At 37.7% G+C, this 144179-nt stretch overlaps 1 long non-coding RNA gene across 3 annotated transcripts; it reads right to left on the minus strand.

The window, feature by feature from the left end:
• On the minus strand, positions 8629-116527 carry LOC102162881. Of its 3 annotated transcripts, none has more exons than XR_002337938.1 (5): positions 116298-116527; positions 74084-74276; positions 73015-73096; positions 35781-35846; positions 8629-12143 (listed from the first exon to the last, which is right to left on the minus strand). It is a non-coding gene; the product is annotated as an uncharacterized LOC102162881 (long non-coding RNA). The 3 variants fall into 3 exon arrangements; XR_002337939.1 differs by lacking the exon at positions 116298-116527 and adding an exon at positions 108583-110010; XR_002337940.1 differs by lacking the exon at positions 116298-116527 and adding an exon at positions 75104-75228.

Raw genomic sequence — 144179 nt, forward strand, 5'->3', positions numbered from 1 at the left:
ACATAGCAGGGAAAGACTATTTCCCCCTTTGCTACAGCGTGCCCCAGCCCACGGCAGGGACTTCTCAAGGATTCCTGGATACATTAGTTCTGAGAGGACCCAGTGTGCCCTTTAATAGTTAAGTAATCTGTGAGCACGTGACAAAATCTCTGCTCGCAAAACATATTCAGAGTGTGTTACAAGGAATTGAGGTTCTGTGAGAACAAAGGTGCCAGGGCCTGTGTAATTGCTTTTATTCTGTTATAATGAGATAGTATCATATCCTTGTTAATCATGTGGGCTCAGGCACCAATGGCCTGGATTCAAACTCAGGTTCCACCTTAACTGGCTGTGACCTCTGCAAACAATCACTAATATCTCTGGGTCTCAATTGTCACATTTATCAAGTAGGGATGATAGCAGGACCTAATTCATAGAATTATTGTGAGGATTATGTAAGTAAGGAGCTTGGAAGAGTTTCCTGGCACATAAAAATGGTCTAACAAATGTTAAGTTTGTTTCTTGCTTTTTGACTAATATATGTACTCACTAGCTTGTGATAGCTAAGGAAATATGTGAAAGAAATATTTCTTCACCAAAACCAGAAAAGATTTCTATCACTCACATCAAATCTATCACTCACATCAAATCTATCACTCACACCAAATCAGAAGCTCGAGCAAGCTTCTGAGATCTCTACTAGGGTTCACTGATGCCTGGACAGGTACTTCCTGCTCCAAAAGTCATTTAAAGGAGCTTACGGTGGATATATGATCTCTAAATAGGTTTAAATAAGTATAGGAACATAAAATGGAATCACGATAGAGCTAAAAAACATACACTTTTGCTAGCTCAGCTATATAACAGAGAGTTCAAGAGTTCTCCAATTAAGATAGAAGTCTGTTTTTATGTGACCTAATCTGGCAGGGATAATGGGACAGGGAAAATTGATGTTAATGTTGCCCTTTTTATATCTCAAGTGCACAATTGTGATGGAGCTAAGCATATAGTGCTATCCCACTACAGAGCTATATCAAAAAATGAGAAGGAAGAAGTAAAGAAATTAACTCCAATTCTGTTTCCCTGTCTCAGCATCACTCAATGAAACCAACTCCTTGGATCAAATTAAATATGGAATCGATGGAAACCAAGGAAGTAAAAGGCAAGCTTAAAAAAGCAATGAGTATGAGTGCTTATCAAACATCTTCATGTATGCTAACTACTCTGTATTATCTAGGAATGGTTCATCACTTGTTAATAGAAATAATTCTGCAAAGTGGGTATACTAAAGAATTGTCATATGTGTATAGGTTGCAATGCAAGAAATTTGTCCATTGCTGGTAAAGCATCTGGAAATTGTTGGATTGTTAAAGGTGAATAGTAATTTGGCAAACATAAAAAGATGTCCTCTGAAACCTGAAATAGGCAATAATATTTTACAATTTTAAAGAAAACTGTATTTTAAACATGAAGTTTAATTTGCCTGGAGTCTGTGATCATTCAGGCAGTACAGAAAGAGATAATGGAAAATACAAATTTTCATTGCATTTTTTGTTTAATTTTAATGGCTGCCCCCGTGCTATATGGAAGTTCCCAGTCCAGGGATTGAATCTAAGCTGCAGCTTCAACCTGAGCCACAGCTGCAACAACAAGCAACAATGGATCTTTTAACCCTTTGCACCTGGCCAGGGATTGAGCCCTCACCTCCTCAGAAATCCAGACCACTGCATTGGGGTTTTTAACCCACTGTACCACAGCAGGAACTCCCAACTGCATTTTAATGTAGAATGAGTTTTATGCACATTTCCCAATGATCTGAATTCAAAATTCAAATCAGACTTTATTACAAAGTGGGAAGAAATTTGCAACTAAGCACTTTAATAACCATACCAGACCCTTGGTCAGTCTGTCTATGTGGCCAGACTTTCATCCTCCGCCTCCTCCACAAAGTATGTGTGACAACACAGACAGAGCACATCATTCCTCCTTTGACCCCCAAACAGATTCTACTCTGATTTTCTTTATCCCACTGGTAGCTCCATTCTCTCAGACTCAGAGTCCTAATGTCTGAGTCAACTCTGACTCCTCCTTCTGCTTTCCCTTCTCCCTCTCCTTCTTCTTGTATAGCCTATCAGTAGCCACACCCTGTGCCTTCTATCCCAGCTAAGTTTCTTGCATGAATATTCTACTTGCTCTCATAACCTTTCTCCTGACTTCCTATGAGATCCACCTGAAAGTCCCTGGCTTCTGCTTCACCCTCCATGTAACTCATATTATGCACTGTGATCACAGGGATATTGAACCCTAGATTTTTTAAAAGGCAGGTAAGTTTAGGTTCCATCTTTCTTAGAGAAGAAAGTAGAGCAATTGTGCACTGATTTACAAGTTTAAAAACCTTGACTTGCTTGATGCGAAAATAAAAATAAGAAATATTGAAAGAAATACAAGGATGCCCTACTCTTGATCTGCCACAGCTTGGTGATTTTCATGTCCCTGCGTCTCCTTGGAAAACTTAATGGAAACCCTAACAAGGAGCCAACACAAGATGAGTAATGGTTACTGACTCAGACAAGAACAAGATGTCTCCAAATGAGGGAAAACACTGCTCCAACCACAGGAAATCAGAAGCAGGAATCATCATAAGAGCCAAAAGACAGCCTTGAAGCAACACATCTGCCAACCACCAAAAATCTCCTTAGGTTACAACTGAATTAAACTAGTGGCTGTCCTCTGAGTAAAGACTTCAGTGCTAAAGTATACTATCCTCTCCAATCCCTTAAATAAGTCTTCCTTTTGATGTATTGTTTAATTCCTTTGTGGCAGGAATTTCCTAAGCTTCTCTTTGCTATGCGAGAGGACTATCTACCCATTGAGGGAGGATCTGTGTATTAATGATATTTTTTGCAGCTCTTGGGATGTAGCTGTGCTACATAATGCTGGCTTTCAACCCAATAAATCTTTTTCTCTTCTTGCTCATTAACACAATCCAAATGTTGGAGTCCTCACTAATGTTCCCAGATAAAACTTATACAGGGATCCCCCACTTTTCAAGTTTGGTTTATCCCACTTTTACAAAAGACCTACATTAATACACATTAATGTGTATTTTCACTAATCAAAAGAAATTCCAAGAGGATTTTGCTTTTATGAAAAAAGGTGAAAAAAAAATGTTTAGCATTTTTTCTTTTTTTCTTTTTTTTTTTTTTTTTTTTTTGTCTTTTTAGGCTGCACCCACAGGATATGGAGGTTCCCTGGCTAGGGGTCCATTCGGAGCTGTTGCTGCCAGCTTACGCCAGAGCCACAGCAACGCCAGTTCTGAGCCGCATCTGTGACCTACACCACAGCTCATGGCAATGCCTGATCCTTAACCCACTGAGCAAGGCCAGGGATCAAACCAGCAACCTCATGGTTCCTAGTCAGATTTGTTTCAGCTGCACCACAACAGGAACTCTGTGTTCAGCATTTATATAGTAGCTGTTACAGAGGCAGAGAGTGGCTGTTACAGAGGACCGCCAAGCTCCTTCCCCGGGGAACTGCAGTCAGCATCTCAGCATCAGGCCACCATAGCTTTGAACTTTGTGAGCAGCTATGCTTTATCTCCATTTATTGTGCATCCATTAGCAAGACGTGTCCTAAGGTAATTGTTACTTTGCCTTATACCATTACAGCTTATGAAAGGTTTCATAGGAACACACTACTTTCAGAGAACAGGGGAAACATGCATTTCCCAGCTTGTCTTGCAGATAAGGACAGCCATATGACATAGTTCTGGTCAATAAAATGTAAGCTGAAGTAATTGGTTGGAGCTCCAAAAAAAATCTCTAAAAGACTCAGTGGGCATACACCTTCTTGCTCTTTCCCATTTTTTCCTTTCTCCTGCCTGGAACGTGGGCACAAGGGCTAGAAAGGCAACTACAGCCACCATCTTGCAACCATGAAAGAAAGGCAAGAGAATCGTAAAGACTTCAGCCCCCAACAGCCTCAAGCTGTTGAACCAATACCAGCAACCATCTATATCTGGTTTTCTCATTACATGAGGAAATAAATCACTATTTAGTTAATTACTAACATTCATGTTTACTATTAAGTGCACTTGATCAAAAAAACTGATATAGTAGTTTAAATGGGGAATAACAGAAATAATTACTATTCTGGCCATGATCTGTGATGTATCTATCTTTTTGTGAACATGGCATCTGTCTGTGTGTCTGTGTTTGTGTGATGGGTTGTACTCTCACATCTACAGTATGCTATGCTAACTCTCAGATGATGTTATGTGCTGAATATTTGTGTTCCCTCAAAATTCAGAGTTGAAGCCCTACCTCCCAACGTGTTGGCAATCAGAGACTGGGTGGGCCTTTGGGAGGTAACTAGGGTTAGAAGGACATAGAATTGGATGTGAATCCAGGACATCCAACTACAAGTCATGAGTTCTTTCCATTTTCTTGGGCAAATTTACTTAACTCTGAATCTTGGCTTTCCCTGCTATAAAATGGGAGTATTTGGTACTACCTATTAAACGCAGTGTTTATAAATCACTTAGAGTAGGGCTGGGCAAAGGGTAAATGTTCAATAAAAGCTGCTGCTATTATTAATCATGATGATGAAAATGCCCTGAATTAGATAACTGCTCCTAAACTCACTATATCTAACAATAGAAATGACATACTAAAATTTAAGAAGATAAATTATCCAAATTGAGAAATGTATTAAATTCAAAACCATTTAGATGTATAAAAAAGACAGCTTCTAGAGATAAGATCTCAACCACACTTTCCATGTTGCCTTTGTGATGAAAACAAGTGACCCATGTCTTCAGCTTATTGGCATAAAGGTGCTCTTCTGGATCTCCAAATATATTTATTTGAGGAGTTTTCAAAAGTAATATCACACCTGAGCTAGAAGAGCTGATTAAAAAATTGAACTGTAGCCCTATGTTTAAGGGTGCTAAGATTTCTAATTTCATAGAACAACAAAAAAAAACCTGCAGAATAAATTAATGTATCATAAATTATGGCCTTCCTGCCACTTATAAAAGCACAGTTGTTGTCTACAGATGTGATAAATTCATTTGAGTAATAATAAAATAAAAAAATAATAAAAATTTAAAAAAGCACAGTTGTTGTTACCAAAACACAGAGGCCCTGGTTGGTAGAAACAAAAATTGCTTTGCATGTAACTCTTCCCTTTCCTATGGCTCCAAGAGAGATGAGGATTGTCTTTATTAAACCAGTTCTCATATTTCCAATTATGACAGTAAATTGGTTGAATAACAGTATCCCTAACGTTGAAGTCAACCTTTGTCTTTGCTTCTAAAGGGTGTGTTTGTTTTTTCATCCTAACCCAGAACAACACATGCTTGTCTTGAGTTTTACCCTCTGCAGATCACTCACTTTCTTTTTAAATGTGTAGATTAAAGAAAGGAGAAGAACTTACTATTGAGAATATCTTTGGGTTAAACTTTGAGTTTCCTAATTTGGAAATTTATTTTAGTGTTGGATTATTTTGTAATCACTTATCAAATGATGGCTAAAACTGTAGGCTCAAAGAGGAATATCTGAATCTTCCAGGGTTTTTGAAACAGGAGGAAAGAGGGAAGGGCACAACCCTTAAAAATGACATAGACATTGAGAATACAACAAAAACTGATTAGAATGAATTAGGTCCAAAATGGCAGAAGATTTTACTTGCAATAGATCTTGAGTCTCATTATACACTCACTATAATACATTAGTAGCTAAATGACACACAGGTGACATGACAGTTATGAGGCCAACCATAACAGGCAAATATTTGCGTGATGGCCCAGTTCTTAGAAATCCCTGCCCCTTCCCACTGAAATAGTTGGAATAATCCTCCCACTCATTAGCCTATGAAAATATGTAGTCTATAAAAACTAGCCACCACATATTTCAAGGCACTCTCAAGCCTTTTAAGATTGACTGCATTCTATCTATGGAATGTGTATCTTTCAGGCTGCTCTACCTACTGAGATAGCCTACATTCTGTCTATCTCTCTCAATAAATCTACTTCTTACCTATAATGTTTCCTCTCACTGAATTCCTTCTGTACTGAGACATAAAGAGCCTGAAATTCAGTTAAGTCCTGCGACCAGGTGTGTGATTTTAATTAAAAGACAGTTTTACCATATGATATCACTTATAACTGGAATCTAATATCCAGCACAAATGAACATCTCCTCAGAAAAGAAAATCATGGACTTGGAGAAGAGACTTGTGGTTGCCTGATGGGAGGGGGAGGGAGTGGGTGGGATCGGGAGCTTGGGCTTATCAGACACAACCTAGAATAGATTTACAAGGAGATCCTGCTGAATAGCATTGAGAACTATGTCTAGATACTCATGTCGCAACAGAAGAAAGGGTGGGGGAAAAAACTGTAACTGCAATGTATACATGTAAGGATAACCTGACCCCCTTGCTGTACAGTGGGAAAATAAAAAAAAAATAAAAAAATAAAAGAAAGGGAGAGCCTACAACAGGCACATGAAAAGATGCGCAACACCATTAAAAATTAGAGAAATCAAAAAAAAAAAAAAAAAAAAAAAAAAAGACAGTAGGTTCAAGTCCCAATCTGAGTTTTGTGATTTCATTTTTGGAGGACTTCTTTGCAAATAAATTGAGTCAAAATTTTATTTATTTTTTTTTAGACAAAGTATGTGGCTTTATGCCAATTTATTTTATTTTTTGTTTGTTTTATTATTTTAATTTTTTTCCACTGTACAGCATGGGGACCAAGTTACTCTTACATGTATACTTTTTTTTTCCCCACCCTTTGTTCCATTGCAATATAAGTATCTAGACATAGTTCTTGATGCTACTCAGTAGGATCTCCTTGTAAATCCATTCCAAGTTGTATCCAATAACCCCAAGCTTCCAATCCCTCCCACTCCCTCCCTCTCCCCCCGGGCAGCCACAAGTCTATTCTCCAAGCCCATGATTTTCTTTTCTGTGGAAAGGTTCATTTGTGCTGGATATTAGATTCCAGTTATGATATCATATGGTATTTGTCTTTGTCTTTCTGACTAATTTCACTCAGTATGAGAGTCTCTAGTTCCATCCATGTTGCTGCAAATGTCATTATGTCGTTCTTTTTATGGCTGAGTACTATTCCATTAAATAAATGTGTAGGAATGAGACCTAGCATATCTATGTGGAAAGAAATGATCATGCTTGGTATAACTTTGAAATGGCTCTTAATTGTGTTCTCTGTATTGACTCGTGGGAACACAGGGAATGTTTTTCACTCTTCCTTTTGCTCTTCATGGCTATATCTGGTCTGCTTTTTCTAGTAAGCTATGAAATATTAAATAGCATCCTTTTCTGTCTAAACCAACAAAATAGTTGTCACTTTCAATTGAAAATTTATCAACAGAAGTGTCAATTACCTTAATAGAAGGAAGGATATTCACAGGTGTTTCATTAATAATAGTAATCCACTGGATTCTTCTCTACAAACCAACTCAATTCACCAGGCAATCTCATCTCAGGTTGTAACAGGACCACTACATAATTTGTGGGGCTCAGTCAGAATGTAAATGATGGACAAGCCCCTTTGTTCAAAAATTATTAAGAATATCATGATGGTGATAGAGGAGCATTAAACTAGCATGAGGAAATTTCTTAGCTCAGGGCCCTAAGCATCTTCACAATTCACACACCCATGAAGCCAACACTGGATTGCATATATCCTGTCAAAATTATTTGCATTATGCTATTACATAGACAATGTGAATGTGTACTTACTATACAAGGAAGCTAAGGTGCTGTCCTTTGACTTTGACAGCTTTTTGCCAGAGGACATGGATATTAAATTATGTCCAATACCAAATTACCCAGAAAATTTAAAGCATAAACCCAAATGCAGAGGTCAGATACCACTAAGCCTCACAATCTCTCTCTGCATGCATTGGTATTTACTAAGAACTCTCAAATATCAATCCTCTTTGCCACGTCCCTCTACATCCCCATCCATGAATTTGCATCCAGATGCAAATAAGCCTTTATGTAGTATCCATGTGCAAATAGTCTTAATCAGGCCAAAGCTATAGGAAAATTCCACATATAGATGATACTTGTTATTCTCTCTTCAGTGAAAGAATATACAGTCTTCTTGGATTTGAACACAAGGGGGGAAAGGTCTTGGTTTTTTTAATTTGTTTTGTTTATTCTCTGCTTTTTGTTTTTTATAACTAAAGACCATACAGAATTGTGCAGCAATGAGGCAATCCAGGTGAAGGTCTGAACAAGTGATTGGGCTACAAGAGTGAGTCTAGAAAGTAATTCCATATGAAGCTAAAGGAATGTATAATGTCGAATTTTAAAAAGAAGAAAAGACTGGAGTTCCCATCGTGGCTCAGCTGTTAATGAACCCAACTAGCATCCATGAGGATGCAGGTTCAATCCTTGACCTTGCTCAGTGGGTTAAGGATCTGGCATTGCTGTGAGCTATGGTGCAGTTCACAGATGCGGCTTGGATCCTGCATTGCTACGGCAGTGGCATAGGCTGAGGGCCATAGCTCGAATTCGACCCCTAGCCTGGGAACTTCATATGCCATGGTGCGCCCCCCCCCCAAAAAAAAAGACAAAAAAATTTAAAAAGTTAAAAAATAAAAGATGATTAACCTGAATTATAAAAATAAAAATGCAAATTAAAATTTCATTAAGGTACCATGTCTAACCTACTAGACTGGCATAATCCAAGAGTTTGAGAGCAGATTCTGATGGTGAGATTGTGGGGAAACCAGTACTTTCATGCATTTGTAGTGGAAGAGTCATGTAGTACAACACCTATGGAGGGCTATTTGAGTGTAGCTATCAAAGTTACAAATTTACAAAAGGTATACACTCTTTCAACTAGTAAACCCACTTCTACGACTTTCTTCTCAGACATTTACGTACATTAGAAATGACATGTGCACAAGGATATTTATTACAACATAGTTGTAATAGCAAAAGATAATAAACCCATACAGCTATCATTAGGAAACTAGTTAAATGAGTTAAACTACACTAATGAAATGGGATGTCCACCAGCTGAATAGAAGAATAAAGGTGCATTCATTCTATCAATAGAAAAGACAGGTTTCTAGGTACTGAGAGTGTATACAATGTGCTCCTCAATTGTACTAATAAGGGGGAGGGAGACAAGATATTTGTATTTGACTATGTCTGCAGGGAAATTTTATGGAAGAACATCTAGAAAAGCTAATAAAAAGTAATAAAAATAATTACCTATGGATAAAGGGAAGGGTGGGAATTGGGCAAATGGAAAATAGGAATGAGCGTGAGAAGCTTTACTGCAGGTACGTTTGTAGCATTTGGATTTTAAGGCATTTGAATATATGCCTATTTTAAAAATTAGAATTTTAAATAAATGAATGCATGACCAAAAAAAGAAACAGATTAACATGTAGTAAGTTAATAAGATTTGATATGTTCTTTGTACACAGAAGAAACTGAAGGCAAGGGAAGTGAGACAAAGGGATAAATTCGGAGTTAGGATTAAACTATACATACTACTATACATGAAATGGATAACCAACAAGGACCTACTGTACACCACAGGGAACTATATTCAATATATTGTAATAACCCGCATGGGAAAATAATCTAAAAAATAATATTATATATATAATAGTTCGCTGTATACCTGAAACTAACTCAAAACTGTATATCATCTATATGCCAATAAAAATTAAAAAAAAAAAAAAAGACAAACCCAAATCCAAAGACAGTGGCAGAGCCTGCACTGGAACCCCAGAGAATCAGAGGACTCTGCTGCAATGAGACATAGTAACACTTTTGTATCTGAGTCATCAGAGGTAGCAAGGTGGCCAGGGCCACAAATCTACTAATTTGATATTTCTTAGCAATGAATATTTCTCATCTCTGAAGCTCTTAACATTGGAGTGAATTTTATGTTTTTATAAACAATGTTTGACTTCTAATTGAAACTGCCAAGCCATGTGTCATCCACATTTTTAATAAGACATAAAATTGCTAAAGACATGGAATATGTCACAAAAAGTCTCAGGGAAAAATTAGAAAACAAAGCAAGAAACTGAGTACTGGGGAGCTGGGGTATCAAAGTCAATTTAGAAGCAATAAAAGTGCTTGTGTCAAGACTTGGAGAAGGTTCTGCTTCATTAACTATACTGCCTGGCGGGGAGTAAAAAAGGCCCCAAATAGCAGGACTTTTGTACTTGGTCGTGATCCTCACAGACATGCCACACTTGGCACACTCCTCTCATCCCTCCTTCTACCACCTTAATTCATTTCTGATATTATTCATGAAAGCATCTCTTTCTTCTGCTAAATAAGGAGGTCAGAGGTGATGTCTCCTTCATTTTCATGTACCCCATGCCCAGCACAGTACCTTGAGCATACTAAGCTCCTAGATTTTTAGAACACTGGAAACAGAAAGGGCTTTCAAAAATATCTACTCCAACTTTTTGGCACTTGTTTAAAAGCAACAAACCCATATTCAGATGAACAGCTATATAAAATACTCAATATATAAAACAGATTTTTTTAATAAGAGAAAGAGAGATGCTTTAGCTGAAGAGGAAGCCAAGGAGGAGAGAGCAGACAAAGGTCAACTCATAGAAGTCTCTTTCCCATTCCTCTTGCACCTCAGGGATCACAGTTCAGAAACTACTGATGCAGTGCAATCCTTTCATTTTCTAAATAGAGACATTCCTTTAAAGTTTTGTACAATGAACAGACGTAGCCAAGGTGGGGCTGGTGTGTGGCCTATGGGAATATGGGTTCTATCTAGCTGAATTGGGTGGGGACCTGGAGAGAGCAGAATCTATGCAGGCTCTGGAAACACACAGCCTCTTCTTTCCTAGGGTCCATGTTTGGAGGAGATGCTCTTTAGGGACAGAAAACAACATCTGTTCTACCAGGTTCTGCTCAGTCTTTCTGAAACAAATTAAGAGCTTCCCCCTGCCAGGAGAAATGGGTTGGGGTAGGGAGAGCATTGAGGTAGTGGGCATCTAGCCTAGTTCATCAAGGGCCATTCATGCCAGATCAGTTGGCAGGTAGCCTAAGGGATGAAAGACCTGTTTAAGGTTGTTTGAGTTTGATGGGATCCATGGACCATGTGGAAGGTTAATCCTTCAGTGTATTGTGTATAACTAACACACCTAGCAACATTTGGAAGTGGGTGAGAGATTAACAACAAATAAATGAGATCATTGCAAAGAGGGACAGGTGCTCTGAAGAAAACAGAAGAATGGTGTTTTAGACAGAATGAGGACAGTTTTGTTGCAATAACAAACAACTCCCGAAATCTCAGTGTCACAAAGCAACAAAGTTAGTTTTTTCTTCATACCCTACACCAGGGGACTCTGATTCTTGTGGTGCTAACACCTGGTTCACACCAAGGCAGATGAGACTCCACCATCACATCGTTTTTACATATGTCCTATCGCCCAGAGCTTGTTCCAGAGGCCTGCTTGACTTCAAGAACATCAGGAAAATATCATCTTTCTGTGTGTCTCAAAGGAGAGGAGAAACTTGGAAGGGTCCACAGATGGCAGGCAAGAGGGAACCGCAGGCTGATTAGGGTGATCCAGCAAAGGCTTTGTAAGGAGACATTTGAACTGGGATCTAAATGAGGAGCATAAGCCCACCAAGTGAAAGCAATATGAAAGGCATTTCAGGCAGAGGGAAAGGCAAATATAAAAGGTCTTAAGGTCACAGCAAGTGTACAAGGAAATAAATGAAAGCCAGTGTGACCAGATCACCTTGAGTGAGGAGAGCATGACAGGTGATGTGGTCAGTGAAGCATTAAGGATCATGACAAAGGATTTAGGTTTTACCCAAAGTGTGCCCCAAATTCCAATTAACTAATGGTTCTTCTTTTCAACAAAAGCAAAAAGTCATTTATATTACCCTAAAAACAAAAATTCATATTTTGCTTTAGTTTTCTGTTTCTCAGATTAAACTAAGCCTTTACCTTTTTCATATTCACCTCAGGTTCACCTTTTTCTAAGCATATGAAATACCACAAAACATCGTGACAGGACTCACAGTGTTTCCTGGAACTTTTTACCTCAGTTCTGCATTTTCTCAGCCTCGCTTCAGTCTTGATCAGTAACCAGATCTGTGCTCTTAGCTGCTGACAGAACACACATTCTCTGAAAAGGCAAAAAGCAAGGAAGTTAGCATTCTGAGAAAAAAAAAAAAAAAGAATGAACTTTATTTTCTTAGCAGAGAAATATCTCTTCTCTATTAGAACCTAGTATTTTTAGAACTGCACAAAATATAGAAAACATTTTACTCCCCACGGAAATTATCTACAGGATTAATGTTCTGGAGTTTATTGAGTTTCCAGAGTCACATTCCAAAGAAAGAGATCTTGAGACCTTTATCTTTTACGCCACTTATTTTTAAAGACAACCTCTTCAAGTCCAAAAGATGTTTTCTGCTCGCCAACAAGGATAAACATTTAATAAAACCAGGCAAATCTCTGGACTCAGGTTTCATATCTACAAAGCAGGCATAATCAGTAATAAGACAAATCCAAACATTAAGATGACAGAGCTGTGCTACGAAGCCAACCCTCCTTCCCATGTTGGCTGCCCCATGAAGGCACCAGGTATTTTCTCAGGGGTCCAGCAGAGAAGTGAATTCGGCCCTATGGCCATATAACAGGAGGTTTTCTAGGTTGTTTTGTGAAGGCCACTAAGGAGAATAACCAGGGATATTGTGCAAAATTTATCTGAGCAAGTCACTGATTGGAAGACCCTGCTAAATAGAAAGGTTTTTGTTCAGGCAACTCTGTACGGTGTCCCTAACATTTGCCCTGGAGTAGAATGTAATCATTCAACACGCAAACTTCAGAGTCAGGTAATCTGCTATCCAATCACATCTCAGACACCTACCAGCTGTTATTCAACCTCCCTAAATTTCATTTTCTCTTGTTTGAAAATGAGATAATAGGGTTTGTTTCATCAGATTATTGTAATGATTATGACATTTCATGTTCATCTGCCACATAATACATGATCCATGTTAAGTTTCAGTAAGCATTAACCTTCTCCATCATCATCAGCCTTGAGCAGTAAAGAGTCACTATGTTAAAATGTCTCACATGCTTTGGTGATGTCCATTATTCAATCTCTAGCTAGCAGGCTCGAACATTTACAAATCATCCCAAAGAGCAGATTCAATCTTAGGGAAGAAAGGCTGAAACTTCCTACAAATTCTCAGTCTTCACTACGAGGAATTTCTTCCTCTGATATGCTTTTCAGAATTTGCCCCTCTCCGTTTTTTTATCCGCCTTTTGCATTTTCCTTTCCTAAGATGAAGAATTTCTTTCATGCCACCACCCTTTAAATCTGATATTTGCTTTTGGACAACTCTCAGCCCTCTTTTCTACTAATTCTATCATTATATAGTGCATGGGAACTGAAGGCAGGTTTTAAGATCAAGATAATTCTATCTCACAGTGTTACGAAAATTAAATAATGTATTATGAAAGTATGTGTAAAGAGTAAGGTTCTATTCAAATGTTAGTCATTATTATATTTACTATTTCCTTATATTCCTCCAATATTATAAAACCTTGTTACCCAAAATGTAAAAAATAACTGGCTCAACCAGTTTGACTAGTTTTAAGTGAGGTCATTTGTGGGTTGTACTCCTTTCTCCTGTTTCCAGCACCACGAGAACTGTCTTTGGAACAGGTTGCAGGAACCAGAAGATGAGCAACCAGCTATAAATGACAGCTAAAGAGGAGAAGTTCATAATTTACTTCCAGTAATCTCTTCCCAATCACACTAAGTCCATAAAAATGCATACAATAGACAGATACCAATATGGGTCCTCTGGTTCAGTAGAGAATACCTTCATGATTAGGAGCTTGCTCAGCTAAAATCATTCTAAAGGCAATTTGGTCCCCCAAAATATCTGACTTTGCCTGGATTGCTCATATAACTATTTTTTTATCAGAAAATATTTTTCTTTGTAAAACCCACAATAACTAGGAATTCATCAACACTCTCTACCCGATATAATGTTAGACACCCAATGTATGGCATAAAGAGAAAAGGATTGGTGTACAAGTTATCTGAGCTTGTCTTACTGTTTCCTCGTTTTCCTTCTACTATTGAAAACACGCTGTTTTAGGCTCTTATTGTATTAAGGTGGGTTAATGTAAAAGCCTCCTAACCAAATCCCATGGCTATTTGTAAAATGCTGTGCACACAGCACACAGTCTCTACATGTTAATTCCTTCCCTCACACAACTCCATCCAACTCCCACATCCATTCACTAAAACACTACATTACTATATCAGTTCATTCTTCTTGCTTCCAAAAAAGCCAAAATACCAAAAGTAGACCAGAAGTTATCAAATTTGGATTAAATTTAAACATCAAAATTGTAAAAAGTAGAAAAGCATGTCAGCTCTTTGGAAGAAATAATGTTTGATGTTTTGATTAATTTGAAAAAGCTATACAGGGAAAAAACAGTAATATAAGAACTTCCTATTTATAATTTAAAAAAAAACTTAAATATAAAATAGACACCAATATTATCAACACATATTATTTGCAGAGGGTTCCTAGATGCAGTATATAAAAAGTTCATTCAAAATAGTGAGAAAATCCATCAACCTTCAAATAGATGAGTTGCCAAAGATAAGTCACATAATTCAAACAAGAATAAACAGAATATGCAAATAAATAAATGGAGAAAATGCTTGCTATAGCTATTAATAAAAATAAAGACAAATTAAACAATGAAGCTGATAGAAAATTGATGGAGAGCAGAGTTTGCAGTCAGATTCCACCTCAGGTCCTAGCTTGACCACCAGCTGTAAGACCCTTGGAAAGTATTTATACCTTTCATCCTATGATCATAATCATTTCACATGTTTGTAGGACTAAATAAAATAATCTTGACAAAGCAGCTAGTAAAATACCTAACACAAAGTAAGTGCTTCATAAATGGTTGTCAATATGATGATCATTGCTATGATAGTTATTACCATGTAACAGCTTAGAAGTTAATGCTTAATAAAAATGTTCTCATTCAGTATTGCCAAGGTGGTGGTCAAACTAGTGTACCCATTCACTAATAGCCTTTTTGTTTTTTGTTTTTTGTTTTTTTGGCCATGCCCATGGCATGTGGGTCAGGGATCAAACCTGTACCACAGCATCGTCCCAAGACACAGCAATGACAATGCGGGATCTTTAGCCACTAGGTCACCAGGGAATTCTAATAATATCTTTTTAAATTGGTCAATTTTTGCAAAATTCATGTATTAAAATACTCGTAGACATTTTAAGAATATACCTAAGGTAATACAATAAAGCAAAGGTCTTGAGTTAGATTTCAGAGCACTTTTCATAAAGTTAAAGCAATAGCATAAATATTTGGCAATTCAAAAATGTGTGTTAGAGTTCACATCATGGCTCAGCAGAAGAATCTGACTGGCATCCAAAAGGATGCAGGCTCAGTGGGGATCTGAGCATTGCCATGAGCTGTGGTGTAGGTCACAGATGCAGCTCGGATCTCACGTTGCTATGGCTGTGGCATAGGCCAGTGGTTACAGCTCTTATTCAACCCCTAGCCTGGGAACAACCATGTGCCATGGGTGCAGCCCTTACAAAAAAGACAAAAAAAAAAAATATTTATTCAACTCAGACACCAGTGAAAGATTATGCAGCCATTAATGACATGGTTGAAAAAATACAGAATGGGATAAAAGTAGATGATTGCGTGGGTGTGGTATGAGTTCAACTATGTAAAGATGTCTTTAGATAGTAAAAGAATGGGAAAGAGCATAAAAACCTGAACCCACTTGCTAGCAGGATTTCTTAGGTCAGGTTCCCCTAAAGCAGATCCTGAAACAAGGATTTGTTTGCAAATCATTTATTGAAGTGTTTCAAGAAGACATTGGGAGAGGATCTGTGGAAGCAGCTAAGGGTAGGGCAAAAACCAAGCATGATGGGACTTTCAGGTAAAGTCTCTCGTGGAGTGATTTCAGCCTGATCCTGCAGGGGACTTCTGAAGTGCAAACTGCACTTCACAGTTTTTCCTACTCAGAGCAAGTTTGCTTAGCTTTCATATTGTGGTAATAGTCAGCAATTAGCTAGCTAACAGCTACCTAGTGAGGTGAAAGGCTGAAGGAGAACTCCCAAGCATTCCATTCCAGGCTCTCTGTGCCTGTGGCAGAGTGGCTCCCACAGCCCCAAAGCAGTCCTCTGAAGAGAGTGGTAGGTGATATTTAACACACACACACACACACACACACACACAACTATGTGGAGGTGATGGATATGTTAGTTTGATTGTGGTGATATTTTTACAATGTATACATATACGACAAAACATTAAGTTGTATACCTTAAATTTTATATGTCAAAACTATTAAAGGAAAAAGAAGAGAAAGTTCACAAAAGCTAGGGAAGGGTGCTCACCAGTATTGAAAGATTCCAAAGGGGATCTGAGTGGGCAGAACATTAATCCACATGGTAAATTTTTCCCTTTTCAACTGCATTTCAATCATATATCTAAATTGTACCTAAATACAAAAAGAAAATACTTTAGCTGCACCCCATTGCTACAGGCCAAAATCCAAATGTGTATGGAATAATCGAGTTTCAATATATTACCTTAATTTTCTGGGTATGCAGTTTCCAACATGAGTGGCCCCTTATTAGACTCTACCACTCTACCCATCTGCCCCTAGAGATCCCTACACACACAATTCCTTGCTAGCCCCTCCTCAAAATCTGCCATTGGACCAGTACTGCCCAGCCTTGAGGGGGTCTACCCAGCAACCATATCCTCTCTCCTTTTCTTCCCTTGGAGCTCAGAGGAAGTAAAGATTTATAGATGTTTAAAGTCTCAAAGGATATGGAATGTGAGGACCCTGGACTTGACCTGGATTCTGCAATCATGTTCAAATTTCAATATTTGAATGTCTTAGACTAATTTAGCATTCAGGGTTATAAGTGATATCCCAACCATTCCTACAGATAAAATAAAATTCAGAAAGCAGCCTGGGAACCCAAAATGTAGTTTAGAATGTCACTTCTATGAGAAATTGTTAAATTTAAAGCAATTCATTTAAGAAATGCCATAGTCATGCATGCATGTATAGAAAGATATATATATAGGTGACTTTGTAAAGTTATTTTATCTCCTATTTAAACACCCTCAAAAATATATGAATATTATTTGACGCTATATAATTCAAAACACAAAAAAGAACTTAGTATAAAATGATATTCTTTATAAGAAACGAAGGAAAGAGGAAGGAACAAGGAAGGAAGGGAGAAAAGAGGGAGGGAGAGAAAAAAAAATTTGGAAAAATCCTGAAAGAATTAGTATAAAATATGTTTATTCATTCAATTAAATACTATATAGTCATTAATGTTGCTTAGAGAACTTTAATAGTATTGGGAAATGCTTATACAATAATATATGGAAAGCAGTTCCCATTGTGGCTCAGTGGGTTATGAATCTGACTAGTATCCATGAGGATGCAGATTTGATCCCTGGCCTTACTCATTGGGTTAAGGATCCAGTACTGCCACAATTTGTGTCATAAGGAGTAGACAAGACTCAGATCTAGCTTTCCTGTGGCTATGGTATAGGCCAGCAGCTGCATCTCTGATTCAACCCCTTGCCTAGGAATGTCCATATGCCACAGGTGCAGCCATGAAAAAAAAGCCCAAAAATAATAACAATAATAATAACAATAATGTATAGAAAAATATATAAAATCTAATGGAATACATTATCACTACATTTAATTAAAATAATAAATATAAATTGAAACCCACCTATACTTTCTGAAACACTTCTCTGAATCTATCTGTGGTGTTTGAACACACCCTGTCTTTCCATTTCAACCACTTGATCATCAATCCTACTTCTTAGAACATATCTCAGTGCCATATCCATTCATTCAAAATCCAAATACATATGTATAATAAACAGTTGGTTGTTACATACCAAGCATGGTCCTGGGAGCTGGGGACACAATAATGAGTAAGATTTGGTGCCTAACCATCATGGAATTCACATCAGGCAGAGGGATGGACACAGCAACAGAGCAACACGGTAAATACAGTGGGACAATGTATGATGGAGGGTTGGCTCTGAAACACATTTGGTTACTCTCCACGGTGCCTTGCTTAAGTAGCTATCCTGAAAATAGTTATTGACCACTTAATTGATTTAAATTTAAATATACTAAATAAACATAGCCATTTAACTGAATAAATGATCTAGTTAGAATCTTCAGAATATCTGGTCATGTCAATCAACTTAATGGATAGCAAGCGATTTCACTTCTAGTAACAAAACATGGGAAAACAGCTGGCAAGGAAAACATCAGTGTCTTAGACAGGAGGGAAAGGGGCAGGACACAAGCACAAGATAATGAAGGGTGCTCAGCTACGGGAATACAATAAGGAATGCCTGGAACCAGCTGAAATTATGGTGGCTCAGAATGATCATTACCATAAAGTCAGAACCTTTAGCTCATTATACCTTCACTGTAATATTAAAAAATCACTCCCTCTCATGCAATGACAGTTCTGAGGCTTTGGCATAAAAGGCCAAAAAGTAGGCAGTGACCCAATTCCTAGAAAATCCTTACCCTTCCTCGAAATAGCAAGAATTTTCCCCAACTTGTTAGCCTATGAAATTACTTAACCCATGGAGTTCCCATTGTGGTTCAGTGGGTTAAGAACCCAACCAGTTTCCAAAAGGATGCGGGTTTAATCCCCAGCCTTGCTCAGTGGGTTAAGGATCCAGTGTTGACAAAAGCTACAGTGTAGATTGCAGATGTGGCTTGGTTCCCACATTGCTATGGCTGTCACTGCTGCTGTGGCTGCAGCTCTGGTTCATCCCCCAGCCTAGGAACTTCTTTATGCTGCAGTTATGGTAGAAAGAAAGAAAGAAAGAAAGAAAGAAAGAAAGAAAGAAAGAAAGAAAGAAAGAGAGAAGAGAGAGAGAGAGAGAGAGAGAGGGAGAGGGAGGGAGGGAGGAAGGGAGGAAGGAAGGGAAAGAAAGAAGGGAGGGAGGGAGGGAGGGAAGAAAGAAAGAGAAAGAAGGAAGGGAAGAAAAGAAAAGAGAAAAGAAAAAGAAAAAAGAAATGAAAAAGAAATGACTTAACCCATAAAAATGTAAAACTCCATGCCCTGGGGCCACTCTCACTTTTTAAGACAGTCAACTTCCTGCCCATGGAGTGTGTATGTGTCTATCTAAATAAACTCACCTTCGCCTTTCTTTGACTCACTCTTAAATTCTTTCCTGTATGAAGCCAATAACCCTCAACGGACAGTTCACCCTTAGGACTCCTAAAGGTCCCAGAACATGACATTTCCCTCTTCCGCAACATGTTGAGGGACAGGAATATTATTTTCAATTTATACTTTTCTCTATGTTCAAAGAAAAGTTTCCCGAAAGGTCATGTGTATAAAACTCAACTGAATTTATTGGAAATGGAAATCCATTGGCTGTTAACAGTCCACCAAAAAAAATGCAGATCCAGTAGGTCTAGGGTGAGCACTAGAAATAAGCACCTGAAGCTATTCAGATGCAGTAAAACAAAGATTATACCTTATATGATTTTAAATAATGTAATAAACATATTTTGTGCAAATAATATTCTACCACAGTGACACCTTTAAATAATAATAGCACCCTAATTAAGGAAAACACTTTTACAAAAATACTCAAAGCAGAAAAAAATTAAATATATTTTCTGTTTAAGAAATATCATTGCTGATGGTTCAAGTAGTTCTCTTTAAGCTTCATCTCCGAAGGAGAGAGTACTCTTTTGAATTTAACCTCATTATATGGGTCAAAAAAATTAAGATGTCAAGCTTAATATATCAGCTGATGTGGATCCATTAATCATGCATTTCTTTAACCCCTGTTTGAAGCTAGTTATTATATCAACCTCTAGCTACTCCTGGAAATAAAAATTTTTATCATTCAAAAAAAATGTCATTGTGGTATATATAGGCTCCAATAGTAATTAAAGAAAATTATATATAACACTTCCATTTGTCAACTTTACAAATTCTTTTTACTCTGTCACTGTTTACACTGTTACAATGTTACTCTCTCACTGAAGTGAAAGTCAATATTGTGAAATTGGATTTTTATCATCTGAGGTATAACTCTAGGCTAACCTGAACTTTATCTTTGGAAGTAGCACTAATCAAATTTCCTTTCAGACTTTCACGTTGGTGACAGGCACACCTACTCTTTTACTGACTAAGGAGCCAGAATTCTGAAAGAAAAAGTTATGGGAAAATGAAGTTTGTGATTAACTTTTGGCAACATGCTATCTTCCTTCTAATTGCCTCTAATCCACAAATTAAGATTTGCTTTTAAAAGTTGCAGCACTTTTTTTTTTTAGCAACATGGATGGACCTAGAAACTATCATGCTAAGTGAAGTCAGCCATACAATGAGACACCAACATCAAATGCTTTCACTGACATGTGGAATCTGAAAAAAGGACAGACTGAACTTCTTTGTAGAACAGATGCCGACTCACAGACATTGTGAAACTTATGGTCTCCAGAGGAGACAGTTTGGGGGGTGGGGGAATGTGCTTGGGCTGTGGGGTGGGAATCCTGTGAAATCAGATTGTTATGATCATTACACAACTACAGAAGTGATAAATTCATTTGAATAATAAAAAAAGATAAAAAATTTTTAAAAAATTTTAATTAAAAAAAAAAGTTGCAGCACTTTTGAAAATCTGCCTCTATAAAGAGAAGGAAAAATACTTAAGTTAAAAGAAAATTTTCAGGAGTTCCAGTAGTGGTGCATTGGAAACTAATCCAACTAGGAACCATGAGGTTGCAGATTCAATCCCTGGCCTCTCTCAGTGGGTAAAGGATCTGATGTTGCTGTGAACTGTGGTGTAGGTCGCAGATGCGGCTCAGATACTGCATTGCTGTGGCTGTGGTGTAGGCCAGCAGCTGTAGCTCCAATTAGATTCCTAGCCTGTGAACCTCCATGTGCTGCGGGTGCAGCCCTAAGAAAGAAAAAGGGAAGAAAAAAAAGAAAGAAATTTTTCAGGTGGAATATTGGTTCCAGTATGCAAAAGTGCTGGATGTGAATTTTCCATAAAATCTCAGTTTGTTACACAGAATTTATAAATTCATGTGCTTATTTCAGTAAGTAAAACATAGAGTAAATATAATGTACTGGAGGAAAAACAGGATGAGTTCTAGTCCCAGATCCACCATCAATAAGCTCTATAACTTATCTAAATTATATAACCTCTTGAACTACAGTCCCTACATTTGCAAAATCCTGAGTGTGAAGACTAGATGGTCTCTAGTGTCCTTTCCAGCTCTATCATTCTAAAATTCAGGGAATATAATAACAGTAAAATTAATTTCATTTTCACGGAAAACTGTGTTGACACTGAAAGATGCACATGATGTATTGGGAATACTCTATTGCCATTGCCTAGCACAGTCTTTGACTCAAAGTCAGTACTCAATATTTGGTATATAAACAAATGAATGAACTTGTGAAATAGCACAAAATAAAAAATATGGCTCAGTAGTTTATTTATGCCTCTATAAAATTTAGGATGTCAAATCTTGGTCAGCCAATTAATAAACACACACTGACCTCTTGTGAAGTGAAGCTATAACAATTACAAAGTTCTAGTGAAGGAGATGGATGGCCACATGTGAATGATATGAAGTAGGTACTATATCTATATATAGGTAACCTGATTATCAACCTTAGTAAAAATGAAAGCAGAAATCAAGATTTGGGTAAAGGCTTCCTGAGGAAGGAAGTGGGTTGATATCTTGGACCAGGTAAGGTTGATGGGTTGGCAGATGAGGGGTTTGTGAAGAAAAGTTAAAAACAGAAAAGAGAAAGTCATTTCGGTGATAGAGAAAGCAGATTCACCTTAGGAACAAGGTCTGAAAACAAATGAGGCTAATTGAGGGTGGAGATGGTTGATTGGGGAATTGTAATGCATGACAGTTTATCACCATTTTCTCATCAGGAACAGGAAGAACATAAGATCTTAGATCCGCGCTGTCCAAAATGGAAGTGACTAAAATAGTGAGCACCTCAAACGTGTCTGGTCCAAACTGAGATGTGCTGTTAGTGTAAAAGACATGCCAGATTTCAAAGGCTTGGTGTAATAAAAAGAGGAATATAAAATACCCCATTATACATCTTTTACTGATTACATGTTGAAATAATATTATTTGTGGTGGGTCAATTAAACAAAATGTGTTGTGTAAATACATTCCTTTACACTTTTAAGGTGGCTACTAAAAATGTTTAATTACATATGTGACTCACATCACATTTCTACTGCACGGTGCTCTCTAGATAGATTTTTCCAGCAGCAGTCACAAGAGAAGAGAATCCAGGGGATGGGCTAAAAGGTGAAATTGTGGGTAGATATGAATCAATAAAACACAGAAGAAAAAGAATTAACAGATGAAAGAAATATGTAATTACTATATATTCACAGATAATGTATTAGAAGTTTCCAATTTGGAATGTCATTGTGATTATAAAACATAAATTAAATGAAACTTAAATTTATATTCACAGATAAATTAACATTAGAAGATATGGAATATAACCAGGATTATAAAATACATAAATTAAATGAAATTTAAAACTCTGAACCTTCTGCCTGATATAGAAGTTGTACTCGATAACGTATTTCTTTTCAGTTTTTACAACTCCTTCTGAACATGAGTGCACTCAGTAACACCGCATGCCTGCTGATCCCAAGCCTAGCGATCATTTGACAGCTTCATAAAGGATTTCATACCAGGTCATTTTAGCAGCCTCAAAATGTAGCACAATCAGTCCATGGTACATACTAAGTGCTCAGTAAATATTTGTTGAATGGGTGGAGAATATCACACCCAAAATCATGACTACACACAGCAGGCTAGACATTGGGCTTTCTGTAATATTTGCCACTCCAGAAAGTGATAAGTATCAATAAAATCCTTAATGTCCAAAAGAGTCCCCCAGATATTAGTAAGTTCTAAAAAACTATTATTTCAATTAGCAATAATCATGCCTGGGATAAACCTCATCGGCTATGATACTGCCACTGTTCAAAATATAAAACTGGTATTTCAGTATACACATATTTTTAAAAGAGTTTAATATTAACTGGAGCTGGTTATACTCTCTGAAAACAAACACTGTATTTCTAGCATATTCCTTTGCTTTTTTGTTAAAAAAAGAAAATGAGAGACAAATTCTACAAAGAAAGATTTTTACTATTTTGGTAAATACCATCAAGCAGTTTACCTTCTCCTACCTCAACATCTTACATATTTTGTTTACTCCATCCTATTTTAATTAATATAGCCTGGTATTGGAATGGAAATTCTGGGGAAATTCCAAAGTAGCACTGGGAAATGGTGTGATTCAGTTACTTTTTTTCCTGTTTCTGTTTTGAGCTAATACAGCATCAGGGTGAGGTGAATCTCTTGGCTAAGTGGTTTTTCAGCTGACCTCACTCTCATAGGTCCTGGAGATCCCATGATGTTGCCAATTCTGAGAGCTGCTTATTTCAACCCCTTGCCACAGATATCCTTCCTCTTCCTGGTTGGGATAATGAGAATAATACCACCAGGCATCACAAGCCAAGTATAAAAATGCTTGTTGTCTCTCTGCCCCAACTGCCCTGACTGGTCCACCCAACAGGAATTCCCACCGATGCTCTGCTTGCCATATGTCTAGCTCCTCTCCTATTTCACGATGGATGTTATGTTTCCTACCAACTGCATCTAGAAATCCACTGATCTTTCTTTCATTTTCCTTTTTCTAATCCTCTCCTTCACTACCATATGTGGACAATAAAACACTCTTGTATATTTAGCAATTCCTTCTGGCCTTTACAAAAATAATGTCCAGGGAAAATGCATCACTCCAGCTCAGTTTTCCAAGACTACAGCCTAACAATAAATATTAATAGCTTGACTTGATGCAATGTGATGGCAAAAGACTATTTTTGTTCTTGGATCATAAGACTCCCTTGGCTGGCATCTGCATGAAAGTTTTCTCAAAAGTCTTACTGCAGCCCAGATATCAACCACAGAGCCACAATCTCACAGCACCTAAATTCTCTTTCATCACTAAGATCCTGATAATCTTTTTTTTTTTTTTTTTTTTTTTTTGCCTTTTTGCCTTTTTGCTATTTCTTGGGCTGCTCCAGCGGCATATGGAGGTTCCCAGGCTAGGGGTCGAATCGGAGCTTAGCCACCGGCCTACTCCAGAGCCACAGCAACGCGGGATCCGAGCCGCGTCTGCAACCTACACCACAGCTCACGGCAACACCTGATCATTAACCCACTGAGCAAGGGCAGGGACCGAACCCGCAACCTCATGGTTCCTAGTAGGATTCGTGAACCACTACGCCACCACGGGAACTCCTGATAATCTTTCTTTTTAATGAAGTTCCATTTTTTCTCAAAGCACAATTTCTTCTAATGTTGACTCAATTATGAATTACCTGTCAATCTGAGTAATTCACGGGGAAACTGAAAACTCCTGACATAATGATGGCCCTACATTCTGAGCTTGAAAACAAGCTTGGAAATAAAGACTTTCTTATTAATATCTTCTCCTTCTAGTTAAAAAAAATTAAGTAATGGGATGGAAAGGGTTTAAAAATCTTAACAAAAATAAAGTTTTTCCCTTCTTTTTTTTTTAAAAAAAGGTGCTTTTCACCAAAAAGTGGAATTTTTTCTTTTTTTTTTCTTTTTGTTTCATTGAAGTATATTGGGTTTACAATGTTGTGATAATTTCTGCCTTAAAAAAAAGTGATTCAGTCATGCATATACACACATCCATTCTTTTTCAAATTCTTTTCTCATATAGGTGATCACAGAATATTGGGTAGAGTTCCCTGTACTATATGACAGGTCCCCCATGGCCAGTCATTCCATATACCTCACTGTGTATATGCCAATCCCAAACCCCCAATCCATCCCTCCCCTAGTGGAAGTAATCTTAAAGGGTATTAGAAAATTTTCTTTCTCCTTTCTCCAATGTAAGTATCTCCAAGATAAAGTTTTAAGTAGAAGGCAAGAGCAGATTAGGGAGAGGCTAATTTAAAAAGAAATAAAAAAGAACATCTCTGCAAAATATCATGAACCCTGGAATATTCAGATTTTCGATGAGTAAAAATTTAAGAGTGTTCTATTGAATACAAACTCCTGCCTGCCTCGATCTTTTTTGCAGAAGTCACTGACACCATCTACTTTTGGGTTCAGTACCACCCAATGCCTGAGACAAGCCTAACAAGAACAGGTCATGTGGCAGCCCAACAGAGAAGACCTAGAGCTAGTCTTACTGCCTCAAACCTACAGACTGGATATTTGGCTCCCCTCAAAATTCATATGTTGAAGCCCTAACTCTAATTGTGAGGTATTAGTAGGTGGGGTCTTTGGGAGATAACTAGGTTTTTATGAGGTCATGAGGGTACGGTTCACAATGTGATCAAAACACTTATAAGAAAAGGAAGAGACACCAGAGCAATCTCATTCTGCCATGTGAGGATACAGAGAAAAGGCAGTCCTCTATAAGCCAGGGGGAAAATGCCCTCACAAGAACTTGACCATGTCAGTTCCCTAGCTGACTATTTGCAGTAGCCCCCAAGCACCAGCCTAGCTACTGATCCTGCACCACTTCCCGCAGAACTGGCCAATTCTACCTGATTAGATTTCTACACCTGCTTTCCTGAATTCCAATTCACTTATCTGCTAATAGGACAAGAGTTTTGCCTTATCTGATGGCCAAGACCTGATACTTTGTCCAGCTCTTGCAGATTCCTTCACTCTCCGCTGCTGGTGAATGGCCATATTTTCTGGAACCTCAGGGTAATGCTCAGTTGACTTGGATATTCAAGTGCCACCTGCTTCTCTGCTAATGTCTCTGCCTGCTGGATTGGACCTACTTACTTTTCAGTACCCATGGGACCAGACTGGGGTCCTGTACTTTCCTTTGCTTTATATCCACCTCTCTATAATTTAATCTTTTCTTAATCTGACTTCCTTTCTTTTTTATCTCTTCCAGCCTATATTGTTCATCACTCGATATGCCTGGTTTTGAATGCTCAGTCAACAGCTCAGGCAAATAAACTAAAACACAGAAGACACTCTTTTCAGCCCTAGCATGATCATATTACTGGCCTTATCAAAAATGAGTTTTTCAACACAGAAAAATGTATTGAGAATTTTCCATAGGTGTAATATAATAATGATGATGACAAATAGCTATAAACAGATGATCATATATGGATACTTATTAATGTCTGGCACTATACTGTTTTATATACATTAACTACTTAACACAGTAGTAGGTTTTATTACTCCAACTTATTATAGAGGAAACTGAGCCTTGGAGAAGGCTCACCTAATACCTGATGGAGCTGAGCTTCCCATCTAGATCTGGCTCAAGGATTTCAGTTCTGTACACCTGGCCATATGGCCTCTATTGCACCTCTGAAAAGCTTGATGCTGAAATTGTGACACACTCTTGCTTTGTTGTAATTGTTCAATGGTAGAAAAAGCTTAACAGAATATTGTCTAATGTACCTTTTAACCCCAAGAGTTTAAATTCCTAATATTCATTCTGAGAATATGAAACAGCAGTACCTAGCCTGTTGGCATCCTTAAGAAATAAAATGGGAGTTCCCATTATGGTCCAGCAGCTTAAGAACTCGACGTAGTGTCTATGAGGATGCGGGTTCAATCCCTGGAGTGTCTATGAGATGTGGGTTCAATCCCCAGCCTGGCTCAGTGGGTTAAGATCCGGTGTTGCCACAGGCTGTGGTGAAGTTCACAGATACGGCTCAAATCCAGCATTTCTGTCGCTGTGGCATAGGCTGGCAGTTGCAGCTCTGATTCAACCCCTAGTTCGGGAACCTTCATATGCCACAGGTGCAGCTGTAAAAAAGGGAGGGGAAAAGGTACAATATTTGACATGCAATTCATTTTTATAAAATTAAAAGTATATCATAATGTATCAGTTTCTCAATTTGTGAAGTTCCTTGTAATGAAAGTTTTCCAAAATGTATGCCATACTTCGATTGCTTCTATGTAACAAAGTAAGGTAATTTTTAACCTTTTTTAATGATTCAGAATCCCCATTGTGAACATCACCTATTGTGATACAGTGATTTCTTTGTGACTATTAATGAATTAGAACTATATCCCCACCCTAAATATCCCCATTCTGTTATTTTTTAGGTTATTTCATTTACTTTCATCAATTTATCTTCTCCATGGCCTATGATCATTTTCACTTTCTGTTTTTAGAATGCTTTCCTCTGGCAATACCCTTCCAATTTACCACTTTTAATTTACTCAGATTATAAAAGCAGTGATACTCATTTATTTGATCTGTAAGTAAAATAAGAGTCAATGGGGCTCAGAAAGTACCCAGGAACTCCATTTATAAATAATAAAGGACATGTAGAAGATGAATTGAATGCAAATGCATGGATTTATTTCTGGCTCCCTATTCTGTTCCATCGGTTTATATGTCTGTTTTTATGCCAGTACCATACTGCTTGTATTATATTTTGAAATCTGGAAAGTTAATATTTCCAGTCTTGTTCTTCCTTCTCAATATTACTGTGGCTACATGCTGTCTTTTATGGTTCGACATGAACTCAGGATTTTTTTTCTATTTCTGTGAGAAATGCCATTAAAATTTTGATAGGGATTGCATTGACTCTATAGATCACTTTGGGCAGTGTAGACATTTTAACAATACTTATTCTTTTGATCCATGAACACAGAATATCCTTCCAATTATTCATGTCTTCTTCAATATCTTTCATCAATGTCTCATAGTTTTCAATGCAAAGATTTTTCACCTCTTTGGCTAAATTTATTTCTAAGTATTTTGTTTTTGATAATACTTAAATGGAACTATTCTCTTAATTTATTTTTCAGAAGTTTATAGTAATGGATAGAAGTGCAGCTGATTTTCATTTATTGATTTTGTATCCTTCAACTTTATTGAATTTGTTGATTAGTTCTAACAGTTTTTTGGCAGAATCATTAGAGTTTTCTATATATATAGGATCATGTCATATGCAAACAAAGACAATTTTACTTCTTCATTTCCAATTTGGGTCTTTTTTCTTGCTTATTTGCTCTGGCTAGGACTTCTAGTCCTTATTGAGTAGAAGTTGTGATAGTGAGAAACACTAATTTCTGATTTTAGACAAAACTTTTATGCTTTTCACCATTGAATATGATGTAATCTGTGAGCTTTTCATATATGGCCTTTATTATATTAAGGTACATTCCTTCTACACCTAATTTGTTGAGAACTATTATCCTGAAAAGATACTGATTTGCTCTGATGCATCTACTGAGATCATCATATGACTTTTATTCTGTTAATGTGGTGTATCATAGCTATTGATTTGTAGGTTGAACTATCCTTGCATCCCAGGGATAAATCTCACTTCATCATGGTGTATTTTTTTTTCTATGTGGCTGCTGAATTCAGTTTTCTGGTATTTGTTTGAAGATTTTTGCCTTTACATTATTTAGAAATATTGATGTGTAACTTTCTTTTCTTTTTAGTGTCCTTTAATAATGGTGTCAATAACACACAATAGGGAATGGATAGTCTCTTCAATAAATGGTGTTAGGGAAATTAAATATCCACATGCAGAAGAATGATATTGAAATTTTACCACACAGCATATGTAAACACCAAGTTAAAATAGATTAAACACTTAAACATAAGACCTGACATTCTAAAACTGCTAGAAGAAAACACAGGGGAAAATATTCTTGACAGTGGTCTGAGAAATGATGTTTTAGATATGACCCCAAAATTACAGGCAACAAAACCTAAACTAGACAAGTGGGATTGTATCAAACTAAAAAGCTTCTTCACAGCAAAGGGAACGATCAACTGAATGGAAGAAAATCTTTTTTAAACCATACAACTAAGAAAGAGTTAATATCTAAAATACATAAAGAGGAGTTCCTGTGGTGGCGCAGTGGTTAACGAATCCGACTAGGAACCATGAGGTTGCGGGTTCGGTCCCTGCCCTTGCTCAGTGGGTTAACGATCCGGCGTTGCCCTGAGCTGTGGTGTAGGTTGCAGACGCGGCTCTGATCCCGCGTTGCTGTGGCTCTGGCGTAGGCCGGTGGCTACAGCTCCGATTCGACTCGACCCCTAGCCAGGGAACCTCCATATGCCGCTGGAGCGGCCCAAGAAATAGCAAAAAGACAAAAAAAAAAAAAAAATTAATTAATTAAATAAAATAAAATATATAAAAAACCCTTAGAACTCAATAACAAATAAAAAATAGATAATCCAATTAAAAATGAGGAAATAGGGGAAAGAGGGAGAGGTTTCTCAATGGGTAAAAAGTTTCAGTTATGCAAGATGAATAAGTTCTGGAGACCTAATGAATGGCATGGTGGCTACAGTTAATAATAGTGTAAATTTTACTTGAAATTTGCTAAGACCATAGCTCTTAAATGTTGTCATCACAAAAAAAAAAAAAAAGGTGACTATGGGAGGTGATAAATATATTGATTAGCTTGATTGTGGTACTCACTTAACAATATACATATTTTGCAATACATATCATTTCACAATATATGTATAAGTATATCAAAACATCATGCTGTACACCTTAAATAAATACAATTTTTATTTATCAAGTAACCTAGAGGGGAAAAAGAACACAGGATCTAATGCAAAGACTCTGCACCATCTATTTGGGTTATTCAGAACTATGTTCCTTCCTTTCTGATTCTCATTTATTTTTCCTGACAGTTATTAGTATTGACTGAATAAAAAAGAAAAGAGGGGGATTGGTCGACTTGGTAGGGGAGGAACTGCTAATTTACAGGCAAACTCTGTTTCCCTCTCAGTATTTACTGTGTTGAAAAGCCAAGGGTAAGGCAATAAGAGTTTACCTAGCACAGAGATGGCACTCAAGGTCACTGGAGCCTGAACCACAGCGGATGCCAGTGTATTCTTTTCTGATAATGAAAGCTTGAGATCCACTCCATTCTTCAGCCAAAAGGCTTAAAATCACCAGAATGTCATTTGGGTGATGTGGAAATGAAACAAAGTTTTTAACACTCTAATGCCTAAATCAGGAAAAGACCATTTCTTTAGATCAAATATTTGTGTGGCACTTCCTATATGCCAGGCCCTCTTCTAAGAACTTTATACACATTAACTCAAATAATGTAAAGTAACAAAATTAGGAATGAAATACAAAATCTTGGATACACACCCAAACATGTATGACATCATAGAACTACAGAGCCTAAACTAGAATAAAACTCAGAGATCATGTTTAGTCCCCTCCCAGAGAAAGCACTTATACATAGGGTCATTAGTGCCAAAAGGAATATATAACTTCTCCAGCCCTCTGAAACGAAGTAGGAACCAGAACTCTGGGCTTTGGCCTCTTAGTAATCCCTCTACATACAAGCATTCCTTATGGATTCATAGTTTTTCAGACTTGACAGAAACATGTAAGATCACCTATACAGTGGCTCTCTGGGTACATATCCAATTTATATAAATGGCATGCTCCCAATAACAGATGCTCACTGATACATTACTCCGTTTCTCTTCCCTTCTATCTAGGAACTCACCTGGAGGTTGTGATGCAGCAGCTGAAAACTGCTCAGCTGGACCACACTCTAACCCCCTCTACATTCCACATCCTCTAAGGAGGAAGAATCAAGGCCCTCCCTTTCCCAGTCTGCATTAAGATCAGTATGGCCCTCAGTTTTGTCTGCAGTAACAAAAGCTATCTAACTTGAGCCATAAGCCAAGGCCGAAAAGCTGAGCTAGACAACTCCCTGGAGATTACTCTCCTGAAATCCTCAGTAGAGGCTGAGGCTATAAGTGGGAGAAACTTCTCTAAACCAAGGTCCCCTTGAAAAAAGCCCCCATGCTACCCCCGACAAAGCTCCAGGATTTCCTCACATCGCCAACACTACAGTCTCTACCCTGAAGCCATAAGCTGTGAATAGGATGTCAAGTTCAGAAGGACAATGATTACTAATTACTGTTGGTCCCAATTATGTTTGATTTTCCTATTTATTGTTAACAATAACTACACAGTTGAAAAGGAACTGCACAGAGGCTATAACAAAATAAACACCATTTCTTGGTTATTAAATTTATATTTCACAGCATTTGTATTTACAGCTTAATCAGATCTTTAAAATACTAACAGGTACAAGTTGCATAATAAATTCAAATAGATATTTTACTAATCTTGTGTCATGTTGATTAAAAACTGTGGGTCCTGAATAGACTTTAAAAACACAGAATGGGAGTTTCCTTCATGGCTCAGCAGTTAACGAACCCAACTAGCATCCATGAGGATGCACGTTCAATCCATGGCCTCAGTCGGTGGGTTAAGGATCCAGCATTGCTGTGAGCTGTGGTGTAGTTTGCAGATGCAGTTCGGATCCTGAGTTGCTGTGGCTCTGGCATAGGCTGGCGGCTACAGCTCCAATTGGACCTCTAGCCTGGGAACCTCCATATGCCAGGGGTGTGGCCCTAAAAAGACTAAATAAATAAATATAAAAATAAAAACATAGAATGAAGCCAAATTTTGTGGCCTTCTTAAAGATGGGGCCCACAGAAAAATTTCTCTTCCAAAGCTTAGTTAGTGGACTCCAGCCACCAGGAATGACAGCTTTCTTTATTGGAAAAACATAAATGTGGAGAAAAATCCCTGTGAATTCAGTCAGGAAATCGGAAACCATGCTAAGTGTCTTAACCAGGAATGGGAATTCCCGTTATAGCACAATGGGATTAGCGGTATCTCTGCAGCTCCAGGATGCAGGTTCAATCCCTGACTCAGCACAGTGGGTTAAAGGATCTGTGTTGCCACAATTGTGGCATGGGTTACAACTTCAGCTGGAATCTGATCCCTAGCCTGGGAACTCCATATGCCACCCATGTGGCCAAAAAAAAAAGGAATGGATTCAATATAAGGAAATAGGTTCTTATAAAACTACTGAAAGAACTGGAGGAGCAAAAATTGGGAGGGGCTGTCATAAGTTTCAAGTTTGTGGCCACAAAGAAAAAGGAAGCTGCTTGCTGCCACCCAAAATCAGAACTATGCAAGTATCTGCTGCCAATTTCTGAGATTCTTAGGGCTCCAAAGTAGGTAAAATGGCAACCACTCCACATCTGGACATCTGGGAAGCCTACTCATCAGCCCACACCACTGCCAGAGAACAGGAAGATAATATCAGCCCCCTTCCTCTTCCACATTTGGGATCCCATATGAGAGTATGTCATTGGCAGAGTCCTACCAGCTTGGAACCCTACTAGCAAAATACCCCAAGAAACATAGTTCTCAAGTTTTCTCCTGCATTGTTACAAGGAAGAATTTATAAGGGATCTAAGGGTGCAAGTGCCAGCAGACAATTCTGATACCAGAATTATTCTAACAGGCAAACCTCCAAACCCCATCCTCCTCAGAAAAGAATCCACCTCTTTTGTCACTGAGACAACACTAAGACAACAGCCACCTTTCAACGACACACAAATCATTTCCTCAGGTATTCTGAGAACCCAGAAGACAAAGTAACCTCTACTGACAAATTATAACAAAAATGCTCAAAGTCTCCACCCTGGTCACCCTTAAAGGAATTCTATGTAAAATACTAATGGGACATTTCCTTCAGCAACAACAAAAAAATCCCCTTAAAGGAACACCAAAAAGAAAAGAGGATTCCTTCCATGTAAGGCTAGGAATTCTCCTCAAAGTTCTTATGAAATACTTAGTTTTATTTTCTGGATAGATGACCAAATAATTTAGATCAAGAAAAATGGCAAACAGCTTCAGAACTTTCCCAAAGATAACACTTTGGAAAAGTATCACATTTCTTTACCGATTAAAGAATATTACCGTGTCTCCCTCTCTCTGATTTTATACACTGAACTTGTTTCTTTCAGTTTCAGTTAAAAGTGACCTTTTAATTGGGGATTTTCCATTCATGATTCTTTTTCCGGAATAAAAGCCCAAGTTTTTCCATTTACACCAGCTTATAAAAGGGTTTCCTTTCCTTTAAAGGAGTCTTTTTAAAAACATTTCAATTTCCTTGTCTTCAAATCTTTCTTAAACTTAATATCATAACAGGAAAAAGGCATAAAATAAAAGGCATAATATCCTAACAAAAAAAAAAAGCATAAAGATCTGTTGGTTGCAAAAGTGCCATATTTTAATATCTTATTAATTGCACCTTTTAAATATCCTTGAAGGATACAATAATAAATGTGTCCCCTGGGTTTGAAAGTGCATCTTCTCCCTAATGGAATAATGAATTGACCTCTACACCACACTTGTAGCTATAAAGTTATTTTTGCCAGAAAATATGTGATGACACAAAAGTGGATATTAGGTTAAAGGAAGAACTGTTGCAGAGGTTGAGGCAGGAATGAGAGGTTCAGAGGCTGCCCCTCCCAGGAGTTCTGGGGAGCATAATTTAGAATTATTTATACCACACATAGAACACTCTTCTTCAGCACCCCAGGTTTAGGGTTATAAATGGGTGACTTGCCCTTTTTTTGTCTGTAGCCATCCTAGCTAATGTTAAAAGAGACCTCACCAGAAAGCCATTTCAGGAGCGAAGGGAAGCCCAGGCTCCTTGGGAGAACTGGCCATCAGACTGAGCAGATAACAGTTCTCCAGCACTCCTGGCCACACAGCTCCTGACGGTTCCAGGCCAGAGCTTGTCATGCCCAATCACCTCTGCACTTCTCAGGCCAACAGTTGAGAAGGGTCAGGGATAGTCTAATGGCTTTCAAATGCCAGCTTCCTCAGCCCACCCTGGGCCAGGGCATTGGCAGGACAGGCCCGTACTGCCAGCTATGCTTTCTGACCACTAGGAATCAAAGCCAGGTTGAATGAAATGTTAGACATTGTCCTTCAATTTTTTTCTTTTTTCTTTTTTTTTTTTTTTTTTTTTTTGTCTTTTTAGGCCCACAATAGCAGCATTTGGAAGTTCCCAGGCTAGGGGTCAAATCGAAGCTACAGCTGCTGTCCTACACCACAGCCACAGCAAAGCCAGATCCGAGCCACATCTGTAACTTATATCACAGTTCACGGCAACACCAGATCCTTAACCCACTGAGTAGGACCAGGGATCGAACCCATGTCCTCACGGATACTAGTCAGATTTATTTCCATTGAGCCATGATGGGAACTCCCCTTCAATTATTATTTATAAGTTACTACTCTGTATATAATTCTTAGTATGTACTTTCTTCACAAAGGAGTGGTCAATAGCCATATTATCTGGGTTTCAATCTTGTTCTGCCACTTGCCAGCTATAAGATCTTGTATAAATTAATTAATCTCTCTAAGCCTATTTCTTTACCAGCAAAGTCAGAATGATAACAGTACTTAATACTCCATATATTTATTGAGGGGCTTAAATAATAGAGGTTAAATGTTTTGTGCGGAAACTATTATACAATGGGCACTCAATAAAAGTAGCCATTCATATTTTTATCATGTAGAATTTATGTTTCTCATTTCTATTATTTATTTCTTTAAAACATTATCATAGATGTATGTGTTATGAGAAACATTATGTAAGCCATCTCTCTGATATGAAGACTAAAGTTAGAGAAATTAAATAATCAACCTAAGGTACATAATATTGGAATATCCTTTTGCTAAAATACAATTTGTAGTAATATACAATTTGCTGGACTCTATAAAAACGTTATTGCATAAGTCTAATTATCTAACTCTCTGTGGTGTGTGATCCAGAATTGTTAGCAGAAATCATTGCAGGGTTAATCAAGGGTTAACTTATATGTGCTATTAATTGGTATGACAAACTCTAGTCTAGACTGTCATAAAGAGAAAAATTATTACAATCATGAAGAACCTTTTCTTGTCCCTACAACTATAAAATAGGGTGCCTAGCCCATCATATGGCTTCCTTCCACCTTCAAGCCTAGATTTTTTTTCAATGGTAACAGTGCTAAATCTTTATTACCTTGTGTCTTAGAAATGGCTGTGAAACTTCAAAATGAACAAAGTGAAAATTCTTCTTCAGGGAGTAATTTTCAGCTGATCACGATCTACCCATCTATTTCACAAGAGTGACCATATTAAATTCTTGAGTAGACAAATACTGTAACCTAGTTTTACATGAAACTTTTTCTCAACTATCAGAGAAATTCATAGTAATCCCCAGGGGTAAGTCTTACATATTTCTTTCTATACATCTGGCTCAGGAACTAAATAATTTATCCAAGGTCATATGAATCAAATTATAGGGCCAGGAACAGGAGCTGCCTTTGCATTCCCAGCCCATGGCTCTCTCCATCAAGGATCTTAACTGGTCGAATGAAATTAAAGGGGATGGAAGTGAAGGTTATCGCTGAACAGTCCTCAATCTTTCCAAATCCCAGGTGGATACATAGAGATACATAAAATTAGAAACTGCCTTACTTAATTAAAGCCAAATATTATTAGAAACAATGACATTTTAAAATTCTAATATAGACATTTGATAAGCAAAGGTTCCATACTGAAGTAAGTATATATCTTCCTAAAATGACACCTTTGAAAGATAGCCCTCATATATACACACACACACATAGAATTGAATTTATTTATAGTAAAGTGCAATTGCTCTGTAGAACTCTATGTCCCATGTTCTTATCCCAATCACATTTTCTTTCTAAATTAATTACTAAAGACCCCTCATTTGCATGTGAGTGAAATATTTAATTACCTCCCTTTCCAGGTAAAAAGATCACTTGGAGGAGTGCAGGAGTTTCACCATTCCATATCTGCTTCTCTATCAAAAACAAATGATAGGGATTAACAATAAATCTGTGATTCAGAGATTAATGCTACTGCACATATTAGAATCTAAATACACCAAACACCAAACTATGATTTGCTTTTGACGTCAATAGGCAGGACAGCAGTCAATTGAGTTCACTTCATAGCTTTCCCATAATTGCCTCGCAAATAAACTTGTGCTGTGGTCTTTCATGTCAGGACCATAAAAATACCCTTCTGGACTTCACAGGCAGTTACCCATTAACTACATAATATGCTATCCTAGTAAATTATGAGTCATATGACCAGCCATTGAAAAAAAATATATATATGTATATATATATGACTCTCAGCTTTGGAGGGGAGTCCAAATACATATATTATAACCTCCTGCTCCAAACATAAAATAAATTATGTTGACAAGAGACCTAGAAAGAAGTTTCATTTCTCTTTTTGAATATGCATTAGTTGTTCTTAAGAAATTTATGTCTGAACCTAAGCTACTGAAAAATAACCTCCAAGTTAAGGTTTATGCAATTCATTGAATTTGGAAAATTCAATAAAATAAATTCAGTTGTTTGAATACAAACTTGTGGCAGCCCCATGGTGTAATGGTTAGCACTCTGGACTTTGAATACAAAGTTAACTCTATCATTTCTGTTTATCTCAAGCTCTAAAAACATCATCTGCCCTTTTAATGGCTAAATAATATTCCATTGTGTATGTGTACCACATCTTCTTTATCCACTCCTCTGTCAATGTACATTTAGGTTGTTTCCATATCTTGGCTATTGTATATAGTGCTGCAATACATATTGGAGTACATGTATCTTTTCATTATGATCATTGTACAACTCTAAATGTAATAAAATTCACTGAGTAACAACAACAACAACAAAAACATCATCTGAGGTCACTTTTCACAGTCTAATGTCACTAACCATCTTTTCATCTAGAATTTAACAATTTGGCCTCCACAGAAGTAAGGATTGATTCCTTCTCTCCTCTCCCATGGAGCACTTGCATTTAGAGAATTTTCCCCTCTTTAGCGACACTTAAATAAACAGACTCCCATATAAAAGGTGATTCATTCAGTGGAGAAGGAAACGTGGTCCCAACTTTTGTACTTCACAGGCCTATTGAAATCTTAAACTTGGAATCAATCTAGAAAACCCATGTCAATATAACCTGGGGAACTCCTGATACAGCCCGTGGATCTGAGATCTCATGAGATCATCCCCAATGGAAGTCATGTCCAAAGTCCAAACACAGATAAACATTTTATTTGTGTATGAACAGATTTATGACTTTATAACTCACCAGCTTTGAAGGAGAGTCATAATTCATGCTATTTCAGTCAGTACGAACAAAGATTAAGAAACATTATTTCACTGTGGAGCACTGAGTAGAAAATAGAAATGTCAAGCAACTGGTGTCATAATATTCCAGTATATTTAGTTTATGTTCTGTTTAAAATGATATTTTTTAATGCTTTTAAGATCTCAAAATAAACTGTGCAGACTGGGTCTTATCTGATGGTTCTATCTGGTGGTTGATGTTATGGGGGGAATTATACACAAAATAAAATGTTTTTATAAGGCCTAGAAATTGCCTGATCCAGTTTATTAGGAGTGACCAGTGAATGATGCGGGCTGAGTGAATTTAGGTTAATGAATAGTAGACCAGATAATACAAGGAAATTTTTCTCATGTCTGGGTATACAAAATGTATTAAATCATTTCTAACTTATACTGTAATATTCAGATATGGCCCTCAAATTCCAGAGCAATTGATTTATTTCCCCAATCAAAGTAAGCTCTATCTGGGAAAATTCTCTTGGAAATATTTGTTCTAAGATCACAGGATTCTGTTTGTGGTGTGTGTGTGTACTTTAAAAAAAATAAATTACACTTGCAAAAGCTGGAAAGACACATGATTTTTCTCCTCTGTTTTTATTCTCTGCCCATGTTTCTACAAAGTAGTTTGACCTTCTCATATCATAATGACCTTCTCATAATGTCTGTTAAATATTTTATGGCAATTTTTTGCCAATTCATCATTTGTCTTTTGACAATGGCATTTTTTTACTCTTAAAATGAGTAGATTTTATTGTATGTAAATTGTATCTCGATAAAGTAAAAAAGTCAGGAAAAAGAAACTCTATCTTTAGGTATATTCCTGAGAACATAAATTAAGACTGGGTGTGGGATCAGGTGAGTAGTTCAAAACAAAATTAATTATCCCAAAGTAAAACTTCATCCTCATCCTTTTCAATGTATTGCATTGGGGTTTTGTACAACTCTAACCTCAGGACTTATGCATAGTAATTAATGTCCAATTAATTTTGAAAGCATAATTACTTGAAAAAATTTTAAATTTATATTACATGGACTTTTAAAATTGAGATTACTAAAAACGTGTGGTACTAGTTCAAAATTGGCCAAACTGTCTAAAATGTGGTGATTTTACCAAGAAAATAACATTCTTGGTAGAACAATGGCATTCTTATTAAAATTCTCTCAGTACTATTTGCTCAACCAAAAATTTTAATGTAGTCAAGTCAGTCCATCTTTATGCTTAAGACTGTTTTCCCTAACACATAAAGTTTCTCTTAAATTATCTTTGAATATTTTTGCTATTTCTTCAGTCATGTCTTTAGCCTATTTGGGATTTATTTTTGTTGCATGGATTGAAGTTTAAAAAAAAAAAAACTCACAAACATGAAAAGATATTCACTTCCCTAAGGTCACTGAAAGGAAAATTATAGCATGACACACCATTTTGCTCAAATCAGAGCAATGAAAATTATAACCTCTGCTGGTTAGCCCATGTGTAAACAGGCATTAGTACATACTGCTGAGAGGCCTGGGATTTGCTCTAGCCTTTTGAAAATGAAATTTGATGACATGTTTAGTTTGGGTAATCTAACACTTCAAAATTTGAAGGAGCATTGATACATAAAAGTTTTTAAAGATATTTCAAGCAGCACTATTTCCAGTGGTAAAAATCATTTGTTTGTCATCTGAGAGAAGGACTTGCGTGCCCACAGTTTATATGGAAAGTGATTCAGTGACAGGAATGAGGGACCAGGGAGAGTTGGACAGAGAAGACTGAAAAGCCAAAATAATAAGTGGAATGTGATCACCCTTGAAGGCAATAAGGGCTTTAATAATTATTCTGCCACCTGAATAATTTACAGAACTGTCCACAGGAGGTCGGAGGTGGGAGCGCAACAATTAGAGAAGTTCCTGAGGGAAAAAAAGCAAAAAGACTCAGAGCACATGCTTGAAGCAACACTTAAGCTGATTGCTTTTGCATGGAATTGCTCACTTCAATTGTGGCTGAAATCAGAGGTGACAAAAGGCGTGTGTCATGAGACTCCTTATATAATATCAATAAGTAGGTGAACGCCTCAATAAAGTATGGTATCAGTTATATGGAAGTTGATGCAGCTATTTAAAAATGAGTAGCATACACATATATTGACCTAGAAAGATGCCAATTCTATATTAGTAAGTAAAGTAAACTGTGGAGAAATTATTTTATGATCTCATCTTTAAAATTAAAAACACTATGTGTGTGTGTGCACATGCACACATGCCTGAAATTTCACTGTCTACATTTGTGTAAATAAAGAAGAAGATCTAAAAGGATACATACTAAACTTATTATTTGTTAACTCAGAGATTGGGAGTAGAAGAGAGGAAGTTATTAAACATTTCTTTACACAACTTTGTATTGTCTAAATTGTTAACTCTAATGCATTACTATAGCAGTTTTTTAAAGAAATTATTTGAGGACATTAAAAGTTAGCTACTACAGTCCAAGTGTGAGCTTTGTTTCCACTCAAGAGTTTCCTCTGATAGGAAGTCCATTGCATTGCTGGACAGACACAATTCTTAATTGCTAGTAAAAATCATTCTACTTCTAAGCCAAAAATGTCTCTCTTTAATTCTACTTCTACTCCAGATTGGCATTATTCCTGCCATTGGAATATTATCAAGCATTTGAAATGTGGCTAGTCCAAACTGAGATATGTTTTAAGTATAAAATACACATCAGGTTTTAACTTAGCACCAAAAAAGAAGATAGATATCTCATTCATAAATGTGTATTTAGGTTGAAATGATAATATTTTGGATATTGAGTTAAATAAAACATATGCAAATTAATTTCCCCTGTTTCCTTTTACGTTTTTAATGTGACTACTAGAAAGTTTAAAATTACATATGTAGTTTGCATTATATTTCTATTGGACAGTGCTGCTTTGGAAGAATATTATATTTTCTTCCAGTCAGTTGATTCAATCTTAACATGATGCAGTTTCTGAAATCATCTCTCAGCTATTACCTTGGTTTCCATACTGACCCATATGGACAGACCTGACCCAAAATAGGAACTACATAAAGATGTGCTGTGATCGAGTTGAACAGGATCCTAAAAGAAGGTGCTTTCCAGGAAAGCACTGTCATCAGGATAAGATGCTACAGAGTATTTGGTCATTAAGAGCTCATTAGTGTTCTTGGAAGCATCATATTCTCCATGGTGAAGTCAGACTACATAAAGGTAGGAAGTGAGTGGATAGTGATGAAGTAGAAGGTGTAAACTTAGATTCCTTTGGTGGCAGAGACAGAGATAGTGCTTTGGGTGGCCCAGAGAAAGTTTGAAATAGAGAATTAAATATACTTTTTTAAATGAGAGACATAATTCCTGAGCCTCAGTCCATCATTACAATCAGCACATGCCCCTATTTCTCCCTTTTAATGGGATTTTAATCAGCTAAAAGGTGGCACCAACAATTAGTAACAGCCGGCCTGAAGATGGAAAATACCAAATAATTTCACCCTTAATCCATTTGAGACCACCTTTCAAAGCAATGTAGGCCTCAGCCTAGGGGGTACCATGCACATAGGCAGCCCTGATTCAAGCTGGTGGATGTCAGTGATAGTTTGGGGTCAATGAAGAAGCAAGATTCAGAAATAGGGAAACAATGTCTGTCGTTCACACTAATTGATAATTAAAAAAATAAAAATTTGGAGAAGGAAAAGCTTCAAAACATTGGTTTTGGCATTGATTTCTTGATACAGCACCAAAAGCAAAAGTAGATAAGTGGGACTACATCAGACTAAAAGGCTTCTGCATGGCAAAAGAAATGATCAACAGAGGAAAGAGCAACCTATGAAATGAAAGAAACTATTAGCAAACCACATATGTGATAAAGAGTTAATAACAAAAATATATAAGGAACACCTATAGCTCAATAGCAAAAAAAAAAAAAAACCCACAAATAATCCAACTTAAAAATGAGCAAAGGACTTGAAGAGATGTTTCTCAAAAGAAGATATACAAGTAGCCAACAAGCTATGAAAAGATGCTCAACATCACCAGTCATCAGGGAAATGCAAATCGAAACCACAATGAGGTATCACCTCACCCCTGTTAGGATCTCTAAAATCAAAAAAACAAAACTTAAGTGTTGATAAGGATGTGGAGAAATTGGAGCCCTTGTACACTGTTGCTGGGAACATAAAATGGTGCAGACTCAGTGGAAAACAATGTGGAGGTTCCTCAAAAAAATAAAAAGAGAACTATGATATGATATAGCTCCCTTTTGGGACTATATATATCCAGAATTGAAGAAAAGAATTGAAATCAGGATCTCAAAGATATTTCTGAACTCCCATGTTCATGTCAGCATTATTCACAATATCCAAGATAGAAAAGCAACCTAAATGTCCACTGACAAATGAATGGATAAAGAAAATATGGTATATACATACGATGGAATATTCTATTCATATTCAGTCATTAAAAAAGAAAATACTGTTAAATGAGACAACATGGATACATCAATACACCCTTTTTTTTGGCCATGCCCAGGGCATGCAAAAGTTCCCAGGCCAGGGATCAAGCCAGAACCACAGCAGTGACCATGCCAAGTCCTTAATTGCTAAGCCACACGGGAACTCCAACATGGATACACCTTGAGGATATTATGCTGAGTGAAATGCACCTGTCATAGTAGGATAAATAATGCATGGTTTTATTTAAGTGAGGAATCCAAAATAATTAAACTCATAGAAAAAGAAAATAGAATGATGTTTGCCAGGAAATAGGGGCTTGGGGGTATGGGGAGCTGCTATTCAATGGGTATAAAGTGTCAATTATGCAGGATGAAAAGCCCTTGAGATTTGCTGTACAATATTGTGCTGATAGTTGCTCTATTTTATGCTTTAAAATTTAAAGGGTAGATCTCATATTGTATGCTTTTACCACAATTTTTTAAAAAAAGAACATATTGGCTTTTTCGTGATTTAATCTGTGATGTTTTTACTCATGAAACTCATCGTTTGATTCCACTGGTTTACAAATATTCAAACTGAGCATGTTGCTCAAACCCTGTAATGGAATTGGATGAAAACTTGGATTATATATGGGGAAATAACCTGGAAAAGAATGGATGTATGTATATGTATAGCTAATCTGCTTTGCTGTACACCTGAAACTAACACAACACTGTGAGTCAACTGTACTCCAATAAAATTGAATTTAAAAAATTAAAATTTTTTAATTAAAAAAAAACGATTAAAAGACAAACTTTAAAATATGCATAACACATTAAACACTGACTTAAAACTGAAAGAAAAAGTGTAATGATTTCTTTTAGTGGATGGAGAAGATCATGAATTAAATGTACAATCATTTGCTACTTCCTGCTGATGCCAAAGTTTTATCATATCAACAATACAATAGTTTGGTTTGGGTTTTTTTTTGTTTTGTTTGTTTTTAGTTTTCATAGCAGCTAGTATAAGAACTCCTCTTACAGGAACAGTTGCTTTTGTTGGGAAAATGCTCTGAAGAGCCCACATGAAGCATGAGCTAAGATTTATGGGCCTTGGCATTTGGTGGTGACAAAACTTTGTATAAAAATCGAAATCACTCTGTGTAATTGAAAGAAAAGAGTTGAGAGGTTCAGAGAAAATTTGGGAAGTTGGTGTGGAAAGGAAAAAGAGAAGGTGAAATAAGGTTAAAAAAAATGATGGCTTGCTATGTGTGACACGACACTTCTAAAGAAAAAGTCTCCAAAAAATAATCTAATACTTGTTCACCAAATTCTTATGTAGTCTGCATAGGCTGCATTTAAAAACAAGATACCTGTACTAAATAATCATTTCAAAATAAACCATATATAGTATTTCTATTCAAAAAACTGCCAAATTAATGGGAAAAGGATCAGTCTGAGCAATGTGGATGATGTGCTTATATTTTACCCAAACTAAGCAGAAAAATGAGGAAAGATAACTATTTGGAAGTTGTTTATGAGAATGGGACTGGGATTGACTGCAAATAGGAACATGGGATCTTTTTGGAAATGTTCAAAAATTAGATGGCAGTGACTGTTGCAGAACTCAGTAAACTTACTAAAAATCATTAAATTATACATTTACAATCGCTGGATTTTATGCTATGTTAAATTACACCTCAATAAAATTGTTGAAATAAAAATACAAAAGAGAAAATATGTTAAAAAAATAAAAATAAAAGTTGTTTGTATCCAAAATGTCAAATTTGGAGTTCCCACTGTGACACAGTAGGTTAAGAATTTGACTGCAGCAGCTCAGTTGCTGCAGAGGTACAGGTTCAATCCCTGGCCTGTCACAGTGGGTTAAGAGATCCAACGTTGCTGCAGATACAAGTGTCTCAGTTGTGACTCACATTCAATCCCTGGCCTGGGAACTTCTATATGCCATGGTGTGGCCATAAAAAAAAAAATAATTAATTAATTAAATTAAAGTTTTTAAATGTCAAAATCATTTTGAACTGTCAAAAGTTCATTAGCAATGATGTTCAGTTACCAAGTTCAAATGCCTCCTGGTGTAGGGAGTTCATAGTCCAAAAAAATCCTTGAAGGGCAAAACCTGTAAAATAGGTTGACATTGGGAATCTCCAGCTCCTTCAACTCCCTTTTTTAGAGTTTCTGTCCAAGACCTTTCTCAGTTATGTCATATAGCTTAATTCTAAAACCTAGAGAATAAATTTGCCTTATTAAACTAAGTACCACTGAGAAATTTTCTGTGAAAAGAAAAAAACTGAATTTGAAAGATTATTGGGAGTGAGCAATCCTGATTGTAAAGGAATGAATCATAAATAATAGAACATCTGATGCCAGGAACAGGCCAATGTGAGAAATATATTTGAATAGGTACCAAAATATTGACTACTTGGTTTCCTTATGCCTTCATCTACTCTTGATCCTTTGGGCATCCCTTGTATCTCAGGGATAATAAGGGAGGAAATATTTGATTCTGAAGGGTCAAAATTTTCTAGAATAAACAAAACGCTTTCTAATTGCCCTTCTAATTGAGTAATATAGGACTAAAGTAACCAAGAGTTCTGCTTTCTTGGGTTTCATTAATGGAGAACAGCCTCCAGTGTATGTTATTTATAAAAAATGGTATTCGTTCTGTGAGTGGCCTGATAAGGAGACAAAGCATAGTACCATAGAATATCAGATCTGCTCTTTGAAAGCAAAGGCTTTTTCTTTCTATGTCCCCAAACTGCTTTATCCTAGTAATGTTCAATGAAGTTTGCCAAACAACTTATCTGAAACATCATTTGGTACAAATTTTCATTCTATGTAGGAATGAATCCCAAAACAAAAATATCCACACTCAACTACAAGTATCATAAAAACAATGTTTTACTCACATCTCCTGCCAAAAATAAAAACCAAGATGAATTAATTAATTTTTTCAAATACATTGCTGGCCTTGGCCAGAAAAATGAACCAAAGAGATTAAATTTAACCAATTGATTTAAACAATGAGGTTAAATTGAAAAAGACATGCAAAGCCCAGAATTTAACATAAAATAAATGCATATGCACTATCCAAAGAAGTAGATTATTAGACTAAAGAATAGATTCGGAGGATATAGCTGGCCTCTTTATATATTAGTAGGGCTGTCTTATGTAAAAGGGGCTGAACTTAATCTGTGTAGCTCCAGTAAAAGAACAGGACCAATGAGTTGAAGTTGTAAGGAAGCATGTTTTTAAAGGCTGCATGATAATCACACTTGAGCAATGAAATATACTATTTTTGTTCTATTATTCCAGTCTACTTATTTTTTATAATGATTTTTATTTTTCTACTTGTTGATTTTATATGATAGAATATCAGACTATTGTTCTTATCTTTTACATCATGCATGCATAATTCCAAAATATGAATGAAAAGCTCACATTCCATGTAAGTATTATAAAATACAACATTAATTGATTTTTTCTTTTCTTGTCATGCACTCTGAGATTTAATTTTCTACATCATGAATGGTAATTTTTTATTTTGAGATTATTAGGACTTTACCATCACCAGATGGCTTCACCGGTGAATTTTATTAAATATTTAGAGAAGAATTTCCTTCTGAAAATCTTCCAAAAAATTGAAGAGGAAGGAATACTTCCAAGCTCATTCTATGAGGCCATTATCACTCTGATACTAAAGCCAGAAAAAGACACCACAAAACAAGTAAACTACAGGCTAATATCATTAATGAACATAAATGCAAAAATCCTCAACAAAATATTAGCAAACCGAATACAAGAATACATTAAAAAGATCATACACTATGATCAGGTGGGATTTATCCTAGGGATGCAAGGATTTTTTAATATTCACAAATCAATCAATGCTATACACCACATCAATGAATTGAAGAATAAAAACCATATTATTATCTCAATAGATGCTGAAAAGCTTTTGACAAAATTCAACACCCATCTGTGATTAAAAACCCTCCAGAAAGTGGGCATAGAGGGAACGTACCTCAATATAATAATATAACATGACAAACCCACAGCTAATTCTCAATGGCGAAAAGCTCAAACCTTTCCTGCTAAGATCAGGACCAAGACAAGGATGTCCACTCTAATCACTTTTAGTCATAGTTTTGGAAGTCCTAACTATGGCAATTAAAGAAGAAAAAAATTAAAAGGAATATGAATAGGAAAAGAAGTAAAACTGTCAATGTTTGCAGATGATATGATACTGTACATAGAAAAACCTGAAAATGCTACCAGAAAACTATTAGAGAATATCAATGAATTCAGTAAAGTTGTAGAATACAAAATTAATACACATAAATATTTTGTATTCCTAAACACTAAGAACAAAATATCAGAAAGAGAAATTAAGGAAACAATCCCATTTATCACTGCAGAAGCATCTTGGATCCCACATTGCTATGGCTGTGGTATAGGCCAGCAGCTGCAGCTCCATTTCTACACCTAGCACCTGGGAACTTCCATAGACCATGGGTGTGGCCCTAGAAAGAAAAAAAAAGACCTATAAGATACTGAGAAAGGAAATCAAACATGACACAAACAGATAGAAAGATATACCATGCCTTTGGATTAGAAGAATCAATACCTTCAAAATGACTACACTACCCAAGGCAATCTTCAAATTCAGTGCAATACCTATTAAATTACCAATGGCATTTTTTGCAGAACTATAACAAAAAAAAATTTAATTTGTGTCAAAACACAAAAGACTCTGAATAGCTAAAGCATTTTTGAAAGGAAAAAATGGAGGTAGAGGAATCAGGCTCCCTGACTTCAAGCTATACTACAAAGCTACTGTAATCAAAACAGTATGGTACTGGCACAAAAAGAGAAACATACATGAGTGGAACTGGATAGAAATCCCAGAAATAAATCCATGCACATATGGTCAATTAATCTATGACAAAGGAGGCAAAAATATACAATGAAGAAAAGATAGTCTCTTCAATAAATGGTGCTGGGAAAACTTGACAGCTACATGTAAAAGAATGATATTAGAACATTCTCTAATTCCATACACAAAAATAAACTCAAAATGGATCAAAGAATATAAGACTAGATACTATAAAATTCTTAGGGAAAAACATAGGCAGAACACAATTTGACATAAATCTCAGCAGTATCTTTTTGGATCCTCCTCCTTGAACAATGAAAATAAAAACAAAAATGAACAAATGGGACATAATTAAACTTAAAAGTTTTTGTACAGCAAAAGAAACTGCTGATAACATGAAAAGACAACCCACAGAATGGGAGAAAATCTTTTCAAACAAAGCAATTGACAAGGGATTGATCTCCAAAATATACAAACATTCTATAAAGCTTTATATCAAAAAGCAAACAACCCAATTAAAAATGGTCAGAAGATCTAAAAAGACATTTCTCCAAAGACAGATGGCAAAAAAAAAACCCACATGAAAAGATACTCATCATGCAAAATCAAAACTACAGTGACTTATCACCTCATACCAGTTGGAATGGCCATCATCAAAAAGTCTACAAACAATAAGTGCTGGAGAGGGTGTTGAGAAAAGGGAACCCTCCTAAACTGTTGGGAATGTGAGCTGGTGTAACCATTATGGAGAACACTATGGAGTTTCTTTAAAAACTAAATTAGGACAACCTTATGATCTAGTAATCCCACTCCTGGGCATATAATTGGAGAAAACCATAATTCAAAAAGATAGAGGCACCCAAATGTTTATCACAGCACTATTTACAATGTCCAAGACATGGAAGCAATATAAATGTTTATCAATTGAGGACTGGATAAAGAAGATGTGGTTCATATCTATACAATGGAATATTACTCAGCCATTAAAAAGAATGAAATAATGGCATTTGCAGCAAAATAGATGAACCTAGAAATTATCATACTAAGTAAAGTAAGACAGAGAAAGACAAATATCACACGATATCATTAATATGTGGAATATAATCAAAAATAACATAAAACTTACAAAACAGAAACAGACTACAAGATTTTGAAACCAAAGTTATGGTTACAACAGGGAAATGTGGTAGAAAAGGGTAAATATAATATAAATATAAATATAAATGTAACTATAAATGTAAAATAGATAGGTAAAAAGGATCTACTGTATAGCCACAGGGAAATCTCCCAATACTGTGTAATAACCTATATGGGAAAAGAATCTAAAAAGGAATGTATTTATGTGTATGTATATCTGACTCACTTTGCTGTATACCTGAAACTAATACAACTTTCTGTAAGTCAACTAGGCTCCAAGAAATTTAAAAAAAGCAATTAGTATTCCTACTGATCAGACATTTCCAGCTGTGGATATAAATCACTGGTCCCCAAGACAACCCATACCATCTCCAAACCACCGTGGCAATTAGAAAGTTCTTATCTACTGTGGTGGGCAGAATAATGGCCCCCAAAGATTTTATATCTTAATCCCCAAACCAGACTTAACATATCTGATTAAGTTAAGGATCTTGAGATGGGAGATTATCCTGAATTATGTAGGTAGGCCCAATAAGGGTCCTTCTAACAGGGATAGAGGAGGGTCAGAGTAAGGGAGATTGGAAGATGCTATATTGCTAGCTCTAAAGATGGAGAACAGAGACAGGAGTCAAGGAATGAAGGAGGTCACAAGAAGTTCAAAAAGGCAAGGAAATAGTTCAATGCAGCCTTGCTGACAACTTGACATTAGCCCATATAGATCTATTTCAGACTTCTGACCTCTAGACCCAAAAAGTGACAAATACGTGGTGTTTGTAGCCACAAAATTTGTGGTGATTTGTTACAACAACAAAAGAGAACCAATATACCATCTATTGAGCCAAAATGGCACTCGATGAAGAGTCATTTGTCCTGGGTCCACTTTGAATTGGTTTAATCTTTTTTCCACATGGGGACTTTTCAGCTACTTGAAGCTCAAAATTTTGGCATCACTAAAACATTCCTTTTTCAGCTTTTACATCCTTAGTGCTTTCACCCTTTCCTCACATGACCACTCTCCAATTTAATTCACTTTCCTATTCTGTTTTCTGAAGAAGTGCTCTGTAATTCTGTGACTTAGAATAGAATTATGTTATCCATTGGAAAAATCAATATTGTAAAAATGGCCATCCTACCCAAAGCAATCTACACATTCAATGCAATACCTATCAAATGACCCATGACATTTTTCACAGAACTAGAACAAACAATCCAAACATTTATATGCAACAACAAAAGACCCAGAATCGCCAAAGCAATCCTGAGAAACAAAAACCAAGCAGGAGGCATAACCCTCCCAGACTTCAAGAAATACTACAAAGCCACAGTCATCAAAACAGTGTGGTACTGGTATCAAAACAGACAGACAGACCAATGGAACAGAATAGAGAACCCAGAAAGAAACCCTGACACCTGTGGTCAATTAATCTTTGACAAGGGAGGCAAGAACATAAAATGGGAAAAAGTAAGTCTATTCAGCAAGCATTGCTGGGAAACCTGGACAGCTGCATGCAAAGCAATGAAACTAGAACACACCCTCACACCATGCACCAAAATAAACTCCAAATGGCTGAAAGACTTAAATATACGACAGGACACCATCAAACGCCTAGAAGAGAACATAGGCAAAACACTCTCCGACATCAACATCATGAATATTTTCTCAGGGCAGTCTCCCAAAGCAATAGAAATTAGAGCAAAAATAAACCCATGGGACCTCATCAAACTGAAAAGCTTTTGCACAGCAAAGGAAACCAAAAAGAAAACAAAAACACAACTTTCAGAATGGGAGAAAATAGTTTCAAATGATGCAACCGACAAGGGCTTGATCTCTAGAATATATAAGCAACTTATACACCCTAACAGCAAAAAAGCCAATCAATCAATGGAAAAATGGGCAAAAGACATGAATAGACTGTTCTCCAAGGAAGATATACAGATGGCCAGCAAACACATGAAAAAATGCTCAACATCGCTGATCATAAGAGAAATGCAAATCAAAACTACCATGAGATATCACCTCACACCAGTCAGAATGGCCATCATTAAGAAGTCCACAAATAACAAGTGCTAGAGGGGCTGTGGAGAAAAGGGAACCCTCCTGCACTGCTGGTGGGAATGTAAACTGGTACAGCCACTATGGAGAACAGTTTGGAGATACCTTAGAAATCTATACATAGAACTTCCATATGACCCCACAATCCCACTCTTGGGCATATATCCAGACAAAACTCTACTTAAAAGAGACACATGCACCCGCATGTTCATTGCAGCACTATTCACAATAGCCAGGACGTGTAAACAATCCAAATGTCCATCAGCGGATGATTGGATTCGGAAGATGTAGTATATATACACAATGGAATACTACTCGGCCATAAAAAAGAATGACATAATGCCATTTGCAGCAACATGGATGGAACTAGAGAATCTCATCCTGAGTGCAATGAGCCAGAAAGACAAAGACAAATACTATATGATATCACTTATAACTGGAATCTAATATCCAGCACAAATGAACATCTCCTCAGAAAAGAAAATCATAGACTTGGAGAAAAGACTTGTGGCTGCCTGATGGGAGGGGGAAGGAGTGGGAGGGATCGGGAGCTTGGGCTTATCAGACACAACTTAGAATAGATTTACAAGGAGATCCTACTGAATAGCATTGAGAACTATGTCCAGACACTCATATTGCAACAGAACAAAGGGTGGGGGAAAAATGTAATTGTAATGTATACATGTAAGGATAACTTGATCCCCTTGCTGTACAGTGGGAAAATAAAATAAAATAAAATAAAGAATTATTTGTTATCCAAATGTCATCTGACCTGCACAATGGTATAATATTTTGGTGCCAGCAAACCCCACTGAGACAAGGCACATACAGTCCATTCTCTTATTCTCCTTTGACTTTTACTAAGCAGTGATACAGAACCCTCACACCACAATTTACCAAGTGTTACAGTATTAATCTGAGTTAGGCACAAGACAAGTCATTATGATACATTAGTAGAAAAGTTCCTTGAGGTTTCCTAAGGTAGGGTCATAGAGGCAAATTCAATTCATAAAATGAGTTTACAATCACTCACCTGAAATTATTCATGTATATTTTCTGTTCTTAAGAAATCCAACATCGTTCTGGTTTCTGTTTCATTGTATTTGTGATCAACTTTTGACCTTTCTTTTTCTTTCTCATACTTTCTGGGAGATTGGAAGATCTGCTCTTTATTCCCTCTGTTCTGAAATTGCACAACAATATGATTTGGTATGTGGTTTGTTTCAATTGTTATACTAGGCACTTGGCAGAGCACTTTCTGATTTTCTTAAACTCTCTCTGTTCTACTTTTCTTCCTGCAATATGTCTGTTTTCTCTTTATGAGATATTGAACTGTTTTGATTATTTCTCTACTTTCTTGTAGTTCTATGCTTTCCATCTTCTTGTTTTGCTTTGTTTATTTTGGTTTTGTTGCTGTGATTCTATTTCCTGGGAAAATTACTATATTGGTTTTCTAGGGATATCATAACAAAATGCCACAGAATGGGTGGTTTAAATGAAATATATCTGCTTTCTCACAGTTCTGGAGCCTAGTAATCCAAGGTCAAGTAGGGAGTGGTTTCTTCTTGAGGCCTCTCTCCTCCACCTGCAGAGAGCAGCCCTCTTGCTGCCTCTTCATGTGGTCGTCCCTCTGTGTACACACACCTGCTGTCTGTGTGTTCTAATCTCTTCTCATAAGAACATCAGTCAGATTGGATTGGAGCACACTCTAAGAGCCACATTTAACTTAATTACCTCTTTAAAGCTCTATCTCCAAATACTGTCACATACTGAGGTACTATGGAGTTTAGGGCTTCAATATATGAATTTGGTGGGGCACACAATTAATTCTGTGACATTTATTCAACTTTTTGATCAAAGCTTTGGTTTAATTTATGCTGTAAATTTTTTCCTAGAGCTCTTTTTTATTCTAATATTCATTTTTATTATACTGTCCTTGTTCATAGATTTATTATATTTTTTTATTATTATTTTCCCACTGTACAGCAAGGGGGTCAGGTCATCCTTAGATGTATACATTGCAGTTACAGTTTTTTCCCCCACCCTTTCTTCTGTTGCAACATGAGTATCTAGACATAGTTCTCAATGCTATTCAGCAGGATCTCCTTGTAAATCTATCCTAGGTTGTGTCTGATAAGCCCAAGCTCCCGATCCCTCCCACTCCCTCCCCCTCCCATCAGGCAACCACAAGTCTCTTCTCCAAGTCCATGATTTTCTTTTCTGAGGAGATGTTCATTTGTGCTGGATATTAGATTCCAGTTATAATTTTTATCTCTTTGGAAATCTAGTTGTAGTTTTTTTTCTTTGTTTTACTTCCTACATTATCTTTACTTCCTCTGAGTTCATTTCATGTAAAATTTTTCCTCAAATATTTAAGGATCTTTGAATTTTCATTCACATTTAAGAGGGACCTATTTAAGATACTGAAAAGCTGATTAGAAACTGTGAAAATCAGAAAGACTTGACAGTAGAGTTGGCTTTAGGATGATTAGGCTATAAGCCAGCTTATATCATTGGGCCAAGGGAAAGGAGCACATTAAGGAAATGAACAGTGAGCCATGACCAGGGAACACAAGAGAGAGATCACAAGAGATTTATCTAAGATAGTCCCTGTATGATGGGGAGCCCTCAGCTCTCAATAAATTCAATAAAATGAAGAACAGCAATAGCATGTCATTCCTTTTTCACATGGTTCAAAGAGACAAGAAGCTTCAAGCTAGCATAAAACTCATACATACCATATATAAAAATTAACTCTAAATGGATTAAAAACCTAAATGTAAGGACTGAAACCATAAAACTCCTAGAAGAAAACTTAAGAAGAACACTCTTCGACAGAAATTGTAGCAACATTTTTTTTTGATCTATCTCCTCAGGCAAAAGAAACAAAAGCAAAAATAAACAAATGGAACCTAATTAAACTTAAAATCTTTTGCATAGCAAAGGAAATCATTGGCAAAAAAAAAAAAGAAAGAAATATATTGAATGGGAGAAAACACTTCCAAACAAAATGAGTAATGAGGGGTTAATATCCAAAATATATAAACAGCATATACAATCCAATATCAAAAAACAAATAATCTGATTAAAGATGGACAGAAGATATGAATAGACATTTTTAATCAAAAAGTCTATAAACAACAAAGGTTGGCAGGGATGTGGAGAAAAGAGAACCCTAGTACACTCTTGGTGAGAAGGTAAATTGGTGCTGCCACTGTGGAAAACAGTATAGAGTTCCCACAAAAACTAAAAATAGAACTACCATATGCTCTAACAATCCTACTCCTGGGTATATAGATGCAGAAAACAAAAATACTAATTTGAAAAGATACACACACCCCAATATTCATAGCAGCAGTGTTTACAATAGCCAAGATATGGAAACAACCTGCGTCCATCAACAGATGACTCAATTAAGAAGATGTGGTATGGATATAACAGAATATTACCCATAAAAAAGAATGAAATTCAGCCATTTGCGAGAATGCAGAATGACCTGGAGCATATTATGCTTAGTAAAATAAGTCAGAAAAAGACAAATACTCTATGTTATCATTTATATGCAGAATCTAAAAAGTAAAACAAACAAATGTATATAAGAAATCAGAAACGCATTCACAGATATTGAGAACAAAGCAGTGGTTACCATTGGGGAGAGGGAGGGGAAGGGGGTTATATATCATTATATGCAGTTAAGGGTAGGGGACAAAGAGGTCTAAACTGCTATGTATAAAATAAATAAGCAACAAAGATATATAGCACGGGGAAATATAGCCATTATTTTGTAATAACTTTCAATGGTGCATAATCTATTAAAATATTGAATGACTATGTCTTACACTTGAAACTCATATCATATAAATCTACTCTACTTCAATAAAGAAAAAATTCATAGTCTAGCCAGAGAGTAGGAGGTAGGAGGACCTGACTAGGTTGTGATCTTCCTGGTGTAGTAACCACAGGGTGGGCAGAATAATACCACAAATTTTTTGCGGTACACCAAACAAGCCACCATATGTTTATCACTGCCACTTTGGCACTGTACCTTATTTGTGCAATAGGGGCAGGGTGATATGGGGGGAAGAGCTTGTTCTGCACTGCATTTAAACATAATCAGAGGGGAAAAAAATAATTCAATCTTAAGAGACATTTTCAAATCAAGGCTACTCCACATCACCAGCATTCAGTTTTAACAATGTTTTGTATTTACTAAAAACGTTTCCATTTGTTCAATTAATGTACTTTGAACACTTTTATTCACTGTCTAAACCCTCCTTAGAACTCTGGCAGGAACTAGTCCTTCCATGCCTTGAAGGCACTAGGTGGTAAGGACCTTGCCCAGATCAACAAGCTGGGAACAGAGGACAGCTATTTCCTTTAAACCTCATTCTCGCTGTCACACAAAGTGAAAAAAAGAAAATGGACCTTAGTATCATCTGACAGAGCAGCCCTGCCAAAATCCACCAAAAGAAAAAAATAAGTAAAGAAATGGCTACCTTTAAGTCTTTTCTAATGAAGACTATCTGCCTTAGGAAAAAGAGAAGGGACACTCAGATTTCTTCCTTCTGTGTCCCCCATCCCATTACCCCCAAGTCTTCTTATGCTAATGATAATACGATAAGATTAAAAATCACATTTACTTTATTTTTTTATTTTATTTTTTTATTTATTTATTTTGCTTTTTAGGGCCGCACCCGCAGCATATGGAAGTTCCCAGGCTAGAGGTCGAATCGGAGTTGTAGCCGCCGGCCTACACTACAGCCACAGCAATATGGGATCCGAGGTGCACAGTGACCTACATCACAGCTCACGGCAACGCCAGATCCTCAACCCAATGAGCAAGGCCAGGGATCAAACCTGCATTCTCATGGATACCAGTCAGGTTCGTTTCCACTGTGCCACAATGGAAATGTGGGAACTCCCACATTTACTTTAAATCACTCAAAAATGTGTCTGAAGATCCCCTCTTAGTGGAGAGGAAAGGGAAAGTGTGTCTTATTTGTAGTTTATTTTATTGTTTAAAAAAATGAATAAATGGTGGGGACAAGACTAGAGAAGAAGAATCTGGGAACACTGAGGGTGCTTATTTTCCACCTTTGGCCATTCCCCCTTTCGCTTGGGGCCCCCAGCCCAGTAAGGGAGGTTTGTGTTCATGCAGGTATGAAGGGGACTAACAACCACTCAGGAATACTCAGAATTAGGAAACCCAAAATGCCAAAGATGTCAGATATTTTAAAAAATCACACTTGTCCTTCAGTCTTTTTAACAAAATGCAATTAAATAACATTTATCGAAAGGAGGTAAGGTTCAGTTTAAACAAACAAAAAAAAAGTTTAAAAAAGAAGCAGCCCATGTGACCTAGAATTCTTTTTAAAAAATACAGATTATGAGACTTCAAAAAACATTTTGACAGGGGAGGGAGTAGGATGGACTAGGAGTTTGGAGTTAGCAGATACAAACTATTACATCTAGAATTAATAAGCAAGGTGGTCCTGCCGTATAGCACAGGGTACTATATCCACTCTCTTACGATAGACCATGATGGAAGATTACATAAGAAAAAGAATGTATATATATATGTATGACTGGTCCCACTCAGACCCACACTTTGCTGTACAACAGTAATTGGCACAACACTGAAAATCAAGTATACTTTAATAAAAAATACAAAATTTTAAATTTAAAATTAAAAAAAAAAAAAACGAACCAGGACATGTGACGTTTCTCTGCTAAAGAAAGCTTCGCATAATACTCAATGGAGGAAAACTGAAAGCCTTCTCACTCAAATCTGGAACAAGACAGGGATGCCCACTCTCACCACTGCTCTTCAACATAGATTTGGAAGTCCTAGCCACAGCAATTAGACAAACAAAAGAAATAAAAGGCATCCATATAGGAAGAGAAGAGCTAAAACTGTCTCTGTATGCAGATGACATGATACTATACATAGAAAACCCTAAGGACTCAACCTCAAAACTCCTTGAACTGATTAATAAATTCAGCAAAGTAGCAGGATATAAGATTAACATTCAGAAGTCAGTTGTATTTCTGTACACCAGCAATGAAATATTAGAAAAGGAATACAAAAATATGACACCTTTTAAAATTGCACCTCACAAAATCAAATACCTCGGAATACACCTGACCAAAGAGGTAAAGGACTTATATGCTGAGAACTATGAAACTTTAATCAAAGAAATCAAAGAAGATGTAAAGAAATGGAAAGATAGTCCATGTTCCTGGATTGGAAAAATCAATATTGTAAAAATGGCCATCCTACCCAAAGCAATCTACACATTCAATGCAATACCTATCAAATGACCCATGACATTTTTCACAGAACTAGAACAAACAATCCAAACATTTATATGCAACAACAAAAGACCCAGAATCGCCAAAGCAATCCTGAGAAACAAAAACCAAGCAGGAGGCATAACCCTCCCAGACTTCAAGAAATACTACAAAGCCACAGTCATCAAAACAGTGTGGTACTGGTATCAAAACAGACAGACAGACCAATGGAACAGAATAGAGAACCCAGAAAGAAACCCTGACACCTGTGGTCAATTAATCTTTGACAAGGGAGGCAAGAACATAAAATGGGAAAAAGTAAGTCTATTCAGCAAGCATTGCTGGGAAACCTGGACAGCTGCATGCAAAGCAATGAAACTAGAACACACCCTCACACCATGCACCAAAATAAACTCCAAATGGCTGAAAGACTTAAATATACGACAGGACACCATCAAACGCCTAGAAGAGAACATAGGCAAAACACTCTCCGACATCAACATCATGAATATTTTCTCAGGGCAGTCTCCCAAAGCAATAGAAATTAGAGCAAAAATAAACCCATGGGACCTCATCAAACTGAAAAGCTTTTGCACAGCAAAGGAAACCAAAAAGAAAACAAAAACACAACTTTCAGAATGGGAGAAAATAGTTTCAAATGATGCAACCGACAAGGGCTTGATCTCTAGAATATATAAGCAACTTATACACCCTAACAGCAAAAAAGCCAATCAATCAATGGAAAAATGGGCAAAAGACATGAATAGACTGTTCTCCAAGGAAGATATACAGATGGCCAGCAAACACATGAAAAAATGCTCAACATCGCTGATCATAAGAGAAATGCAAATCAAAACTACCATGAGATACCACCTCACACCAGTCAGAATGGCCATCATTAAGAAGTCCACAAATAACAAGTGCTAGAGGGGCTGTGGAGAAAAGGGAACCCTCCTGCACTGCTGGTGGGAATGTAAACTGGTACAGCCACTATGGAGAACAGTTTGGAGATACCTTAGAAATCTATACATAGAACTTCCATATGACCCCACAATCCCACTCTTGGGCATATATCCAGACAAAACTCTACTTAAAAGAGACACATGCACCCGCATGTTCATTGCAGCACTATTCACAATAGCCAGGACATGGAAACAACCCAAATGTCCATCAGCGGATGATTGGATTCGGAAGATGTAGTATATATACACAATGGAATACTACTCAGCCATAAAAAAGGATGACATAATGCCATTTGCAGCAACATGGATGGAACTAGAGAATCTCATACTGAGTGCAATGAGCCAGAAAGACAAAGACGAATACCATATGATATCACTTATAACTGGAATCTGATATCCAGCACAAATGAGCATCTCCTCAGAAAAGAAAATCATAGACTTGGAGAAAAGACTTGTGGCTGCCTGATGGGAGGGGGAAGGAGTGGGAGGGATCAGGAGCTTGGGCTTATCAGACACAACTTAGAATAGATTTACAAGGAGATCCTGCTGAATAGCATTGAGAACTATGTCCAGACACTCATGTTGCAACAGAACAAAGGGTGGGGGAAAAAATGTAATTGTAATGTATACATGTAAGGATAACTTGATCCCCTTGCTGTACAGTGGGAAAATTAAAAAAAAAAGAAAGAAAGAAAGCTTCACAAAGTGTTTACTTCATTAAAAAGCAAGTTTAAAAAAATAGAGCCCCACCCACTGGAATAAAGCCCTAATCAGAGATAAAGCCTCTGAGAGCTTATCTTGATTCTTGAAATCCCCATCAGAAATCTCTCCTAAAAATTAAGAGATTGAAACCATTATTGATCTAGGTGTATATTTTGAGAACGGCCCACAGTCCTAGTCTGTCCCTGGTACTTACAAGTCGCATAACTTTCCCAATGTCCTTATACTCCTGGATTTCAATCTCTCCTCATTTGTCGAGAAGACCAGTAACACTTGTCTCCTAAAAGGAGTATATGTATTAGATGGGATAATATGTAAAAAGCACAATCCCATATTAATACTTATTAAACCATCCATTGGCTTCACACCTCTAAGACTATGATAATCTGATGTTGAATCTGGAAAGGAAATTTGATCCACAGTGAAGTACCCTGTGAAGAACTCCAAGAGGCTGTGTGCCAGCGTGAGGACACTGATGAAAATGAAGGGGCCAACTACAGGCTGTCACAGACCCACTCAGAGAATTTCCCAGAGCTGTCCCTGTTCTTGTTCACTTGCTTAAGGTTCAGATACATACTTCAGAAATGTGCCAAATACTCCTCTTAAAAGATTTTTAATAGGCTGAGGCCTAAATACAAACTATGAAGAGAATGAGGCCAAGTCCAATCAACTTTTTGGCTCCCAGTACCCCTTATATTGTTCCTAACCTTGGACATGGGAAGAATGCCCATCCAAATCAAATTTAAATGCTGAGAATGATATCCATCTTCAGTCCCAGAGAAATCCCAAGGATCTTCTTTCCGTCTCTTGCTGAGAACAGGCAATACTGCCAACACTGACAGACAGGGTGTCTGGGAATCCAGCTCACCAGTGGGTTCACGAAGGCTAGCACATCTGTGTCACTATCACACGTGGGGTAAGCAAATTTAGAAACTCACGCGCAAGCCTGGTGCTCAGACAATAGCAGAGGAAAGAGGGCCTCAAGATTGACGCTAGGAAATTTAAGGGCATCAGGGCAGGGTGGGGGGCTGAGGGGCACAGGATTCTTAAAATTTGCATTAAGGATCTAGAATTCCAATTTTTACTATGCAGACTCATCAGATTTCCCAAGAAATTTCTAGAAAACTCAGGATCATCCATGATAATTGTCAGGGCTACTTCCTCCAGCCCAGTCACAGATCATACCTAACTGTGGTTTCATCAAGATTCTTCCATCTGCCCCTTCTTTTCCATGACCACTACCCAAATTCAGGCTCCAACGCTGTCCTGTCCTAACTTAACACTATCATTTCATGATTCTCTTCCTTCCACTCCTCCTCCTCAGAGGAAAAATTTTCTAAAAACCTTCCAGTGGCGTGGGAAACTGTGGCAGATTGTCAATCAGAGCATAAGAAGCATCCACCTGGAAAAATATGGAGGTGGCCCTAAGGGGTAATGAGGAGGTAGGCTGGCTAAAATGAGATGTTAGAAATCACGCTTCCCCAGGGAAGAGCGGCCCTTACATAAAAGCTCAGCCTTAAAATAAAGCGTCAGTGTTAGAAAGGAAGGCAGATTTTCGGTACAATTCCAATTAGTCAAATTTTCCTCTGACCCAGGCCCCATGGATTCATGATGGTGTCCTCAAGGAGACCGGGGCTAAACGTGGCAACGAAAGAATGAAGTTTATTATGAAGACAGAAAAGAGAGTCTCACCACAGCAGGGAAGAAAATAAAGTGGTTTCCATGCACAGAGGAAGCAATGATTGCAGCATGGGCCCTGTGAATGGTATGGTCACTGTCACCATACAGCCCAGCCTCCACGACAGAGGTGGAAGCTGGCACTGATAGAAGGGGATTTCCCAACATCTTCCCAAAGGCACCAGAAGGTTCTTGGCACTTTTTGCATTTGCTTTGCCAGAAAGAGCACTCCCAGGAGCAAATGGTCATGTGCAAACCAAGCAGAGGAGAACATGGCTAACTAGTGTGAGCTGGCAATACTGTGCTCATTAGCTTTTGTGAGATAGTCCTGGGACTCAACAAATTTGGGAAGAGTTCTTTGAAGGGAATTGGTAAGCCCCCACCAAAAAGGTGGAAACATTTATGCTATTCTTATAGTCCCCTTTTTACCTTCAGGCTGGGGTGGCTTGAGGAAATCTGGTATTTAATCACAAACCAGTTCACCAGGGGAGAGAAATTAATATTTGTTAAATGCCTACTATATGTTAGGGATCACACTAAGTACATTTGCATTTATTCATCTTTACAATAACTCTATAAGTCAGATGCTTTTATCCCCTTTTAATTAAACCTGCAGAAACTGAGGGTCAGGGTAATTAAAATACCTGCCCAGGATCACGTATCTTGCTAGGACGGCAAGTTGAATGCAAGGCCCTCGCTTTTATCATTATACTTACACTTGTGTAGGAAAACCATCCTTGCCTGCTCCCAAGTGGATAACATCAAAAGATAAGTGATTTGCTACCATTCTACATTAAATATCCTGTCCTGAATATGCTCTGTTAGCATCTGCAAGTTACCATTAAATATAAACAAGCCAAATTTAGGGAACCATTATGTTACTTTTACAAAAACATTTCATGTGCATGAAGGAGAACAGAGCAAAAGAGAACAGTTGGCAGGTCCCAGTGACAGCTGTGAGTCTTCTTATCTACACCATCAGCAAGATTCTAGAAGGGATGAATTAAAGTAAATGAGAATGAAATTAACTTGGCCTTGTGCCTATGCAAGCTTCATGTCAGCATTCTGCCTCTGGGATTCCAGTGTTCATTGGAAACACAACCTGTTCAATTGTGTTAAGCATTCTTTGACCTTAAGAAAATAGATACTGTTTGAAACAACCACATATTTGAGTAATTCCAGGATCTATCTCTAAGTGTTAGGTTTGGGTGACACGATTACACTTCAGAAGGGAATAAAACTGTTTCTTTGCGTAAAATGTACAAGAAAACCAAATGTCAGTGTTGGCAGTAGAAGCAGAGTGCAAAGCAGTCAAACAAAGGATGTTGGTCACTTTGTCATCTCATAGACATCTCACACTCGTCTTTGTCAAAGCTGCTTTCACAAACTTGCCCCTCTTCCTGGCTATCTAAGCTCAAAAAATGTCTCCAACATTCAGCCATCTGTCAAGCCTGAAACCAAACATCAAATTCACTTGTCTCTCCCTTCCCACCCACTTCTAGTCAACCATTCATTAATCCTGTTCCTCCTACCTTCTAATTATTTCTCCATTCCTCCCTTTGACATCAATCCCACTTAAACAACCAGAATTAAAGTCACCACCATTTCTTCTCAGATTTGCACAAAATCTTTCCAACTGGTCTCTCTCCATCCTGTGCTCATCTTCATTAAATCATGCTCCAAGAATATCAAAAGTAGCCTCATTTTTTAATTTTTTTTCAAGGTCCAAGGTATCCTTAGCTTTATTTTTTAATTTTTTTAATACTCAATGAATTTTATTACATTTATAGTTGTACAACGATCATCACAACCCAACCCATTCCCCAACTCCCCAAACTGTCTCCTTTGGAAACCACAAGTTTTTCAAAGTCTGTGAGTCAGTATCTGTTCTGCAAAGAAGTTCATTGTGTCCTTTTTTTAGATTGCAAGTATAAGTGATAGCATGTGATGTTGGTGTCTCATTGTCTAACTTCACTTAGCATCATAATTTCTAGGTCCATCCATATTGCTGCAAATGCTGTTATTTCTTTCCTTTTTATAGCTGAGTAATATTCCACTGTGTATATATGCCACATCTTCTTTATAACTCCTCTGTCTATGGACATTTAGGTTGTTTCCATCATTTTTAAATTTTAATTGTGGTAAAATTCACATAAAATCTATCATCTTCACCACTTTTAAGTGTGCAGTCAGAGGCCATTAAGTTCACATTGTTGTCCCACCATCACCACCAGCCATCCACAGAACTCTTTTCATCTAATAAAACTGAAATTCCATGCCTATTAAACGATAACCCTGTATTCCCTTCTTGTCCCATCACTTGGCAATCATCAGACTATTTTATGTTCTATGAATTTTCTCTAGGAACCTCAAATAAGTAGAATCATACAATATTTGTCTTTGTCACCAGCTTATTTCACTTACCATAATATCCCCAAGGTTCATGCATGTTGTACCATGTGTCAGAATTTCCTTTCTTTTTTTTTTTTTTTTGGTCTTTTTGCCAATTTGGGGGCCATTCCTGCAGCATATGGAGGTTCCCAGGCTAGGGGTCAAATCAGAGCTGTAGCCACCAGCCTATGCCAGAGCCACAGCAACACAGGATCCGAACCATGTCTGCAACCTACACCACAGCTCACAGCAATGCCGGGTCCTTAACCCAGTGAGCAAGGCCAGGGATTGAACCCACAACCTCATGGTTCCTAGTCCGATTCGTTAACCACTGAGCCACAATGGGAACTCCTTCCTTTCTTTTTTAAGCTGAATAATATTCCAAAATATCTATATGACATTTAGTTTATACATTCATTTTCAGATGGACACTTGGGTTACTTCCACCTTTTATCTATTTTTATTAATGCTGCTATGTACATGAGTGTACCAATATCTCTTTGACCTCTGCTTTCAATTCTTTTGGCATATACCTGGAAGTGCAATTACCAGATCATATAGTAGACTTACTTTATTTCAGCCAAGCATTTTTTACTGAAGTATAATTAATTTACAATGTTGTATTAGTTTCAAGTATACACCAAAGTGGTTCAGTTATTTGTAAACATATTAGTTTCAAGTATACACCAAAGTGGTTCAGTTATTTGTACGCATTATATATATACATATTCTTTTTCAAATTCTTTTCCATTGTAGGTTATTACAAGATATTAAATATAGTTTCCTGTATTATATGGTACATACTTATTGTTTATATCTATTTTATATATAAATAATATGTATATGTTAATCCCCAAATCCTAATTTACATGCCTCCTGCCCTTGCTATCCCCTTTGCTAACCCTGTGTTTGTTTTCTATGTCTGTGAGTCTATTTCTGTTTTGTAAGTACATTTGTACCATTTTTTTAGATTCTACATATAAGTGATATCATATGATGTTTGTCTTTCTCTTACTTCACCTAATATGATAATCCCTGGGTCTATCCATGTTGCTGCAAATGGCATTATTTCATTCCTTTTTTCACATCTTCTTTATCATTCATCTGTCAATGGACATTTAGGTTGTTTCCATGACTTGGATATTACAAATAGTGCTGCTATGAACATTGGGCTGCTTGCATCTTTTCAAAGCAGTGTTTTGTTTTCTTTCATTTTGTTTTTCATATATGTTGATCTGGGAGTGGAACTGTTGGGTCATATGGTAGTTCTATTTTTAGTTTTTTGAGAAATAGAACAAATAATCTTAAAATGTACATGGAACCACAAAAGACCCCAAAGAGCCAAAGCAATCTTGATAAAGAAAAAAAAAGATGTAGTCATAATGCTCCCCAATTTAAAATGATATTACAAAGCCATAGTAATTAAAATAGTATGGTATTGGCTAAAAACAGACATATAGATTAATGGAAAAGAAGAGAGAGCCCAAAAAGTATGTGGTCAATTAATCTATGACCAAAGAGCCAAGAACATAAAACGGAGAAAAGGCAGTCTCTTCAAAAGTGGTATTGGGGAACTGAATAGCCACATGCAAAAGAATGAGACTTGACTATTATCTTACATCAAACACAAAAATTCAAAATGGATTACAGATTTGAATGTAGGACCTGAAACCATAAAACTCCTATCAAACATAGGCAGGAAGCTCCTTGACAGGAGTCTTGGTGAAGTTCTTTTTAAGCTGACATCAAAACTAAAAGCAAAATATACAAGTGGGATTACATCAAACTAAAAAGCTTCTGGATGCTTCAAGGAAAGCATCAACAAAATTAAAAAGCAGCCTACTGAATGGAAAATACTTGCAAATCATATCTGTCAAGAAAAGGCTACTGTCTAACAGATGGGATATGCTAGACTCAGGGATGATCCACATCTCAGAAGGATGGAGCAGGACTGCGCAAGATTTCATCATGCTACTCAGAACAGTATGCAATTTAAAATTTATGAATCATTTACTTCTGGAATTTTCCATTTTATACTTTCAGAATATAGTTGACCATCGAAACCTTAAAGCATAACTGAAAACTATAACTGAAACCCCGTAAAGTAAAACCATAGATAAAGGGAGACTAGGGTAAGCACTCCCTTGCTCATTGCAGCATTATTTACAACAATCAACATGTGGAAACAGCATAAGTGTCCATCAGTGGAGGAATGGATAAAGAAAATGTTGTATACATATACAATGGAATGTTATAAAACATTAAACAGCAATAAAAAAGAATGAAATCTTTCCATTTCTGTCAATATGGATGGACCTCAAGGGCATTATACTCAGAAGAAAAGCTCATAGATGAAGATACAGAGAACAGATTGGTTGGGTAGGGGTGGCAGGGGAGAAATGGCTAAAGAGGATCAAAAAGTTAAAAAAAAAACAATGTAGAATCAATTTCCCCATCCACTGAGTCTGGGCTAGCTTTTGACTTGTTGTATCCAACAGAATGTAGAAAAAGTAAATGCTTCCACTTTTTATCTTTTGGAACACATCCCTGAGATTGCCCATTGAAGAAGTCCAGTCTAGCCTACCAGGAGAAGAGGCCCATTGAGAAGAGTTGGTCCTGTTGAGTCCCCTTAGCCCAGCCAGTTGACAGACTTCTTCAATGCTGAGCAAGGCCATGTTAGATCATCCAGCCCCAGTTCAGATGCCAAAAGTTCTGTAACTGCGCAAATAACCCCAGAAAAGACCAGCAGAGGATCCCAGCCCAAATTGCTGACCACAAGATCATGAGCTAATAAAATGGCTGTGCTTTTAAGACACTATATTTGGGGGTGGTTTGTTGGCAATAAATTAGCAATATACCAAGTGTGGTATGGGGGTCGGGATTTGAAAACAAAAAACAAAAGCGAGGGAGGAAATAACTTGTATAAGGATTACTAGTGGAGGCATTTTGCTGAGTATGGTTGGTCCTCCCAGAGTTAAAGCCTTGGCCTCTGCTTCGAGATCCTGAAAATATAAGGGAGAGACAAGACATGTGTCTATGAAAAGGATCAGGAAGATATGTGGGGCACGTGAGTGATCCAGGCAGGAGGTTCAGAGGAGAGTCCCTGACTGAGGAAGCCAGGGAATCTACTCCAGGGTAGGTAGGGGTTGAACCCCTGCCAGTTCCGACAATGAGAGCCTTTAATGCCTAAGGGACTTAAATGATCTGAAAGAAGACTGCATTTCATAGTGGCTACAGTGCAGGCTGGGGAATCAAATGGAACTGAGTTTGTTTTGCATTCTGTCTCTGCAACTAACTAGCTTTATGGCCCTGTGCATATTTCTTGACCTCTCTATGCCTCTATTGCCCCATCTATGAAATGAGAGTAAAAATAGTACCTCTCTTACAGGATTGTCACGAGCATTAAAAGAGATTAGTGGAGCACATGTGCAGTCACTCTGAGTATTACCGTGAATACCATCATTTTCTTATACCTCTATGAACTTAATTTGATGTACCAAAGTGTGTAGGGAGGCAGACTGCACTTCTGTGGATAGGCCCAGACAACAGGCATCCCTCATCCCTCTAAACCAGCAGCAGACACTTATGAAGAACATTCTATGTGCCAAGAACAGATACCATTTCCACTCAGGCTATTCAGAAACTGCCAGAAGGGAGGTGAAGGGAAATAAATCCAATGTGATTGCCAGGGAGAACACAGATTTCATTAATGTTCTACTTCGCAAGGTGGGTGGTAGTAACATAATTCAGGATTTTTTAGATTATTTTTTAAACATGATATATATGTTATTTTTACCCTTCTATACATGCTTTACATAAATTTTGAGAGGAAAAATATTTAAGTGGGTAGATATACATCAAGAGTTGAAAAAGTGGGAGTTCCCTTTGTGGCTCAGCGGTCAATGAAACCAACTAGGATCCATGAGGACGAGGGTTCTATCCGTGGCCTCGCTCAGTGGGTTAAGATCCAGCATTGCCACGAGCTATGGTGTAGATGGCAGACAGAGCTTGGTTCCAGTGTTGCTGTGGCTGTGGCTGTAGTGTAGACCAGCAGCTACAGCTCCGATTCGACCTCTAGCCTGGGAATTTCCATATGCTGTGGGTGTGGCCCTAAAAAAAAAAAAAGAAAAGAAAAGAAAAAAAAGAGTTGAAAAAGTCTATGTGGGCCAGATTTGATGAAGTGGACCACATTTTTTTTTTTTTTTTTTTTGGTCTTTTTGCTATTTCTTTGGGCCGCTCCCGCGGCATATGGAGGTTCCGAGGCTAAGGGTCGAATTGCAGCTGTAGCCACCGGCCTACGCCAGAGCCACAGCAACAGAGCCATGTCTGCAACCTACACCACAGCTCACAGCAACGCCAGATCCTTCACCCACTGAGCAAGGGCAGGGATCGAACCTGCAACCTCATGGTTCCTAGTCAGATTCGTTAACCACTGCACCACGATGGGAACTCCCACATTTTTAAATGTGGAAAATGTCATATTAAAATCCAAATTTGGGCCTTATTTTGAAAAATTGGAAGACCTGACAACACTCGGTGCCTCTCAGAACTGAAGAAACAACACCATCTGTGTTTCGAGTATTTGCTGAAGGTCCCCCACATCCACTGCTTCTTATTCCCCCTCAAATCTGTATCCCTTTTCATTCAATTTTATAATTATCAATTCTATTTTTAATGGTTATGTATATAATTTAGCAATTCTACAGCAAGCAATCTCATCACAAAATCTGTGTAAAATTTTACAGTTACCCCCTTAGGAAATTGCTCAGAAATAGAACATGTGAGTCAAGGGATATTCTCATTTAAAATTTTCAGAGGTATTGCCCTCAATTTGTACCAATTTAAATTCCCACAGAATGTATGAGAATACCTCTGGTCTCTTCCTATAGCCAATAATGAATATCAGCAATTAAACTTTCCCACTCAACAGATGAAAACTAATAGCTAATTATTCTTCTAACCTGCACTGATTTAAAGGTTAGCCATTTTTTTCATGTTTATGCCCATTTCCATAGTAAATTGTCTATTTATATCTCTGGGCCTTGTCTCATCATTTCTTCATGATTTATCAAATATCCTCATGTATCAGAGGTATTAATTGACAGTCCCTATCAGCTTGCCACCTATCTTTAAACATTGTTTACAATGGGCATTGAGAAGGGTTGTCACATAGAGACTTTTAATGTTATTAGTCTGATCTGATCTATTAATCTTTTTAAGGGTCAACAGAAAATTTTAAATACTGACTAGGTATTTTTTTCTTTCTTTTGCTATGAAAATAATATGTTCAATGTGTTTAAAAATTCAAACAGTAGAGGAATATTTAAAGAAGAAAGTAAAACTAACTAAAAATCTTCCCATCCATGGTCTATATTTAGAATATACCAGAAAAATAAAGCTTTATTTGCAAGTTTATTGAGACCCTTGGAGGAAAAACAAATGTATACCCTTATCACTATCTTTGCTAAACAGAGGAGATTTGCTGGTGAAATGCGGTACTACTTTTAACCACCACAATATACATATCTTGGCTTGCTTAAAAAGTAGCCACACAGGGGCAGCTTTCTCATCTTTCATCCTGAAACCAAGTGGCAGAGCTATTCTCAAAGCTGGCCAAGCAGCAAATGGCCTGTGAACCACTAGTGACTCATCAATGACCAACTACACAGGCAGCAGAGCGTTTCCCCTTGTTCTGATGGGCTTTCAAGGCTCAGTCAAGGACTCTCACCTCGGTCTGCCTCTTCCTCAGTCTTCTGGGAACATAGTGAATGGGCCATGTTAGGGAAGACAAAGCATAGGTATTAAACAGTAATAAGAGTCTAAGCAGCGTATGAGGAAAAAAGGCCAGTAGCCTTATCCAGTACCTTCAATGCATTATCCCCCCCATCTTCTTTAGAGATTTTGGTCTTCGAATGATTTTACATAAAAGAACCCAATGAGTTTAAACTCAATTTTCTTTTCTCTAAACTCATTTATAAACTATTTCCACATCTCTAAATCCACTTGGGAGTACACATATTTGATACAGGTACAACTGTACAAATATTCTATTATGTGTTCTACATTATTCATCTGAACAATCTGTTATATACTTTTCAGTGACCAAAAGAAGTCACTGAAAACCCCTGGGAGGTTTGGGGTTAATATCTGCAAACTATTACATTTAGAGTGGATAAATAACAGGGTCCTACTGTGTAGCACAGAGAACTATATCCAGTATCCTGGGATACACCATGATGGAAAAGAATATAAAAAAGAATGTGTGTGTGTGTGTGTGTGTGTCTGTGTGTGTGTATAAAACTGGGTCACTTAGCTATACAGTAGAAATTGGCACAACACTATAAATCAACTATATGTTAATTTTAAATTTTTTAGCTTAAAAATTTTAAAAAGAGTGCCCAAGCTTTTATTTCTAGTAGCTCTGTAGTACTCCAACTTTCTATAATAAGTTTTGCGATTATTTGTTTAGCTATTACTCTCTTCTTAAACACTTGAGTTGCTCTCAGTCATATGCCCTTTAAAATTCAAGACATTGTCTGTACAAAGTACTTTTTGGTTGTTTCCTTGGGGTTTATTCCCTTGAGGGATAAGCCTAAGGTGAAAGGTTATCCACAGCTTTACAATTCAAGTGAGTAGCACTTTCGACAAAACAGCTACAGTCTCATCATGTGATTTCCTTTCATCAGAGTTACTTTCATCAATACTAATGAAGGAATAGAGAAGAATTTCTCTAGTGAGAATCACCCAGCCGTGGCCACCACCCATGGCCACTGCTGAAAACCCATAGACTTTTTGCTCAAATTCCCTCAGACATAGGCCCTTGAAAAAATTTCTCAAACGTTTAAGTCTAACCCATCCACTCAGAAAGAAAGAGATACTCTGTGGGCAGCTCTCCTTTTTGCTAATCTCAACACACTGCTTCAGATCAGTCACAGGGCCTCCAATAGACTGACTGCCTTAACCCCAAAGCACACAGCAGACACTGCCACACAGTTCTGGGCCAACCCTCACAGACATCAGGTTGCACTCTCTGGAACATGCCCTCTTTACGTGGGTCATCCATGAGCAGTTTGGCCAGGGGCCTGGCATCTTCAGAATTTGTATAGTCCATCTTGTGAAGACTGCCAACCCTGCCTTACCCTTCGTATAACACCCAAGTCCAAACACTACTTCCATCAATGAATAAATATCTTTTGAGAGTTTACTTCCACTCTTGGCCCTTAGTAAATTCTCAACAGAGTAGCCAGCATGATCCATGCAAATGTAGATCAGACCTTGCCTGACTTCTGCTCAGAACACATCTCTCCCCTCCCCAAAGGCTCCCCAAACCAAAGGACATCCAGTAGCTACAAGGCCCTATGCAGCCTGGCTCCCTGTTACATATTTGACCATTTCTATCTCCTACCCACTCTGCTCTAGACACAGTGGTCCTCTTGCTATTTTCTAACACATCAAATCCCACCCCCACCTCAGGCTTTCTGCCCTCATTCTCTCTACCTAGAACATACTTTCCCTAGAAAGCAATCAGCATATCTCACTCTGTTTCCTTAGGTATTGGCCAAAGGCCTTATCTCAGTGAGCCTTCCTTGAACCCAGTATGAAATTGCAACCACCTTGCTCTTACCACTTACTATTCCCCTTTCCTGCCTTTTTCCCCCTTGACATTAATGCACATACACACTATATTACATATACACTCATTACACGCATACCTAAGTGCTTATAGTCAGTCCCCCCCTGCTATGCTCTAAGATCCATGAAGGCAGAGATTTCTGTCTATTTTATTCTCTGATATAGCCTCAGTGACTCCCAGGCTGACTCACTGACACATGGCAGGCATCATACATGCATTTCTTTGATGAATTACTATAGGCCTTGAACAATGTCAGGCATTCCAGAGATAAAAAAAAATTTACAGGAACAACACCTGTCCCCCAGAAACTGTTGGTTTTTTGGGGGAATTTGATAATTGCTGATACCTTATACTTATAAAGTCAAATTTCTATGGCTAACACCCTAGAAACTTCTTAGTTCCTCTTAGACACTATGACTGTACCTAAGGGACAATGTCTCCAGGAGGAGGGTAGCTTATAGGTTGTGGTTTTGTGGCCAAACCACTTGGTTTCATGTAGGCATTACTAGCTTGGATAAAGATTTTAGCTTTTTTTTTTTTTTTACTCATTTGTGATTTTTCTATTACCACTGATTTTTTATTAAAATGGCAGAGGACAATAATTATCAATCTTGGATTATATGTAACCCTTGAGTCAGAAAGGCCTGTAAAACAAAGCATCTAACTTAACTTTTAGAGAAAGTTTGTCTTGATTCAAAACCATACCTAAAACATTAGGATAACTACTACTTTTACAAACAAAAACAAACCAACAAGAGATAAAATAGCAACTGTTGGAGAACTCTTGGGAACTGCTGGTGGGAATCTAAAATGATGCAGCAATTATGGAAAATAGTATGGAGGTTCCTCAAAAATTTAAAAATGGAACTACTATACCCTCCAAAACTGAAAGCAGGATGTCAAAAGACATATTTGCACCCCCATGTTCATAGAAGTATTGTTCACAATAGCCAAAGGATAGAAGCAATCCAAATGTCCATCTAGGGAGTTCCCACTGTGGCTCAGGGGGTTAAGGATCTGGTGTGATGCCACAAGCCATGGCATAGGTCATAGATGCATCTTGGAGCCAGTGTTGCCATGGCTGTGAAACAGGTTTCAGCTATAGCTCCAATTTGATCCCTAGCCCAGGAACTTTCATATGCCACAGGTGCAGCCATAAAAAGAAAAAAAAAAAAAAACAATAAAAAATAAAATTTTAAAAAATGTCCATATACAGATGAATGGATAAGCAAAATGTGGCATATACTTATAATGGAATATTATTTGGGCTTAAAAGGAAAGAATTCTGACATATGCTACAACCTGAAAGAAACTTGAGAACATTGTACTAAGTGAAATGAGCCAGTGACAGTGTTTGGTTCCACTTACATGAAATACCCAGAGTAGTCAGACTTACAGAAACTGAAAGAAGAATGGTGGTTGTCAGGGCTAGGGGGAGGGGAAATGGGGAATCTCTTAATGGAACAGTTTCAGTTTGCAAAATGTAAAGGTTCTAGAGCTTGATCACACAACATTATGAATATATTTAACACTATAGAACGGTACACTTAAAAATGGTTAAGATAGTCAATTTTATGTTACTCAAACTTACTACAATTAGATTTTTTTTCATTTCAAAAAACATATCTAGAAAATAAGAGAAATCTCTCTGTTAGACACTTGACTACATGGGAACTAGCTCCTTCTTGTGCAAGCACATTGGTCTCGATATATCAAAAACAATTTTTTTCAAAGAAGATAAAACATCAGCAGGTACAGATGGTCTGCAGTGGGAATATCACAATAATCAAAACTTCCTCTGTATCTGACCCTTCCTCCAATTCCTGAGATGATTGTCTTCTGATGGAATCAATAGTCCCTGAGGGAGGAGTGAGCCAGAGAACACCTTTCACACCTAGGGTCCACCATCTACTAATGTGACCTGTCCACAAGTATTACTCATTCCCAAGAGAGGGTGCCTCCTAGAGAAGATTAAGCAGAGATCTAGACCTTGAGGCTTAATTAAAGATTGACCAGTAAGTAAAATTTCTTCTTACTGCAGGCAGAGGACCCAGGGTGAGGATGACAAAGAGGCATAATGGATAGTAGTGTATATGTCAGTGCTGGTTTCAGTGGGGATTTCAGTGTTTGGGGCCTGGAAGTGTGAACAGGAAGAATCAGTGATAGAAGGGAATTCATTATCTTTGGGGAAATTATTTAATCTCTCTCAGCTCAGCTTTCTCATTTTAAAAAATGGAACTAAAACGACCAACCTCACAGAGTGTCGTGAAGGTGAAAAGGAATTAACTGAAATGACCTATTATGTTGACTAGCATATGAGATACGTAATAATTATTAACTCTCAGTATTAACACTGGAAATCATGAAAATGTTGTGGTCCAAGGCAAGGAATTTTAATTCTAGCCTGTAGAAATGCAAAGTCAGTAAAGAATTCTTTTAATCTTTTTTTAAAAATTAAGAGCAATGTATGATTAGATGTACACTTAGAAAAAGAACCATCAGATAATGTTTTAGAAGTGGACAAGATCAGAGAATAATGAAAGGAGACAGGTTTGAAGGCTAACACAGTTTCCAGGTGACAAATGAGGGGTGTGTGAACTGAAGAATGAGTAGTTGCACTGTAACTGGCCAGAACATCCAAACGGATCATGTTTATTCTAGGGCAGCAGGAATGGGAATATTCAAGTGAGCTGGAAAAGGCTTCTTTTTGTTTAATGCTGTGTCTCCCAAGAGGAAAAGCAATAGCAGTAAAAATGATAAATAAAGCTTTCCTGCCCTAGGCCCTCTAAGCAAGCTGCCAAGGTCTACATGGCTACGCAGAGAGCAGGCTGACAGCAAGGTCTTCTGAAATTGAACTTCCCAGAGCCTGAAACATAGACACTGTATATGAAGATGTAGGAGAGACCATCACTGAGAAGATTCTCCTTGAATTGTTCACTCACAGCTCAAAGTAGAGGCTGCCTCTTATTTAGCAGTGATTGATTACAGGTGAAATAAATTCCTAAATGGACCTGGGTGTTTCAAAAATCTTCTGTATGATCCTACTTAGATATAACAAGGATTTTTAAAATATTTTCACTAACAGTACTCTTTATTTAAATTAAATCACACACAGACCCACAATATATAAAATACATAAAAGGTTGAACTGTTTTTGAATAAATATGGAGGGTATGTGTTTTTAGGTTGGCATGGGGAAGATGGAGGGGGGAGGAAAGAAATTTCCTCTCAACAGCCTTCCCCATGCTCCTGGAAACCGGTCTGAAAACCTCTTATGCAAAAATAAATAAAACTTTTACTGTTGGGGAGTTCCTGTTGTGGCTCAGCGGGTTAGGAACCTGGCTAGTGTCCATGAGGATGCAGGTTCGATCCCTGGCTTCACTCAGTGGATTAAGAATCCGGCATTGCTGCAAGCTGTGGTATAGGTCAGAGATGTGGCAAGAGTTCCACATTGCTATGGCTGTGGTCTAGGCCAGCATCTTCAGCTCTGATTCAACCCCTAGCCTTGGAATTTCCATATGCAGCAAGTGTGGCAGCCATAAGACAACTAAAAAAAAAAAAAATTTACTCTTGCATAGGACACAGGTTTTTCAGTTTGGAGCTTGATTGGGAGTACAAATGTAAAAGAATGGACTTCTCACCTCACCTCTTCTTTGTCTTCTAGCCTTTACGCAGAAGTCAGAAAACATTCATTCCTCGAGGTCAGAGCCAAAGCAATCACAGCTAGACAACAAAGAATTCTAGTCACATAAGTTCTAGTCATGCATATTTCCAGCCTCAAAGTATTCTTCTATAAATCCGTTATAAGCCATAGTTTTGTGAGATGTGGCTTTTTAAATATTAAAAACAGAAGTTCTACTGTCTTGTGCCTCCAGCAGCTGGAGTGTGCGGCACCCCAATTTGCCTTGTCCCAAAAGAGATGTGCGTATTTTCTATACACTACGCATTGGCCAGAATTAGCTATGCAGCTCCAAAGGCAGCTTGGAAGTAAAGGGAAACACATAGACTCTCTCATGAGCATTAGCTCTCTAAGTCACCACTGAATATATTTTATAATAATTTTAATTATTTTTAGAAATAGGTCCCTCTTTCAAGATAACTTTGTAGAATATTGGAGAAAAATACAAGTTTACTTAGGCTTAGTTTACATATATTCTTCCTGTGCTTATAAATCCACACATTGTGGGTTATACTAAAAATTCTTTCTACACTAAAATTCAGGACATAAATTAGACAACAGTGAAACAATTTTAGCCAATTTTAACTCAATAAAATGTGAAATCACCTTATGAATTATCCCTTTATTCAGACATGCCTCACTCCAAGATCTATTATAAAGGCAATTATTTCATTTACCAAGAAACAACAGTTATCTATAAAGCTTTTTCCAATCAAGTCAGTGTACAATGATTATAAAGTGGGCATAGGATTTTTTTTTTCTTCGCTTTTCCAGAAAGGAAGCAAATTCAGTCCAGGGCAGTGGTTGGGGTTAGACATCATCTTGACCATCAGAGCCATGATTTGGAAAGATTAATCTGATGAGCATACACTGCATGAGTTGAAGAAAGCAGCTAAGCGTCCAATACTAAAGTTCAGCTGTGAGGTAATGATTGAGTGCCACTTCACAAAAGAAAACTTCATGACCAGTGTCAGGCTAAGATAGGGACAATTCAGTCTATGGTTTCTAAACCTCATTAGAATAGAAGTTACCATGCAGAGTTGAAGTCTCAGGACCAATGGATCTTCCAGATTCCCCTTCCAGTCCATTGGTGGCTTCCCTCAAGTCAGAGGAGATAAAGCTGCTGTGGGGCTGACTGTGCCACAACCACAAGCCCTGACTCACACTATTGGTAAACAGAGCAGAAGTCCTGTCACGAGGCTTGGGGCTTGCTGAACAGGAAGTCTGAAATAACAAATCCCAGAGTTTAATTTAGAAGAACACTTACAATGTCAAGCTTATGAAATAGCACTTCACTGCCATTAACAACAACAACAACAAATGTGGTGACATTTCAAAAAAAAAACTACAGACTCTGTGCTTTTTTTCATTCTTAGATCATCTAAAGATGAAAATTTTAACTGGAGAGAAAGCTACATTGTTAGTTACCAAAATTTATGACATTCTTAATTTTTGGTAGAGGCATCCTCAAGGGTAATGATTTTTATCAAAAACAAACAAACAAACAAACAAACGTTTCAAACATTTAAGATTTTATTTATTCTACCTGTGGTCTGAAATAACCACTTGTTATTTTGGAGGGTTTTGCATTTGTTGGTTTAATAGATTAATTTGGTTTTGTGTGAACTGGTGTTGAAGTCAAAAGGCTCAAGGGTTTACAATATAAAAATAAGTTCTGTGAAGACAGTAGATTCTTGATTTTTTTCTACTCTAAGATTCCCCATTAAATGTAATAATAATAACCCAACCCAATAATAATTAGAGACAGAAGAAAAAAGTGGAGCGCAAGCTTAACACAGTAAAATCCCACCTCCATATGTTCCATTCGTGGAGCTCTGTTCCCCTAACACTTTTCTAGGGAAAAAAAAGCAAGCCATTGCACCCCTCTCCCCACTCCTGCCCTTCCTTCTTCCCCCAACTTCTTCCCCACCCCCCCCCACACACATGTGTACACACATACACACACACAATCACACAATCACTCCTTTCATTGAAAATGATAATTCCCACAATAAACATGCAAGCTTAGATAAAATGTTCTTTAGACTTACCAATAATTTGCTGATGCTTCCCATTTTTTTTCTTGAAAGAATGGGAAGGAAAAGAATCTTAAGTCTCATTAAGGAAATGTAGATCTTCACTGTGCCAGTTTAGTGAAGAAAAGCAAATTAGAGTCCTCATTATTGAAAGGGGAATGTAGTTAGAGGCAATAAAGTATAGATAAATGATGAAAATAGTATCAAAGGCTTGCGTAAACATATGGCTTGTGAACTTATAAATGGGAAATGATGTCTCACTAGAAGACAGCATGTCTTCTTTGGAGAATTGTCTATTTAAATCTTCTGCCTATTTTTTTGATGGGGTCGTTTGTTTTTTTGGTACTGAGCTACAGAAGGTGTTTATAAATTCTGGAGATAAATCCCTTGTCAGTCGATTCATTTGCAAAGATTTTCTCCCATTCTGTGGGTTGTTTTTTAGTTTTGTTTAGGGTTTCCTTAGCTGTGCAGAAACTTTGAAGTTTAATTAAGTCCCATTTGTTTATTTTTGTTCTCATTGTCATTACTCTAGGAGGTAGATCTGAGAAAATATTGCTGTGGTTTAGGTTGCAGAGTGTTTTGCCTATGTTTTCCTTTAAGAGTTTTTTAGTGTCTGGTCTTATATCTAGGTCTTTAATCCATTTGGAATTTATTTTTGTGTCTGGTGTTAGGAAGTGTTCTAATTTCATTCTTTTACATGTGGCTGTCCAATTTTCCCAGCACCACTTACTAAAGGGACAGCCTTTTCTCCATTGTATATTTTTGCCTCCTTTGTCACAGATTAGTTGACTGTAGGTGCACAGGTTTAATTCTGGGCTCTCTATCCTGTTCCACTGATCTGCATTTCCGTCTTTGTGCCAATACCATATGGTTTTGATGATGGTAGTGTTGTAGTATAGTCTGAAGTCAGGGAGCCTGATTCCTCCAGTTTCATTTTTCTTTGTCAGGATGGCTTTGGCTATTCTGGGTCTTTTGTGCTTCCAAACAAACTTTAAGATATTTTGTTCTAGTTCTGTGAAAAATGTCCTTGGTACTTTGATAGGGATTGCACTGAATCTGTAGTTGCCTTGGGTAGTATAGTCATTTTGATAATATTGATTCTTCCAATCCATGAGCATGGTATGTCTTTCCATTTGTTTGTGTCATTTTTTATTTCTTTCATCAGCGTCTTATAGTTTTCAAAGTATAGGTTTTTGCCTCTTTAGGTAGGTTTATTCCTAAGTATTTTATTCTTTTTGATGCAGTGGTAAATGGGATTGTTTTCCTAATTTCTCTTTCTGATCTTTCATTGTTATAGAAATGCAGTCAATTTCTGTGTATTAATATTGTATCCAGTGACTTTGCCAAATACATCAATGAGCTCTAACAGTTTTTTGGTAGCTTCTTTAGGATTTTCTAGGTAAATAGTATCATGTCATATGCAAATAGTGATAGTTTTACTTCTTTTCCAATTTGGGTTTCTTTTATTTCTTTTATTTCTCTGATCACTGTGGCTAGGACTTCCAAAACTATGTTGAACACTAGTGGTAAGAGGGGACATCCTTGTCTTATTCCTGATCTCAGTGGGAATTCTTTCAGCCTTTCAGCATTGAGAATGATGTTATCTCTGGGTTTGTCATATACGGCCTTTATTATGTTGAAGTAGGTTCCCTCTATACCCACTTTCTGAAGGTTTTTTATCAGAAATGGGTGTTGGATTTTTTCAAAGAAGACAAATGGATGGCCAAAAAACACATGAAAAGATGTTCAACATCACTCATTATTAGAGAAATCCAAATCAAAACCATTATGAGGTACCACCTTACATGGGCCAGAATGGCCAGCATCCAAAAGTCTACAAACAATAAGTGCTGGAGAGGGTGTGGAGAAAAGGGAAACCTATTACACTGTTAGTTGGATTGTAAATTGGTGCAACCACTGTGGAAAACAATATGGAGATTCCTCAGAAAACTAAAAATTAGAACTACCATTTGATCCAGCAATCCCACCCCTGGGCATCTATCCAGAGAAAACCATGACTCAAAAAGAGGCATGTACTCCAATGTTCATTGCAGCACTATTTGCGATAGCCAAGACATGGAAACAACCTAAATGTCCATCGACAGAGGAGTGGATCAAGACGATGTGGTACATATACACAATGGAATCTTACTCAGCCACTAAAAGGAAAGAAATAATGGCATTTTTAGCAACATGGATGGACCTAGAAATTATCATGCTAAGTGAAGTCAGTCAGACAATGAGACCCCAACATCAAATGCTATCACTTACGTGTGGAATCTAAAAAACGGACACAATGAACTTCTTTGCAGAACAGATACTCACACAGAGACTTTGAAAAACTTCAGGTTTCCAAATGAGACAGGTTGGGAGGTGGGGGGATGCACTGGGGTTTGGGATGGAAATGCTATAAAATCGGGTTGTGATGGTCGTTGTGATGATTATTGTACAACTATAAATGTAATAAAATTCATTGAGTAATTTTTAAAGCCCTTAAGAAAAAGAAGACAGCATGTATGCACTAAGAATAAGCCATAGGAGACTGAGCTCATTTCAATTTTTGAAAATTTAACCAATGAAGGAGAAGGAAAACCCCATGGCTATAGTGTATCTAGGTTTCATGAGATGTGCTATCTTTCATAATATCCATGAATTCTGGTTCTGAGCTGGATGCCAATACAGATTGGCAACTTAATTTAGAGTTGAATGGCTACATCCCCCAGATACAGAATCCATGCCCACCTGAGTTAGTTTTCTAGCAGCTTGACCCAGGGCTCATTCTCAGCTCTGAGCTATTGAACCCATTCATCAAGAACTTCCATAGGGACCTATATACCATGGAAATCAAATCTGCATAACTTAAAATTATAAGTGATGTTGATAATTAGCTCCAAAAAAATCTTAGCAAGATGAAATTACAAGCCTTATCTTAAAACGTACTTAGAAGTACATAAAGCCTTGCTTTAGAAATTCTGCCACACAGATAAATGGATTAAGACGTGGTATATATGTACAATGGAATATTACTCAGCCATAAAATAAAACAAAGTAGTCCCATTTGCAGCAGCATGGATGCAAATAGAGATTCTCATACTAAATGAAGTAAGTCAGAAAGAGAAAGACAAATACCATATGATATCATTTATATGTGGAATCTAAAACATGGCACAAATGAAACTATCTACAAAACAGAAACAGAGTCACAGGCATAGAGAACAGATTTGTGGTTTGCAAGGGGGAGGGAGGAGGGAGTTTGGGGTTAGTAGATGCACACAATTACATTTAGAGTGGATAAGTGATGAGGTCGTGCTGTATAGCACAGGGAACTATATCCAGTCTCTTGGGATAGACCATGATGGAAGATAATATAAGAAAGGAAATGTACACATATGTACAACTGGGTCAGTTTGCTGTATAGCAGAAATTGGCACAACATTGTAAATAAACTATACTTTAATAAAAAAATTTTAATTAAAAAAATAAAAAATAGAAATTCTGTCATAAAAGCTAAAGCATCTTTAACTATTTAATTCTTCACTTATCATACTCATCTCATATTTTTCTCAATGTGCTATTTACCCATAAATTGCCTTTCTGGTTGTTTATATCCTAAACTTTAATCTATAGTGTAAGCTAAATACTTTTCCTTTGTAATTTTACAGTGCTTTTATACTTACAATACTTTTCTCAGCTAGCATGTAGGTAGACATTAATACTTTTAAAAATATTTCTGGAGTTCCCGTCATGGCGCAGTGGTTAACGAATCTGACTAGGAACCATGAGGTTGCAGGTTCGGTCCCTGCCCTTGCTCAGTGCGTTACCGATCCAGCATTGCCGTGAGCTGTGGTGTAGGTCACAGACGCGGCTCGGATCCCATGTTGCTGTGGCTCTGGTGTAGACCGGTGGCTACAGCTCCGATTGGACCCCTAGCCTGGGAACCTCCATATGCTGCGAGAGCAAACCGAGAAATGGCAAAAAAAAGAAAAGGAATAAAGATATTTCTAATTCACCTGTGTGTGTTGTATAAGGTTAGGCTTCAAATACATTTTTGTTTTAAATATCGAAGTGTCCCAATCATTTATTGACTAACTTGTCCTATCCCCTTTGTCATGATTTCTGCTTCATCTATTATATTCTTGTTTTTCCTAGGGTCTATCTATTATCTTCCTAAAAATATTTTAAAAGTTTAATTCCAAAACAAGAGAAAGACAGCTGACCTGAGATGGGGAGGAGAGAAAGCATGGTAGAAATTTACCATAAAATGTCAGTATTCCTTTAGAATTAATGCCTAGAGGAGAAATTGTACTGTCAAATGGATTTCATGTTTATGACTTTAAATGTATATTGTCAAATTTCCATCTGTTAATGTCGTGAGTTTAAAACTCCATCTATTAGCATATGAGAGAGTTTGGTTTCTTGCCACAGCTTAAAACCTCATTAAACCCTTTAAGATTTTTTTAATGCAAATAGTTGTATTTTTCTGAATGTATATATGCATTGAAAACATTCAGAAAATAAAGTATGAAGGGAAAAAAAAGGAAATTTACCACACAATTCTGCCAAATTCTAATCTCTGTGTTAAAATCAGCAAAGGAAACTATCCTCTTTTTTCAACATTTCCCCTCACTATTCTTGAGCTTAAAGACCTTACTTTTAAAGTAAGTTGGAGAACTGTTGGAGCAACAACTAGCACCACATGACTGGACAAATGTCCAGAAGTCAGAAGTAACTGTTAGTCTGCCCAGGTGTCATCCCACTTTTAGAAAACACCCCCAGAGTAGAAGTGATAGGACCACTGTCATTAGAGTTGCTGCAAGCTAATTTAAATCCTGGCTGTGTGACCAGGATGTGGTTTTAAGCATCTATTTCCTCTCTATAAAATGAGATATCACTGCACTCTTGTGAGCATGAGATGAAAAAACATATGGATGGCATTTGGCAATGCTGCGCATACAGTAGGTATTGAAGAAAAGAAGGCTCCCTGCCCTCTCCTAACTTCATCTTTTCTGAGAGAGCCCAGTGGTATGAGAACGGAGCAGCCACATTCCATGTCCTTCATTGGGCAAGAGACCAAGATAGGACTTTTACTAGTAGTAATGGCCCCACAGGTTTCCCAGTCATCATCATCCCCCACTGATCTCCAACCAAAGTTACCTTCTGTGGAAACTATCTACAAGGTTTAAGCAAATGATTACTGGCCCAAGACCTTTCTCATGTACAATATTTTCCATTGATCCCTTTCCATCAGCCCTTTCTCCAGAACTCTGACAGACAGTTGGTTTAAGTGCATAACAGCACCTCCCCAGAGTAGAATCAGAGTAGACAGTAGACAGTAGAGTCAGAGTCTAATTACAAAGCTTCCATAGTGAAGTCACCCGAACCACCTCTCCTCTTTCTTATGGTGAGGGTGAATCTTAGGATTAGGGGGTAATGATTTGAACCAGACATCCTTTATTGTGAGAACACATTATAATGTAACTCAGGCCCACAGAATCAGTGAATATTGTGTTAGCAATACTAACCAGACTTATTCATTCAACAGAATATAAGGTCAGAATATCATGTTAATAAGCATTGACAATCAGTAATTCCTGAGGCTAAAAAATTTGCAATTCACAAGAAAGAATGAAGAAACTAGAAATTTGATTACTATAGTGAGAAGTCTTAGAAACAAGTGTGGGGTTAGGTCAAAAATATCAATAGCAAAAGGGTTTAAAGAAAAGGAATGCTGAAAATAGAAAGAAGTATGAAGAAAAGGACGGTTCTTGGGATGGTCCTCCCTGTCCCCAAGACTTAGGCAGTGAGCCCTGGTCTTAGTGGACATAAGAGAGCAAGGAAGTTATATAGATCTACTATGGGCAAGGTATCTGATTTCCTCCTAGTACCTACAAACTTGTAGAACTTTGAGAAAATCACCTAAAACCCATTCCAGTAAAAAACAAAAACAAAAACCATGTGAGCTCTCACTGGGGTGTAGTGTGGTTTCACTCGAGGGCGAGTGAGTCACTAACTCCCCCATCATGACCTCGTGAGGGCATCAGTAGCCCTTCACTCTGGACTGCTGGTGGTAAGGAAAATCCACCTGCAGATAATGGCCTCGCTGAAGACACATGAGACAACTCCTGTCACATAGTGAAGGGTGGTCTGCCACATCAGTGAATTACACAGCCAAGAGTTGTTACAACATTCTGGCAATGGCTTGTTCCATAGGAAGATCTCCATTCTCCCTATTTCCTCCCTCAGACATAGCTGAGTGCTCTTTTCCCTGTCCTTAGATATTTAGAAATGCCAGTTCTTCCTGCATAGGCCCCAGGGCCATCATTTTAGGTCTTCATGTTCATGGTTACCTGCCACTACTGCTTTCTGCTCTCCCTCAGAAATTTCTCCTCAGCCTTTCCCATGGGGTCCAGCACCTGCTTCCTGGGTCAAGTCCCCAAACACAGTCCCCCATCTCCATCACCATTTCCTGCCTCCCAAGTGCTCCCACATCCCAGTTCTTAACCATCTCTACCTGGCCACAATACTAGGGCTCTTTTGTGACAGCTTACGAAAGAGCCATAGTAATCTCTAGCCCTAATAGATTAATTCACCCTGCACTGCATTTTTTCTTCTGCAAATTAATTTATCAACTGATCTAAATATAAGCTCCTCAAATGTGGGAGTTTTGGTCTGTCTTACTTAATTCTGTACCCTGAGCATCCACCTAGGAAGCTGTTAGAAAATATTTGCTGGGTTAATTAATAAATCTTAGTAGAAATTAATCCTTTCTTTTTTTTGTTTTGTTTTGATTTTTGTTTTTTCACCATTTTCTTTTTCTTTTTTCTTTTATTTGTTCATTCTTTTATTTTATTTTATTTTATTTTATTTTATTTTATTTTATTTTCCCACTGTACAGCGAGGGGATCAAGTTATCCTTTCTTTCTGCACCTTCTCCTCCAACATTAGCAGCCATCCTTCAGCCATAAATTTCCCATCTCCTTGCCAGGGTAAACCCAGAGCTACCTCAAGACCTTGAAGATCATACTTGAATTTTTAAAGAGAATCAACCCTCAGAAGAGCTGTTTTGTTTTCTTATAAACTTTCTCAATGTCTAAGATCCCATACACATACCTTACAAATATATATTATCAACTTTTTTCATTTAAATTTTGGGGAGGTTTCTTAATCTCCAAATGTTTTGGGTGGGAAGGAATGCTTTGAGAAAAAGACAAACTCTTCTCTCTCTGTAGAAACTCAGAGTGACTCTGATGTACTTGATAGCACCTACTTTTAAATATCAACAGGAGAACCAGAATTTAAGAATTTGAAACAATCAAGGGAGGGGCAAAAACGGCACAGTAGGAAGACCCTGAGATCATCTCCTCCCGCTGGCACACCAAAATTATAACCACTGACAGAATAACTATGTCAAAAACCAGAGGACTAGCAGAAAAGAGCCTCTACAATAAAAGATATAAAGGAAACACAATGAGATGGTAGGAGGGGCACAGATGTGGTACAGTGAACACCCACACCCCCAGGTGGGCAACCCACAAATGGGAAGATAATTAAAATTGCAGAGGCTCTCCCCAGAAAGCGAGGGAACCAAGCCCCACCTCAGGCTCCACAGCCGAGGGTCCTGCATTAGGAAAATGAGCTCCCAAAATATCTGGCTTTGAAGGCCAGCAGGGCTTACTTTCAGGAGAGCCAGATGGCTATGGAAAATAATTTTGGGGAGCTCACTCTACCGTGAGGATACTCTCTGTGCTGTGGTTGGGTAGTCAGTGTTTTAATGTTTCTACAGTTTTGCTGTTGCACAATTTCATAGTTTGCCTCTCTGATGAACAGCACCTATTCTTTTTAACTGTCTAGTGCTTAAGGAAATATTCCAGGTGTCGTTAGGACTGTTGCTGCCAGAGGTGACATGCATGAATGGCACTTTAAATGTATTATGTTAAATCTAAAAAAAAAAAATTACAGGCACAATTTTGGAATCCCCCTTGTAGTTTATTAACACTGAGACACAGGCCTACCATGAATAGGCCTGCTGACTTCAAACCACCTGGGCCCACAGCCACCCCAGGACCCAGTCTTGTCTACCACAGCCCACACACCAGTGTGCTAGCCCTCACATCAGATCACCCAGGACCCCAAAGTCAGATACCCCAGGACCCAGATCTACCCATCAATGGGCCAACATGAGCCCCAGGACTGGCCTCACCCACCAGTGGGTTGGTAACAGCCCTAAAAAACTATGGGCACTGGCCCAGCCCACCAACAGGGCAAAAAAACAACTTCAGGACCCCAGAGCCCTGCAGTTAGGTCCCTGGGACCTAGATCTATGTACCAGTAAGCCAGTCCTAGTTCCAGAATCCACTAGGCCTGGGCCTTACCCATCAGTGGGTGGGCACCATCCCTGAGATCCCCTCCTCCCCAGCCCTACCTAACAGCAGGCCAGCACCAGCTCTGAGACACCTCAGGCCCCTTATCCGGCTGACCCAGCCCCACTCACCAGCAGTCTAGCACTAGCTTTGGGACACCACAGACCCTGCAGCCAGCCATGTCAGAAACTGGCCCTGGTCACCAACAGGCTGAGACTAACCTGGGACCCCCAGATCTGCCACCACCCACTCCAGAACTCAGCTCTGTCTACTGGTGGGCCAGCACTACCTCTGGGATACCCCGCCCTGGGGCCTCTGCAGCCAGCAGCATCATGATCCAACTGTGCCCACCAATGGCTGGCAACCTCCACACAAGGCAAGGCCTAGCAACCAATCAGACCAGAGACCAGCCAGGCATATCAGACTGCCCACAGTAGTCAGCTTGCCAAAGCAAAAGGACCCACAACCTAAACAGAGGACAAAACCAGAGCATATAGCTCTGGCGACCAGAAGGGAGTGCACAACTGGGATGCATAGGACATCTCCTACAAAAGGAGATTCTTTTTTATGGCTGAGTAATATTACATTGTGCATATACATACTGCATCTTCTTAATCCATTCATCTGTTGATAGACATTTGGGTTGCTTCCATGCCTTGGCTATTGTAAATAGTGCTGGCAATGAACATTGGGATGCATGCATATTTCACACTACTATATATACAATAGATAACCAACAAGTTATCTTGTTAGTTAACCGCTGCACCATGACAGGAACTCCTATATTCAATATTTTATAACCTATAAAAGAATCTGAAAAAGAATACATGCGTATATAACTGAATCACTTTGCTGTATACCTGAAACTAACACAACACTGTAAATTTGTATTACTTTTGTGTTAATTGTGTAAATTAACTATACTTCAATCTAAAATAAAAGTAGGAGTTTCTGTCATGGCGCAGCAAAGATGAATCCGACTAGGAACCATGAGGTTGCGGGTTCAATCCCTGGCCTCGCTCAGTGGGTTGAGGATCCAGCATTGCTGTGGGCTATGGTGTAGGTTGCAACGCAGCTCAGATCTGGCATTGCTGTGGCTGTAGTGTAGGCTGGCAGCTACAGCTCCGATTAGACCCCTAGCCTGGGAACCTCCATATGCCTCAGGTTCGGCCCTAAAAAGGACAAAAGACAGAAAGAAAGAAAGAAAGAAAAGTGGTTGCCATCAGTTTATATACACTCCCACCTGCAGTATACAAAAGTTCTTGTTCGATATCCTCACTCACCCTTGATACTGACAGACTGAAATTTGTCAATGTCGTGGTATCTGTGATTCCAATTTGCATTTCCTTGATTATTCACGATAATGAGCATCTTTCATGTGTTAATATATAAGAAATATATCCTGTCCTTGCAGTGCCTTTATAATTAGAAATTTTTTCTTTTTATTTGTTATTATAGTTGATTTATAATGTGTTATCAATTTCTGCTATACAGCAAAGTGACCCAGTCACACAAACATATACAGTCTTTTTCTCAAATTATATTCTATCAAATTCTATCACAAGTGATTAGATATAATTCCCAGTAGGACCTAATTTCTTATCCATTCTAAATGTAATAGTTTGCATCTAAAAACCCAAACTCCCTGTCCATCCCACTCCCCTCCCTCTCAGCAACAAAAAGTCTCCTCTCTGTGTCTGTTTGTTTCTGTTCTGTAGATAGATTCATCTCTGTCATACTTTAAATTCCACATGTAAGTAAATCATATGGTATTTTTCTTTCTCCTTCTGACTTAATTTCACTTAGTATAAAAATCTCTAGTTCTATCCATGGTGCTGCAAAAGGCATTATGTTGTTCTTTTTATGGCTGAATAGTTTTCCATTGAGTATATGTACCACATCTTCTGAATCCATTCATCTGTCAATGGACATTTAGGTTGTTTCCATGTCTTGGCTATTGCAAATAGTCCTTCAGTGAACATAGGGGTGCATGTGTCTTTTTCAATGAAAGTTTTGTCTGGAAAGATGCCTAGGAGTGGGACTGCTGGATCATATAGTATTTCTATACTTAGTTTTCTGAGGTACCGCCATACTGTTTTCCATAGTGGTTGTGCCAATTTACATTACCACAAACAGTGCAGAAAGGTTCCCTTTTCTCACACCCTCTCCAGCATTTGTTATCTGTAGACTTATTAATGATGGCCATTCTGATTGGTGTGAGGTGGTGCCTCACTGTAGTTTTAATTTGCATTTCTCTAATAGTTAGTGGTGTTAAGCATTTTTTCATGTGCCTGTTGACCATCTGCATGTATTCTTTGGAGATATGTCAGAGTTCCTATCGCGGCTCAGCAGAAACGAATCTGACTAGCATCCATGAGGACACAGGTTCGATCCCTGGCCTCACTCAGTGGGTTAAGGATCCAGCATTGCTGTGAGCTATGGTGTAGGTCACAGATGCAGCTCAGATCTGGCATTGCTGCTTCTGTGGCATAGGCAGTGTCTACAGCTCTGATTCATCTCCTAGTCTGGGAACCTCCATATGCCACAAATGCGGCCCTAAAAAAAAAAAAAAGATAGAATGTCCACTTAGATCTTCTGCCCATTTTTCAGTTGGTTGTTTGTTTTTTTGCTGTTGGGTTGTCTGAATTGTTTGTATGTTCTAGAGATTAAGCACTTGTCTGTTGCATTGTTTGCAATTACTTTCTCCCATTCCACAAGTTGTCTCTTTTTTTATGGTTTCCTTTTCTGTTCAAAAGCTTGTAAGTTTGATTAGGTCATATTGCTTTATTTTTGCTCTTAAGAAAATATTTTTTAGTTGAACTCTAAAAAATAGCCAGCTGTTGTCAGTATAGGAAAATCCTTTTACTCTACCCTGAAGAAGACTAAAATTTAAAGTCCTAACCTCACTTAGATGTTAAACTTGACCAAGATTAAGCAACTGTACTTTGGGATGATGTTCTGTAGGGAACCAACAGTTCCATGCAACCAGCTCAGTTCCATGATTAGAGACAAACTAACTTGAGGGATAGACACAAGGTAGAAGAAAGAATTGTCATGCCACCTAGAAGTACCCAGCTCCTAACCCTGCAAGAACAAGAACTTAGAAAGAAAACACAAATATCTATTGTTTGGTGAAAAGTCTACTCCATTGAGGAAAGGACATGTGAAAACCATGGGAAGTGGAAGTACCTTGCCCTCTGTGGCCCAGCCCAACCCCACTTCTTCTAGACACTTCCCCCTACTTTTCTGGAGTTCCCCAGGCGTGTTCTTCTCTTAAGTCACTGCTTCCTGTCTATTACTAACTAAATATTTTTCATCACAGAGGACTAAGTATCTTGAGGCAAGGAATCTCCAAAATTGAGTTGAGGTTAATTAACTTACATAGTACACATGGCCATGAATTTCAAGTTCCTGAATTACAGAGATGAAATAATTAATTCAGTTCAATCTGACAGATATTTGGAAAGCAGCTAATATGCCCCCCAAATACGATAGAACCCTTGTCACTTGGTAAGCAAACTTTATAAACCAAGAACAAGAAAAGATTTCACAGCTGTTACTCTAAAATAGAAAGACCACCATTGAGCCACACCCTGATTGCATCATATCTTTGTGCAGTATATGTAATAAAATGCTATATTAATAAGTCTGTTCCTCATTTTTCTCCTCAATATCTACTGCTAGAAAGTGAGACCTGACATTTATTTCAAAATATCCTTGGTAATTCACAATTATTTATAGCTCTACCACTCCATCCTCAAAAGTGAAAAATAATAATAGCTAAAACTTACTGAGTTCTTACTACATGCCAGGAGTTAGAGGAAGTGATATGTATAGCATTTCATTTAAGCTTCACAACAAGAGTATAAGGCATATGCTCTTTGCTGCTGCTACTGTTGTTGTTTTAGAAAAAATTCCCATACAATTATAAATTATATTTAAAGTATACAATTGGATAAATTTTAATAATGCTTATTCTTCTGAAATCATCATGATCAAGGCAATGAAAATATCCATCACCTGCAAAAGTTTCCTTATGACTTTTTATAAACCTTCCTTTTCACTCTTCCCTGTTCTCTATCTTCCATCCCAAGCAAATACTAGTCACAGTAGATCAGATTGCATTTTCTATAATTTTTTAAAATGGAATTTTACAGTATATACTCTCTTTTTCTGGCTTTTGTACTAAGCATAATTATTCTGAGATTCATACATGTTGTATTTATCAATAGTTTATTATTTTTTTATTGCTTAGTTCCACATTCTATTGTTTGGATATATTGTCATTTGTTTATTCATTCACCTCTGACATTTGACCTGTTTCCATGTTTTAGCTATTATGTATAACACTTCTGTACATATTGACATACAAGTTTTTGGATGTACATATGTTTTAATTTCTCTTGCATAAATATCTAGGAAAGGAAGAATTAGGTTATCTACAGGTTAGATATATGTTTAACATTTTAAGAATTGCCCATCCTATTACTGCTATAACAAACTACAAAAAAAAAAACAAAAGAGAGAAAGAGAGTACAGAGTTCCCATCCTGGCACAGTGGAAACGAATCCAAAGAGGAACCATGAGGTGGCGGGTTCAATCCCTGGCCTCACTCAGTGGTTTAAGGATCTGGCGTTGCTGTGAGCTGTGGTGTAGGTGCAGACACAGCTTGGATATGACGTTGCTGTGACTACAGTGTAAGCCAGCAGCTGTAGCTCCGATTGGACCCCTAGCCTGGGAACCTCCATATGCTACAGGTGCGGCCCTAAAAAAAAAAAGTATGCTTTAAAACAACACAAATTTATCTCTTCCAGTAGTAGAAGTCAAGATGTTGCCCGGTCTATGTTCCTTCTGGAGACTTCAAGGGAGAATCAATTTGCTCTTTCCTTTTTTACCCACCAGCCTGCATTCACTCACTCCCCAGGCTCATGGTCTCTTTCTCAGAAATTGAACTTCTCCTTCTGTGATCACACTTCCTATTGCTGATTCATCCTCCTTCCTCCCCTTACAAGGACATTTGTGATTATATTGTACTCACCTGGATAATCCAGTATAATCTCTTGGATCTCTAAAATCATTCACTCAATCATGTCCATAAAGTCCCTTTACCATGAAATCTCCTCACAGGTTCTAGGTATTAAGAAATCAACATCTCTGAGGTGCCATTATTCAACCAACCAATCCTTCTTCCAAAGGCACCATATAATTTAACACTCCCATCAGAGGTGGAAAGGAGTTCTACTTCCTCCACATCTTTACCAACACTTGTTACATACATTTTAATGTCAGCCATTCTAATAGGTTTATACTGGAATCTTATTGTCATCTTAATTTATACTCCCTGAATGATGTTGAACCTCTTTTTTTTTTTTTCCTCTTTACAGCTGCACCTGCAGCATATGGACGTTCCCAGGGCAGGGGTGGAATTGGAGCTGCAGCTGTGGGCTTTCCCACAGCCATGGCAATATCAGATCTGAGCCACATCTGCAACCTACATCACCGCTTAAGGCAATGCCAGATCCTTAACCCAATGAGTGAGGCCAGGGATTACACCTGCATCCTCACAATCAGCAGGTCCTTAACATGCTGAGCCACAATGGGAATTCCTGAAACTCTTTTTATGTATTCATTTGCCATTTGTAAATCTTCTTAGGTAAAGCATCTGTTCAAATATTTTTTTCATTTTTCACTGGGTTTTATGGGGGTTTTTTTGTTTGTTTTGGTTTTTGTTTTTTCTTTTTTTTTCTTTTTTTTTTTTTTATTTTCCCACTGTACAGCAAGGGGGTCAGGTTATCCTTACATGTATACATTACAATTACATTTTTCCCCCACCCTTTCTTCTGTTGCAATATGAGTATCTAGGCATAGTTCTCAATGCTATTCAGCAGGATCTCCTTGTAAATCTATTCTAAGTTGTGTCTGATAAGCCCAAGCTCCCGATCCCTCCCACTCCTTCCCCCTCCCATCAGGCAGCCACAAGTCTCTTCTCCACGTCCATGATTTTCTTTTCTGAGGAGATGTTCATTTGTGATGGATATTAGATTCCAGTTATAAGTGATATCATATGGTATTTGTCTTTGTCTTTCTGGCTCATTGCACTCAGTATGAGATTCTCTAGTTCCATCCATGTTGCTGCAAATGGCATTATGTCATTCTTTTTTATGGCTGAGTAGTATTCCATTGTGTATATATACCACTTCTTCCGAATCCAATCATCTGTCGATGGACATTTGGGTTGTTTCCATGTCCTGGCTATTGTGAATAGTGCTGCAATGAACATGCGGGTGCACGTGTCTCTTTTAAGTAGAGTTTTGTCCGGATAGATGCCCAAGAGTGGGATTGCGGGGTCATATGGAAGTTCTATGTATAGATTTCTAAGGTTTCTCCAGACTGTTCTCCATAGTGGATGTACCAGTTTTATGTTTTTTAATAGTTGGATTTTGAGAGTTCTTCCTATTTTCTGAATACAAATCTGTTACCAGACATGATTTCCAATACTTTATGCCAATTGGTAGCTTGTCTATTTTCTCTCTTAACAGTTCTTTCAAAATAAAAAGCTTTTCATTTTGTTTAGATTCAATTTGTGAATTTTTTCTTTTATAATTGGGATTTTTGTGCCATATCTAAAAAATCTTTGCCTAATCTAAGGTCAAAAAGATTTTCTTTCATGTTTTCTTCTTCTAGACATTTTATAGTTTTAGTTCTTATATTTAGGTCTGTATATGCTTTGTACAGATGTATATGCTGTATATACTTTGTACAGATGTATATGCTATGTACTTTGTACAAGATATGAAGTTCTTGTTTTACATATAAAAAATCGATTTGTTCTAATACTATTGGCTAAAAAGCCCAAACTTTCTCCCCTCAATTGCCTTTGTGCCCTTGTTGTTCATACATATGTTGGGTCTACTTTCACACTGTCTGGTCTATTACATTCATCCATTTGTCTATCTTTATACCATTATCACACTGCCTAGGACTTGAAATCAGATAATATTAAGTCCCCCAAATTTGTTCTTTTGAAGTTCCATTGGTTATTTTCAGCCTTTTGCCTTTTTCATTTGAATTTTATAATTATCTTGAAATTCATATGTAAAAGTTTGTGGGAAACTTGATTGTGATTACATTGAATTTCTATATTATTTTGAGGAGAACTGACATAATGGCAACATTGATTCTCCTGACCTATGAACATTGTATAGCTCTTCATTATTGAGTTCTTCTCAATAGAGTTCTATAGGTTTATGTACCAAGGTCTTATTCACATTTTGTCAAATATAACTCAAAGTATTTTCATATTTTTGATGCTATTTTAAATATTTTTTAAATTTCTGATTGCCCATTAATAGTATAATAGAAATACAATTGATTTTTGTATATTGATGTTATATCATGCAACCTTGAAAACTCATTTATTAGATCTTGTAGTTTTTTTAGACATTGGATTTTCTACATAGAATATTATGATGTATGGAAATAAAGTTTTATTTCTTCTTTTTCAAATTTTGGTTTGTGCTATAAATTTCCTTATAACTACAATTTAGCATCTTCCAACAGATTTTCATATGTTCTGATTTCATTTTCATTCAGTTCACAGTGCTTTCTAATTCCCCTTTTGATTTCTTCTTTGACCCATGAGTAATTTAGAAATGTGCTATTTGGTTTCCAAATATTTGGTGTTTTTCCAGAGATCTTTCTGTTATTGACTTCATATTTAATTCCACTGTGACCAGAGAACATACTTTGTACGACTTGCATCTTTTTAAAGATATTGAGACTTTTATGGTCCAGAATATGATCTTTGTAAATATTGCATAGCACTTGAGAATAAATGTATGCACTTGAAAATAAGCTGCTAGTATTGAGTGAAGTGTTCTAGAAATGCCAATAGGTCAGGCTGCTTAATTGTCTTATTCAAGTCATATATCTTAACCAGTTTTCTGTCTACTTGTTTTATCAACTATTGAGAGAATTACATTGAAATATCTGATTATAACTGTAGATTTGTCTATTTCCCCTTGCAGTTCTGTTTTTGTTTCATATATTTGGAAGCAAAGCTTTCTGCTCTGTTACTGATAGCATGAGTTTTCAGGAATGCTATTTCTTCCTGAAAAATTGATACTTTATTATTATGTGATAACCTTCATTATCCCAAGTAATAGCCTTTGCTCTGAAATCTACTTTATCTGTTATTAATATAGCCATTCCAGCTTTCTTTTGAATGAAGTTAATATGTCATTTTCAACCATTTAGTTTTTATCTTCTTATGTCTTCATATTTAAAGTGCACTTCTTAGCCACCATATAGTTAGATCTTTCTTTTTATCTAATGTAACAATTTCTACCTTTTAATTGAGGTGTTTATATGATTTTTATTTTTTTTCCATTATAGCTGCTTTACAGTGGTCTGTCAATTTTCTACCCTACAGTAAGGTGACCCAGCCACACATACATGTACACACTCTTTTTTCTCACATTATCATGCTCCATCATAAGTGACTAGATATAGTTCCCAGTGCTATGAGGTGTTTAGTACATTTACAATTACTGTGACTATAGATATGGTTAGATTTAAATAATTTCATTTGCCTGCTCCAGTTTCTGTGTTATTTTTGCAATACAGTGTACTTCTACATGTGTGTATTAGTTATCTAGTTTTCTACCTAACAAATTACCATAAACTTAAAGGCTTACAGCACCATTTATGATCTCACAGTTCTATAAGAAGTCTGGGATGATCTGGCTACATTTTTTGCTCAGGCTGAAACAAGATATCATCTGGAGCATGGGATCTTCTCCTAACCTCATTCCTATTACTGACAAAATTCAATTCTTTGTAGTTTTAGGACTGGGGTCCCTATTTCCTTGTTGACAGTAGACAAGGGGTCACAGTCACTCTCAGCTTCAATCTTTGTATGTGAACCCCTCCACCTACAAAGCCAGCATGAATACATCAAATTGTCCTTGTGGCTTTCAATCTCTCTGCCTTTCTCTCAGCTACCAGATGGAGACAACACCCCACTTTTAAAAGTACTCATATGATTAGTTAGGTCCAACTGTGCTATTAAATGCGGCAGAACATTAGAATATAACATAACAACACTGATATCATCATATTTAATGGTGCTATAGATTAAGGCATGGACTCTTGGGAGACCATTTTTTACATTCTCCCTACCAAAAAAATGTTAAAACTACATACTACATTGTCATTATTTTTTATTATTTAATTTTCTTGAAAAAATATTTAAATAAAAACATCTTGGAATTCCTATTGTGGCTCAGCGGTAAAAAGCCTGACTGGTATCCATGAGGATGCAGGTTCGATTCCTGGTCTCACTCAGTGGGTTAAGGATCAGGCATTGCCGTGTAGGTCACAGACGCAGCTCAGATCCCGCATTGCTGTGGCTGTGGTGTAGACTGGCAGCTGCAGGTCTGACACCTAGCCTGGGAACTTCCATATTCCACACGTGTGACACTAAAGAGCAAAAAAAAAAAAAAAAAAATTTACCCATGTACTTAGCTTGTCCATTGCTCTTAATTTCCTTGTGCAGATCCATATTATCTTTTACCTTCTGATTAAACAAATTCTTTTCATATTTCTTGTAATGCCAACCTGCTAATGATGAATTCTTTAGGACTTTGCATGCTTAAAAATCCTTATTTAACCTTTGTTTCTCAAAGATAGTTTTGCTGGGAATATAATTCTAGGCAATAATTTTTCATTTTGGTACTTGAAGATGTAAAGTCACTGTCTTCTCAACTGCATTTTTTCTTTTTTTTATTTTTTTTTATTTTTGCCTTTTCGAGGGCTGCTTCCCATGGCATATGGAGGTTCCCAGGCTAGGGGTTGAATCAGAGCTGTAGCCACCGGCCTACACCAGAGCCATAGCAATGCAGGATCCAAGCCGCATCTTCAACCTTCACCACAGCTCACAGCAATGCCGGATCCTTAACCCACTGAGCAAGGCCAGGGATTGAACCCGCAACCTCATGGTTTCTAGTCGGATTCGTTAACCACTGCGCCACGACGGGAACTCCTCAACTGCATTTTTTCTGATGAAAAATCTGTTATCATCATTATCTTTGTTCCTCTACATAATAATGTTTTACCACTTATAAGATTTTCTCTATCATTTTTTTGGTGCAATTTGATACTTATGTGCCATGGCATAGTTTTCTTCAAGTTGCTTGTGTTTGGGTTTCAATGTACTTCTTCAATCTGTAGGTTTTTAACAAAATTTAGAAAACTCTCACCCATTATTTACTCAAATACTTTCCCGTATTTTCCTTTTTCAGGAATTTGTATTACATCTATATTAAGCTTATTTGTCTGAAGGCTCACTGATGCTCTGTTCATTTTTTATTCCCTTTTTCTCTGTGTTTCATTTTAGATTTTTTTCTATTGCTATGTCTTCAAGTTGATTACTTTTCTGCAATGTCTAATCTGCAATTAATTCCATCCATTTATTTGTTATCTCACACAATGTAATTTCAACATCTAGAAGTGGATCTGGGATTTTTTATGTCTTCTATGTTCTAATTTTTTTTTTTTTTTGGTTTTTCATTTTATGTTTGGGGAAGGTTAACCACACCCACAGCATACATAAGTTCCCAGGCCAGGGATCAAAGCCATGCCACAGAAGTGACGAGGCCAGGTCCTTAACCCAGTTAATGACATCTGAGAGTCCAGCTTCAGATGACATTATAGTGTGTAAGTTAATAGAGGGCAAAGGCCAGACTATAAGGAGTTTGGAGTGAGTAGGGAGTGAGGGAATGGAGGTTGCAAGTACTTGAAAGTTTGATGGTGAGAAGGAGAGACACAGTATAACAACTCAGGAAGAGAGGAAGATTTCCCAAACATTTGTTGTGGTCGTGGTGGTGGTGGTAGTGGTAATATTTTTGTTTTTGTTTTTGTTTTTTTGAGAACAAAGAGACTATTGATAGGTTTGATTGAAGGTGAAGATTCAAGAGAGAAGAGTGATTAGAACAGAGTGCTCTCCAAGAGGTTGCTTCATTGAGGAGATTTCTATGGCTGTCCATCACTCAAACAAAACAAACCATCATTACAGCAAAAGCCAGTCTTCTGCATTATGAAATGGAAAGCTGAATAGTAGTACCTGACTATCTTGTTTGTAAAAAGAAGGTGACATCACTCACCTTGTAAAGAGATTACAAAAGGATTGTTGGATTATTTTAAGTGCTAATTTCTCAAGTATTTCTTTACAGGTCATTACATGCTCAATAGTGTAAAAAACTAAAAGCTATATAGTATTCCAAGCCAATACTAAAGAAGTGTCACCAGAAACTAAGATAAAGTAAGCTGAAACAATGCTTTTAACTATTATTTAAGGATATTATTAACTAGGGATATTCATGTTCTGGTTTACTTTTTTTTAATTTACCAAAAAGGAAACTAAGTCACCATTCTGTCCTGTTAAATGCAAAACACTTGGATCCCCAAGTGGGACACTGAATTTTTTTGTGTCTCCTTGGAGAGACCCACCAGAAAAGTCATCTGAACCAGCTGAATGAGCTGGAATATGGCAAGGAGATAGTTTATCACTCTAGGAAGTTCTGAATGCACATGACTTTCAAGAAAATTAATGATAGTATATATGTCACTGTGAAAAATGCTATAAGAGATAAAAATAAAAATCTGTAAGCTTTATAACAGGGAGTTCCCTTCATGGCTCTGTGGTTAGCAAACCTGACTATGATCCATGAGGACGCAGGTTCAATCCCTGGCCTTGCTCAGTGGTTTAAGGATCTGGCGCTGCCATGAGCTGTAGTGTAGGTCACAGATACAGCTCAGATCTGGTGTTGCTATGGCTGTGGCATAGGTCAGTGGCTGTAGCTCTGATTTGACCCCTAGTCCAGGAACTTCCATATGCCACAGGTGTGGCCCTAAAAAGAAAAAAAAATCTGTAAGTTTTAAAACAGTTTTTAGAACATCTTAGGTGATACAGCTCCTACTTAGCGAAAGTACTCTGATTTTAACTACTATATGCACTGCTGGAAGTGCCTTAGCAACAATATATTCAATGGGGACAAGAAAATTCTTAGGTTCCTTAGAATTAAATTACAAAGTATTTTCAGATATTTGAACTCTGCAGAGGGATATGATCAAGTATTGACTTGACTTCTGCCCAGTACTTGCATTTGAGAAATTATTCAGGGTTGGAAAAAAATTAAAACACTGGAAAAGGAGTAGGTAGAAGAGTGCCCAGTGCTCACATAGGGCCAGGAATAGTGTGTTCCCACTAGACTAGAAAGTGTCATAATTCACATCTGAAGTACCCAAAGATTCTACTTCTATAGTGAGAAGTAATTAGCCCTAGAAAAAAACACAGCTCTGGTCCTGCCTAACAAATTTTAAAACACATGAAGTGATCAAACTGTTCTCAAGTCACTTAACTGCATCCAAGAACAAAGCTCAGGAGTATTTTTAGAGAACCAAAATATTCAGCATTAAACAAAGTAAAATTCACAATGTCCAGAACCCTATCAAAAATCACCAGGCATTCAAAGGAGCAGGGAAAATGTGACCCATAATGAGCAGAAAAGTCAATCAAAACCAATCCGTAAAACTGGTATAAATGTTAGAATTAGCAGATGGGCAATTAAAGAGCATTATAACTATGTTCTATATTTTTTATAAAATTAGAATATAGAAGAGTTCCTTGATGGTCCAGTGAGTTAAGGATTTGGCTTTGTCACTGCTGTGACATGGGTTTGATCCCTGGCATGGGAAATTCTGCCTGCCATGGGTGCCTATTTCACCTTTACAACTCTGCAACATTTAGCATAATAGATCAATCTTTCTTGAAAGTCTCCTCCTCTATTACATTTATGACACAAGGCTTTTCCAATGTTCCTCCTACAGCTGCAAAGAAATCTTCTCCACCTAATTATCAGGCTCCTTTTTCTGCCCCAGCCCCTATTACTTAATAAATATATAAGTAATCAATAAGTATATAATGCTGAATTAATCAGTCAATTCATCAAACTTTAATGCTTTATAAAGGGATAAAGTGATTGTGAGATGGAATCTGTGATCTCTCAAATAACTGCAATGCAAGGAATACAAATCAATGTTGTGTGGTTAAGAAAGGAATAGTGCTCTAAGACAGTCTTGCTTATAGTGAGGATGATTGGAGGATCTTTCTTGAAGTATTTGGTGTTTGAGATAGACTTGGGAGAATAAGTAAGATTTTGCAAGCAAAGATGCAGAGAAACATATTCCAAGTTCAATGTGAACAAAAGCATAGAGAGGCAGGAAAGTATGAGGTGTTCAGAGAACAATGGGTAGAATAGTTTGACCAAAGAGAAAGTTCATGTGGGGAATACTGAGAGATAAAGTTGGAAGGGCAAGTTAGGGTTAGATTATATAACCTTTGTCCTCTTGGTAGGTGGGGCTGTTGGCAACTGCCAGGAAACAATGAACTCTGGACCTTGCCAGCATCAAAATTATCAGCTACTGACATGACTGTGATGACTATGGGAGTTTTCCTACTTCTCCACAATTCCTGTGGCAGCATGCTATCTTTAATAGTCAGTTCCTAGATTTTCTTTTCTTCCATTTTATTCATCCTTTTATTTATTCAATCATTAAAATCTACTGTATTCCAAACACTTTGAAAGACCCTAAGAATTCCAAGACAAATAGCCATGCTTCCAGCCCCAGGAGATTCACATTTCAGTAAAATGCCAGCCTTTAGTATTTTCCTGGCTAAAAATGTTGCACAGATGAAATGACATTTTATTTTGAGTATAAACTAAATAAGTTTTTTATTGCATTTTGTTTTGTTTTGCTTTGGTCACTTTTTGGACTTGTCAGTTAATATATATTATTTTTTAAAGGAAGTAAGTCAGAGAAATACAAATATCACATGAAATTACTAATATGTGCAATATAATAAAAAATGATACAAAAGAACATACAAAACAGAAACAGACTCAAAGATTTAGAAACCAAACTAATGGCTATCAAAGGGGAAAAAAGGGGGGGGATAAATTAGAAGGTTGGGATTAACATATAATACTACTATATATAAAATAGATAAGTAACAAAGACCTACTTATAGCACAGGGAAATCTACTCAATATTCTCTATTTTCTTTTTCTATTTTTTCGTTTTAGAGCTGCACCTGCAGCATGTGGAAGTTCCCAGGATAGGGGTCAAAATCGGAGTTGCAGCTGCCAGCCTAGGTCACAGCCACAGTAACACCAGATCCCAGCTACATATACAACTTACAACTTACACCACACCTTGCAGCAGTGCTGGGTCCTTAACCCACTGAGTGAGGCCAAGGATCAAACCCACATCCTCACAGACACTATGTGGGGTCCTTAACCTGCTAAGCCACAATGGGAACTCCAATATTCTCTAACAATCTATATGGGAAAAGAATCTCAAAAAATAATGGAGACATATAGATGTATACACATATATATGTATATATATACGTATACATATATATCTGATTCACTCTGCTTTATCCTGAAAGTAACACATTGTAAGCCAACTATACTCCAATAAAAAAAATTTTAAGGGAAAGGAGCTAGTCATTTTTATTTTTAATAAGAGTATATCAAAAAAGACTTTCCCCCTACAGAAAGAGTAGCAGTTTTTTGTGATTCAGGGATATTTACTTACCTTCTTCTCCAGGAAAGAAAATACCATAATTGTTTTACTCTTAAGTTGATTATAATTTGTGGTTAGAACAGTGTCCTAAAATAGTCAGACTTCACTTAACCCAGAAATTCTAGCAGTTTCAGAGGCAGCAACACTGTTTAGAATGTTTTTTCTGAACACAGTTACAGTAAATGATAACTGAGATTCCTCACCCCCAAACCTCCAACCTAACCCACAAAACTCTGAAGTAATGCTCCTAAATTATTTTTTTCCTACTGGGGAAGAGGAAGGAGAATAGATAAGGGATTTTTGCTCTTGGATTCTTTGTGACTTCAGAAGCTTAAGACATTAATTATACTATTCTCACATGAAACTGCTGACACCATTCTTTTGGTGCCCATGAACTTCCTCTTTCCAGTCATCATTTCCTCTTTAGAAGTTGTTTCCTATTACTGTCAATACTTTCTTTTATATAACGGTTATAGTTTTAAAAGGCAGTAGATGAGCCTACCCAGAGAGCTGACATAGCTATCAAGCGGAAAATCAAATGCAGCAGCAATGTAGCAATGGCGAGTTTCATAGTCAATAATACCGTCTTTCCCCCTAAAATAACAAATGAATATTTTCTTAAGAGCAACTTTGTTGGTTTTAAGGACTGCTGACAGGGAGATATTTAACAGGAATTATACAGAGGTTCAGAGAATGTCCATCTGGATCCTACTGAATTGTTCAGATGGTACAAGGTAATTGTTTGGGAAATAGAGTCAGTAAGCAGGCTGGAATACTAATTATCACAGAAATTCAGACAAGACACAATGAGATGTTACCTCACACCTGTCAGAATGGCTATCGTCAAAAAGACAAGAAATTACAAGCATGGAAGAGGATGTGGAGAAAAGGGAACCCTCTTGCACTACTGATAGGAATATAAATTGGTCCAGCCACTTTGTAAACAGTATGGAGGTTCCTCAAAAAATCTAAAATAGAACTACCATATGATCCAGCAATTCTACTTCTGGGTATTCATCCAAAGAAAACAAAAACACTAACTCAAAAATATATCTGCACCCCCAAGTCCATTGCCACACATTATCTGCAATACTCAAGATACAGTAGCAAACTAAGTGTCCATAGGTGGATGAATAGATAAAGTGTAATATATAATGGAATATTATTCAGTCACTTAAAAAAGGGAAAATTGTGCCATCCAGACATAACACAGATGGACCTTGAAGGCAATGAGTCAGTCAGAGAAAGATAAATACTATATGATCTCACTTATATGCGGAATCTACGAAAACAGCAAATAAACCCTCATAGATACAGAGAACAGATTAGTGATTTAGAAGTAGGGGATAAAACATAAAAGTTCTCATCACAAGAAAAAAAAACTGTAACCAAGTATGGTGATGGATGTCAGCTGGACATGATGATGATCATTTCCCAATATATGCATATACTGAATCATGCTGCATACCTGACTCAGTATAAGGTATATGTCAATTATATCAACAAAATAAAATGTCAAATGTCAATAAAAGGTCAAAATAAAACATATGTCAATTATACCAACAAAATAAAATGTCAAATGTCAATAAAAGGTCAAAATAAAACATATGTCAATTATATCAACAAAATAAAATGTCAAATGTCAATAAAAGGTCAAAATAAAACATATGTCAATTATATCAACAAAATAAAAATTATAAACCTAGAATCTGTAGCTTTATGAGGCATGGCCCCCTAGAAAATGTCACATAAACCAGGGTATAAAATGTTTGTGTGTCATAGACTAAATACTTCCACTATATGAGGTAATGTCCCAATAACTCACTTAGTGATTTTGTCTACTCTGAACTAGAGGGCATGTGTTTGATGGAGAGAGGGAAAACCTGAGAGCCATCCTCAGCACTTCAGATTTCTTACTGCCTTGTTTGAGACTCTTCATTATTTCTATACTGAAATTACTAGTAAAACTTAACACTGGCTAATATTTCTGATTCTTGTGGCCTGTTTGACAATCTGATCCATTGTTTTAACTCACACTTGTAGGAATGGACAGTCCTACGCCTGCTGTTATCTTTGGTAGAACAGAAGGAAAAGAAGGATGCTTCCTTTGACATGATGGGGGGAGGGGGAAAGGGTACAGAACACAGCTGAACGTCCAATAAAACTTTAATGCTCATGATTTCAAATCTCTAAAATCCCAAAATGCAGAGGGACTCTGCACCCATCTGCCAGCTCACTTTTACATTCTTTTTTTAATTAAAGTATAGGTGATTTACGATGTTGTGTCAATTTCTGCTATACAGCAAAGTGACCCAGAGATACATACACATCCATTCCCTTCCTTATATTATCTTCCATCATGGTCCATCCCAAGAGACTGGATATTGTTCCCTATGCTATACAGCAGGATTTCATTTCTTATCCATTCTAAATGTAATAGTTTGCATTAACTAACCCCAAACTCCCAGTCCATCACACTTCCTCCCTCCCTCCCCTCTGGCAACTATAAGTTTGTTTTCTATAACTTTGAGTCTTTTACTATTTTGTAGATGGATTCATTTGTACCACATATATTTTTTTTTTCTTTTTAGGGCCACTCCTGCAGCATATGGAAGTTCCCAGGCTAGGGATCAAATCAGAGCTGCAGCTGCTGGTCTACACCACAGCCACAGGAATGCTAGATAGAAAATACAATCTCCAAATAGCAAAAAAGAAAGAAGATACATTACTACAGATCCTACAGATATTAAAAATAATAACAAGGAGTTATTTTGAACTACTTTTTGCCAATAAATATGATAACTTACATGAAATACATGTCTTGAAAGACATATGTAGTGTAGATGCCTGACATAAAGCTTTTGATTGCTGAGACATCCATTTCAAAGATATCCATCTCAAATAAATATACTGCCAAATCTATGACAGAGCAAAACAACTAGATAAGGAACTAGGCCACTCCCACTCAGGAAGTTCCCCTCTTAGGAAGCTGTAGGTAACCTAAGTAACTGATCGTTTTCGTGACCCCTGCTGCTCCCTTCCCACAACCAAATTCCCACTCTACTCTTTAAATTAATCTTATAAAGACTGAATTCACAAAGCCCTAGACAACTTATTCTAAGACTCTAATAGTCAGAGCTCCAAGTTTCCTCTCTCTCTCTCTACCTCTGTTTCTCCTTCTACCTCTCTTTTGTTCTCTCTCTCTCTAAGACCTAGTTGGGTGGCCCTCAGGCATTTGTGTACCTGTGAGTAATAAATCCTGTTCTTAAAAATTCCCTTTGGTTCCTTGCTGAAAGTGCATCCTGCAATCATAAGAACCACAGGAGCCAGCCCAGCCACAATACTGGCCCAGACACATTGGTGAGGGTGAGGGGAATGTTCTGTGAGTGAAGGTGGGGGGGGATTCTGCAGGGCTGGGTGAGGTCCTCAGCCATTCCTAGCCAAGAACATCACTATCAATAGGCTGGGAGGACACAATAACATGACTTACCAAATTTACAAAATAAACAGAAAATCTGAATAGCATTATATCTGGTTTTTTTTAATATCAAATTTTAAATTTAAAACTGCTAGGGCCCAAATAGCTTTGATGGTGAATTCTATCAAACATTTGATAAGAAAATAATGAAATTCTACAAAAATTCCTTCAAAAATTAGAGAAGGGAAGAAACAGTCCAAGTCATCATATGAGCATAGCATAACCTTAAGAACAAAATAAGACAAGCACTATATAAGGAGATGAAATTACAGACCAACTCTCCTCAAGAACACATATTTTTAAATGCTAATAAAATATTAGTAAATCAATTACAGAATTATATTTTTAAATGTATCATAATCAAGTAAGATTTATCCCATGAAAACAAGGTTGATTGACTACATTAGAACAAACAGTGTAATCCACTACCATACAGATTAAAGAAAAACTATAGGATTAGGTAAAAGCAAAATGCTGACAAAACTCAGTATCCATATGTGATTTTTAAAAAGAAATGGAAAGGGGGAAAAAAATCTCTTAGCAAACTAGGAGAACAGGTGTCCCTCAGTCTAATCAATTTTGAAAAATCTGTAGCTAATGTTTCCTCAATGATGAAATATTACATATTTTATCCCTAAGACTGGGAACAAGGCAAAGATGTCTGCTCTCATTATTTCTGATCAACATTATTTTCAAGTACCTACCCAATTCAATAAGAAAAGAAAAAGGAAAGCATAATACTTGGAGGGAAAAAAAAGAAGTAAATCAGTTTGAATTCATGATGGCACAATAGCATATATGAAAAAAATCTTTAGATATAGTTGGAGCATGATAATGTGAGAAAAAAGAATGTATTCATGTGTGTATAACTGGGTCACCATCCTGTACAGTAGGAAAAAAATGATGTACTGGGAAAATAAAAATTAAATTAAATTAAAATTGAAAAAAAACTTTAGGAAAACAAAAACAAAAGCTACCAAAAGTAATAAATGAATTCAGAAGTGTTTTAAGTTGTGTAAACTGATAGGGTGGAGGGGTCCCCAGAAAAAGAAAACCAGGCATGGCTTTCTTGATAGAAGAGAAGCCATTTTGAATGAAGCCATTTTGTGATTGAAGCCTGGCCATTTACGCTTGCCCTTGAACAGGACTCAGTAATTAATGACCTAAAGGGAATAAAAGAATGCAGAAAAAAATTCTTATGAGGCAATATAAATAACAATAGCAGAGATAATACAGTATATTATAAAGACTCCCAGGTCTGTTTCAGGTAAAGATTAAACTGAAGCACTCAACCATCAGACCAATGGGAACCTAAGGATTGATGACATTGACATTTTCTGAACTTTCCAAATTCAATCAGCTGAAGCTTGGACTCTGTGAACCACCCAAGCCCTTCCATGAATATGCATATACCCTTAGCTTAAAACTCCCTGAGATATGCTGTTCAGGGATGTGGGACCTCAAGGCTTCATCAAGGAGATAGAACTCAAAGCCTCTGGCCAAGCCAAGAATTACCAGACACTTATCATCATTCCACCTTTCTCACTGTAATGACAGCTTCTCCACTTTGAGCAACATGACCTACACCTTCCTGACCCCTACTAGGAAAGGCGTGTGACCCACTCCTTACCCTACCCCTATAGGGGCTTTGTACACCCCCAACCAACCAGCAACCATATCATAAGACCCCTCTTTCCCCAACTAATCAACAGATCAGCAGGTGTATCACGAGACCTCTCCTCTCTCCCTGAGCTATAAAAACAAACACTACCATGGGCTCAGGGGCAGCTCTCCCTGATCATCAGGAAGGTGTCCCACTCCAATAGCAGCATCTATCTCAATAAACTCTTCTTTCTGTTCACCTCACCATGTGTCTGAGAATTCTTCTTCTGACCCATGCGCACAGACCACGACAAGGAAGACACCACTTTACGAAGGATCCCAGTATTTTCTTTACTTGCTACAAGTAATAATAAATCCTCCCTTCTTCTAATATTTGGCTTGATTGCATCTTTTGGGTGGATACATTCTAAGAGGTGAACCCAATTTTTGGGTAACGGTTGCAGAGTTGCCTAAAGCCTCAATTATATTTTTATACATTGGCAATGAACAACTGGAAAATAATTTTTTCAAACATCACCGTGATGTACAGTAGAAAATTGACAGAACACTGTAAACCAGCTATAATGGAAAAAAAATAAAAATCACTGTACAAAAAAATAATTTTTTCAAGCATAAAGTACATAGAGATAAATTTAACAAAAGCTCTTGGAGACATCCACCACAAAAATTCAAAATATTGTTAATGAAATTTAAAAAGATCCTTCCTAAAGAGAGGGAAGGATATACCATACCATGTTCACAGATTGGAAGATTCAGTGTTGTTAAAATATCAGTTCTCTTCAAAATGATGTACTGATTCAGTGCAACTTCAACGACAATTCTGGCTTATTTCTTTGTAGAAACTGTCAGTCTGATATTAGACATTATATGGAAAGGCAAAGGATTTAGCATATTTAAAATAATCTTGGAAAAAAGTCCTAAGGCCCTACTCTACCTTATTTCAAGACTCACTTGAAAAATACAGTATAGCACTGGGAACTATAGCTAGTCACTCATGATGGAGAGTGATAATGTGAGAAAAAAGAAGATATACACGTATGTGTAACTGGGTCACCTTGCTGTACAGTAGAAAATTGACAGAACAGTGTAAACCGGCTATAATGGAAAAAATAAAAATCATTATAAATGATTAAAAAATCAAATTAAAAATAAATAAATAAATAAATAAAAATACAGTAATCAAATGGACCCAAAACAGACATATGGATCAGTAGTATAGAATACAGAGCTCAAACCCAAAAATAAAATCACTGACAGTCAGGTAATCTACAACAAAGGAGGCAAGAATATAAAATGGAGGAAAGACAGTCTCTCTTCAATAAGTGGTGCTAGGAAAATTGGACCACTCCATGTAAAAGAATGAAATTAGAACATTTTCTAACACCATATACAAATATCAACTCAAAATGGGATTAAAGACCTAAATTTAAGATTGGAAACCATAAAACTCCTAGAGGAAAACAGGCAGAACACTATTTGGCATAAAGCATAGCAATATTTCCTGGATCCATTTCTTAAAGCAAAGGAAATTTAAAAAAAATAAACAAATAGGAACTAATTGAACCTAAAAGCTTTTGCACAGCAAAGGAAACCATTGAAAAAATAAAAAGACAATCTATGGAATGGGAGAAAATATTTGCAAATGATCTAAAACATACAAACAGCTCATACAGCTCAATATCTAAAAATAAACAACCCAATTGAAAAATGGGCAGAAGATATAAATAGACATTTCTCCAAAGAAGACATACAGATGGCCACCAGGCACATGAAAAGATGCTCAACATCACTAATTATTAGAGAAATGCAAATAAAAACTGCAATGGGGTATCACCTCACACCAGTCAAAATGCCTATCATCAAAAAGTCTACAAATAACAAATGCTGGAGAGGATGTGTGGAAAAGAGACCCTCCTACACTGTTGATGGGAATGTAAACTGATGCAGCCACTGTAAAAAACACTATGGAGATTTTTCAGAAAACTAAATATAGAGCTAACACATGATCCACTCCTGGGCACATATCTGGAAAAGACAAAAACTCTAATTCAAAAAGATACATGCACTCCAATGTTCATATTTACAATGGCCAAGACATGGAAACAACCTAAATGTCCACCAACATATGAATGGATAATGAACATGTGGTACATATATACCATACAATATTACTAAGCCATAAAAAAGGATGAAAAAATGTCATGTGCAGCAATATGGATGGACTTAGAGATTATCACACTAAGTGAAGTAAGTCAGACAGGGAAAGATAAATAACCAAAATATATAATTTACATGTGGAATCCTAAAAAAAAATGTACAAATGAACTTATTTGCAAAACAGAATTGGTTCACAGACATAGAAAACAAGTGTATGGTACCAAAGGGGAAAAGGAGGGAGGGATAAATTAGGAGTTTGGGATTAACAGACACTCCCTGCTATATATAAAATAGATAGGAGTTCCCATTGTGGCTCAGCGTGTTAGGAACCTGATATAATGTCCATGAGGATGTAGGTTCGATCCCTGGCCTCACACAGTAGGTTAAGGATCTGGCATTGCTGTGAGCTGTGGTGTAGGCTGGCAGCTGCAGCTCTGATTCGACCCCTAGCCTGGGAACTTCCATATGCTTCAGGTGCAGTCCTAAAAAGATTTAAAAAAAAAAAAAGCATAAACAACAAGGACCTACTTAGAGCACTTGGAACTATATTCAATATTTTTAATAACCTATAATGGAAAAGAATCTGAAAAAAACTGTGTGTGTATATCATGTAACTGAATCATTTTGCTGTACACTTGAGACACCTATATTTCAATTTTTTTTAGTTGACAAAAGAAGATATAGGCATGACCAAGAAGCACATGAAAAAGTGCTTAACTTCATTAGTCATGAGGGAAATGCAAATTAAAACCACAGAGATTACCACTATATACCCACTAGAATGGATAAAATGAAAAAGACTCACAATACCAAGTATCAGCAAAGACACAGAATAGCCAGAACTCTCATGTATTATAGGTGCACATGTAACATGGAAAAGAATTATAGAGAGAGAATTATTATAGAATTACATGTGTATATATATATATAATTCTTTTCCAGATATACATACATTTTATGAACAGCAAGGTCTGCTGTTCTACTGAACCATGGTAGAGATGGAGAGCTTGTTCCTGGGACATCAAGTGAACCACTGGCCAGAACTGTTGATGCTAAGCTGTCAGACCCACAAAATCATAATAAGATCCCAGGGCCCAGCAGCAGACCATCACAAGATCCAAATGGTACATGTGAGATTGAGCATGAACAGGGCCTGAGGTTTCTAGAAAGCTCTGTGAGCAGGTAGCTAGATCCACATGTCATAATCTTCCACCATGATTGCACCAGCTCATACATACAGCCACATAGCAGTTATTTATGGCTAGCTCACTGTGATGGTTAACTCTATGTGGTAAATTGACTGGACTACAGAGTGCCCAGATATTTAGTCAAATGTTATTCCACATGTTTCTGTGAGGGTGTTTGGGGATGAGATTAATATTTAAATTGGTAGACAAAGCAGATTGACATCCAGAGTGTGGCTAGGTCTCATCCAATCAGCTAAAAACCTGAAGAGAACAAAAGGCTAAATATGAGAATTCTCCTGCCCGATGGCCTTCAAACTGAGGCATACTCTCTTCCTAGTTCTACAGCACCTTCTGGCCTTTAGACTCTCAGTGGAACATAGGTTCTGCAGATTTTGGATTTGCCAACCTCCATGATTGTATGAGTCAATTCTTATAATAAATATCTTCATAGATATCCTGTTGTTCCTGTTTCTTTAGAGAACATGAAGGGAAGAATGATTAAATGATTAAACTTGGTCCATGGATTGGTCAGCTCAGTATGTCAGTGTAAGCCTAAGTAGACACTGGCCAAATTATATTCTTATTCAAGGGTGGCCTGAAAGAGAGTAATGAGAGGAAGTCCTCCCAATGGGCCAAACCTTGGATGATATATAGGATCATCTGCTTGAGAATTTTTTTAAAAAGTGGCCAATGCAGAACAGCTTAGCATAGCTGGTCAAAGTTTTGGAAGAAGAGATACTGAAAGACTGAGGTCAAGAAAACCTATAGTAGGAGCATGTGGATGGACAAATGGAAGTGGATTCAAAGACTGAAGATTTTGTATTGCATATGATCCCTAAATAGAATCTATGATAGAAAAAGCACTAAACCCACAGGTAGACAAAATTATTTGACAATTAACAGAGCTTCTGCATTGTCCATCCCTTGTATTGGACACATGGATGAAGTAACCCCTGGTGGCAGAAATGGAGGCCATAAATGAGCTGAAAAGGATGGACTTCCACTTACCAAAGCTGATATAGTTACTGCTACTTCCAAATCTCCTATCTGCCAACAGCAGAGATCAACCCTGAATCCCTGTTACAGGATTCTCAATGAGACTGTTAAGTTTGTCTCCAGTACAGCCACCATCAATGCCTTTCTTCCCTGCAGGCACGTGCCCTCCCCCCACCCCCGCCCCGCCATCTAGAGGTAGAATCTATTCCTTCTTTTTCTTGGATCCAAACTGAACCTTAGTGATCCATTTACCAATAAATATACAGACATTCTGGAACTTCAAAAGCCAAGTTGTAAGAAGCTGTGCAACAGCCACATGGAACCTCTCAGAATCCTCTTTCCTGGAACTCCTGTTTGAGAAAAATTATCTGCCAAATAAGAAGTCAGATTTCTATCTTGAGAAGACCATGCTATGAGAAAACCAAGCCATCTAGAGAGGCCTTGAAGAATGAGATGTCATATAGAAAGAGAAAGAGAGGTCAAGGTACTCAGAGACATCAGACATCTGAGGAAAAAGCCACCTTAGAAGTGAATTCTCCAGCCTCAGGCACCCCAGCTGAAATCATGTGGATCAGAAATACACCAGCCAGCTAAATCCTTCCCAACTTCATAAACCAAGAAATCATGAGCAAAATAAAATCATCATTTTAAGTCACTACATTAGGGGTAGCTTAGTAAAGACCAACCAGCCAGTTGGTGGCAAGTTGACTGCATAAGATCCCTCCCACCTAGGAAAAGGCAACAATTCATTCTGATGCTAATAGGAGGTCAGTATCTCCTATTTGCAGGCCTGAAAGCTTAGAGAGCATTTGACCCATTGTCCCAGCATCCCACATTATATCACCTCCTATCCAGAGAACAACAGCAAAGAAAGTGCAGGAGTCAGCACATGACTGCAGAACCTACTAGTCATAACTCACCAGACCAAGGAGAACCCACTAAAATGACAGATCTGAGGCAGTACCTGGCAAGGAAAGGAGTCTTTTAGAAGGTTGGACATGGGTCCAAGAACTAAGAAATGGAAGTAGAAGCGGCTCTACTTACCATCACTCCTTGGGGAGTTTCCCCAAGTTCTTGGAGAAGCTTCTTATTGCTACAACTCAGGGCTCTTCAGAGTTTGAGGTCTCAGCTCCCAAAGAAGGAACATCTCCACCAGCAGACTCAGGTCAAGTAGCATTGATCTCCATAAAGCCTCTACCTCCTGATCCCTTCAGCTTCTCATTCCCTGAGATCACCAGTCAGTAAGAGGAGTCATTTGACATGGGCAGCCCCAGGAAGGAGACACAAGTTTGGGCAAGGTAGCTGTTTTTCAGCAATCCCAAAGAGAACTAACAGCTAAGGGCTGAATATTGACAGTCTTCCCAGTAACTAGAGAACTAAAACTTTCTGTCCTGTAGGGAGAATCTAAGCAGTGCCTCATACTAGTTAATTTACTTCACACCATATTTGGAACAAGTAATAGTGGGGACCTTGTATTTCATATGTAGATATTTAGACTTGACCTCAGTAAGTCTCCTGGAAGGTATAAAAGCAAACCCAAGAGGTCTTATTTGAGCCTTCATTGCAGATATGGAAAACTTCAGGCAAAATATAAAGATTTTCAACTGACCAACAGAGAAGAGTCAAAGATCCATAAAGAGATCCAGACGTATAAACTTAACTAACTGGCAAAGGTGACACTGTGATTTACTAGAGAAATAATAGTAATTTTAATAGTGTTGTATAAACTGGATTTCCATCTGAAAATGGATCCCTACTTTATATCATACTAAAATGTTAACCACAGACAGATTATAGATCTAACTGTAAAGGATAAGTAAGCTTTTAGAGGAAAACAAGTTGTTAAACATTTCTCAGTACACTCCTATTTCTACTGACCAGTCATTTCTCACCCTTGTGTCTCCCTGGTCCTTTCTTCCTCAGCTGATGAACATTGAGAAAATTGATGCCATAATGGGAAAGACTCCTAACTTCTATCAAACAATAAACCCACCTGAATTTAAGCCATATTCTCTATTTTCTTTCTTATTAAAATAGAAGCTCCACCTCTGTCCTATCAAAAGAAAAACAAGCAAGTGAAAACAAAAAACTCCACTTTTACTCTAGGTCCTTCTCTGTGCCTCAGTGTCCTTACATGTAAGCAACATAAGACTAATGACAGTTCCTGTTCCATTGTAGGAGTAAGTAGTATTACATTACTGATGGTAAAAAAATAGTTAAAATATTGACCGGTTCGTGACAAGCAGTAAATAAGTATTAGTTAACTACTCTGCTCGGCACAATATCTTGAGGAAGTTAACGATATTTATAGTCTCCACTTCCTCATCTCTCATTCACTCAAAATCAAATAGCACTACACGCAGGCAAAAACCTCTCTAAAGTCTTCCCAGTGCTGTGGGATAAGATTTTACTCCTTTATCATCTAGTCTACAAGGCTCTTACCATGTGATCTGACCCCTGGTCTTCTGGTATTTTCTCTTAACTTGTCCATTCTGTTAATCACTGTGCCTCAGATAAAATGAAGTTTTTTCTCTCCCTCCAATATTCTGAGGTCATTCCTACTTTTATAATTGTTGTTTTCTTTTTTATTTGCCTCCCCCCGGAAACTACAATGAAAGTAGATATCATGTCTGTTTTCTCATCAATGAATCCCCAAACACCCAGAGTAGTGTACATAGTAAGAGCATACATAGTAAGGACTACTGCATAGTAAGTATTCGGAAAAAAAAAAAAAGATTTGTGTGGACATCAAGAATTAGTTATTGAAAAAAAAGCATTCTAACATGGCTTCCTTTCATATCATGCCAATAAACCTCCTCTTGGTTTCCAAATCCGGTAAACTCATCTCTCCACACATGTTATACTGTTTTTCCTATTAGTCCACAATTCACTCCATGAAACTCTCTTCTTTACTTTAGTGAGACCACACTTTCCTGATTTTTTTCCTCCAGTTCCACTTATTTTCTCCTGTTAAGTGTTCTATGCAGGCTCCTCATCCTCTCTGGATATCTAAATTTTGAGTGTGCCAGGCATGGCTGGATCCTGGGAAGTCCCTCCCCCCACGTGACCCACGTTATCTATGCCAAACCTGACATAATGCTTCACTATGAAAATTGTCATGAACGAATCAGTTAGAGGGTAGAGAAGAATCCTGGCTTTTTCCATCCCAAATAGAATTTCTGGCTAGACACTTGAATCTTCAGAATAAGAGGATTTCTTCATGTGCAAGACGAAGGAGAGGGAAATCTCATATCAACTCATGGCCTGGCCTTTGGAGTTTTGTGATACTCTCAGGTTCTGGCTCTCTGATCTCTTAGAATGAATATTGCTTCTTTTCTCTGCCCAGGCTTGCTACTTGCTCTTCCCTTAATCTGTCACTCACCCACTCCCAGCACATTTGTTCTCACACTACGCCCTCTCTGTACCTCCTACTTGTAACATCTATCATGTGCTTTTTGCAGGCACCCACAGGCAGGGTAGGACAGCAAGGCAATCATGCGTGAGAAGAGGAAGAGCAATTAAATTTGTACATTTTATCACATGGCTGCAAAACACCTCCCTAAAAGGATTTACCTAAACATAATTTCTCTCTCATTCATCTGCCATCTCTGCTGCTCCCCTCGGATAGTTACTGTACCCACCCTGCAGAGGCTAGCCAAAGATAATGAGACATGCCACAGAGCCACAATGTCAGAAATCTAAAGAAAGGACCAACAGAAACAAATAAACTATGGTACATCCATTTCTTACCTTCTCTTTCTGGCTAATTCAAACACTATTTAATCTGTATGCATCAGGGCCATGTTTTGAGAAGAGTATCACCTTTAAACATAGGAAGGGGATTAAAAACAATCCCTTCAGACATAAATATTTGACTACATGTTAGCAGAGAACTCTACAGCTTTAAACCTCTTTTTGCTTTGCCTGCTACCACCCCTTGTTATTATAGTCAATAAAAAAAGGGGTGGGTAGGGAAAAAAATGAATCTAGATATTCTTGCCTGGGCAATCCAGATACTTGCCTGGGAAGAGGTATCTGTCAGAACTAGGAAACAGATCACTGGTGAGGTAAGATATATCTTCACCAAGAGAATCTGTCAATGCCTTTAGAAATGTATAATTCTGGAGTTCCCATCGTGGCGCAGTGGTTAACAAATCCGACTAGGAACCACGAGGTTGCAGGTTCGATCCCTGGCCTTGCTCAGTGGGTTAATGATCCAGCGTTGCCGTGAGCTGTGGTGTAGGTTGCAGATGCAGCTCAGATCCTGAATTACTGTGGCTGTGGCTGTGGCCAGCAGCTACAGCTCCAATTAGACCCTTAGCCTGGGAACCTCCATATGCTGTGGGAGCGGTCCAAGAAATGGCAAAAATATTAAAAAAAAGAAAAGAAAGAAAAAAGAAATGTATAATTCTAGAAAATAATGGGTGGCAACAAAAAAACTGAACCTAAATTGTTTCATTTACGACGGAATTCCTGTTCATCATTTGTTCCAAGTTATTCTGGACTAGCCCAGCAGAATGAAATACTAAATGATTTGCATGTACCTCCTGGAATCAAGACTGTAGTTCCAGAAGCTGACATTTATTTCCTCTCTCCTACTTAAGCACTAGCCCAGGGAGGGATTGTTATAGCTTATCTTTCCAGAGGGATAATGAAAGGTCATGCTGCACCAAGTTCCTAAGAGAAAACCAAGGTCACTAATGCACAGGAGATATCAATCACATCACCCCTAGAAACAAACAAAAAGAACAAAAGATGGCAAGAGGAGTTCCTATTGTGGCTCAGCAGGTTAAGAATCTGACATAGTATCCATGAGGATGCAGGTTCAATTCCTGGCCTCACACAGTGGGAGGATCCAGTGTTGCTACAAGCTGCAGTGTAGTTTGCAGATGCAGCTCAGATCCCACATTGCTGTGGCTGTGGTATAGGCCAGAAACTACAGCTCCAATTTGACTTCTAACCCAGAAACTTCATATGCTGTGGGTATGGCCCTGAAAAAAAAAAAGGCAAGAGACTATAGATTTAAACAAATTTGGGGAAGATGAAAACAGGATGAGGAGTGTGACTGGTTAAATTTATTAGATGAAAGTGAACTCTAAATGCTCACAGTAAGGACAACAGAAAGACGCAAGCTTATCTGCTCCAAACTTGAAATGGCAAGTTTGATAGTTAGAGTCCCTCTTCCCCCACCCCCACCAACAAATCCATAAACTCTTCTTTGAGTACGTGATAGAATCTGTCTTCATTCAGGTTTTAATCCCAGAACTGAATAAAATGCTTGGCGATAACAGGGGTTCAAAAAAGTATTTGCTAGTAAAAAGAATGAATGTATCAATTTGTTAATGTAACAACTGATAGGCTTATTTACTTAATTCAGCCTTTCAGATCATGTTCTAGAGTTCCTACTGTGGCACAGTGGGTTAAGAATCTGACTGCAGCTGCGTGGGTAGCTACAGAGGCTCAGGTTTGATCCCCAGCCCAGTACAGTGGGTTAAAGGATCTGGCATTGCTGCAGCTGTGGCATAGTTCACAACTGCAGCTAAGATTCAACCCCTGGCTGAGGAATTTCCATATGCCACAGGGGCACCCAAAAAAGAAAAAAAAATCATGTTCTACATTCAAGATTTTCCTTAGAGGCTAACAGCTACAGATTTATATTTAGACAGAATTCATGAAACAACAAAGAGAACGTGTTGACAAAGTACAATACTCTATTCGTTTTCTTTTGCTACTCCACCAAGGTACCAAAATCTTAGTGGCTTACAACAACATAAATTTAATATCTTGCAGTTCTAGAAGTCAGCTGTGTATCTTTCTAGACATTCCAGTTCCTTGACTTTTCCAGTTTCTAAAGCTCACCCACATTCCCTGGCTCCTAGCCCCGTTCCTCCATTTTCAAAGGAAGCAACTGCGGATGACTCCTTCTCACAGTATATCTATATGATGCTTGCTCTATCATCATATCTCTGTCTGACCTAGCTATGAAAGTTTCTCAACTTTAAAGACACATATGATTAGATTGGACCTACCTAGATAATCCAGGATAATCTCTCACATCAATCTTGACCTTAATCACATCAGCAAAGCTCCTTGTCTGCCTAAAGTAATATAATTTACAGTTATCAGATTAGGACATGGACCTCTTTGGGGAGCTATTATTTTTTCCACCATGAAAGTCCTCCAGCCAAGTACTGTTGGCTATGTTGGGCAAATTCCCTCATTGCCTGTCAGAAAAATCCTATTTCCCTAGAATAAATTCAGCGTCAGACATGCTCAGCTGAGGAAGAAAATTCCTCCATCAACTAAATCATAAAATACCACTTCAGGGCAAGCCCCTAAATGTCCCCTCTCCTAGTAAGGCTTGATCTGGCTTTAGTCATGCCTCTCACAGACATCACCTGACCGACTGCTTACATCAAGGTATGTCAAGCTGACCCATTTTTCTTTTTCAGAGAGACAAAGATACTAACCATGCAGAACCCTGCATCTACTAAAATATGCTGAAGACCGAAAAAGAAAAAATGTAAATTAGCCCTCAGAAAATCCTCTCAGTTCATGTTTCATCACAATAGTATATTTCCACAGCTAAAGGTCATTCATCGATATAGTTTTTGTTATAAAGGTTTTTTTTTTTTCAATTTGGTGACAGGGTTTTGTTTTTTTTTTTCCTCACTTTCCCACTTTGCTTTTCTCTGCTCATTTGGAATGGGCTAATGGCCCTTCTTTTCTGTCTTCCATAGTTATTGGATATTATTTCTTCCAATCAAAACACTTTTTTTTTTTTTTTTTTTTTTTTTTTTTTGTCTTTTTGCCTTTTTGAGGGCCGCTCCCGCGGCATATGGAGGTTCCCAGGCTAGGGGTCGAATCAGAGCTGTAGCCACCAGCCTACGCCACAGCCACAGCAACGCGGGATCCGAGCCGCGTCTGCAACCTACACCACAGCTCTCGGCAAGGCTGAATCCTTAACCTACTGAGCAAGGCCAGGGATAGAAGAACACTCAATCTCATGGTTCCTAATCAGATTTGTTAACCACTGAGCCACGACGGGAACTCCCTCAAAACACTTCTTACAGCTAATTCATCTTTCTTCACAACATAGTCTTCCTGTGTCTTTGTTGGCTTCTATGTTTTACAGAACCTGCTTTCACAAGACTGTGTTCAGACAAGTGCTGGTTGTCTGAGTTATTATTACCATTCCAACACCATGACACCAGCAGTGAAGAGGGCTCAAGACATTTATTAGCAGGAACCTCTCAAGAAAGGACAGCAGAGCATTTCTCAAATGGCTGTAGGTTTCACTTGAAATTTGATTGTTTATTACAAACTAAGATGTTTTTACTTTAATTCTCCAAGGTTTGATTGTAGGAGTTCACATTAGATTTCTTCAACTACATCATTCCTGTACAGACTATGCTGCAGCTCAATCTTCTTTGAAACTGACCCTTCAAGTAAATCATAAACAGTTAAACGGACACTTCCAGGGGAAGGGTGATATGTGATTTGAGAATGAAACCTAAACTTGCTACGCTAACTTCCCCAGGTCGACAGTATTATGAAATGCTGCCTGTTGGAAATTTCCATTTCCCAGCACTTGGGAAACATTTGAAATATTGGACAAATCCCTATGAGGAAGTTTTGACAAGGAAGTTTTGTTAAAGTGTTTAATTAAAATTCCAAACTATCACAGAAATCAGACATTAAGTCTAATTCTTCAACCCTTCCCACATTTTCATTATCTTCACTGGTAACTGGCCCACTCTTTCCATAAAACTTCCTTTTGTATAGCCTATGCAAAGCCTTGGAGGTGGCCAGGATCCCCTAGCCACCCTGTGCCCCACAGCTACACCACAATCTCTCTTTTCTACTAGCACTGACCCTAGCTCCCACTGCCTAGGTGTTCTTATTTCTCCTTTCCTGGTGCTGAAAGGATACAGTTCACCTACTAACCCTTTCTTGCCATTCTTCCTCTCCCCTGGAGGCTTTATCACCTACATTCCATTCACGGTGACCATGAGAAGGGTAACTTATTCATAAGTCCTTTTACTGGTGGTCACAATTTGTTACTCCTCCTCCACCCTCCCACACAATAATGTGTACTTCTCCTTGTTTTTGTCATTCTTTCTTTCTGTCTTATCTCAAGTCTTCTTCTTTGATCCACAGTCTCCCTCTCTCATATTTCCTAAATGCATGCCTGGGAGTTAATGCATGTATTACTGTAGCATTACACCATAAATAATAATAGGCATAAAATCCATACTGACAAATACAGGGATTCACTTGCTGTCAGTGAGAGAATACGGCAAATAGCACACAGAAAGCTATTACCTTGACTTCTGAGAAACAACTCGGGCATTTCTGGAGTCAATCAGGAGTCCATCTTCCTTATAATTGGCTTATATATTTCAAATAATGAATACAGGAATATAGTGCCTTTACAGGCCTATAAATACATATATAAAACACTGTAAATCATTACAAATATCTCTACCTTTTTATTCATTCAGGCATTCTTGGTTTGAAGCCTTTAGCATGAGTCATAAAGCCAAAGCAAATTTTAGAATAAAAGCAAAAAAAACTTTTTAAAGAAGCAAATTGTTTACTACTATAAGATTTCCAGGAAATAAGTGGTTGATAATCTATAGTACCTACCACTATGCCTATCACATAATAGTTCTCAATAAATGATCCTTGAATGGATGGATGTACTAATGAATTCAGTGTGGGAAGAAAGCTATGAGACATATTTCAATATACTGTACCTGAAAGATCAGCCATTACTTCAAAGTCAGAACATATATGCTGTTTCTTGAAGGAGATCCAAGCATTTTGAAAAGAAGTGATAACTGAATGTAGATCAAGGTAGAACCCAGCAATGATGACACATCTCTGTGCTGTTTGGCTTCATTTTTCTTCTGCCTGTCACAGCTCCCAACCTTCCTGTCAGAACTCATTCTATCTTCCTTATTGAAACCATTGTTCACAGTCAAGGTATCTGCAAGGAAAAACACAAGAGGGAAAGCTCATACTTTGTATTCATTCTTCTTGAAGATGGTTCACAAGCCAGAGCTTCTCTTTCTACCTCTATAAACTCTTCATCACTCATTCAGCAACCAGCTTCTTTCTCCTCCTGCCTTCAGAAAATGTTTCCCATTCTGCCTTGGGGAAATATCTAAACTTACAATGAATGTACTTCCTTCCCAAGGGGCAAAATAAATACCACTTCTTTCTTTCTGGATTAACATAATTCTTTTTTCAGCTTCATAAATCTCTCAATTTCAAAGAAGCAGCAAAGCCAAAGCTGGGATTCACAAACTTGAGCTTCTCTGTGAACTTGGAGACTGACCCTGCTCTAGAGTGGCAAGTAGAAGCTCTGGTCAATTCTGAATCATTCCCACCTAGTAAAACAAATGAATCCATTTGGCACAGCTGCCCAGGGACTTGAACCTACTCTATGGAAAATATAGTGGATACAGTTTGACCTAGAATCCCAGATTCAAACAAATGATCCCTACTTTTGTATTCAAGAATCTCAGTTCACAAGAATAAGAAGGACTGTGGGGGTGAGTAACAATACAACATTAGAGGACTCCCCTCTTGGCTTCAAACTGTGTCTGGATTAGACCCAGATCCATGCAAGACACTTGGAATATGCTTGGAGCAACAATTTTATGACATCAATTCCATGACATTTATTGCTTTACCATGTACCATGAGGACAAGAATATGAGAGGAAGTTACCTGCTTATTTTTTCCTCGGTCAAAAATGCATTGCTATAGGCCCTATCTTGGCTTCCCATTCAACTACTTACTTTAATAATGTGGGAGATAAATAGACATCTTCTTTAAAAGACCGATTGGGATAAAGACAGTTTGCATCAATTTAATTATAGAGTCATCATCAGTCCTAACTCATCCAACTACTAGAAACTAGAACACTTCTGAAGACTTTGGGCACCAGCAAAGACCCATCGCACTGATTTTTTTTTTTAATTGAAGTATAGCTAATTTACAATGTTGTGCTAGTTTCAGGTGGACAGCAAAGTGATTCAGTTTTATACTTTTTTCAACTTTTTTCCCTTATAGGTTATTACAAAATATTAAGTATAGTTCCCTGTACTGTTCCCTATACAGTAGGTTCTTGTTGCTTATCTGTTTTATATCTAGCAGTGTGTTTATGTTAATACCAAACTTCTAATTTATCCCTCTCACATTTTTCCCCCTTTGGTTACCGTAAGTTTGTCTTCAAATTCTGTGAGTCTGTTTCTATTCTGCAAATAAGTTCGCTTGTATCTTTTCCTTTTTAAGATTCCACATAAAAGTGATACCATATGATATTTGTCTTTCTCTGTCGGGTTTACTTCTGTTTTACTATGAAATTAGCAATAATCTCTAGGACCATCTATTTGCTGCAAATGTCATTATTTCATTTGCATGGCTAAGTAATATTCCATTGTATAAATATACCACATCCTACAGTTTGACATAATCTTGTTGCATACTCAGAAGATTATAGTAGAAAAAAGTAATTGGTCCTGTAATCAAAGTGAGATTGCCAGTGTGTGATTTGAAATGGACAGAGGTTCAAAGGCTGCTACTGGTCCCATGATGGGAGGTGAGATGCATATGTATGAAGCACCTGCTTCCCCTCATCTCACCATCTCTCAAGTACCCAGGAGTGTTGGGTTGGCCTCCTTGGCCATGAGAAACTCACCAGCCCAATTTCTGCTAGTTTCTCTTTGTCTGGAAAGGAAGCTACCCACAGGGCCTGTCCCATAGCATACTGTAAGGATAAAAGGATGAAGTTTTCCCCCATGAGACCTATCCTCATGCCAGGCCAGGAATACCCACATACTAATTGTATTTCCAAATCAGCACTTTGCCCCAGTATCTACATGGCCTTTGATTGTTCCTGACTTCTATCCTTCAAATCTGGTGCAGCCTCATGTGCCCTTAGGTGGTTGGTTATTCTACCTCTGCTACAGTTGGAACCTCACAGCACACATGGCCAAACCTGAGCAAGTGAGTTATTGTTCATGGAAAGAGACCATACATCTCTGAAGACAAAAATTATAGGCCATTTTCTAAAAGCTGAATAAAGGGAGGAAGAACACCAACCTATCCCATCCTAGATCATTGGGAGATGAATCTCCCTAATGTTTTTGGGAAATGCTTCACGTCTGTATGGAAGTCAATCTTTACTTGTCACACATTATGTGAGGCCATAGGAAAGAAGTAAGAGTGATACCACATTCCTACAGTTTAGTGGCCCCAAAATTCTCTTTCACATGCTATTCTCAGGTCTCTGTGGTCAGCTAATAATTTTTTAAACCCACTCTTTAGTGGAAAACCTATAGCTCTCAGCAATATTTTGTGTATGAATTTATTTTGCAAATATATTTAATCTTACATTGGTTTACTCTAAACAAGATCCCCGTCAGGAAAGTTCTACTAGAGTTAAATGCATTCAAAGATTAACCACAACTTACCTAGGGTTCAGCTCAAGATTAGTCAGTTTTTGACAGTGAGGTTATCTCCTTCTAAACTCTCTTAAACTCCACTTTGGAAGAAGCCCCAATCATTCATATATGTATTCTTTTTTTTTACATTTTCAGATTTGGCATTGCTGTGGCTGTGGCGTAGGTCAGCAGCTACAGCTTCAATTCGATCCCTAACCTGAGAACCTCCATGTGCTGTGGGTGTGGCCCTAAAAAGACCAAAAAAAGAAAAAAGAAAAAGAAAGAAAGAAAGGGTGAGATCAGGATCTGAGGCACTGAACAGCAAAGCACACTAGACTCTGAGTTTGTGTTAATTCCAAAGATGAATGGTACAAACAGTAAGAGCTTCAGCTGAAAGAAAAGTGATTACATGGCCTGGGATGCTGAGAAAAGCTTCCCTGTGTAATGTAACCTGACCAGGACCCAAAATTAAGGATTGTATTTGGATAGTTAAAGAGAAAGCAGAAAGTTCCAGGTAGGTAAACAGCATAAGGAATTACTAAGAGAAATCAATTAAATGTGTTTGAGGGAAGAAACCATCAGACTGACCAATAAGTAATCAAGGTTTTATACTAGAGAGTCCATCCCATTCATTTGATAAATGCTTATAAATATATGCAAATATGTACATAAGTATTGAGCATTTACCTTAGGCCAGTTATGATTCTGGGAACTGGGGAGACAGCAGTGAACAAAACAAGCAAAAATCACTGCCCTCATGGAGCTTGCATTCTAGTTGGGAGAGACATAAAAATCAGGTAAAATATAAGCTATGTCAGATGGAGTAACTTCTTTGGGGAAAAATAAGTCAGGAAAGGGAAATGGGTCAGTCAGAGAAGGCTTTGGTGCTGGTTAAAAGAATGGGAAAAATAACTCCCCTTGGTCCCCTGGTCCTGTATCTCCTCAACTTCCTCTCCTTTGTCTAACTCAAATCTAACCTGCTATATATAGCAAATTCCCATTTCCATTTTCTGCCTTCCCATTTCATTTTGGATCAGCACAATGAAGAACAAGTATTTATGTGAAATTTGCACCAGGCTACTTCACCCAGGTATCTAGTTGACTTCTTGAGCCCAACATTTATGGGGCAATGAACCAACTCCCAGTTCAAAATCTGAGAGAACTGCCTTGGTGAATTGATAGCTAGCTGCCTTTATAATAAGCTCTACCTCTTCTTTATCAAGCCCACCTCCCTGTGAGCCACCCAGAATGTAGGTTCTCCCTAACCTGCTAAGAAAAATAAGGTTGGGTATTTAGGTTATATTAGAGCAGACTGGACTAGGAGGTTTGGCTTTGCCCTGTGGGCCACGGGGAGCAACAAATGGTTTCACAGTAAAAATGATGCTTGAAGAAGATACATCTAGCAGTAGGGAGATTAGTTGAGGCTATTATTTAAGAACATGAAGCTTGGAGGGTGGCAATGAAAATTAAAGACAAAAACAAAGAATTATTTAAAAGACGATTTGATATTAAAGAATATAGGGAATAACAGATTATCTGCCTGCCCCAGGCTTAGAAATGTAAAATTGGGAGTAAATTGGGAAGCTTTTTTTAATTGAAGTATAGTTGATTGACAATGTTATGTTAGTTTCAAGTAAACAGTAAAATGATTCAGATATATATATTACATATGTATATGTGTGTGTGTGTGTATATATATAGATATATATATTCTTTTTCAGAGTCTTTTCCACTATAGGCTCTTCCAAAATATTGAGTATAGTTCCTTGTGCTGCAGTGGGTCCTTGTTGGTTATTTGTGTATATGTCTTAATCCCAAACTCCTAATTTATCCCCCACCTTTCCCTTTTGGTAACCATAAATTTGTTTTCCATATCAGTCTGTTTTGTTTTGTAAATAAGTTCCTTTGTATCATTTTTTTAGATTCCACATACAAGTTATATCACATATTTATTTGTCTTTCTCTATGGGGAAGCTTTAAAGAAAAACAAGTTCAGCCTGGAACACAGTTATTTAAAATGATTTCATAATGATGAAGAAATCTAAGTAGGCAGCTATAAAGGAGTATTAGAGGTAAAAATCTGGAGTTGGATAAGGGGAAGCAAGCATTATCTACAAAGAGATGAGAGTTGGAATCAAAATAAACCTAAAAAAAAAGGGGGAGTTCCCTTCATAGCTCAGTGGTTAACGAATCCGACTAGAATCCATGAGGATGTGGGTTTGATCCCTGGCCTTGCTTAGTGAGTTGGGGATCCAGCATTGCTATGAGCTGTAGTGAAGGTTGCAGATGCAACTCAGATTCAGCAATCCTATTCCTGCAGCTGTGGCGTAGGCCAGCGACTGTGGCTCCAATTCAACCCCTAGTCTGGGAACTTCCATATGCTTCAGGCATGGCCCTAAAAAGCAAAAAAGAAAAGAAAAGAAAACTAACTCTCCAGGGATGAAAGTATAGAAAGATAAAGCAGAGTAGTCAGGGCCAGGTAAGAGAGGAAAGAGTGATGAAAAAGATTATGTGCATGGCACAGATACCCATGGAGGAGTTTAGAGAAGAATTAAACACCACTGGATTTAGCAAGGAGGCCACTGACTATCTGTCAAGGGATGATGGCGGAAGCCCTGTTTCCATCTCATTCTTCCACATTAAAAAAAAAAAAAAAAAAAGATACAGAATGGCAAATCCTTGAACCCAAAGCAAATCCAGTCACTTTGCACAACAATTCTTAGACAACTTTCAAATGTCAGTTCTGTAAATTTAGAGACATAATCTGGTCACTTGAAAAGCTGGCACCAGTGAGTCTCAGAGCCAGACTGAGCATTTGTGAAGCAGCTGCCAGCTCAGCCACACTTCCCCACTGGCAGCTGAAGTCGGGGTCAGTGGCTGCAATTTGGGACATCCTTCAGTGGATATTTGCCTCGGTACCCCAACCTGCTGTGAGGCCTCTGCAATTACTCTCTAGAGGAGAGGATCTTTTGCAGATTGGGTGGGTAAGCTGGTTGATTTGTTTCTTGGCCAAGTTTTATTTTGCTTTTATGTTTTATTCATGGAAAGAAAGCTTTCCTGATAGGCCCGATACTGGGCAATAAATACTGGACATCTGTGTCCTGGGACATGGGCAGCTCAGATATAGGAAACATCTAGCCCACAACTGAGATTCATGATACCAGCAGACAGTTATTACAGGCAGCATCATGGGAGGTTGCCAGGCTCAAACCCCGATAAAGAGACTAAAGCCAAACACCACTGTGGTTAGACAAGTGGAAACAGCCAAGCAGGTCTGGGGACCAAGGTAAGTTGATGAGCAGAAAGAAGAAATGGGGGTTCCCGCTGTGGCACATTGGGATCAGCAGAGTCTCTGGAGCACTGGGACGCAGGTTTAATCCCTGGTCCAGTGCAGTGGGTTAAGGATCTGGTGTTGCCACAGCTGCAGTGTAGGTCACAACTGCCGCTCAGACCTGATCCCTGGCCTGGGAACTACATATGCCATAAAGCAGCCAAAATAGAAAAAATACTGTAAGTGACTTGAAGTAAGCCTAGAGGATTTCCAAGACCTTGTAGCAATTTTTTAAGCGGTGCTCAAATCTTCAAGCATAGGCATCTCGGTGGTTAAAGGAGCCAATTCATAGCCTATACTAACACTGTATACAAGAGGTTTTTTGTATCTTCCTCAGTTTTCCTCCATGTGTTCATTATACTCACAGTTCCTGGTAGAGATGGCTTTTTTTTTTTAGCCTATCCTCCATCACTTTAAAATGTGATACTGTCTTCACTTTTGAAATTCTCCCCATTTCTGAAACTTTCTCAGGCCTGTTCAGCCTTCTACCTATGACAATGGTCAGACTGCCACAAGCCCTTGGTTGATTTCTAAATGCTGTCCTGGCTCACATCTTCCTGTGATGAAACTGAAACCAGTTGGTTACTGATGACAAATAGCTGACTCTTTATCAATAAACACAGCCAAAAATGTAGCTGACTTATGGGTGAGCCTTGATCTCAGTGATTACAGCTGTGGGGGCCGAAAGGACATGAGATCCCATCATAAGGATCAGGATCACAGCTCAACATAAAGAAAAATGGGGCACCTCCAATGCGATACCCGCCTTGGAAAAGGACGTGCTTTGGCCCGTATCACCACAGAAAGACTAACTAGCTGAGTCCATAGCAGACTCCTGAGTCACTAGCCAGACAACACTCCGTGTCCCTGAAAACCATAACTGATTTGTCACGTACAGCAAATCAAACACTTCAAGTTTCTGGTTTGTTTGTTTGTTTAACTGAAAGATTGTTTGAACAGCCTCACCTCAGAGCCCGTGCAGATTTGCTGTCTCCACTAGTTTACAGCTTACCTCTGCCTACCTGCCTCAAGTGGTGCTTTGGAACATTACTTATTCTCTCTTCTAGGCAAACAATCTTGGACATGGGGAACTTCAACAGAAATGCAAGTGTTCCAAACTGTACTCAAAAATTCAAAAAGGAGAGTTCCCACTGTGGTTCAGTGGTACCCAACCTGACTAGTATCCATGAGGATGTGGGTTCGAAGCCAATTGCTGTTCAATCACAGGGCTCATCTGTTCTTTAGGAAATGCTATAAATGACAGTTTCCAGGGTAGTAGTTTTTTTTTGTTGTTGTTTGTTTTTTTGTCTTTTTGCCATTTCTTGGGCCACTCCCGCGGCATATGGGATGTTCCCAGGCTAGGGGTCCAAACGGAGCTGTAGCCGCCGGCCTACGCCAGAGCCACAGCAACGCGGGATCCAAGCCACGTCTTCGACCTACACCACAGCTCACAACAATGCCAGATCGTCAACCCACTGAGCAAGGGCAGGGATCGAACCCACAACCTCATGGTTCCTAGTCGGATTCGTTAACCACTGCGCCATGACGGGAACTCCCCAGAGCAGTAGTTTTAAATAGCAAATTTTAACAATTTAATCTGTTAAATAATTTACAAAATTAACAAAATTTAATTAACAACATTCAAATTGAATAGACCATGTAAATATCTGATCAGTTTTTTGGCAAATTTTTATAGTAAACAAACTCATCATGAGATGAGAATTTTTATATGTGTCCAAGCAGCATATTGATGGAGAGCAGGAAGACCCACAGCCACACATCCAGGCAAGCAGAAAGCTCCATGACCCAATATGAACCATGGATGCTTAGAACTGTGCCCTCAGGAGGGTACACTGACCTTCTCCTCCTACTTGACCCTCCAACTGCACCTTCCTTTTACTTCCTTTACTCTAGTGAATGACTTTACTTCTTCTTTTACCAAGATGGCTTAAAGCCATCCTAAGATTCCTTGTCTACCATGCAATTTCTATAGCTTGGTCCTACCTTCATCCTCACATTTTTATCATAACTAGTCTTGCTGCCTCCAGTTGTCCCTCCCTCCACCACTCCAGTTTTTAATCTCAACCTGCTCTCCCTTCCTAAATCCCAATTTCCACTATGGCACTCCTCCACTCAACAGCCTTCAAAGAATTCCATGTCTCTCAGCATGGCCCTCTAAAATTTAGAATTCCCATCATGGTGCAATGGAAACAAATCCAACTAGGAACCATGAGCTTGTGGATTCGATCCCTGGTCTTGCTCATTGGGTTAAGGATTTGGCGTTGCCATGAGCTGTGGTGTAGGTCACTGACGCGGCTCAGATCTGGCTATGGCTCTGGCGTAGGCCGGTGGCTACAGCTCCAATTAGACCCGTAGCCCAGGAATCTCCATATGCTGCAGAAGTGACCCTAAAAAGACAAAACAAAAAACAAACAAAAAAAAGAAATTAAAAAAACAAAATAAAATAAAATAAAATTTGAACATGGCTATTCCCAACATAAATGTTCTCAATCCAGATCATTCTTTTGTATATTCTGTACTCTACAAAGATTGTTCTCTCTTAGGTCTTACCCCAAAAACTTCTAGAAAACAGAAACTGAGGCAAAGATTAGGGGATATTACTTTATTTAGGGAGGTGCAATCCTGGGACAAGCATGAAGGAAAAGGAAGGGGAGATGGAAAGAGGACAAACAATGTGAGATAAGCATAGCAACAATGGCTTCTTCTCCACTGTGAGCTCAAAGGATCTCAGTCACTTGGCAGGTCACCTGCTCAGCTACCCAGAATGTCTCCAGACAGGCTAGTCAGAGGAACTTATCCACCTACATTCTTGCCAGCTCCTTTTTTTTTTTTTTTTTTTGTGCCAAAGTCAACTCTCCCACACTTCTAGGTTGTATTTTGGACCCATTAAGCTGCTTAGGAAGATAGAACCCATGCTTAACAGTAGAATATTTCATACAAAGTGGTAGGCAGAGCCAGAGAGGCCAGGTATGGTGCTGAGAAGTCCTGGGTAGTATAACCTCCTAGACCACAGATTCTGTCAGGCTCAGCAGCTGAGGCAGAGCAGAGGGATGAAAGAGGTGAATGTCCTTGAAACAAGAGAAACTGCAGAAGTGTCTAAGTTCAATATGTCACCTCCCCTTCTAGCCAAAGCCAGCCCTTCCATAAAGTTTACCTGATGATCATTCAGTTCCCTGAATTCCTTGCTTGGGTTCTTGTTCAAATACTGCTAGATTGTGAAGGTTATTTAAAGGTGGTGTGTAAGAGTGTGTGTGAGTTTGTGTGTGGTCCCCTCAGTTGAATTTTAAGCTCATTAATGGCAGAGAGCAGGCCTGCATTTCCATGGATTCTCATCTCAATTGGCACAGTGTTGGTACATAAATGGTATTCCATCAGCAGTTGTTTAATAAGTAAAAGAGCAGAACAGCCTATAGAATAGCAGATTTAGGAGTCACTTTAGCCCAAGTGACCATAGGAAGAGCTGCTTTTCTTTTGCCTTCACAAAAACAGTCTGAGCTTTGGAAGAAACTCTAATAGACACTTAAATTATGCCCTCATTACACCCTGTGCTCTCAAGTCATTCACTGCACAGTGAAAAACTAAAATGATATAGGTTCAAAAACTATTTAGAATCAATTGGCCCTTATTTTGAAAAAAAAAAAAAGATAATGAACTCTTTTCCTCTCCAACAGGAAATTATTTAAAATTAGATCTTGTATTCATCATTGAAATTTGTGTGTGTGTGTGTGTGTGTGTGTGTGTGTGTGTGAACAAATACCAATTCAAATTCAAAACCAGGCAACATGGTAAAATTGTTAAGACTATAGACTTTGGAGTCAGAGTCCCTGGTTCAAATCTCAGCTCTGCCACTAGGACTTCTATGCCCCACAGTTTCCTCATAGATGAAATGAAAATAGCACCCACCCCAAAGGATTTTTATATGAACATTAAGTATGTAGCCATCTAAAATCCCTGGAAAACGGTCCCAAAAACATAGAAGCCATGTTGTTAATAGTTTGCTTAACAAATAATCTAGGTTACAGGGCTTGGAAAGGAAAGAGAGGAACAAGCAAAATTACACACCGCTCTGGATGGTTGAATATATGAGTGTAAACTCTTAAGGCTGGAGACTATCCTAATAAATAGTATGCCACTGGTGATGTATAAATGTGGAGTATTTTAGTAAATAAATAAGGGGGAAAGTTATGAGGAGGAGTGTGATCCCAGCTTGAAGTTAAAAGGTAACTAACTAGATAACATCTTGTCTGCGCGCCAAGAAAAGCATTTATTTAGTTGACTGAAAAATACGTGGGTTCCACCCAACCTGCTGTTTTTTTATTTCCTCATTCTTCTATCACTTTGGCAGATGTGGCTTTATCATTCTGGGATCATCTTGCCTGTCTTATTTGCTCTGTTACCTCTGCTCCTCATGTTCTCAGACACCTTACTGAGTTTTACAATGTGCTTGACTTCTTAGCTTCAAGACAACCCTAGAGAGAGGACACAACTGCCCAGGACAAACACCAAACCAAAAACACCGCAGATTTCAGAGTGACTAACTCTTTGCTCTTTGCAAGACTCAGAGGCTTCTCTTTCAAAGGAGAGCATATTCTTGAGGTCACTTCCTTGCCTTAATACTACTCGCTACCTTTCCTCTTCCTATATGCTTCTGCACCACAGCTCCTACTCAATTAACCCCTTACAGATCCAAACATAAAATTACAAATGTAATATGAGGATGTTTTAATGTGTCAATTTTATTAAAAGAGGTCATTTACTCAACTCACTTTGAGTGGACTTAGTATTTGTAGCCAATGGACCACACTAGCCACAGAAAAGGTCATGGGCCCAAGTTTCACACAGTGCCACTTTATTTCAAGCCCTCCTCAGGTTTTTCCTAGGATGGCAACCTATCAGATTCTGGACTTTCCCCACAGTGATGAATTTCAACACTCCCTTGTGTGGGGATGTGTACAGTGAATTTCCTCCCTCAATGTGACATTTGCCACATCCCAGGAGGCCAATAAGGTAGTGCCTTCCAGACAAGATCTTTGAACTAGAACTCTGAAGTATGCACTGATCAAGAATTTGTGGAAGAAAATGAGGAATCACTTTCCCAAAATATGCATCTTGTTAGCGAGCATCGTTGGGGAGATGGATTTTTAATCTCTTGTTCACTGGACCCTAAGTTCATGGGACTTCCTTCTAAAGAACTTGTGATAATTTGGCCTTAACCTACAGATCAGGCTCTTTGACAATTAGTTCTTTTGAGAATATGAAGTATAATAAAATTTTAGAGTAAAAAGAGACCTTAAGACATCATAGTCTAATTCCCTTACTTCTAGTAAGGAAACTTGACCCAGAAAAGTGAAATGACATAGTCAAAAAATTCATTAAAATCAGAACTAGGATTTGAACCCATACCTAATTATACTGATACTGGGCTCTATGACTAGGATACATCGTAATAAAACTAACCAGAAAATTATAACATTATATCAACTATCAACGCAATGACTCAGTACTAAATAGCAGGAATGTTTATTACTTTGTTAAAAATTAGTCCTTCTTTAACTCTAGTGTATTCAACTCTTTTGCCAATCAGACAAGCCTAGGAGTAAAGTTAAAGAAATGTGTGAGGTATTGGAGTTCCCATGTGGCTCAGTGGTTAACAAATCCAATTAGGAACCATGAGCTTATAGGTTCGATCCCTGGCCTTGCTCAGTGGGTTAAGGATCTGGTGTTGCCATGAGCTGCGGTGTAGGTTGCAGACGTGGTTCGGATCTGGTGTTGCTGTGGCTGTGGCGAAGGCCGGCAGCTACAGGTCTGATTAGACCCCTAGCCTGGGAACCTCCATATACCAAGGTTGCAGCCCTAGAAAATTGAAAAAGAAAAAGAAATGTGTAAGGTATAAATAAAAATGAAGGGGAGTTACCGTTGTGGCACAGCAGAGTCGAATCTAACTAGTGGCCATGGGCTTGCAGATTCGATCCCTGGCCTTGCTCAGTGGGTTGGGGATCTAGCATTGCCATGAGCTGTGGTGTAGTTCATAGACTCGGCTTGGATACGGCGTTGCTGTAGCTCTGGCATAGGCTGGCAGCAATTGCTCTGATTAGACCCCTAGCCTGGGAACCTCCATATGCTGCAGTTGTGGCCCTAAAAAGACAAAAAGAGAAATAAAAATTCCAAAGCCTGCTTTGATTTTCAACTGTCAGAGCACCAAAAATTAAACAAATTGATAATATGTAACAGATATTCTGTTAAACTTTGTGGGAGACACAATTTGCCTCATCCTATTCATGGAGAAATTTGGCACTGTCTGTCAGAACAGAATATGTGCATACCCTTTTGAAGCAGGGTTTCCACTTTTAGGTATTTCCTAGAGAAATGCTCACAAACTGGAAGACAAATGTTCAAGGCAACATTGTAATGCTGAAAATTTGGAAATAAATTAATGTGCCTCAATAGGGGAATACTGAAATAGTGGAGCAGCCATTCTGTGAAAGACCAAGAAGGCATCACAAAAAATGTAGTGAGTTACTATTACTATCATGGGAAGGCAAGTTGTATCTCATATATCCCTGGACGGAGATAAACTGATACAACCTCCCTGAAAGGCAATTTGATAATATCTGCCAAAATTACAAATGCACACATATGACCCAAAAATGCCACTTTTAGGAATTTATTCTACAAATGTTTCTATATGTCTAATATATGCTATATACAAAGTTAGGTATTGCCATGGTTTTTCAATAGGGAAATATTTAAAACAAACTACATCCACATAATGCCACACCATGCAGAGCTACCTATAAAATGCATTATTATAAAACTATACTACATACAATACTGCTACAACCATTAAAAGAAAAAGAAGGTTTTTTATCTGCCAATCTGGAATAATACCCAATAAATAATTGTTTTTTTAAAGTAAGGTACAAAAACTGTATATATAGTATGCTATAATTTGTTTTTTAAAACTAGGGTATAGGAGTTCTCTTGTGGCACAGTGGGTTAAGGATCTGGCATTGTCACTGCAGATAGCACAAGTTGGATCCCTGACCCAGGAACTTCCATGTGCCATGGGTGTGGTCAAAAAAATTACAAAAAAAAAAGGAAAGGTAAGGCTTGTATAAGCAAAGAATCTCTCTGAGTAGCTACATGAGAAACAGCTAATGTTGTGGCCTCTGGACAAAACTACATGACTGAGATATAGACGGGGTGGAAGACTTTTCACTTTGTAAAAATCTTTAGAATTTATGTATGCATATATATATATGTGTGTGTACACATATACACACACACACATGTGTAAATAAGAATAAATATACTTTTATTGTAATATATTAAAATATATAGTATATATTTATTTGTATATATAATATTTATATTATGTATAACATATATTCTTGTTCAAAAATGTAAATTTTACAAGTAAAATGAAGCAAGCTATGGAACACTGAAATGTGAGCTCTATTTTTAAATTTTCATTATTTCTTTATGTGTATTCCCATGTACATGTACATAATACATGAATAGAAAAGAGCCCAACAATATTGACACAGAGGAAGGGAAAAGGAGGAAGAGGACTTTAATCTTTCCACCTTTTATGGCTTGATATATATAAAATTTTATAAAGGAAATTGATACATATGCACACACATATATATTCATGTATTCCTATACAAGAGGTATAAAAAAAACTCCTTCAAAATGTGCCTAGGAATAATAAATCCTGATTTCTCATTACCCCTCCTAATAAATCTTGGACAAATCATTTAACATCTAGTGGTCTCAAATCCCTGTTAAATAAAGTGAGAGGGCTGGACTTGTGATAAATAAGGTCATTCCTTCTTGATAGCCCAAGAACAGAATCTACTAATCCATAACTCAATAAAATAGTAAATGAATTATTAGACAATCACTGAGATATTAAGCAGTAATACGACATGCTACTATTTTAAAGGTTAACTATGTTTTAAAAGAAAACTCTTGAAAAAAATCTCAGACTCAAAAGAATGAAATTTTATTATATATATACATATGTATATACCATATCTTCTTTATCCATTCCTTTGTTGATAGACATTTAAGTTGTTTCCATGTCTTAGTTATTGTAAATAGTGTTGCAATGAACATTGGGGTGTACGATGGAGTATTAGCCATAAAAAAAGAATGAAATAATGCCATTTGCAGCAACAAGGATGGACCTAGAAACTCATACTAAGTGAAGTTAGACAGTGAAAGACAAATATATGTTATCACTTATATGTGGAATCTGAAAAAGGGGATACAAATGATCTTATTTGCAGAATAGAAACAGACTCACAGACTTTGAGAAACATATGATTACCAAAGGGGACAGGTTGGGGGTGGGAGGGATAGACTGGGGGTTTGGGACTGGCATATGCACACTGAGGTATATGGAATGATTGGCTAATGGGGACCTGCAGTATAGCACAGAGAACTCTACCCAATATTCTGTAATAATCTATGTGGGGAAAAAAATCTGAAAGAGAATTAATGTGCGTATATGTATGATTGAATCACTTATACAGCAGAAATTATCACAAGCTTATAAATCAAATATACTTCAATAAAACTTTTAAAAAATTAAAAAATAAAGAGAATGAAATTCTAATGGCAAGAGTTCAAGGGTAGAGAAAGATTTTTTTTCCAGAAATACTTTCTAAAGACCCTTTAATTACTGATTGGTCATCAAGTTGCTCTTGGCTACACCCCAAGATACCATGGTGTGACCACATAAAAATAAGGCACAAAACTTTCACAAGTCTGAACACATGGATCAAATGGTTCCACTAGCTTCCCAGAATATCACACAACCCCAGTCTCTTTTTTTAGTTTCTTCCTCCAGCTTTCAATTTGATTTTTACTTTTCTTTGCTGACCAAGGCCAACCATTTTTCTCACTCAAGTCAGGAAATATAATTTCAGACCTTTCACCCACTGATTTTTTTTTAAACTCCGCCCCCTGTTAAAATTAGTCTAGCTCATTCTGTAAGAGTATTGTTATTCAAACACAGAAAGAATGTAGACCAGCATGATTTGAAAGTAAGCTGAGCAGATATTTATCTCTCTCTCTCTTATATATATTATATATATATAATATCAAGTAGTTCATGGCTCAGGGTTGAAAGATAGTAGAAGAGAGGTAAAGAGGTCACATCTAACAAGAGCTTGGAAATCTTTCTGGCTCACAGTCACAAACATAATTTTTCTGGTACCACCATGATGGTAGATTTAAGGAAAAGGGTATCTAAAGTCCAGGAAAAAAAAATGAAACTTTGACCCTAAAAGTTGTGTAAGATGTTTGCTTAGGTTGCAGTCCTACAGGAGCTCTCTTATTTATGAATGCCAAAAGTTGCCTAGAAGGATTGTAGGAGAAACAGCACTAGTGCCAGTGCTAACAGTCAAGTTCAAGTGCTCAAATTTTTGTGCTTATTCTCTCAAGGCCTTAGTTCCTTTATGTGAATTTTGTCCTCCCAGACTTACACTCAGTTTTCTCTGCATTCCCTACAGGGCCTCACACAGTGTTCAAGACTGAAGAAATTCAGCAAGTGTTTTCTGCTCAGTGAAATTCCATGTATCAAGCAGGTTGTTCTGGCTTAGACTTCTGTGGGGTAAATATAAAGAATCTGGAAGAATCCTTATTTACATTCCAACTCTGCTCCAAGCATGGCACAGGGTAAGAGTTAAGAGTTTTTTAAATGGAATGAGAAACTCCTGAGTTCAAATTCTGGCTCACCAATTCCTAGTTCTCTGACCTTAGGCAAATTTCTTAACCTCTCTGAGCTTCTTTTTCCTCACCTAAAAAATATCAGTACCTAATTTATATGATTAGCGTAAGAATTAAATAACATAATGATTATAACATTAAAAAGTACAATACACGATAAATGCTTAAAAAATATCAATATTGTTACTGTCCTTGGACTAACCTTTACAACCACATCCATCTGTTTTCTGGCTATCAGGACAGTATTGCTTGCCATTAGCCTCATCAATCATGATATGTTACTTAAACAGTGTCTGATTCAAGTCCTAAACACCAGTTCCTGGTGAGCAATTCTACATGCAATCTAAGTTCCAACTTGTACCTACCTGAACATTATCTTTTAGAAGCATTTTCAATATAATCTTTGTTATGTTACGTAAAATACTACCTGAGTAGAAGCATGAATTAAAAAGCCAAATCAGTAACAAATACCATGACATCACTTATATGTGGAATCCAAAAAAAATTGTACAAATGAATTTATCTACAAAACAGATACTGTCAAACAAACTTATGGTTACCAAAAAGGATGGGTATGGGAAGGATAAATTAGGATAATGGGATTAATAGATACACACTACCATATATAAAATAGATAAACAAAGACTTGCTGTATAGCATAGGGAACTATACTCAATATCTTATAATAACCTCTAATGGAAAAACTCAAAGAAGAATATATATATAACAAAATCATCTTGCTCTACATGTAAAACTAACCCAACTTTGTAAATAAACTATAATTAATTTTTTTAAAAAAAAGCAAATACGTAATTTTTTTATTCCAATTGTTATTTTTCTTCAAATCCCAATTTAGACACCATCTCCTCTGTGGAGCCTGCCCCATCTCCTTGCCTTCTATCCTCCATGCCATGAAATTACTCAGAAATTTTTCTTGGCTTAGTACCTTAGATGGATTTCTGTTTTAATAACTATCATTCTATATTATATTTATGCTAGTTTCCTCTTCTAGACTGCAGGTGTCTCCAGGTTGAGAGCTCCGTATTATTCATCTTTTACCCACCAAATACACCACAATGCCTAATATATTCAAAAAACATGAAATAGAAAAGAGATAAAATGAGTTGAAGTCTGAGGTTCTACTTCAGAAATATTTGAAAATTTATCACCAAAGTGGCTAGAAAATAGCCTAAATAAATAGAAAGCTAGAAGAAGGAAATAGACCAGATTGGAAAGTTGCTACATATATAACATAGCAAAACATAAGTTTCCGGGTTCACAAATCAATCCACCTTCTATTTATTTTGGTTCCCACTTCTCAGATCACATACTTACTTTAAGAGGTCAAAGCAAGGTGGAACGAATCCTAGACTAGGAATATACAAAGCTGGATGTAAATCTCAGCTCTGCTATGAACTGCCTATGCCACTTCCTGTCTCCAAGTTTGTGTTGGACATAATGATTCATAAGATCCTTTCAAAATCTCTTTCCACACCAGCACAGCATCTGAGCTACTTTCATTAACCACATTCTACAGCTACAAAAATTGAGGCAAATATTACAACTCATTTCAGACCCCTACATCAACTGGCTGCCATAGTTAAGGGTGAAACATGGAAGGAAAGACTCCCTGTCGAGATCCCAGCCCTGCAGAGGTGCCCACATTGAGAGGCACAAGGGACTTGCAGGGAGAGTCAAAGCTTCTCTGTCATCTGCTGAGAACAGGAAGTTCCCACACCCATAGGAACCAAATGAGTGTGTATTGTTGGCATTCAGCACAACCTCTTGGGTTCCAAAGAGACATGCAGTGTATTTTAATCAACGTTCCTGCCAGGCACCTCAGGACAGAAATTGCTCAAGCTCCACCTATGAAAACACGAGTCTCATCTAGGCCATCCTGTTTGCTCTAGTCATTTGGGCATCATCTGAGTCTGACAACCATATCCAGGTCAAAATTCAGAATTGAGAGCTTAAATGATCACTTTTGGTTCAGACACCAACTTGCAAATGAAGTACACTGCAATCTTGAAAAGGAAATCTAAAAGGGTGGATTGTGTGCACACATTTTAGATGAAAAGCCATTCAGTTTCTCAAAAGACGAGGTAAGACTCGAGAATAAGGATCAAGATATCAGAATAGGAAGACCCTGAGCTCACCTCCTCCAGAGACACATGAAAACTACAATTATTTATAGAACAACTCTCTCTGAAAATGATTTGAAGACTAGCAGAAGAGCTCATCTACCATTAAGGATAAAAAGAAAAAACTACATCAAGGTGGGGGGAGAGGGCAGACTCATAATCTAGTCAGTTCCTAAACCCTGGCACAGTAACCCACAAGCAGAAAATGATGTCACAGGTGCAATGGTCCTCCCTAAAGGAGCAAAGGGTTCAAGCTCCACATTGGGCATTCCAGCCCTGGGGACCAGGACTGGAAATATAAGCCCATATAACTGGCTTTGAAAGCCAATGGGGCTTAAGCCTGGAAGAGCCAGAGGGCTGTAGGAAATATAGACTCTGTCCTTAAAGTACTCATGCATAAACTCACTTAGTCTGCATCCCAGCTCAGGTAGCAGTTTGAAAAGTGCCTGGCACTCTAGCTGGACTGTGAAAGCCACCACTCCAGCATTATATGCCCACGCTAGTGCCAGCTGTCTCACCAAGGCAGCAGCCCCAGCACAGCCTGGGAAAACCCCAGGCTGTGCCCACTGCAGCTCCAACTATCCCTCCCATTGGGAAAGCCCTAGCCTGCAATTTCTCCAGCTCTAGCCATCCCACCAAGGCACCCTTAGCCCAACCCAGTACACCCTGGGATTTCCTGCAAGGCCCATGCCTGCTCTAGCACCATCTGACCTGCTAGAGCCATTCAACACATGCAGTCTACATAGGGGATGCTCCAATAGAAAACTACATCTTCAAGACCAGAGGAGATAACTAATTCCTAACTCAAAGAAGTAACCACACAAAATCAAACAAAATGAGGAGACAGAGGTATTTGTTCAAAACAAAAGAAGAGATAAAACTCCAGGAAAAAAACTAATAAAACAGAGATAAGTAATTTATATGATAAAGAGTTCAAAGTCAAAATCATAAAGATCCACAGAAATTGGGAAATGAATGGAGAAATAGAGTGAGAACTTCAACCAAGACTTAGAAAATACAGAAAAGAACCAGTCAGAGCTGGAGAAAACAGAAAATTAAATAGAAAATACACTAAATGGAATCAACAGCAGATTATATGACACAAAAGAATAAATAAGTGACCTGGAAGACAGAATGATAGAAATCACCTGATGAAGAGAGCAAAATGAAAAAAAATTTAATGAAGATACTTTAAGGAATCTATATAACAATATCAAGCGCATAAAGTCTGTATTATAGGGGTCCCAAAAAGAGAAGATAGAAAGGGCCATAAAAAGGGACATAAGCTAAAAACTTCCTTAAACTGGGGAAGGAAACAGATGTCCAGGTCCAGGAATCATAGAGCATACCAAACAGGATGAACCCAAAGACACACCAATGCATATCAGAATTAAAATGGGAAAAATTTAAGAAAAAAATTTAGAGGCAATAGAGAAAAACAATAAGTCACAAACAAGGGAACTTCTATAATGCTCTCAGTTGATATCATAGCATAAAATTTGCAAGCCAGAGGGGAAGATCATAATGTATCTAATGTGCTAAAATGAAAAAAACTTACAAACCAGTAAGGCTCTTATTCCAAAATTGAAGAAGACAAAGAGTTTCCCAAACAAGCAAAAACTAATAAAGAGCATCACATTTAAACCAAGCAATGGTTTAATTAAATTTAATTAAAAGGACTTTTTAAGTGGAAAAGAAAAGGCCATAACAAGAAATGAGAAAATACAGGAAAGAAAAAAAATCTTACTGGTAAAGACGAATATTTGGTAAAAGCAGTGGATCAACCACTTAAAAACTAGTATGAGGATTAAAAGACAAAAATTGTAAAGTCAATTTTAACTACAATAAGTGGTTAACAGACACGCTAAGTAAAAAGATGTAAAATATGACATCAAAAACAAAAAATCTGGTCAGTGAAGAGAAGAAATGTGGTGCTTTTAGAATGCATTTGAATTTAAGTAACTATCAACTTAAAACAAACACTAGGGGAAATATACAGATATATATGAACCTCATGGTAATTACAAACCAAAAACCTACAATAGATACCCCCAAAATAAAGAAAGGGACAAGTAAATACAACACTTAGGGAGCCCCTGCTGTGTTTCAGTGAGTTAATGATCTAGCTTGTCTCTCTGGAGGTGCTGGTTCAATCCCTGGCCTGGCGCAATGAGTTAGGGATCCGGTATTGCTGCAGATGTGGTGTAGGCTTCAGCTCCATCTTGTATTTGATCCCTGGCCTGGGAACTTCCATATGCCACAGGTGTTGCCAAAAAAGAAAATAAATAAAACATTGAAGAAAATTTTAAACAACGAGAAATAGACTAAAAAAGAAAGGAAAAGAGCTACAAAAATGAGAACAAAATGACAAAAAGTACAAGTCTATCAATAATTACTATAGGAGTTCCCGTCGTGGCGCAGTGGTTAACGAATCCGACTAGGAACCATGAGGTTGTGGGTTCGGTCCCTGCCCTTGCTCAGTGGGTTAACGATCCGGCATTGCCGTGAGCTGTGGTGTAGGTTGCAGACGCGGCTGGGATCCCGCATTGCTGTGGCTTTGGCGTAGGCCAGTGGCTACAGCTCCGATTCAACCCCTAGCCTGGGAACCTCCATATGCCGCGAGAGCGGCCCAAGAAATAGCAACAACAACAACAACAACAACAAAAGACAAAAAGACCAAAAAAAAATTACTATAAAAGTGGAAAAAAAGGGAGGGAGTGGGAGGGATCGGGAGCTTGGGCTTATCAGACACAACCTAGAATAGATTTATAAGGAGATCCTGCTGAATAGCATTGAGAACTATGTCTAGATACTCATGTCGCAACAGAAGAAAGGGTGGGGGAAAAAACTGTAACTGCAATGTATACATCTAAGGATGACCTGACCCCCTTGCTGTACAGTGGGAAAATAATAATAATAAAAAAAAAGTAAATGTATGACATGTTACAATCAAAAGAATCACTGAATTGATAAAAAAGCGGGACCCATATATATATTGCATACATGAGATTCACTTCAGATCTAAACACACACACAGACTGAAAGTGAACAGATGGAAAAAAATATTCCATGAAATTGAAAGAAAAAGAAAGCTGGGATAGCAATTCTCATATCAGACAAAATAGACTTTGAAGACTGTAGAAAGAGACAAAGAAGTACATAATGCTCAAAAGATCAATCCAAGAAGAGGATATAACATTCAAAAATATATTTGTAGCCAATATAGGATCACTTAAATACATAAGGCAAATTTTAACAAAGGGAGAAATTGACAGTTAACACGTTAATAGTAAATACTTTAATAATCCATTCACGTCAATGGATAGACCATCCAGAGAAAGTCTTTCTAAAAAGATTTTTAGACACTTTTTTAAACAAAAGGAAATATCAGCCTTAACACCAGAGGAACTTGATATACAGAGAACATTCCATTCAAAAGCACAAGGATATATACATTTTTGTCAAGTACACGTGCAACATTCTCCACAATAGATCACGTGCTAAGCCACAAAAAATTCTAAATAAACTTAAAGACGACTGAAATCATTGCCAAGCATCTTTTTCTACCATAATGCTATGAGACTAGAAATCAACCAGAAAAAAGCTGGAAAACATATAAACATATATAGAGGCTAAAGAATGTACTGAACAAACAATGGGTAAATGAGTAAATCAAAGAGGGAATCAAAAAAAAAATGCCCGGAGATAAATGAAAATGAAAGCACAACTTTCAAAGTCTATGGGATGCAGCAAAACAGTTCTAAGGGAAGATCATAGTGATACAGGCCTATCTCAGAAAAACAAGAAAATTTTCAAATAAACAATCTAAACTTATAACTAAAGAAACCACAAAAAAAAAGGACAAAGCCCCAAATTAGCAAAGGGAAGGAAATAATAAAGATCAGAGCAGAACTACATGAAATAGAGACTGAAATAAACAATATAAAGGTTCAATGAAACAATGAGCTGGTTCTTTGAGGAGATAAAACTGACAGTTCATCAGGAAAATAAGAGATCCCAAATCAATAAAGTCAAAAATGAAAAATAGAGACATTAAAATCAATACCACAGAAGTACAAAGAGTCTTTAAAAAAAAATACTATGAACAATTATATGCCAACAAACTGAACAACCTAAAGGAAATGGACACATTCCTAGAAACATACACTCTTCCAAGACTAAATCAGGAAGAAATAGAAAATCTGAGCAGACTGATTACTGGTAATGAAAAAACTTCCAACAAACAAAAGTCCAGGACTACACAGCTTCACAGGAGAATTCTACTGCACATTTCAAAGTGAGTTAATACCTATCCTTCTCAAACTGTTCCAAAAAATGAAGAGGAATGAATGCTTCCAAACTCATTCTAAAAGCAAGTATTAACCTGATATCAAAACCTGACCAAGACACTATAAAAAAGGAAATTACAGGCCACACATCTAATGAACAGATGCAAAAATGTTCAACAAAATATTAGCAAATCAAACTCAACAATACATTAAAAGAATCATATATCACAATCATGTGGGATTTATTCCAAGGACATAAGGATGGTTCAATATCCACAAAAATCAATGTGATATGCCACATTAACAAAAAGAAGGATAAGGTTTCCCATCATGGCTCAGGGGTTAATGAACACAACTAGCATCCATGAGGACGTAGGTTCAATCCCTGGCCTCGCTCATGGGGTTAAGGATCCAGTGTTTCCCTGAGCTGTGGTGTAGGTCACAGATGTGGTTCAGATCCTGCATTTCTTGACTTTGGTGTAGGCCAGTGGCTACAGCTCCAAATAGACCCCTAGCCTGGGAACCTCCATATGCTGCAGGGGCAGCCCTAAAAAGACAAAAAGACAAAAAAAAAAAAAAAAAAAAAAAAAGAAGGATAAAAATCACATGATTGTTTCAATAGATTCAGAAAAATCATATGACAAAATCCAACATCCATTTATGATTTTAAAAAATTCTTAAGAGGAGTTCCCTGGTGGCTCGGCAGTTTAAAGATCTGACATTGTTATTGCTGTGACTCATATCACTGCTATGGCAGAGGTTCAAATCCTGGCCCAGGAGCTTCCACATGCCATGGGCATGGCCAAAAAAAAAACTCTCAACAAAGTTGGTATAGAGGAAATGCACATCAACATACTAAAATCCATGTATAAGTCCATAGTTAGAATTCCCATTGTGGTTCAGCAGTAACAAACCTGAATAGCCATGAGGATGCAGGTTCAATCCCTGCCCTGCTCAGTGGGTTAAGGATCTGGTAGTTTTGTGATCTGTGGTGTAGGTCACAGATGCAGCTCAGATCCCACATTGCTATGGCTGTGGCATAGGCTAGCAGCTGCAGCTCTGATTTGACCTCTAGCCTGGATACTTCCATATGCAATGGGTGTGGCAATAAAAAAAAAGCTCCACAGCTATCATCATATTCAATGGCAAAAAACTGCAACTTTTCCTCTAGGATCAAAAACAATACAGGGATGCCCAGTATCACCACTTTTACTCAACAAGATTTTGGAAGTCCTAGCCATAGCAACCAAACAAGAAAAAAAAGGCATCCAAATTAGAACAGAAGTAAAACTGCCACTATGTGAAGATGACATACTACAAAATAGAAAAGTCTAAAGACTCTACCAAAAAACTATGAGAATAAATGAGTTCAGTAAAGTAGGGTAAAAAAAGTCAAACAGGAGTTCCCATTGAGTCTCAGTGGGTTAAGAACCTGACATAGTGTCTGTAAGGATGCAGGTTCAATCCCTGGCCTTGCTCAGTGGGTTAAGGATCCAGTGTTGCCACAAGCTGTGGTGACTGTTATGGCCATAACTGCAGCTCTGACTCAACCCTTAGCCTGGAAATTTCCATATGCCACAAGTACAGACATTATAAAAAAGTCAATAAACAGAAACCTATTGTATTTCTGTATACTAATAACAAACTATTAAAAAGAGAAATGAATAATTTTATTTACAACTCCATGAAAAAGAATAAAACACCTTGGAATAAGTTTAACCAAGGAGGTTAAACACATTTACTTTAAAAAACATAAGACACTGATGAAAGAAATTGAAGACAATACAAATAAATGAAAATATATACCTTACTCATGGATCAGAAGAATTAGTATTATTAAAATGTACATACTATCCAAAGCAGTCTACAGATTCAATGCAATCCCTATCTAAATATCCATGATATTTTCTCCAGAACTAGAACAAGCAGTCCTTAATTTTACGTGGATCCATAAAAGACCCTGAAAAGCCAAAGCCATCTTGGAAAAAAAAAAAAAGAACAAAGCTGAAGGTATCTCACTCCTGATTACAAAACTATTCTACAAAGCTATCGTGATCAAATCAGTATGGCACTGTCACAAAAATAGATATGTAGATAAATGGAATAGAACAGATTTCAGGAATAAACCCACACTTATATGGCCGAATAATCTACAACAAAAGAGATAAGAATATACAAAAGAGATAAGAATAATTTATTGAAGACAATATCTTCAATAAATTATTTTGGGAAAACTGGAGAGTTACATGTAAAAGATTTAACTAAACCATTTTCTGCTCCAATATACAAAAATATAAACTCAAAATGGGTTAAAGACATAAGCTTTAACTGTGGAACCTGAGGCACTTTCCTGGGTATGTCAGAGAATATACTGGAAAGCTAGAAGCTTTGCTCTGTACCTTAGGAGATGGGATTAAGATGGTGGAATAGAAGGACTGGAGCTCAACTTCTCTCCTAAAAACAACAAAATTCACAACTAAAGGCTGAGCAATCTTCAACCAAATGGACTGGAAAACAAAAAAGATATCAAACTCCAAAAGACAAAGAAGAGGCCACATCAAGAGGTAAGAAGGGTGATTACATGATATAAACAACCCCATACCTCCTAGATGGGAAGCCCCACAGACTGGAAACTAACTGGTTCACAGAGACTCACTTACAGGAGTGAGAGTTCTGAGCCACACATCAAACTCTCACATGTGGGGATCTGGCACTGGGAGAAAGAGCTTTTGGAGCATCTGGCATTGAAGGCCAGTGGGGCTTGTGTGCTGGAGCTCCATGGGACTGGGGGAAACAGAGACCCCATTCTTAAAAGGCACACACAGACTTTCATGTGCACTGGGCCCCAGGGCAAAGCAAAGTCTCCATAGGAATCTGGGTCAAACCTGACTGCAGTTCTTGGAGGACTTCCTGGGAAAACAGGGGTGAATGTGGCTTGTTGTGAGGGAAGGACATCGGAAGCAAAACTCTCTGAAATATTCAGTAGTGTGCCTTTCTCTGGAGGTGGCCATTTTGGGAAAATCTGGCCCCACCTGTCAGTCAGTGCTGAGAAGCTCCAGGGCAAACAACAATCCAGGTGGGATCACCACCCTGCCCCTCAGTAAACAGGCTGCCTAAAGACCCCTCAGGCACACAGCCACCTATAATCACATCCAGAGACTAAACCCCACACACCAGAAGGATTAGAATCAGCTCCACCTACCAGTGAGCAGGCATCAGCCCCTCCCAGCAGGAAGCCTACTGCAAGCCCCCATACCAACTTCAGCCACAAGGGGGGCAGACACCAGAAGTAGGAGGGGCTACAACTCTAGTATCGGTAAAAAGGTCACCATGCCAAAACCTATAAAAATGGAAAGACAGAAAACTATGACTAGATGAGGGAGAAAGGAAAAATCCAAGAAAATCACCTAAGTGATGAGGAGATTCTCAGCCTCCAGGAAAAAGACTTTAGACTGTTGATGCTGAAGATGATGCAAGGCATTGGAAATAAACTAGAGGCAAAGATGGATAACTTACAGGAAACGCTGAGCAAAGAGATACAAGATGTAAAACGTAAACAAGAAGAGATGCAAAATTCAATAACTGAAATAAAAAATTCACTAAAAGCAGCTAAGGGCAGAATATAGGAGGCAGAATAACGAATAAGAAAGGTGGAGGACAGATTAGTGGAAATCTTGGATGCAGAACAGAAAAGAGAAAAAAGATTGAAAACAAATGAAGAGAGTCTCAGAGAACTCTGGAACAATGGTAAATGAACAAACATCTGTATTATAGGGGTGCCAGAAGGAGAAGAGAGAGAGAAGAGGACAGAAAAAATATTCCAAAAGATAATAGCCAAAAACTTCCCTCACATGGGAAAGGAACCACTAGCTCAAATCCAGGAAGCACAACAAGTACCGTATAAAATAAACCCAAGGAGGAATACACTGAGACACATATTAATCAAACTGACCAAAATTAAAGACAAAGAGAAAATCTTGAAAGCAGCTAGGGAAAAGAAACAAATAACATACAAGGGAACCCCAATAAGGTCATCGGCAGGCAGATTTTTCAGCAGAAACTCTGCAGGCCAGAAGGGAGTGGCACGATATACTTAACATGATGAAAGGAAAAAAACTCCAACCAAGATTACTCTACCCAGGAAGGCTTTCATTCAGATTTGAAGGAGAAATCAAAACCTTCACAGATAAGCAAAAGCTGAGAGAATTCAGCAACACTAAACCAGCCTTACAACAAATACTAAAGGAACTTCTCTAGGCAGAAAAAAAGAGACAGCAACAGGAAACAAAAATACCACAAAAGACAAGGCACACCAGTAAAGGTATCTACACAGTAAAGATATGAAATCATCCACACACAATTATACCACCAAAATCAGAAATCATGAGAAGAGGTGGGTACAAAATCAGGACACTGGAAATGAACTTGCAATTAAGAGAACAACAACTTAAAACAATCTCATATACATATAGACTCTTATATCAAAACTTCGGAATAACTGCAAACCAAAAATCTACAATTGATACACAAAGAAAAATAAACTCAAATACAACACTAAAGATAGTCATCAAACCAGAAGAGGAGAGAACAAGAGAAGAAGGAAAGAAAAAAAGAGCAACAAAAACAAATCCAAAGCAGTTAATAAAATTGCAATAAGAATATACATATCAATAATTACCTTAAATGTTAATGGACTCAACGCCCCAACCAAAAGACATAGACTGGCTGAATGGATACAAAAACAAGACCCATATATATGCTGTCTTCAAGAGACCCACTTCATTTCTAGGGACACATACAAATTGAAGGTAGAGGATGGAAGAAAATATTTCATGCAAATGGGGATCAAAAGAAAGCTGGAGTAGCAATACTCATATCAGAAAAAATAGACTTTAAAATGAAGAATATTTTAAGGGACAAAGAATGTCATTATACAATGATCAAAGGATTAATCCAAGAAGAAGATATAACAATTTTAAATATCTACGCACCCAACATATGTTCACAATATATAAGGCAACTGCTAACAACCTTAAAAGGAGAAATCAACAATAAAACAATAATAGTGGGGGACTTTAACACCCCACTTACAGCAATGGATAGATCAACCAGACAGAAAATCAATAAGGAAACACTGGCCCTGAATGAAGCATTAAGCCAGATGGACTTAATAGATATTTATATGACATTCCATCCAAAAGCAGCAGAATACACAGTCGTCTCAAGTGTATGTGGAGCATTCTGTAGGATTGATCACATTCTGGGCCACAAATCAAGCCTCAGTAACATTAATAAAATTGACATCATATCAGACACCTTTTACGACCATAGCGCTATACAACTGGAAATCAACAACAGGAACAAAACTGCAAAAAACACAAACACGTGGAGACTCAACAACATGCTACTAAATAGCCAATGGATCACTGAAGAAATCAAAGAGGAAATTAAAAAAATACTTAAAAGCAAATGAAAACAAAGATACAACACTCCAAAACCTATGGGATGCAGCAAAAGCCATTCTAAGAGGAAAGTTTAGAGAAACACAAGCCCACCTCACGAGACAAGAAAAAGCTCAAATAAACAAGCTAACTTTACATCTAAAGCAGCTCGAGAGAGAACAACAGACACGACCTAAAGTTAGTAGAAGGAAAGAAATCATAAA

This window comes from Sus scrofa, chromosome 13 (assembly GCF_000003025.6).
Source record: "Sus scrofa isolate TJ Tabasco breed Duroc chromosome 13, Sscrofa11.1, whole genome shotgun sequence".
In the NCBI taxonomy this organism is placed as follows: Eukaryota; Metazoa; Chordata; class Mammalia; order Artiodactyla; family Suidae; genus Sus; species Sus scrofa.